The sequence below is a fragment of the Dama dama genome, chromosome 12 (genome assembly GCF_033118175.1).
Source record: "Dama dama isolate Ldn47 chromosome 12, ASM3311817v1, whole genome shotgun sequence".
In the NCBI taxonomy this organism is placed as follows: Eukaryota; Metazoa; Chordata; class Mammalia; order Artiodactyla; family Cervidae; genus Dama; species Dama dama.
The window spans coordinates 95,499,932-95,643,030 of NC_083692.1; the positions used below are offsets into that span (position 1 = coordinate 95,499,932).

Here is a 143,099-nt window from a genome sequence, read left to right on the forward strand (position 1 = left end):
CCAGGGATCAAACCCTTGTCCCCTGCTTTGGAAGCTGGATTCTTAACCACTGGACCACCAGGGAAGTCCCATTTTCATTTTTTAATACTCCCCACCACATATTTCCTGGTCATGGTATATCATCACATACTGTAACTGTTTTGCTTTATTGTATTTATTTGTATCATTTGGCCTTAGGAATCATTACTATGAACAAAGCTAGTGGAGGTGATGGAATTCCAGCTGAGCTATTTGTAATCCTAAAAGACAATGTTGTTAAAGTGCTGCATTCAACATGCCAGCAGATTTGGAAAACTCAGCAGTGGCCACAGGACTGGAAAAGGTCAGTGTTCATTCCAATCCAAAAGGAAAGCAATGCCAAAAAATGTTCAAACTAGTGCACAATTGTACTCATTTCATATGCTAGCAAGATTATGCACAAAATCCTTCAAGCTAGGCTTCAGCAGTACATGAACCGAGAAATCTCAGATGTACAAACTATATTTAGAAAAGGCAGAAGAACCAGAGATCAACTTGCCAACATCTGCTGGATTGTGACGAAGGCAATGGAACTGCAAAAAAAAAAAAAAAAAAAAAAAAATCTACTTCTGACAATGGAAAATTCTTAGAGAGATGGGAATACCAGACCACCTTACCTGTCTCCTGAGAAGCCTGTATGCAGGACAAGAAGCAATAGTTAGAATCGAACTGGAACAAAGGACTGTTTGAAAATTGAGAAAGGAATACATCAAGGCTGTATATTGTCACCCTGCTTATTTAACTTATATGCAGAGTACATCATGAAAAATGCTGGGCTGGATGAATCACAAGCTGGAATCAAGACTGCCAGGAGAAATATCAACAACCTCAGATATGCAGATGACACCACCCATATGGCAGAAAGTGAAGAGGAACTAAAGAACCTCTTGATGAAAGTGAAAAAAGAGAGTGAAAAAGCTGGCTTAAAACTCAACATTCAAAAACCAAAGATCATGGCACACAGCCCCATCACTTCGTGGAAAATAGATGGGGGAAAAGTGGAAACAGTGACAGATTTCATTTTCTTGGACTCCAAAGTCACTGTGGATGTTGACTGAAGCCATGAAATTAAAAGATGCTTGCTCCTTGGAAGAAAAGCTATGACCAACCTAGATATCGTATTAAAAAGCAGAGACATCACTTTGCTGACAAAGGTCCATCTAGTCGAAGTTATGGTTTTTCCAGTAGTCATGTATGGATGTGAGTTGGACCATAAAGAAGGCTGAGCGCTGAGGAATTGATGCTTTCAAACTGTGGTGCTGGAGAAGACTCCTGAGAGTCCCTTAGACAGCAAGGAGATCAAACCAGTCAATCCTAAAGGAAATCAACCCTAAATATTAATTGGAAGGACTGATACTGAAGCTGAAGTTTCAGTACTTTTGCCAGTTGATGCAAAGAGCTGACTCATTGGAAAATACCCTGGTGCTGGGAAAGATTGACTGCAGGAGGAGAAGATGGCGATAGAGGATGAGATGGTTGGAAGGCATCATTGACTCAATGAACACAACTTTGAGCAAACTCTGGGAGATATTGAAGGACAGAGAAGCCTGGCGTGCTTCAATCCATGGGGTCGCAAAGTCAGACGTGATTTAGTGACTGAGCAACAACAACAATTTGCTTTATGATAAGTCCTCATTTTCTGTCCTTCCCACAGGACCGTAAGCTCTGTGAGGGCAGAGACCCCCATCCAGCCCCCAAGTAAAAGTCTGAGAAGAGCTTAGTGAAAGGCGAATAGAATCAGATGGGGCCTAGAAGAGTGTTCATCAGCAAAAGAAAGAGAGCGAAAGAAGCAGTACCAGTTGCAATCTGGACCGCTGGCCTCAACAGGCAGATGCGGCCCCTGCAGGAGGGGAAATGAGCCTGGCAGGCTTTGGCTGGCTGCCTGCAAGCTGAGCCCTCTCAGAGTCTATGAATAGCCGTCACACAGGGGAACTCAGCAGAGTTGGAGGTCCTGGGACTAGAATCAGTGCTCTATTAATAAGGACAGCAGTGTGGTTGGGTCAGGAATGACCTCCAGCCCTGACGCTGAGCTTTTCCTCTGTGTTGTTGTCAGCAACTCTGAAATAGATTAAGTCAGATGGCCTTCTTTTAGCTCAGAGAACTGCAAAGTGTCCCCATCATCCTTGCTTGCCCAGCTATGTTATTAAATGTTCTAGAAATCCAGAGAGACTCCCTGAGTCTGCTACAAAAGAGAACTCAAGAGGAATGTCACTAGCAGCTCAGCAGGCACTGACTCCACGTCAAGTGGAATCTGAGGGCCTCCTGAGGGAGCAGTGTCCTCTGTGCTGAGCCCGGAAGGAAAGACTCCGCTCTTTGGAGCCGAGATGGGGGCAGATTCAGACAGGGGAGCTCACACTTTTGCTGTGGGCAAGACCTGAGCCAGAATTTGTTTGTAGAAAAAGAGATTGTGGGCCCTAAACTAGACCTTAGAAGACCAACTGTTGTCTTCGAGCCAGCTCCTGCTCTCTGAACGCACCATTTTAGAAAACAGGAAAGTGGGAATTCGTGGTCACCAAAGAACAGGTTCTTTCTGTTCTCTTTCTGGTCTGTGTTAAGTGCTCTGGGACAAGTCACATGTCCTTTCTGATCCTCAGTTTTCCTGCCTGTAGGGAGAAAGAGAGAAAGGGAAACAGAAGGGAATAAATGCTGATTAGAGTCACGTAGACTCCGGGCCAGACATCACGCTGGGCACTGGGGAGGTGGAGATCAAAGACACTCTCTGCATGCTCGGGAAGCCCATTATCTGGAGAGGGGACAAGTAAACAGCTGATCGAAATGCTTGAGGGGCAATCAGAGGTGCGATGGAAGGAGGCTTCAGCAAGGTGTGACAGCCAAACCTCAAAGAATGAGTAGGAGTATATCTGGGGAGAGGAGCAGGACATGTGGGGGAGGAAGTGACGGCTGGGAGGTGTCTTTTGTTTGGTGAGTACCTACAGGCAAGGACTTGTGTATGCATGCTGGGTGTTTGCAGCAAAAGTCACAGAGTCCGGGGCCTGTGGGGGCTGGGGAGATGATGTGCGAGTGAGGCAGGCAGGTGTCTGAGACCACAGGATGTGTGGGAGCTTCTGTGGAGTAGAGAACTCATGCCCCATGAAAAGAGGGACATTACTCAGTTCCCATCAAATGCCCCCTTGTAAGAATGAGCCTAGTGTCTTCTGAGAAGACAAAAAATCTGGATTTTTATGTGAAGTAATAATTTGTAAATATTTTCTAATTTGTAAATAGCAACTCCAATGTGCCAGACAGATGAAGCAGGTTGGACATGACTTCTTGGTTCCCCAGTTTGCAGCCTCTGGGCAAGATAGTCCCTGAAGTCCCTCCCAGCATTTCTTTTTGAAAAAAGGTCATGTAGCATAGTGATTAACAGCATGGGCTGGGGAGCCAGTAGAGATCTCAGTTCAAATCTTAGCACTGGATCTTACCAGCTAATTCACAGAGTCCGTGAATGTCACCACCTGGGGCTGTGCAGTGCACAGTCTGTGCAGATGATAGGTTGCCTTGTCTGTAACTATGAGCAAGGGCCTTCTCCTCTCCAAGTCCCATCACTTGCAAATCAGGGATGAATACATATGAGGGTAAAATGAACTTATATGGGTATATGTGCTTAGCTCAATGTTGGGCAGACAGTAAATACTCAAAACAGGACATTTTTTTTTTTTTTAACCCGAGTGTCATTCTTAAGACTCCAGCTGAAAGTACGGGCTCCCTGGGGAAACACACTTTGTGCTGGAGAACTCTGGCTGACGGTTGGAAGGGAAGACCCCTCTCTTTGGAGCTGGGCTGGAGTAGAATCAGGGAAGCTCATGCTTTTCTCAGGAAGACATGAGCCAGGATTAGAACATGGGGAAACAGACTGTGAAAAATCCAGGCACTAGGCTCAGGTTTTGAGAGAATATTTTTCAAGAATTTATTGACAGAATCAGTTTGGAATATGTTTGGAAGACTTACTTTTTTTAATTTCTTGTTCAATAAGGAAAAAGGAAGCCCTCCTCTGCGCCCCACTCCACCCCCTCATCTCCCCCAACCCCATCAAATGCACGGCAAATGTGAAACCAGTGACTTGGACAATAAATGCAAGTGGATTCATGGAAGGTTGGTTTACACAGGACTTAGAACAGAGCTCTGAGAACAACTAGAACGATTCTCGGCATCCCCCCCCCCCCACCCCGTAACTCTCTCCCTGACCACTTAGCCCTTCTATCTCTTCCCTCCTGTTAGCTGTCTATGGGCTTGCCTCCCTGGGCTATGAGCATCTTGACCTCAGGGAACCAGTCCTCGATGTCTTTGCATCTCAAAACATCCAGGGCATAGTACACATTACAAGCATGAAGGGAGCAAATGAAGGACTGAATAAATGTCTCAGCTCTTAAGGTGGCTGGAGTGACAATGTTATCAGTTGAATTATGTCCCCCCAAAAGATGCTGTTAAGCTGGGAATGGGCACTTATTTGGAAATAGGATCCACACATGGTCTAGGATGACACCTAACCCAGTGTGACTGTTGTCCCTATAAAGGGGGGGAAATTGGGGGAATTCCCTGGTGGTCCAGTGGTCAGGACCTCATACTTCCACTGCAGAAGGAAGTGCAACCCCCGGTTGGGGAACTGGGATCCCACTGGCCAAGTGGTGCAGCCAAAAAGACAGAGTGTGTGTGTGGGGGTCACGGGGGGCGGGGAATGATTTGGACACAGAGAAATCTATACGGAGGGGAGAAGACAAGGGAGAATACCATTTGTAAGCTGAGGAGCAGGACAGTGGCATGAACAGAGTCTCCTTCACAAGGCTCAGGAGGAACCAAGCCCGCTGATGCACTGCGATGCCCAACTTCTGGCTCCCAGACTGGGAAATAAATGTTTGTAATATCAGCCATCTAGTCTTTTTTTTTATTTTGTTATGGCAGCCCAGACCCAGCTAATAAGCAATGTTGCTGGGACTCACACGGGGTATCTGGTCACCCATCTGGTCCAGAGATATATGGCAAATTCACGGCTGAGGGCTTGGGTCCAGGGTTCTCACTGGGACTGGGGAGCTGAGATGCTGACTTTAACACACACAGGACTGCAGGCCATCAGCTGATGCAGCCAACCTGATTGCTCTTTTCATCTGCTCCAGCTCCACCTCTCACCGTCGGCTCCCCGACTGAAGTTCTTGAGTATGTCTTACCTTGCTAGGGGGCCTGTCTTCCAATTAGGGTCCGGAGCGCATTTCACAGTGCAGAGCCGTGAGAAGGCAGCTCTCCTGGGGACCCTGATGTGGGAGTTGGGGGACAGCACAGAGTTGTGTCCCAGACCTCGGACTCTGGGCTGGGCTGCCTGGATCCGATTCCAGCTCTGCCTCTTGGTAGCTGGGTGACCCTGGGAAAGGGTCTTACCTCTCTGAGCCTAGTTTCCCTGAGAAATGCTGACAATAATAGCGTCTACCTCAGAGGACCGTAGTGGGGATTAAACACGTTATTACAATTGGAGCTCGCAGAGTCGGGCTTGCAGGTTGTACTGTGTGTTTGCCTTACTCCCCTGGGGACCGATGTGTGACTCTTGGCTGCGGAGGCCAATCTCACCCTGGCGATCCACCCCTCTCCAGCCCCAAGACCCACTGTTTATAAGGGCTCCACTGCCCCCCACTCCTCACTGTGCCCAGTCAATGGGCAGTGCTGCCAGGAGGGCAGGGAGAGTGTGCTCGGGTCTGGACCCCCTACTTTCCCACTGCAGGGCCCCGAGGGCGTGACTGCTGCCCTCTACTCAAGGCTTCAGCTCCTTCTAGGTGGTTCTCCCCGCTCCCCCTCGACCCCTGCTTGTGTCCTGGTGTTGGAACCTGCCAGCTCTCTTGTCCCTTCAGCCCTAGAGAGGAAGGTGCCCGGTTGCAGCCAGTTGAGGGCGCCGCACCATCTTCTGGGGGCTTCCCTGCATCTTCTCCTTTGTAAAAACTCCCCTTGCCTCATTCTTCAAACCACCCAATCAGAGTGTGCCATCTGCTTCCTGCCAGGACTCTCCCTACTGCATGCGCCCTGTGGGAGCTCTGTCAGGAAACTCACTTGGGGCCCAGCGATAAGAGAACACACTTATTCACATATGGTGTTGGTAAGAAATAAGCTGTGGCATCACAGGGAATTGATGCTGAATTTCAGACAGGGTGGACAGAAGGGTGGGGGCAGGGCTGCAAATTGCTGGGGCCGGGGCGGGGTAGGGGGTTCGGTAGAGTGGGGAGAGGGTGATGGTGGTAGTTAAATTCTTCCACTCCTGGTAAACTCGCTGAACTGCGGAAATGGTGCCCAGCTGGCAGGAGCAGCCAGTGGGGAGGGCTCCAGGCAGGGAACCAGCCTCTGGGCTCCGTCCCCACACCCAGGCCAACGGGGCTGCAGTTCTCCCCTCCAACCCCCCCTCCCCACCCCAGGCAGGGACTCTGTGGCCAGGCCGGGCCCAGGACCAGTGAGCCCAGTCCCCACCCCCGCTGCACACAGCACCCCCACCCCCCAGCCCCCCACCCTCCCACCCCCGCCCCCGCGCCACTAGGAGTGGATGGACCTGCATGGCTTCCTGATGGGCTCAGGTCTCTGCAGGGCCACAAGGCCTGGGAGGCCTGCAAGAGACCTGCAGCCTCATGGACCTATTGTAAGCAGATGAAGCTCAGAGGTAGGTCAGTTGCTCTGTCTGGAGACAAAAGAGCCCCATGGAAAGACCTAGACAGATATGTGGGTCGGGGAGGAGGAGGCTCAAAACTTCCTTGCTTTTCCATTATGATTTATAATAAGAAATTTAAGTTTGGTCTTGGTCCGCAGTTTCTGGTACAGAGCCCTAAAATCCTTGGAATTTCCTAGGCATTAAAGGCAACCAAAGTGTCTTGCTCTTCATAACAAGCCTCTTTCAACCACACCTGAACTTATGCTAATGAGGTGACTTATGGAAAGCCCATAAGGATGGGGGCTGGTTGCCAGGGAAACCAACATGATTAAAGGTTGGAACTTCTGGTCCTGCCCACCTCCCGGAAGGGAAGACCGCTGAGAGGTTGAATCGATCACCAACGGCCAAGATTTAATCAATCTTGCCTATGCAATGAGGCCTTCATAAAAACCCGAAAGGACTGGATTTGTAGAGCTCCTGGGATGGCACATGCATGGCCATCTGGGGAGTGAGGCACTCCTGAGGGGCACGGAAGCGCCGCACCTTTTCCCGGTACCTTGCCCTATGCGTCGCTTCTATCTGGCTGTTCCTGAGTTACATCCTTTTCTAATTAACTGGGGATCTAGAAAGTAAAAGGTTTCTCTGAGTTCTGTGAGTCACTCTAGGAAATTCACTGAACGTAGGAGGGTGTTATCAGTGCCTCTAATCTCTACCCATTTAGCCAGAAACAGGGATGACAACTTGGACTTGTGATCAGTAGCTGAAATGGGGCAGGGGGACAGTCTCATAGGGTGGGTGTGGGATCTGATGCCACTTCCAGATAGATAGTGTCAGAATTAGTTGAATTGGTTTCAGAGAAACACTTGCTAGTGTTAGAAAAAAAAAAACAACCCACTCATGGTAGCCATGAAAATGAGTAGGAGTGGAGGAGATAAGAGGAGTGCGGATTTCCCTCCCAAATCCTCTTGATGTTTGATATTTCTGTTCTGCCCTTCTCTCCCTGGTCTCTCTCACTCCCCAGAATCTTTCTCCTAAACCCTCCTCATCCTTCTCAAGATTGCCTGTCCCCCAGCCTAGTCTCCATCTGGTCTCAGGCAAAGCAATTTCACCCTTACAACGTCTTCACATCAGCATCCTCTTTCACAATCTGGAAAGTCATTTGACTGACTACTTGACACATGTGCTTAGTGAACCGAAAGATCTCCCAGCAACCACAGAGATGAGGTGGGGAGAGGAATTAGAAATATTTTTTTTGTGTATAGTAATAGTAAAACACCCAGCATGATAGTACATTGCTTAGAGTTATAAAATATTTATGTCATTAAAGTTACTAAGTAATCATAATAGCAGATATTTATTGCATATTTGCACATTACCTAGCAGCATCCTAAAAGCTTTACCTATAATATCTTATTTGATCTTCACATTGAGCCTGTGAAGCAGACTAGGAAACTGAGACTAAGGGTGGGAGGTGATTTCTCAAGGCCACACACTTTTTAAGTGGATTCAGACTCAGATCTCCTGAAGACCAGAGCTAGTACTCTGAACCACTGATGCCAGCAGGAAGAAATCTAACCCAAGATCCTAGGTGTTCAGTCACTATCATAGACGAGATGGCTTCAAAAGAGCAAAACAAATGGCAAAAATACCCAGGAATGAAGTTACAGGCAAGCAGGCAAGGCCAACACAGCTTAACAAAACTCAACAAAGGCAATCCGGGATACGGGAGCACAGATCATCAAGTTTCCTAGGTTGCAAGATTGATGCTCCTCAAATTACCCCGTTCACTTGTAATGCCAATAAAAATCCCATTAGTGCCTAGGAGAAGATCTTTGCAAATTAATTAAAATTAATTTGAAGACAAATATACTCAAGAGGAGCCAAGAAAATGTGCAAGAAATGAAAGGAGGGGAGCTCATACTGCTCATTCCTCTTTCCGTGGGTATTTATTGAGCACCTCTTCTACAGGCCTGAAGATAAAAAGATCATCTTTGTCCTCAAGAAGCTTACAGTCCAGTGGATACTAAAATATGCTATTGAACCAGGGGCATGTAAATGGTGCGACTATGGGGCAGAAGCGGACAGAAATAGTGAGGGCCCAGACATAGGCTCTTGGATAGCAGGAGGTGGGGACTTAGGGAATAGTGATCCTGAAGGTGTTTATGAGGTGCTCTGAATTTGTGGCATCGCTGCACCCCCAGAAGTCCTGTGACTCAGGAATCCTGATGACCCGCACTTTACGCAGCAGGAAACGTAAGCCCAGAGAACTCGACCTGCTCAAAGTCACACAAGCCAGCGAGCAGCGGCGCGGGGCCCAGAACCCACGTCTGTCCAGCTCCAAGGTCCCTGCATGGAGCTCTACAGACAGGAACACGAAGGGCATCAAGACACTGAGTCAGCGTGAAAGTGGCTGAGTCAACTGACTGCTTTGGGATAATTATTTGAGAGATGATTAATTTGATTTTAAAAACAAATTTGACAAGGATTAGGTATTTAAAGACAAGGCAAAAACTATAAAAGCAATAGAGAAAATAAAGGGAAATGGATCAGATATTTAAACGTAGGACAAAAGCCATGAAAGAAATAGAGAAGATAAAGGTGGGTGCGGGGAGAGGACGGGTTTGTAATTTTGGGTTGACTTTTAAAAGGCATTTCCCGGCACAACATGAGGGTCAGTAATGGTAAGAGAAGAGGATACAAAGGAGAGAAAGGCTGTATCACCTGAGTTGAGAAGGGGGTTTCACAGCATGACATGAAAGTCAGTAGCGATAAAAGATCAGTAGGCTTATAATCACATTGTGATTTACAACTCCTTTGCAGTGCAAGGCAAGGAGACAAGAACAAAATGAGAAAATATACTCATAGCACACGTGACAGACAACAGTGGCTACTCAAGGAGCTCATGGGAGCCCAGAAGGAAAAGAAAAGCACCTCATAGAAAAATGGGCAAAAGACGCGAACAGGTCACAGTGGAAGGAGAAAGAGCCAGAGAGCATCAGGCAGGCTGCTTTCTGTACACACTGCCCATTCTGTACAATGAGGTAGGATTTGGTAGTTAATAAGAATGGGATTCAATCTATACATACACACACAAGAAAAAAATGCAGGAAATGAGCTGTGATATTTTAAACTATATTTTAAACTATATTTTAAAAGTTTTTTTTAATTTGTAGTGTGAGTATATGTGTGTGTGTTTCAGATTCAAATTGCCTGGATTGGAATTCTGGCTCTGACATTATTAACTGTATGACTTTGGACAAATTATTTAATCTCAGTCTCCTCATCTATAAAATTGAGAAATAACTGTATTATCTTCAACTGGTTGTCTTACAAGTATTAAAACATGTGATATCTTAGAACAATGCTGTGTGTGTGAGCTAGGTTGCTCAGTCGTGTCTGACTCTTTGCCACCCCATGGTCTATAGCCCGCCAGGCTGCTCTATCACTGGAATTTTCCTGGCAAGAATACTGAGGTGGCTTGCCATTTCCTGCTCCAGGGTTGAGGGGGTATGGTCTTCCCAACCCGGGGATGGAACATGTGTCTCTTTCGTCTCCTACATCGGCAGACAGATTCTTTACCTTTGCGCCACCTGGAAGCCCTAGGGACATACTAAATGCTCAATTACCGGGAGCTACCATCATCATCATCATCCACAGGACAAAAAAATCCAAAACGCTAAAAGGATACGAAAAGTCAGATTGTGAATGTCCATGCCTGTGAGAGAAGGGCTTGGGATAGTATGACACTATTACATTTAAGTATGTTTTCTTTGAAAATGAAAGTAAAGAGGGCGCTTTCTCCTCTAAGTGGAGGAGCTTCAGTAAAGAAGGAGGAGAAAGTGGAGCCAATGAGTGGAGAGAAGCAGAGACCCACCCTGGTCCCCAGAGGGTGAGCAGTGAAGGAAGTAGCTGTTGGGAGTAGGGATGGGTGATGTTCAGCTTCCCGTAAGGCAAGGCAGTGATTTGTTTATAGAATTGCTCTGTGCTCTTACAAAACAAACAACCTCTTCCTTTTCTTTTTTTTTTTTTCTTTTCGTTTTAAACTTAAGCTAGTTCAAATAGCTTTTTGCTCCTGGTAACCAAAAATTTCTGACCAAAACAAGTAGCTGATAACATAAGAAAATACACTCAACTTACTGAGAAACGAAGAATTGCAAACTAGAACGCTGAGATAGCCATTTCCGCCTATCGCGTTGAGAACATTTAACAGACTGTTAAAAGCTCAGTGTGGGTAAGGGGGTTGGGAAGAGTCAACACACACTCATGTCTGCTGCTGAAAGTGTACATCTGGTCAAGCTTTGGGAGAGCACTTACACGTCAATCTATTTGCGCTTAGATTTAGAGATTCCACCTGGAAGGATTTCCCAAAGAACATCTTGGACCAGTTAAGGAAGATTCAGGTTCAAAGATGATGACATTGCTTGTATTGGTGAGAAAACTAGAAACAGCCTGGGAGAACTGATGAGAATTCTCGTCAACAGGAGAGTCATTAAACATGTGGGTCAGCATGTCAGACAGCTACAGCGCACCCTGGCTCCTGTGTTTGCACCATTATCGAGTCCCTTCCCCTTGAGTGTGGAAGGACCCCCAACAGAACACCTCAGCGTTGACTGCATACCACTCTGTAACGGGTTACACGAGATCCCGACTTCTGTCCTGCTAGCAGGGTCTCTGCCCCTCTGGCTCTGATGAAACAAGTCGCCATGGTGGGGAGGGCCATAGGGCAAGGACTGAGGATGGCTCCAGGACAACAGTCACTGAGGAACTCGGGCCATCGATCCGGAAGGACCCAAAGCCTCTTAACAACTCAGTCAGTAAATTTAAAAGCACATCCTTCCCCACCCCCGCCTTCAGAAGAGAACCCAACCCAGCTGACATCTTGGTTACAGTCTAGGAAAAGACTCTGAACAGAGGACTCGGCTAAGTTGCACCTAGACTCCTGACTCACAAAAACAGTGAGATAATAAATGTGTGTTGTTTTGAGACACTAGGTTTGCAGTCTTTTTTTTTTTTTTGCATCACTAGATCACAGAAACTATGTCACTTTTCAGAAGAGTTACATTAGATATATTTGCATGAATATGGGGAAATATCCATGCTATTCTTACATTAAAAAAGTAAGTGGAAGAGTAATATATAAGATCCCATTTTTACAAATAAACGTCTAAAAACATTTGTATGAATAGATAAAAGTCTAGAATGAGACATAGATCAAATTTTTCATAAGCTTATCTCTGGAGGAATAAGATTTCAGGAAACTCATTAAAGCCGTATGGTTTGAATTTTTTTTTTTTACAACCAGATTTATGCTTCCATAATAATGGAAGTATTTCCATTTAGAACAATAATACTACCTGGCTTAAAACATCAAAGAACTTTAAAAAGTATGCTTTGCTGTGTGTGGCAGATACTGCTTAGTGACCAGCCCAATACTTCCATTCCCAGTCCTCTTCTCCTTTCCCTGCATCCACACAGAGATTAGAAGGGTGACTCTGTCACTTCACAAGTCTCCCTGTAGCTAGGGATGGCCACAACCGGTCTGGGCAAAGGAGCCATACGTAGAAGTCCAGAAAGGGGGGAAATACTGCTGGCTCCCTCCCACTTCCCTTTCTGGCTGCCTCACAAAGCACGGTCTGGTGGAAAGCGGCCCCTGGAACACCATGTGACGTCTGCTGTGATACTGCAGGGGCATCAGTCAGATGAAGAAGGCTTCAAGGAAGGGCATGTGATCTACCTGGGAACTTGGAGCTGAACTTTCAGAGAAAGTTAATACCTAAATGTGGCAAGGGAGCAGGTGGAGAGAGAACGGGAGAGTGCCCCAACAGAGAAAGATTCAGTTGCCATATCCTCAAAGAGCATCAAATTAAGGATGGGATCATATTTTCTGCACATGTGAATATTTCCTCCTTAAAGCAAGATGTGTTCAGCTATAAATTGTGAAAACCTGGACTCATGTGGTTACATCATTTGGGTGTTTCATTACTTCACAAGGGAAAAAGTTGGCAAGTCGGTGTTTCCAAGGTTGGTGCAGGAGCCCTCCTGTTCTTCGGGTTCTGAGTCCATTTCTTCACTAGTTTTTCCCTCATGGGCACAACATGGATGCCTCAGCTGCAAGATCCAAAGAAGGAAGTGGCAGAACAAGCAGGCCGGGCATCAGGAGAAGGCATGCCTTCTGTCCGTCTCTCCTGTTACAGACGGGAAATTCCCCATCCCTGCCCCAAAGACTAACCCTTTGTCCCATTAGCCAGACTGAGTCACATGATGGTCTCTATCTAAAATGGAGGCTGGCAAAGCAAGTCTCTAACTTTCCAGCCTTGACAGTGGGTAAAGCAAGGACAAAGGGTGGTGGAAATCACTATGGCAAACAACACCTCTTGCCATTCTGCCCCTGCCTGGACCAGGGACAAGCTCCCCATGATTTTATGAGCTGGGCCCAGGCTCACCTCCGAACGCCATGCCTCCCAACACTCTGATTAATGACGCAGCCAGGCTCCCAGAGGATCAGCCCAGCATGGGTCCTGGACTAGCTTTTTCTTTATTCCAGGAGTCCCCAGTTCTGGGCTGCCTGTGTCCATCTGCTCTAAACATGCTGTCCCACCCTTGCTTTAGGACATGGCTAATAGCTCCTCTTCTGTGCATTAGTCAGGGCTCCCCAAAGAACAGAACCAATAGAATGTGGATAGAGAGAGAAAGAGAATTATTTTAAGGAACTGGCTCATGCCATTAAGGAGGCTGACAAATCCAAAATCCAGAGGGTGGGCTGGCTGGCTAGAGACCCAGGATGAATGCATCATCTACTTTGGATTCCCACGAAACAGTCTATTTTCTACTGGAGTGGGCCGGGAGAGCCAACTAGTTAAAAGCAGGAGCTTTGGAGGTAGTTACATGAATCCTGCAGCCAGCTGCCAGACCTTGGAGAAAACTCTGACTTTCAGAGCCTCGGTTTCCTCATCTGCAATCTGGTAGAAATAACAGCATTTACCTTACAGGGCTTTAGTAAGAATTATTTGAGTTGATGTGTTATATAAAGAACACAGCATAGATACAGAAGATGGTACCTGCTCTGCAAATTGTGTTCCTTCCTGTTTTGTGAGTGAGAATGGGCACTTAATGCAGTCTTAAAGTCACCAGGGAAAAGAGCCAAGTGTAGGCTCCTTGGAGTTGTCCAGTGGGGTGGGAGCATGTTGCATCTGTCTGAGGACTCCAGCCCTGAGACCCTTCCAACACCTCTCTCCAGACCCAGAGCACATGATGGCCAGGAAATGCTGCACTTCACACACCCCAATCACAGTCTCAGGCGTCCTACCACAAACCTAGAGCTCAGGATAGAGACAAGAAATGACTGATGACAAAAACCGGTGGGGTTTCCCTGGAATTTTCCACAGACCACTTTGATAAATGTTATCACTATGCCATTCATCATCTTAATTGTTGCAATCTTTTTTTTTTCTTTTTTTTTTTTCCAATTTTAAGCTGTCAGACTCGTCAGAGATTACTCATCCAAAGAAGGCACTTTTTTTTTTTTCTCTCTATTTTGGTCAAATAGTGGTTTGGGTTTCCTCAGAACAAGAAGGTTCTTCCGGCTTCCTTTGAAAGACAGTTCTTACATGTTCAGAGCCAGGAGGACTTTGAGGCCATCAGATCCTGAAGCCCTCTATCGAGGTGGGGAGCCTATTTGTAATAATGATGACTTCAATGATCAAAGTGCTTAGTTACCAAAGGGCGTCAGATCTTTATTACAGAACTGGAGACTTTCAGAGCTGGAAGGGGTTGCAAATGTCATCCCAATCTGTTGGGTGACCGACCATGAGTTGCCTTACTTTACAATGTGTGAAGGGTATCGGTTGTCTATGAAAATCCTCCAATGATTTCATTTCATTTAGGATGAAATCCCCATGCCTCACTATGACCTTGTACCAATACTGTCTCAAACCATGCCCCCTCTCCCTCCTACATTCAGTCATGATGAACTTTGTGTTCCTTGCTAAGTCCAAGTTTGTGCCTACCTTGCATTTGCCCCTACTGCTCCTACATGGGACACTGTTGCCCCTTATTTTCCTATTCCTGGCTCAGCTCAAATGTCACATGCTCAGAAAAACTTTCTCCGACTGTCTTCAAGAAAGTGCCTCCCCAGTCATACTCAATTACATTACCCCACTTTGCTTTCTCATAGCAATTCTCTTTAGTTAAAATTATCTGGCTTATTCTTACTCAGTGTCTTTCGACACCTTCTAGCAAGTCAGATCTTTGTCTATCTTGTTCATTACTGTATCCCAGAGTCAACTCAGTGCCAGACATATAGTAGGTCCAGTATCATGTGTTGAAAGAATGAATGCATTTAATATTCATTTCTTCCATGTAAGCCTCATCCTTTTGAGGCAGACCTTACTGCCTGTGCTTATTTAATGGTGAGTTGACATTGTTGAAATAAAGACCTCTTACACTGATATTCAAGAAAAGTATAGGTAACCCTTCAGTAAAAGGTCATAAAATTAATGTCTATCTGTGTTTACTAAATAATGCACTTCAGTTTTGTAAATCATAAAAATTATAATTCTCAAACCATAATGATAGAAGAATGAGAATGTTTCTGAATGCTTGTAATCTGTATTTTGATTAAGGATCCTACAGTGGATTTTGAAAGGCTTTATTTAGATTATGTGTGAACTTAATACATGTCAATTAATAAAACAATGGTTTTTAATGTGTATTTTCTTAAAAAAAAAAAAAAAAGCTCATTTTCTAAATGGGCTTGTGCCACGCTAAGTCGCTTCAGGCGTGTCCGACTCTGTGCGACCCTATGGACTATGGCCCACCAGGCTCCTCTGTCCATGGGGTTCTCCAGGCAGGAATACTGGAATGGGTTGCCATGCCCTCCTCCAGGGGATCTTCCCAACCCAGGGATTGAACCAGCATCTCTTACGCCTCACCTGCACTGGTAGGTGGGTTCTTTCCCACCAGTGCCACCTGGGAAGCCCAAATGGGCTTAGAGATGGGAATTGATTCCCATGGCGCCTTATCTAGTTAATTCACTGTTTTGTAACAAATCACCCCAGAGCTCACTGACTTGAACCGACAAGAATATACCATTTCTCTCAGTTCAGTGCGTGCCTGGGTGGTTCTACTGGGCTCGCCTGCGCTTATACATGGGACAGCCGGCTCTCGCCCACCATGTGGTCCTTCAGATGTCTCCACAGCCTGGTGGCCTCAGGGATGATCCCAAGAGAGTAAAAGCTGGGGGATCAAGGCCTCTTAAGGCGTAGCCTCAGAAATGACCCGGCATCACTTCTTCTGGGTTCTGCCCATCCAAGCAAGCCATAAGACAGGTCCAGACTAGGGAAGGGACACAGACTCCACTCTCAGTGGGAGGAGCTGCCACACTGCAACGGAGCAGAGGGCCATATGGTGGCCGTCACTGAAAATCTGCCACAGATAGTAAGTGCTGGAACCAGCTCGACTGAACCTCTGACTCAGCAAGGAAAGCCAAGGACCAAGTTGTTGTCTGTGACTCCAAAAATCTAAATGGCCTAAGTCACATTTATCTCTCAATTACATTATGTGCCCACCACGTGGACCTCACTCTGGGACCCAAAGTTAGGGAGCAATCTCTCTCCATGGCATATCTCCTGAACAGTCTCACGACAGACAGAAAAGGGAAACGACAAGGACTCCTTGGCCCAGAGCCTCTGCACAGAAGTGACACAAATCACATCTACGTTTACGTTAGTGGCCGGTCAGGTCACAGACGGTTCCTCCTCTCTTGGAAGGGACGCCGAATGTGAATGGACAATAATCTCATCCATGTGGAGCTCATTTTCCTCTTTGAGTCCTTTAAAAAAAAATATCCTTCAACAGAGCCAAAATCTGTCTCATTTTAATTCTACTGTTGGTCCAAGCGCTGTTGTCTCATCTGCTTCCTCTGCCCACAGAGCCGAGAGACAAAGGTCGTCGGAACCGTCTCTTCTCTGGGAGCCAGCCAGTGTGAAAACCTGCCAAAGCCCCACCATGGCTCACGGGATCAAGTCTAAGAGCCCACGGGCATCCTCTTAGGCGCCCCCACATTTTGACTCCTGCCGGCCTGCCAGGCTGCACTCCCTGAAGGCCCCAGGCTGTCTGACGGCTTGTGCCGCTCACGCTCACCAAGCTATCTCCCCCGCCTCTGTGGCCCTCCCGCTGTTCTCCACCTTGTGAAGTGCTGTTTTCCTTTGAAGATCTGCCTTGAAAACCATGCCTCTCTATAGACAACTTTTGTTTTCTTTGGCAGGGTCAACCAACTTTTCCTTTTTCTAAACTTCTTCATTATAGCATCTGTTCATTCACTCATTCAACCTACACTTTTAGAGCATTTGTTACTGCTCCAGGCTCTGGGGAGACGCAGGGAATTGTACAAACAAGTTTCCAGCTCCTTCACTGGTTACATTCTGGTAAGCTAAAGCAGGCAATAAGCACATAAACAAATGAGTAAACAAAGTAATTTTACGTAGTGATAAATGTTTTCATTACAATAAGAAAAGGGTGATAGAAAAATCTGGTAGCAAGGAAGTGACTGTTATAAGTAGGATGATCAGGCTTTGTGGCCTCGCTGACTTTTGGGCAGCTGCAAAAAGATGTAGGGGAAGCAGAGAGAACAGCCGGTTCAAATGGTCTGTGGTGTGATCCAGCTGGGCTTGCTGTGGGCACAAGGAGGAAGGTGCTGCAGCTGAGGAACATAGAGAGAGGCAGAGAATGGTGAGACACGAGCTCAGAGAGGTGGGTCATGGCCAGATCATGTGGATGGTGATAAGGAGCCTGGATTCTATTCTAACTACAACACAAAGCCCTGGAAGGGTTTTCATCAGGGAAGTAGAAAGGCATGATCTAATTTATACTTTTTTGAGATAACCTATGTTGCTCTGTGAGGCTTCCCAGGAGGCGCCAGTGGTAAAGAACCTGCCTGCCAGCTCAGGAGCCATAAGAGATCTGGTTCAACCCCTGGGCCAGGAAGATCCCCTGGAGGAGGACATGGCAACCCACTCCAGTATTCTTGCCTGGAGAATCCCATGGACAGAGGAGACTGGTGGGCTACGGTCCATAGAGTTGCAAAAGAGTCACACATGACTTAATACACACACACACACACATTACTTTGTGAATTGTTGGTGAGCAGGAGTAGAGTCTGTGAGACCAACTTGGAGGCCTTTGCTGTCATTCCAAGTTACTGGTGACTTGGATACACCATCTACAACAGCCTCCCCCAGAAGCTGTGACCTCTGAGCTCCAGGGAACTACAACCTTAGTCTCTGCATCTCAGCACACACATAGCCCTGGGGGGTGGGGCACAGTGACAGAATGACTTGCAGTGGGGTGTCAGTCATCCACAGCACATACCTGAAACTTAGACTCAGCAGAACCAGCTCCCTTTCCCCCTGCTTTGTCAAACTTCTGCAGAAACTCCCCTCTACATATCAGATGGGGCAGCCCATCTGACTGCCTGCCTCGCTTACTCTGGGTTTGCAACCCAGGCCTGGTACAACCCTCAACATCCTGCCCACCCAGGCTCTGCTCCACCAAAGTCTGCTGGGTTAGCATAGTAGCCTTGATACCTTGATCTGAAGAGAGGCTTTCTCCCATTGAGCCTCTGTGTTTTCATCTGAAAGGCGGGTGTTATTTTCCCTACTCCAAGAGCCCTTTTTCCCCAAGGCCCTCCTTCCTACCTTTTCGCTCTCTCCATTTCTCTCTTCAAATAGAACAGATCCACTCTGGGCATTTCTGAAACTCCACTGATTTTTTTTTTTATTTTTTATTAATAACCCCTGAACTGATTTCTCGGTGCCCTTAAGCCTCAGGCCCTCTTTGTTTCCAGTCCAGATCCCAGAATTTTCCAGACTTCTCCCTTGAAACTAGTTCTTCCTCTCTCTTCTAGCTTGATTCCAGGTGGCTGGGAGCTGGACACCCACGGGTAGCGGGTGCCACCTGATCCCATGGGTCTAGCCCTCCCAGGGCAGGCCGTCCAGCTGTGGGCAGAAACCAGTGCTGAACCAGTCAGAAGTCCCTTTCCTCTTAGCCAGGAAGGCACAGCTGGAGTCTGGGTCCCAGGCCAGGCAGTGGGGGGAGTGGGCGGGAGGGAGGGGAAAAGCTAGGGAAAGAGGAGGGAGCGTGACCAAAAGAAAAAAGAAAGACAAAAGGGAAAGTGTGAGGCAGAGACAGAAGGAAAGAAGGTCCAGGAGAAAGCAAAAGACAGAGTGTGGGAGAGTGTGGGAGACGCAGGAAAGCCAAGGAGGGGAGCATGTGAGTGTGTGCGTGCGCCGTTGGGGGAAAGAGACGACAGAGAGGGAGAGAAAGAGACTTGGAGAGGGAAGGAAGGGAAGGAGCTAGCGGGAGCCAGGAGCAGCGAGCTGGGGGCGGAGACGAGGAAGTGGGTGCGAGGCGCAGGGCGCGGGCGGGCGGGGAGCGCCGCCCGCTCCATCCCTGCCCGGAGCGCAGCCGGCGCGGGCGCAGGACGGAGGCGAGCCCGAGCGGAGCCACCTCGGCGGCGGCAGCTCCAGGTAACGCGGCCGCCGTCTCCCCGCCGAGCCTGGGCGCGGGGTGGGGTCCCCGGGCAGGCGCTGGTGGAGAGGAGGGGCGCCCCTGGCGGCTGCTCCCGGTTCCCCGTCGCCGGCTTGACCCTGACCCCAGGTTCGAGCCCGGCCAGTCCGCGTGCGGGCTGTGCCTGACCTTGGACCAGTCCGTTTGCCGGCGAGACTCAGTTTCCTTTTGTGACTCGCGGGGGTGGCGCCCTGGGAACGTGGCAAGCGCGGGGTGCAGCCCCGGTCGGTCTGCGGTGGTGCTCTGGGCGCGGGATCGCGCGGAAGTCCCCGCTGCCCCCGTGGGGATGGATTTGGAAAACCCACTTTCGCAGAAACAGCCCATGATTTGTCCCTATGTCTGGGCGCTGGCGTTTTCTCAGGGCGATGTCTGTGGGCGCAAGGCACGACTTTCTGCTTAAGGAAAGCCGGTAGAGGGCAGGGGGTGGTCCGGGAGGGGGCTCCCAGCTCCTTAGGGAGCCTTCGCTCTCCTGGACTGTCACCCCGATGCCCGATGCCCGGGAGCGAGGACCGGGTACCGGGAGCTTCTGGACAGCGAGCCTCCAGGATGGAGCCGGGCAGGTGGCCTCGGCTTGGAGGCTTGGAAACGCAGTTCTGCCGCCTAATGCGCGCAGCTGACCTTGAGCATGGGAGCCTCAGCTCCACTCAAGGATAAGAAGGTGAGGCAGGCAGGTAGCTGCGGGTCGTGGCATTCCCCGGTGGCAGCTGTCATGCCCTAACTCGGGTGTCCAGAGTCCTGGCGCGGGCTGCCTCCTGGAAACTCATTTGTATGTGCCAGATCAGTCCCGGTCTCCTTTGCCAGAGATGGTTAGTGGTCCAGCTGGGCATGAAGCAGTGCCCAGGGAATGAGGAGGGGGGTGTCAGGAGCCCCTCTCTCCAACCCAGATACAACATCCTGGTGGTTATTTTAGATGTGACGCCTTTGAGATAACAGCTTACATCCAGTCAAGACTCCTGACGGAAGCTCTCTGAGCCTCAGTTTCCTTATTTGTAATAGAAAGTCATGAATTCCTCCCTGTTCAGGAGATTCCTGTTGCTGGAGGTTAGGAAAGGCAATTAGTAAATGATATTTATTGACACCTTGGACCCTGAGTTATGAGAAGAATTGAACAGAATGAAAAAAGAACGTTTCTTTTGCACATGCCAGGCCTGGTAACTCAGCCTGTGATGTATATGGTATTGGCTATAGTCGTTGCAATAGTCAGGGAATCCAGTTTACAGAAAACCAAGGCTCACAGGGTCTGTGATTTCCTCAGGGTCACACTGATGGGAAGTGCCTGCCCTGGGGCTGGCCCCAGTCCTGCCTGATTGCAGAGTGCTTCTCAGAGCACCAAACTGGCCCCCAAATATGGTGGTAGATGGCGTTCCTGGCACCTGGTTCATTGCTTGCTTGTTGGCTGGTTTCTTGTGAAGCATGAAATAGGAAGAGGTGCTACGTAATCGCTGGAGAAAGTGAGTCTGAAGTCTGGCTGTGGTGTGGGGGGTCCCTTTGCCAGGTGATTTCTCCAGGAGTCTGGAAGGAAGGACGGTCACGGCCCAACTCCACACAGGAAGCAGATACCAGGCTGCCTCACTCTGTCCCACCAACTTTTCCTTCCCCTGCCCGCTCATCCCAGTTCACCTTACCTCCATTAATCTCAACTGAGGCTGCCGCTCCAGGTCACAAGAGCAGTTTTCCATCTGCATCCTCTCATGACTAATGGAGCTGACCGTCTGGGCTGAGGTGTCCGAGGGGAAAACAAATCCAGCTGTGCTCCATCTCCGCGAGGGCCCCAGAGAAGCAGAAACAGGATTGGGTCCCAGTCTCAAGGATTTAGCTCAGTTTAGGGAGAAAGTCTGTGATGACGGGAAAATGGGCATCCTGCTCTGGGAAAATGGGTGTTCCGGCAGGCTGGAGAGGTTCCTTTGCCAAAAGTGTTCTAAGAGAAGAGCAGAATATCCAAACAAGATGATGGGAATATAAACCAAGGCTCAGCTGGAAAGAGATTCATCAAGAGAGAGGACCTACATGTTCGAAAGTAGGAGATCAACTGGGGAAACTATGAAACAGTCAGGTGGCTAATAAAAATGGACAATCCTCTTTTTTGATGCTAAATTTTTTATGTTATCTGTATTTTACTACAATATTAAAACACTTGAAATTAAAGTATAGTTGATTTACAACATAGTATTAAATTCTGCTGTTATAGCAAAGTAATTCAGTTATATGTGTGTGTGTATATATATATATATATATATATAATATATATTTAGAGAGAGAGACATTCTTTTTTAAAGTATTCTTTTCCATTATGGTTTATCATAGGCTCCTGAATATGGTTCTCTGTGCCGTGCAGTAGGACCTTGTTTATCCATTGTATATGTAACAGCTTACATCAGCTAACCCCATCCTCCCACTGCTTCCCCCCTCAGCCCCCTTCCCCTGGGCAACCACCAGTCTGTACTCTATGAAAAATGGACGGTTCTTCATGGATGGGGACTTGAGTATGTGTATATGTACCATCACAAATTGGTGGCAAGTACTTAGAAAAAAGACTGGAAGGATATAAGCCAAACGGTGTTAACAGTGTTTGCCCGTGGGAAATTTATTCCCACTTTATAATTTATAGACTTTACAGATTTTAGTCAATGAACATATACTGTAATAATTAGTGGACATAGAACTGTCTGATTTTTAAGGACCATGTACTCCACCTGTTCCCACCTCTTCCTGGCCAGCAGCCAGGACACGGCTGAAGTACGGAGGCCTGTCAGCAAGAGGGTCACCTCTGTGTTGAGGCCTGGCAGGCATCTTAGAAGGAAGAAGGAATACTAGATTTGCCTGAGTTGTTTTTCCTGTGTGCTCGTGGTGAATCTGTGAGGCAGGTGCTCGCGATAGCCCCATTTCTCAGAGAAGAAGCCGAGAGTGAGACCTCTTCAGCCAGTTCCCGCTGTCCCACAGGATCCAAAGCCAGGCCACCCACATTCAGAGCCTGCGCTCAGCTGGAGTCAGGAAGGGTCAACAGACTCCATCAGTTGACATTTTAGTACTTATCACAAAAACCCTGGGGGAGGCAGTGCTTCTCTGCACTTTCCAAAGAAATGGCTTGAGAAATTCCCTGGTGGTTCGGTGGTTATGACTCAGCCTCTCACTGTGGGGGCGCAGGGTCAGTCCCTGGTCGGAGAACAAAGATCCTGCAAGCTGTGGGACATGACCCCCCAAATTAAATCAAGTTTCTGTTTAAAAGAAAAGAAACGGCTCAGCAGTGACCTCTGAAGTGCCAGGCCTTGTGCTAGGGACCCAAAGGCACATAAGGTGCCATCCCCACACAGACGTGGGGGAGAGCAGTGTGTAAACTGTGTCCGCAGGGCCTTCCTGGTGGGGGTGGGGGATTGTTTTAGGGACACTGGGGCCTCAGAGGAGGAAGAACGGAGGCTCCCTGGACAAGATGGTATCTGAAATGGTTCTGGAAGGATAAGCAAGAACCCACCAGGTGAGCAAGACAGGCTAGAACAGTGGTTCTCAACTGGGCAGTTTGGCCGCCCAGGGACATTTATCAACATATGGAGATAGTTTTGATTATCACAGCTGGGGGTGGGGAGGTGTACTGACAGCCAGTGGGCAGAAGGCATGGATGCTGCCAAACATCCCACAAGGCCCAGGACGGTCCCCACAACAGAGAATTTACTTGTGCAAAATGTCAATGGTGCTGAGTTGAGAAACCCTGGAACAGAAGAGAAGGGCCGTCCTGAGCAGGGTTGGCCCATGCAGGGCGTCCACGGATATTCAGCAGCTGCCACCTTGGAGCCCGTGACAGCACTCCTGGCCTCCCTGCTGCCACTCTGCCCCCACCACCAGCCAGAGTGGTCTCTTTTTAAACAAAAAACATAAAAGCTTTATAGAGATATAATTCACCTGCCATAAAATTCAAATATATAAGCCAGCTGCTTTGAGTATATTCGCAGAGCTGTACAACCGTGGCTGCTGTCTGATTCCAGAACATTTTCATCACCCCAAAGAGAAACTTTCTACACATTGGCTGTGCACCCTATCCACCTCCCCCCCCCACCCCCCCACCTCCCCCCCCCCGCCCACAAATCACTGATCTGCTTCCTGTCTCTGTAGATGTGCCTGTTCTGGAGATTTCGTGTCAGTGGAATCATGCAACATATGACCTTTTGTGTCTGGCTTATTTTCAGCATTGTGTCCTCAAGGGCCATCTATGTTGTAGCTTGTGTCAGTACGTCACCGCTTTTTATGGCCCAGATAATATTCCATTGCATGGATAGACCACATTTTGTTTATCCATTCATCAGTTGATGCTTGATTGGTATTTGGGTCGTATCTACCTTTTTGGCTATTATGAGTAACACTGCTCTGAACAGTTGTGTACAGGTTTTGTCAGGACATAAATTTTCATTTCTCTGAGGTATATACCTAAAAGTAGAATTATTAGGTCGTATGATAACACTAGGTTTAACCCTTTGAAGAAGCACCAGAGTGTTTTCCGAAGCAGTGGCGCCATCGTACATCCCCACCAGCCCTGTCTGAGGTCTCCATCCTCCCTGACGCTCATGGTCTGACTTTTGGATCCTAGCCATGCTAGTGGGTGTGAAGTGATATCACTGTGGTTTTGATTTGCATTCCCCTGATGGCTAATGAATTTGAACAGCGTTTTGGGTGCTTCTTGGCCGTTTGTGTATCTTGTTTGCAGCACCGTCTTTTCAAATCAGCTTTAAAACTTGGTTGCATGCTTCCCTTACTTAGAGCGAGCCACAAACCCTGCAGAGAGGTACCAGGCGTGCCTGACGGGGCCTTGCCCCCATCTCTGGGCGCATTTCCCCTCACTCTGCTATGGCCAAGCCGACCTCAGAGCAGCAAGCCCGTCACTGTGCGAGTCCTTTGCAGGGAGGTTTCCCCTACCCCCAACTGCCACCCCATCCTCCTTTGCATAGCAGCTCTGGGATCAGCCTCAGAAAGAGCTTCCCTGTTCTCTTGGTCTCAAGAGCCTTCCCTGACACCCACCCACAAGCTTTTTCTATCCCCTCTCAAGGTTTCTTTTGGATATCCTTTTTAGTATCTCATAAAATCCAGAAGAACTGGCCTCCTGTGTGACCCTGGGCAAGTGGCTGCCCCTCTCTGGGTCCCGGCTGCCCCATCTGAAAACAGACACAGGTATATGAGCTGGCTGACCTCACAGGGCCTTTCTAACTCTGCCCTTCATTGATGCCAGCTTCCCTGTGGTAGCTCTGCCAGGAGGCGCCGGCCTGGCGCCATGGCAGTGAGAGAAAGGTGGCTGGAGCCAAGTTGGTCACGGATCGTAGCAGGCGGCGTGGCTGATAATCGGCAGCTCCGTGGGGACAGTCTCCAGGAGCATGTGGCAGCCAGGAACAGTAGGAAGAATTGTCAACAGCTCGCCCCAGGGCTCCACCTTGGCTACTTTCAGCTCTAGAGTCACCCACTTTCCCCAAGAGAGTAATCTAACCTCCAAACCCTCTCTGAGCATTAGAGCCATCCGGCCCCTCACTCAGTCACTTAACAAACACTTCCTGGTGGTCTGCCATGCCTAGTCCTGCATGGTGCCCCAAAGACATAGAGACAGATAAGCGCCACACCTGCCCAGAGATCCAGGTGTCATGGGGAAGGCAGGCTTGCAGCCAGCAGCAGGACAGCGGCAGCCCTGAAGTGGCGAGTAGCCCTCAGACTGGAATACCCACTGCCTGGCGGGGAAGCGGGAGGATTTGCAAGCTGGGTGTGGGGGTGAACGGGAGCGCCGCAGGTAGGCAGAGTGTCTGGGTATTAAAGGCATAGGAAGAGGTGTGCAGAGACACGGCTGCAAAGCCTCCAGGTGTGCTCAGGGCATTCAGGACAATTAGGTTTTGCCTGAGGCTCCGGGGTCAGTGGAAGGAGGTAACAGAGGATTCGATTTGCTGAGGTCCTGATCATGGAAAGCCTGCAGTGCCAAGCGGAAGAGTGTGGACTTAGCCCTGGAGGCTGCAGGTGCTGGGCAGAGATTGGAGGCTGCGGATAGAGGCCAGCAGGTTGCACTTTTGAAAAGTGCCCTTTCCCCAGACAGCACAGAGGCCAGGGTGCTGGGGAGAGAAGGGGAGACCAGGCACCCTGTCTGGATACCCTTGCTCTTTCCAGATGAGCAGAGATGAAGGCTGGAGCACTGCCGCTGGAGGGAAGGGGCAGAGTCTAAAGCTGTTTGGCAGACAGAAGCACCTGAAGGAGATCGGGGAGTCTAAACAATGAACGACACGGAAGATGCCAGGGCCAGCCTCCCAGGCTGCTGTGACGGGGAGGCATGGGACCTGTGGGAGCTGGCCCGTGAGGGTGGCGTTTTCCTGGTGGCTGAGGCATGACCACAGAGGCAGTGGAAGAGGGTGTCCAGACCGAGGGATTGGGCTCTGCAAAGGACCAGAGCTGTGAGACTGTCGAGAGTGAAAGGAAGGGTAAAGCCTCCTGCGTGGTTGAAGTACAGGGCGTGATAAGAGGGGAGGGGAAACTGAGGCTGGGGAGGGCAAAAGGGGCAGAGACTCTGGCCTCTGAAGGCCGTGGGACTCCCGGCTATGGCCCCACTGCCCGTCCCTTCCAGACGCAGAGCACTCACTACCCAAGAGAAAGCCCATTGCTAGAATCAATCACCCCCCTTCTGGACCCTGTATCACACTCCCAGGGCAGAGATGGGTAAATGTCAGACCCCCACCCCCCCACCCCGAACACTGACTGATGGATTTGATCTAGGGCAGAATTTGCAAAGCCGTATGAAAGGCGGGAGGGTGGTTAGAAAAGCAACCAGGTCCTGGGGGCCGACCTTGCTCTCCGAGAGCAGCAGGAATGTGCCAAGGTCATAGACACCTGCTGGTGGAGGACTTTCGCAGGAAACTGTAAGATATTTTTTATTAAGCCATTATTTTAAAATGAGATTTCATTGAAAAGTTTGAGTCTTTTATTTATTTTTTCAAAGACTGTATATATTTTCAGATCTTCCTTCCTTCCTTTCTTCCTTTTTAAATGTTTATTTATTTATTTGGCTACTCCAGATCTTAGTTGCAGCACACAGGATCTTTGCTTCCAGGCCTGAGGGATCTAGTTCCCTGGCCAAGGACTGAACCCAGCCCCCCTGCATTTAGTGGTAAAGAACCCATCTGCCAAAGCAGGAGATGTAAGAGACACAGGCTCGACCCCAGGGTGGGGAAGATCCCCTGGAGGAGGGCATGGCAACCCACTCCAGTATTCTCGCCTAGAGATCCCCATGGACAAAGGAGCCTGGTGGGCTACAGTCCACAGGACTGCAAAGAGTTGGACACTGAAGCTACTTAGCATGCACACACCTTTGCCTTAGGAGCACAGAGTCTTAGCACTGGCCCACCAGGGAAGTCCCCTAGATGTTTTATTTTAAAGCCAGAAGTACTCACATCAGGGCTTCCCTGATCGCTCAGTCGGTAAAGAATCCACCTGCAATGCGGGAGACCTGGGTTTGATCCCTGGGTTGGGAAGATCCCCTGAAGAAGGGAAAGGCTACCACTCCAGTATTCTGGTCTGGAGAATTCCATGTACTGTATAGTCTGTGGGGTCACAAAAGGTGGACACGACTGAGTGACTTTCACTCACTCACTTAAACATCATCTTTCCAGTTTCTCCTGAAGAATGTGGTGATCCCGTGGCACTGGACCCATACTGACCACAGTAGCCATCCCTCTGACCCAAGTCCCGATCCCCTCTCTGGGTCACCATGCTTGTACCCCCAGTCCCAGAGGATGTAGACTGTTCACACACAGCCTGCCTGGGTCCTAGGCCCTTGGACCTAGGAGGTCTGACCAACCTCCTAGTTTTCTCTGCCCTAGTACCTTTCCCTTGCCCTGCGTTCCCTGACAGGTCCTGGGAGCATCATTGTCAGGGGAGGCTCCATGGTAAAAGTAGGGCTGGCAGAGAGAGAGTGGGTCTGGGATCATATTTGGCTTTTTGGAAAGCCCTGCAATCGTCAGGGCCTGTCAGTCATAGCACACGCTGGTGGACTCGGTCCAGTAAGACCCCAGCTGACTTGATTCACCCCTGAATCATTCCCAGTACAGATTCCTTTGTTTAAGTAGCACCCTGCCCCTATTTGGGGAAATACCGCCTATTTCTAAAGGTTTATTAGATAGCCAGGACTTTTTCTTCTCACTTTTTCATTAAATAAAACACTGATATGGCTCAGAAGTACAATATACAGAGGTGTGTGCGTGCTTAGTCACTCAGTCGTGTCCAACTCTGCAATACCATGGGCTGCAGCCCGCCAGGCTCCTCTGTCTGTGGGGATTCTCCAGGGAAGAATACTGGCTCTCCCCCAGGAGATCTGCCCAACCCAGGGATCGAACCCAGGTCTCCTGCATTGCAGGCGGATTCTTTACCAACTGAGACACCAGGGAAGCCCATACAAAGCTACATGATATAATATACAAAGGCCCTGTCTACCTTGCCCAAAAGAGGGGGTCAATTTTATTTTGTTGCAATGTATCTTTTCAGATTTTCTTCATGCAAAAACATATACACTTCATATATAAACATATGCATGTGTACTAAGTCACCTCAGTTGCGTCTGACTCTGTGACGCTATGGACTGTAGCCCACCAGGTTCCTCTGTCCATGGGATTCTCCAGGCAAGAATACTGGAGGGGGTTGTCATGCTCTCCTCCAGGGGAGATTCTTTACTGCTATCGCTACCTGGGAAGCACCACATATAGACACATGTTTACATATATATGTATGTATTCTCACCTTTGACATAAGGAGAATATACTAGACACACTTCTGCATCTTCATGTTGCTTTTTAGTCCCAGTAGGCTTCATTCTCAAGTGTAGAAGATTTTGAATAAGGAGATGTAGAAGAAAACAGTAACAAATAATTGTATCACCATCAGAAAGCCACTATTACCATCCAGCCCGTCCTTCTAGACATAAACTTTATTTGTTGTGTTTCTCTCCAGCTGGTTAACAGGGTAGGAGTTCATAGCTGCAGTCATCCTCTGTATACAATCTGAATCCTGCTGCTTTACTACTTAAATGTAAGCATTTCCCCTTATTTCATAGTTTCCAAAATGTGACAGCAGCAGCTCTAGTAATTCCATTAGGACATAATTTACGCCACTATTCTTCCAGTTTTGAACATATAAAAGTCATTTGCAGCATCACCTGTCATGAATACTACAGTTAAGCCTACAGTTTTGTGTGTATCTGGAATTGTCTTGAGTGAGCATCTTCAGAAAGCCTGCACCCGGAGTAGAAGCCAAGCAGCAGTGATTTGGTCCCCAGGGCTGGGGGCTGGAGGCTGGGGGGCTGGGAGCGAGTGGCTGAGGGAGGGGGTGTGGGGGGCCTTGAGGGGAGAAGGGCCCAGGAGGCCAGTGGGCAGCTGGAGGGAGGCGGGTTCTAGTCCCGGCCGTGTGCTGTTTGTGCGTCTGCGGAGCGCTCCCTTGCGCTCAGCACTTAGTCTCTGGAGCATCACACACGTTTGCCCATCTACCCCTCACAACAGTCGGATAACGGGGAGTTTCCTGTGATTTCCGTTGTGCCCGGTGAGGAATCTGAGATGGGAAGAATCCAAGCCCTTGCTCCCTATGGCTGCATAAAGAAGCAGCGGGGCCAGAACATGGCTCAGGTCCCTGGTCCTGGAGGTGCCTTGCTCTTAACCCATCACCAGCCATTCTACACCCTTGTGTGTTTGGGACTAGTATCCCCGTTTTGCAGAAAGGGAAACCGAGGCTCAAGGCAAAGCTGCCTGGCTAACAGTGCCTCCTTGGCAAGTAGCAGAGATGGGATTCAACCTTGTGGCAGCTGCTGGGAGAAGCCTTATTTTTCTCAGGGCTGAGATGGGGAGCAGTGAGAGGCGGGCTGGGAGGAGAAGCCTTCTGACCCACACATGGTCCCAGCCAGCCATGGAGACTGTGCAGGGCTGCCCAGGAGCTACCTACCCCTGTGCTCAGATCTTCCAGATGAAGACATGTTTACCTGGGTGCCTTCTCTTGCAGGAGGGTGGGCGAGAAGACCAGAGAATGGCCAGGGGGCAGGGAGAGGCATTTACCAAGGTGCCATCACGTCTCTAGCATCCAGTTACCTTCACATTTCATCTTGCCAGCATCGCATGCTGTGGTTTTCCGCTCATTTACAGATGGGAAAACTGAGCCTCTGACAGGTTCCTGGTTCCTCTCCACTACACAGTGTTAGCTTCCTGGGTTGAGTGAAATACTCAAGTGTGGCAGGTGGCCCTGAGTGTCCTGGGGTGGACTTGGATGGCAGTTGTCTCAGATAACAACAACCATCCCATCACATGGTGAACAGATTGGCTTTTTAGTTCTCCTTCAGACTTTCTTCTTTGTGCAAGGAAAGTTATCAGTTAGGTGCTAATGTGTCTTTAACACCTTTGTAGCACAGCCTTTCTAACTAGGAGAGGGTTGGGCTGGCTTTTCAGGCAGCAGCAGCTACATGGAATTTAATAACATCAGCTCTGTTTCCACTGCCTTTGTTTTCAGGGTAGCCTACTTGAGGGAAAGTGATCCTGGTGGTTATTGTAATAATAAGACAAAATTCCTTTTGCAATTCATTCTATCACTTTAAAGAAAAATGTTAAGTACAAAATAGAACTGGTATATTTTGTGGGTTTGGCAAAATCGTGGAGTTGGTCCATGAATGCATGAGGTTTGGAAACACAGTAGGCTTCAGACAGGGTATGCTGTTTGCAATTGGAAGCCTAGAGGGCCCTTCCCTCCTCTGGCAGCTGCGTGACCTCAGCCCAGGCATTCGGCCTCTCTGAGCCGTCTTTGCAAAGTGTGGTAATAGTGACTGCCCTGGCAGCTCTGCGGGGAGCTCTCCTGGACTCACTCTGAAGTAATGGCACATGGAGGGAGTGGAAAGTGGGGGAGGGCAGAGAGGATTACCCAAGATAACCAGTGTGTGACTGTTCCTGGCAAGCCTTCGCTGTTTGCTGTGGATATCTGTAAGGTGACCCAGTGAGCTGTAGGACTTTCGCCACACTTGTTACCTCAAGTCTGGTCATGGGCTACATGGTCAGGTTACAAAGCACCATAAACCTCAAGTTCCTCATCTATAAAGTGGAGATAAATAATGGTGTCCCTGTAGGAAGGCTGTTGCAGAGAGATTAAATGGGATAAAGTATGTAAATATCAGTTCTTAGAACATTGCTTACACTTTCAAAGCACCCCCTAAATGTGGTATTATCCTGCAATGATGGTTGTTTTCAGTATGCATTAGTCAACCCAATAAATATGAATTGAGCCCCCATTAAGTGCCTGTCAGGGAACAAAAAATGATGCCTATATTCTATTTCGGAGAGAGAGACAGTGAACAAATAGGGAAAAAAAGAAAAAAATGCCAAAAAAATATTGGCTTTCTCTGTGAAGAGCCAGGTGGAGGGGATATGGTGAGGGTCCAGGAGCTGCTCTAAGGGTCAAGGAGGATGCCCTCCACAGAACTGATATTTGAGCCAAGATGCCAATGTCCACCCACGTCAGCAGCAGATCAAGGCAGAGGCCTGAGGAGGAGACGGTGCATGTCCAAGGCTCTGGGGCAGGGGCAGGGTCAGAGTGGTCGGGTACCCGGTGAGTCCACAGTCCAAGGGGTCGCAAAGAGTCAGACACGACTGAGTACCGCAGAGCAGCCCAGAGATACTAAGTTACCTGTGGGTGCTCAGCGGATGGAAGAGGCCAGTGTCCTGGCTTCCAGCCCCAGTCATCTTCCCCTCACTGTGATGCCCGAGTGAGGACAGTCATCACAGGAGAAGTCCGCTTTGCTGCACCATGCCTTTCACACATGGGTGGGGCTCGTCTTTGGTTGTGCCAATAGCAGCGGTTACAGAACCTGCCCCAAATTCCAGGTGATATTTGGGTCCGTTAACCTCTCAGCCTGTGCAGAGGGGGCACTCTCCCCCATCAAGGGGGCTGCAGTGTTTGGGACAAGATGGGCTTAAGAGCAGAAGTGAAAACAATCCCAGCTTCGGATCCCTGTCAGCTCAGAGACAGGAAAGGGTGGAACCAAAAACTCAGATCACCAGGAGCCCAAGGCCTTTCTCTCTAATGAACAACCTCAACCAGAAATTGTTTACTGCCATATGAGGCTTTTACTGAACGTCAAGCCCACTGTGGGGAAGGAGTTAGAAATCTACAACCACGAAGATCAAAGACAGCAAAAGAGGAAGCATCTTCGGCTGCGGATGCCCGGAGAACTCACATCATCTCTTTGGACAGCCTGAAGGGTGTAGTTTCTTTCTCTGTAGGAAAGCTGAAATAATAGCAACTGAAAACCAGGATTATGGAGTCAGACAGACGGGGATTCATATTCTGACTTTTTGGCTTAGTGATATTGAGACTTTGGGCAACCTCACTTTCCTGAACCTGGGTTTCTGCATTTTTAAAATGAGGAAAAGACCTCTTGCCACAGGATGTTGTGGTGAAGTGTGAGTGAGAGGATGTTCAGAGAGCAGATGGCCCTAAGCATGTTGTGGAGCCTATTTGACGTATGTTCACCGGTCAGAAGTGCCTCATTGATTGACGGCTGACTGGGATCAAGAGGGTGGTGTCCTGCATGCCACCAGTTCTCTAGGCAATCTCGGACCTGTTGACTGAACCTCCAGGGCTGGCCTGCTGCCCTTAGAACTAAGTGCAAACTCCTCAGCACTCCCCTCACAGCTACATTTCCACTCCCCACCCTGAGAACTGGCTGGAAAGGTTGGCAGAGGCCAGATCATGCAGGGCTAGGGCTTGGCAGGCATCATCATCTTTTTGCAAATGACAGAAGTAATTGGAGGGGCCGGACCTGACCAGTCCTATGCAGTGACTGCGGAAAGAGGGGTATCTGAGGGTGAGCTTGGAGCAGAGGACTTACTAGTAAGGGGCTCTTGACTCAATAGTCAGTCAGTTCAGTCACTCAGTCATGTCTGACTCTTTGCAACCCCATGGACTGCAGCATGCCAGGCCTCCCTGTCCATCACCAACTGCTAGAGCTTATTCAAAGTCCTGTCCATAGAGTCGGTGATGCCATCCAACCATCTCATCCTCTGTCGTCCCCTTCTCCTCCTGCCCTCAATCTTTCCCAGCATGAGGGTCTTTCCCAATGAGTCAACCCTTCACATCAGGTGGCCAAAGTATTGGAGTTTCAGCTTCAGCATCAGTCCTTCCAATGAACACCCAGGACTGATCTCCTTTAGGATGGACTGGTTGGATCTCCTTGCAGTCCAAGGGATTCTCAAGAGTCTTCTCCAACACCACAGTTCAAAAAGCATCAATTCTACTCTTGACTGGGTAGACCGAGTGCCAGCCCTGGCTTGGAGCCCCGACGCTCCAGGTCCCGCTCTTAAGCATCACCTGAGCACACGGCCACCTTTCCTTTGCTGTTGTTCCTTCCACCTGGGTGCCTTCCCTCTGCCCTTCTCTGCTGGTCAAGCCCTGTGGCCTGGCTGTTAGTTTGGCCATAGGTGATGTCTGCCCACGGCTGTCATTGTTCAGTCGTTCAGTCGTGTCCGACTTTTTGAGACCCCATGGACTGTAGCACGCCAGGCTTCCCTGTCCTTCACAATCTCCCAGAGTTTGCTCAAACTCACATCCATTGAGTCAGTGTTGCCATCCAACCATCTCATCCTCTGTCGCCCCCTTCTCCTCCTGCCCTTGATCCTTCCCAGCATCAGGGTCTTTTCCAGTGAGTTGGCTCTTTGCATCAGGTGGCCAAAGTATTGGAGCTTCAGCTTCAGCATCAGTCCTTCCAATGAATATCCCAGGTTGATTTCCTTTAAGATTGACTGGTTTGATCTTCTTGCTGTCCAAGGGATTCTCAAGAATCTTCTTCAGCACCACAATTTGAAATCATCAGTTCTTCGGCGCTCAGCCTTCTTCATGGTCCAACTCTCACATCTGTACATAACTACTGGAAAAACCATGGCACTGACTATAGGTAAAAAGATTCCCAAGGTTCCAAGGCACATATGGGGAAGGAAGTTTATCCCGCACCCATTGGCTGAGCCCCCATCAACCCCTCTGGGAGCAGTCAGCCCCTTTTCACGTGTGTCCTTCCTGGACCAGTCTGCGTGTCAGTGCAAGACCACAAGAATACGCGCACGTTCCCCCTTTAGCATGTCACACTCACACATGCAGAACCATTTCACATCAGCCCCAAAGCCTGCAATAGTCCTTTATTTAATTTTAATTTTTTTATCCAAGTACAGTTGATATATGGTATTATGTAAGTTACAGGCATACAATATAGTGAATAACAACATTTACAATATATCCTTGTAGCTTATTTATCCATAATAGTTCATACTTCTTAATCCACTACCTTTATATTGTCCCTCCCTCCCATCCTTCTCCCCACTAGTAACCACTAGTTTGTTCTCTGTGTCTGTGAGTCTGCTTCTTTTTTGGAAAACAGCAAGGAAGTTTCTCAAAAAACTAAAACTAGAGCTACCATATGACCTAGCAATTTCACTCTTGGATATATCTGAAAAAAAAAAAAAAAAAACAACCCACTAATTTGAAAAGAAACACGCACTCCAATGTTCATAGCAGTGTTATTTACAGTCGCCAAGGTATGGAAGCAACCTAAGTGTCTATCAACAGGTGAATGGATAAAGAGGACGTGGGACATATATACCATGGAGTAGTATCCAGCCACAGCAAAGAAGGAAATATTGCCATTGATAGCAACATGGATGAACTTGGAGGCTATTATGCTGAAGTGAAATAAGTCAGACACAGACAAACAAATACTGTATAATATCACTTATATGTGGAATCTAAAAATTATGAGAAACTGGTGCACTTGTCCTTTTGATGATTGCATTGTGTGCTGCCACAGGGACCTGAACACCATTTCCAGGTCACATGATGAATTTCTCAAAGTGCAACTGCTGGGTCAGTTGTCTGTTTTTAGCATCCATGGGGTTTTCCAGGCCCCATAAAATGTTGCCTTCTGCACACACACACCGCTGTCACCTGCCACCATCCACAGCATCACCCACAGCATCCTCCCAGTTCCCACAGCCCCCCGCTGCTCCCCACACCCCCCATGGCCCCCGCCCCCATCATTAGGCAGTGTCTGGACTGCTGGAGGCTGGACCCGCCTCACCCTATGGGTGCACCTCTGGGCCCTACCCTGCATCCCGGGCTCCCAGTGATGGAGTCCCAGAGCCCGCCAGCCTTTCTGAAGTGGCGTGGCCCCCGCCACCTGGCCTCCAGGCACGCTGCTCAGCACCTTTGTCTGCAGCCACAGCGGAGCTTAGAAGGCCCGTCTTCCCTCCTTCAAGAATGGGAGTCACCCCGCTGACATAGCTTCCACTTCCCAGGCGCCTCTGGGACTCCCGAGCGGGCAGTGCTCCTGGGGGAGCTGACCCCGGGACCACTCTCTGATGCCCGCAGCACCCGGTACCCAGAACATCCGAAATGACCAAGTGACGGGGCGATGTTCTGGGACATTACGGCTCGTAAAGACGAACTGCCTGCCAGGGACCCAGTGACCCCTGCATCTCAGTGCTGGCAGTGATGACTGGGGGCAGCCAACAGGGCCCAGTGAGGCTCCCTGCCACCCTGCGGCCACCCCCCACCCCCTGGTGTCCCCGCAGGACTGCTGGACGTAAAGCCCCCTCTGGGCTTCCAGTCGTGCCATCCTCTACTCACCCCCCCAACCCCCAAGTGTTCCTACGGTTCTGCCGACATCCCCAACTCTCTGCCTCCCAGTGTTTGTAGCAGCTGTCCTCTGTTTGGAGCCTGCTCGTCACCTGTTTTCACTGAGTGACCCTTTTCCTATCTGTTCAGATCTCAAATCACATACCCTCCAGAGCAGGATCGGTCCCTCCACCGTGTATCACTGTGGCTCCTGGGCTGAGTCAGTTGTGTCCGACTCTGCGACCCCATGGGCTGTAGCCCGCCAGGCTCCTCTGTCCATGGGATTCTCCAGGCAAGAATACAGGAGTGGGTTGCCATGCCCTCCTCCAGGGGATCTTCCCAACCCAGGGATCGAACCGAGGTCTCCTGCATTGCAGGCGGATTCTTTACCAGCTGAGCTGCCAGGGAAGCCTGTGGCTCCTTACAGTCCCCCCTGTCAACCTACTGCAGTTGAATCAGCAGCTCTGCTGCGCGTTACTTCATGTTTGCCGCCCCCAACCCCAACCACCACCATGCTGTCGGAGAAGTTCCAAGATTTGTCTTCCATGTTCACCGCTGTCCCCTGGCACTCAGCACAGTGTCTGCCCTGGGATCCACTCCCTACATTTATAGAGCATGTGTGAATGCAGTTTCCTGGCTATGGGGCCTTCGACAATAATACAAGGTAACATTTCTGTTACTATGAACTATTATTCTTATACTATTATTATATTTAATGTAACCTGCCATATGCCAGGCACAAAGTGTTTTACACACCTTTGCTCTCTGCATTTTCACAACCACCAAGTGAAGAAGAACATATCATTACCCCCATTTTATAAAAGAAAACTAAGGCTCAGAGAGGTTGCAGTCATATGCCCAGGGTCACCAAGCTCTTAAATGACAATACTGAGATTGAAACCCAGATTCATCCAATGTCAAAGTCCTTGTCTTTCAGCCCCTGGGTGTCCTTTCACTTGTAGGCATGTCAATTTTGCACAACAAGGATCACATGACCTACTCCACAGACTTGCCCACTGGCTCCCCCAGAAGCCACTGTGTGCTCCCTTAGCACACAGTGGTTGCCTGGTGAATATCATTTTCTTTTCCTATTGTAAACGATTGCTTGGAGAATTGGATTCATCTTCCAGGTTGAGTGAGAAACCCAAGGAGCTTTAACTGATTCCCCCAAATTGCCAGCTACTCCCCCAGTGGCTTTGCCTGGGGGGTTAGGTACTTAAACTGCAAAGGGGGAGCTTCATTTCGCTTCTTAGTGAAAACGGAAAGAAAAGTGTTGGACTCAGTTTGATAAAATTTTATGGGAGAAGACCCCAACCCCCAGACTATGGCTTGGCTCCTCTGTTGGCAAATAAAACAGACTGTCCGTGGCATCTCTCGCAGGATTCTGTGGGCGGGCAGCAGTGAGAGGGGCGTTGGGCATTAGGCAGACCTGGTGGGCCTTTGGGCTGTACCTCTGCTGGGGGGTGACCTTCAACACTTCAAGCCCCATTTTCTTTGCAGTCACAGGAGAGGACTGAGCAGGGCCGTGGTGTTCCACATTCCACCTACCACAGCACATTCCTAGGGAGACACACTTTGATGAGGAATCACCAAGGACCACATCCAGAGGAGAATTTTCCAAGGGCCCTGGAAACTCAGATTTCTACCCAGTGGAGAGTTAAAGAACCTCTCTCTCCTGTGCCCCCCAGAAATTGCAAGCCTCTACTAGAGGTGGGTATAAGTGGGAGGCAGACGCGAGAGGAGATGGAGCAGGTGCCTCTGGAAGACTCTGAAAGACTTCCTGGAGGAGGTGACAGAGACAGCCAGGTCTTCAGTGAAGAGTGCGAGTTCCCCAGGCCTGGAAGGGAAGAGGGGCATTCCAGGCAGTGGGAATAGCATGTACAAAGGCACAGAGTCGTAATGGGCCTAGGACTTTAAAATCAGGAGGAATTAAATGCCACCAGAGCTATTTCTACAAGTGTTGTCCAGCTAAAGGGCACCAGGCAGGCAGGAGCTAGAGCTAAGGAGAAAAGACAAAACCAGGTCACGCAGAACCTTGAAAGTCACGTCAAAGATCTGTCTGTACTTAGAGACGACCGAGGCTGGTCATCGGAGGTGATCAAAGCAGACTTCCCCGTGCAGAGCCCAGCACAGTGGGTTTAATACACATCTCTGAGCTCACTGAGTGCTTTTAACACACTCAGCTGTGGCTGCTCTTGAAGGCTAATTGGCCACCTTGGCCTCCCAGAGGTGCTTGATGTGATGAAGCAGACTCTGAGCAGGGCACCAGTTTTTGTTGTGGCTGCATTTGCCAGGAGATGACTGTAGATGAAGATCAGAAATCTCCCCAGGGGGCGGGGCACAGCACCCCATAAGCAAATTCCTCAGAAAGTGTTTTTTTCAGAGACTCCTAAGGCGAAAACTGAGACGACATAAGAGGAAGCAGTGTGACACATATACAACTGCAATATCTGTGGTCAGCCTGCAAGACCGGGACAGGAAGTGGCTGAAGCCGGTTTTAATGAAAATTCCATATCATTTTCACACACACACACTCACTCTGTGTGCCCTGGGCCTCTCCTTTAGACGACAAGAAATGCTGGCTGGCTGGCTGGCTGGAAGGACAGATGGATGGGTGGATGGAAGCTGGGGACAGGTGGTCTAGATCCAGGCCCTGCTTGCAGACAGACACTGAGCCATATTAACAAAGCCAGGTGCCAACAGTATGAAGTGAAAGTAGAAGTGTCAGTTGCTCAGTTGAGTCCGACGCTTTGCAACCCCGTGGACTATAGCCCTCCAGGCTCTGTCTGTGGAATTCTTCAGGCAAGAATCCTGGAGTGGGGTGCCATTCCCTTCTCCAAGAGATCTTCCTGACCCAGGGATCGAACTGGGTCTCCTGCATTGCAGGCAGACTCTTTACTGTCTGAGCCGCTATAACCCAGCACAGGGGAGGGTACCCCCACCTGCAGGCTTCAGGGAGACAGAGGTACAGGGACCCCCCGCTTTTTGAAAGTTTGCTTTACCTCACTTCTCCTTCACGACAGACCTACCTGTTTCATACTGAAAGAAATCCAAGGAGGATTTTTGCTTTTATGAAAAAACAAAAAGGTGAAAAGCAAAAATAACGTTCAGGTTTGTTTGGCGGTGAGCAATTATAGAGGCAGCCTACATGCACACCCCCCCCCCGCCCCCCCCCCCCCCCCAAGCTCCTTCCCTGGGAACCACATTCAGCATCTCATCATCAAGCTGCGAAGTGTGTCTGAGCATCTGTGCTTTATCTTGATTTATTTTGTGCGTCCGTTAGCAAGATGGGTCCTAAAATAACGTCTTCTTTACTTTACACCATGTTGGCTTTCCGAAGATTTCAAAACAACACCATGCTCTCAGATGGTGGGGGAGGGTTTGGGGACCAGTGTTTGAGCTAGGCCTTGAAAGGGCGTCGTTGACTGAAGACAAGGAAGAACGGGACTTGGAGTGAAGAAGACAGCAAAGGCAGAGTCAGGAGCGAGAGACTGGGTGCATTTGGGTGAAAGTCGGGGTGCCAGAATGGCAGAGTGAGGGAGACAACAGGACTATCTGCTGAGACCCACTTAGAAGGACAAGTTGAAGTCTGTGCAGGAGTGGGCCTGAAGGCAGCTGGAGGGACGTAAGCTGAGTTTGAATCCAGGCTCTCTGGACACTCACTAAGGGTGTGACGCCACTGGGCCTGTCTGAGCCTCGTTCTCCTCAACTGTTAAATAGCAACAGATTCCTCTCGTGAGCAGTCATTGTGTGGCTGAGATCTTCCGCTTAATATGAGTGAAATCGCCTTGCCCAGGACCCTGCTGTAGTGCAGATGCTCCATCTTGGGTTGAACCATTCCCCTGCGGATAGGCACTCAGATCGTCTCTCATCATTTGCCACTTGCAAACCTGCTGCCGCAGACCTCCTTGCTCATGGCTCTTCTTGTGATCGTGGTGGTTGTTGCCAAAGTCTAGCTTCCCAACAGAATGCATTAGATCTAAGTGATCTAGAAGGGTGTCCACTATATAGTAGAGATTTTGAAAGAAATGAGGAAAGGAAGTATCAGAACAGTGTCCTACATGTGCCTGGTACAGGCAGAGCCTCAGAGAAAGAATAGATGGTCCCCGTAACACCAAACGGTCAGCAAAGGTCACCTTCCCAGTGTGAGGGCTTGGGTATGCAATGATCCAAACAGTTGGCCCTTCCTGTATGCCTCAGAGCCCTTGGTTTACTGCAATAAACAATGTCATCGCTTTTAAAGTTTGAAAGGAAGGTTCAAGAAAGTGTTTTTTATATTAGCTGTGATGGTAACAACGATGTTGATCACAAAGACAGTGATCTTGGGGTCGTGACCCCAAGGGCCATCACGCTCTAGGGCCATCATTCTACCCCCAAAGCTCCACATGAAAGCTCCTGCCTTCAGGAAGGTCACTGGAAACTTCTGGGACTTAGGCTATAAAACAGAAACACAACCGAAGTGGTTGTTCTTTGAAGCTCCAGGAGCTCCATGAAGAAAGGAATCAGCGCTTTCTTTGTGGTGGTTGTGGCCATGGCCCCAGCCCCTCAAAAAACATTGGGCATGTTGTAGGTTATGAAAGAAATATTTGCTGAAAAGAGCAGAGAGAGGGAGGTGACAGAAGGGAGGAGGGAGGGAGGGAAAGAAGAATTAATTTTTAATTATATAAGAGGCCAGTTTATTCAGATTTGAAAGTCTTCAAACGTTAACTAAAACATCAGTTCAAAATACCTAATCCAGGCTATTAAGGAAACTCAGAGGAAATTTTGATCAGAAATAGGGGTTCTCAAAAAAAAAAACAAAAAACAGTCTTGCTGCTACCCCCTCCAAAGTTAATTAAGTGTGGCGGTAACAGCCGTACTGTTTGGGCTATTTATGTAATGAAAAGATCTTCTAAAAATAATACTTAGAGGCCCAGACTACTAGGCTAGGTGGCTGAGCCAGCTGGAATGGCAGAAGGTGACCAGGAGCTGTGATCCTGCACTGACATAGCCGTTGCGATTAAATGATGCCTCTCTTATTCAGATTGCAAAACCACTCCAGGCCAAGAGACTGAGGCTTCGTTTGTGTCAGATGGCGTTGAGCTCCTTCCTGAGAGGAGTTCCGCTGTTAACTTGATTCTCTGCACACTCCCAGATCCCAGGAGACTGCTGCTGCTGGCTGTTCTCCGGAAAACCAGGATCCGCTTGAAAGAAAGGGCCCAGGAATCAAGCAGGGCCTTAGCTTGTTTTGCATGGATCAGAATCATAGACTATCACCAATAAGAAGGAATTTAACCTGATATTTAACCGAAAGAAGCATGGCGTGCCCAGGTATTCATTCCACTGAAGTGATGTTTGATGTGGGACCAGAGGTGGAAAGGAAGGAGGAATGGAGGGAGGAAGGAAGAAACTAGAAACCACCAGAATACCTGTGATAGAGTGATGACAGACAAACCACGGCCAGCCACCCCACAGACTGTTACGCAGCCATTTGAAAGACTGAGTGAGGTCTGCACCCGCTGACCTGGAAAGTGAGCTTTAGAGAGATGTCCAGAGAACGGGTGGGGCTGCAGTTGGCAGACTGGGACGGCAGGCTAGATCTGGTCCTCTCTTTGGTTTTGTGCCTCACGTGAACTAAGAATAGCAATTTTACATTTTTTGCATTTTGCAAAAATTTTGCATTTGCAAAATTTTACATTTTGCTTTAAAGAGTTTGAGAAAAATTCAAGAGAAGAAGATTTTACCACACATGAAAACGATGTGACATTCACATTTCAGTGTCCACAGTAACGTCCAGGATCACTCATCTGCGCATTGTCTGTGGAGGTGCCCTCACACGGAACAGTTAAGTCAGTCGCGGCAGAGAGCTTGCAGGACACAAAGCAGACACAAAGCCCACTGGCTGGCCCTCTCCGGAAAAAGCTGGTTGGCTTCTTGTTCAGAGCGTGGTGATGTTTCATAAAGAAAGAGTGTAGAACGCTGCTCTCAGCACTTGGCAGAGTCAGTGTATTAACACTGGCTACTTTTTTCATTCATTTTATCATTTATCCATCTAGGCGTAATGCCTTCTGGTGGAGCCAGGCCCTGGGAACCAGCAGTGACTGAGCAGATGCAGCGCCCGTTTTCTCAGAGCGTAGAGTCTGAGTCTAGAATCTCTAATGTAAACAGTATGAACGTGAGCCCGTCCTACTGTGTCCCGTGTGATGACTTGGTGGTCAGCCCCTCGCGTGCCGTGTCCCTTCCTCCTCTCACTCTGTATCCTGATTGCCCTGGTCCCTTCTAAGGAGAGATGCCGGCCTGGCCTCCGGGTGTCTTGGAGTGAGGTCAAGGTCTAGAACTGTTCATTTTGAATTGGGTCATACATACTGTCGGTCTGGTTTCAACATGCTCAAAACTCCATCTTTGTGTTTCTAGCTCACGCTTTCCAGGGGACCCTAGAGGGCGAGGCAGCTGTGCCGGACCCCCATCACCTGGATGGGGGCAGCCGTCCACCATGGAGAAGGCTGCAGCCATAGCTCCACATGAAACCTCCCCAATAAAACCAAAGCCACCTCCAGACTCACGCCCCAGTGCCTCAGTCTTCACGCAAAAGCTGGAGAGTGGAGATGTGTTCAGTCCTGGGAGGAAGTCGGCTCTGTCGGAGGCGATTTGAGGACTGCGGTTTGAACCAGGAACCTCACTTGGAGAACTAGATGTCCCTCATCTTCCTTCCCACTCATGCCCCCCACCTTCTTGGAGATCATTTTATTTATTTCTACAAAAAACAGCACTAGCTTGGTCCCTGGAGCCTCCCCACATTTGGATACTTCTCTCGGCTCTGCTGGGCAGCCTGGAACCCAGCGGTGGACATAATTGACCTGCTGGGGAGCTGGAAGAGGAGCAACCGTGGGCCTTGGGTGGGGGCAGGGGGCCACAGGGGCAGGAGCTGTAGGGACCCAGGATGGCGTCCAATGGCACGGCCTCTTCCTCTTGCCTGGACCCTGCCGCGTTCAAGGTCACCGTCACCGTAGTCCTCACCCTCCTCATCCTCATCACCATCGCCGGCAATGTGGTCGTCTGCCTGGCAGTGGGCTTGAACCGCCGGCTCCGCAGCCTGACGAACTGCTTCATTGTGTCCCTGGCCATTACTGACCTGCTGCTCGGCCTCCTGGTGCTGCCCTTCTCTGCCTTCCACCAGCTGTCCTGCCAGTGGAGCTTCGGCAAGGTCTTCTGTGACATCTATACCAGCCTGGATGTCATGCTCTGCACGGCCTCCATCCTCAACCTTTTCATGATCAGCCTTGACAGGTACTGCGCCGTCACGGACCCCCTGCGCTACCCCGTGCTGGTCACCCCGGTCCGGGTCGCCGTCTCCCTGGTCTTAATCTGGGTCATCTCCATCACCCTGTCCTTCCTGTCCATCCACCTGGAATGGAACAGCAGGCCTGAGAACAACAGTGACAGTCACACCACCCCCAAGTGCAAAGTCCAGGTCAACTTGGTGTACGGTCTGGTGGACGGGCTGGTCACCTTCTACCTGCCGCTGCTCATCATGTGCATCACGTACTACCGCATCTTCAGGATCGCCCGGGAACAGGCCAGGAGGATTCACAACGTCGGCCCGTGGAGGGCGGCCACGCTCAGGGAGCACAAAGCCACGGTGACACTGGCTGCCGTCATGGGGGCCTTCATCGTCTGCTGGTTCCCCTACTTCACCGTGTTCGTTTACCGGGGGCTGCAAGGGGACAGCGCTGTCGACAAGACCGTGGAAGACGTGGTCCTGTGGCTCGGCTATGCCAACTCGGCCCTGAACCCCGTGCTGTACGCCGCGCTCAACAGAGACTTCCGCACGGCCTACCAGGAGCTCTTCCGCTGCGGCCCTGCCAGCCACGAGGCGCGCAGAACTTCTCTGGGGTCCAACAGCTCTCAGCTGGTGAGGCATGCGAGCCAGGGACCCAGCTGGCCGGAAGAGAGGCCGCTGAGGCTCCAGGTGTGGAGTGGGACTGAGGTCGCGGCCCCCCAGGGAGCCACAGACAGGTAACTCCCCGGCAGTTTGCATGCGGGACGCACCGTGGTGGAGGGGTGGGTCTCCCTCTGGGTTGACAGTCGTTCACCGGGGGCTGCTTCGGATGCTGCGTGCTGGGAAGCCTTCATGAGCACTCTGCAAACCTTGTGTTGCTCCATCCTCCTGAACACCCTCTCAGGTAGAACTTTTGACCTCTGTTTTCAAACGGAGCCAGTCAGATCTCAGAGAGCTTCGCCAGGGCCCCACACAGAGCTGGCATCTGCATAGAGCGCCCCTGACTCAGAACAGGCGGACCCTCTCTTCTAGCTATCTCGTCCTTACAATCGGGGGTCCTAAGTGTGAGGCTCAACTCTGCCCACTTAGTTAGTGGTCACAGGTGTTCACTTAAATCCGCCGACAGCCCTCAAATGGCCATGCGCTAGTGCTGCCGCCGGGGGCTTGAATCAGAGGTCCCATTCAGCCCAGTCTTGAGCACCTGTGATGCACCAGATCTCACTTGGTGGGGTGCTCAAGTGGGAGGAGAAAGAGGCTTGGCTGCTTCGGGAAGGCACAGCCTTGAAAGCCAGGCTTGGGCATTGTAACTGTAGGTTTTAGGGGAAGATAGAAGGATTAGAAGTTAGGATGGGGGTAACCCAATCACCTCTGTGCTTTGGAGAAAGGACTCTGGTTGTCCCCTCAGATGTGGACCAGAAGAATGAGATAGGGACATTGGTGAAGGGGGATGAGGGACTGCTCCATAAGAGGGAAGAGAATAGAACAAAATCTAGGAGGGTAGTAAAAAGTGGGCTTGGAGACCATTGGATGTCTGGGACACAGGGCATGCAAGAGAGAGGAAGCCCCAAGACTCCACCCTTGAGAGGTACCTGGGCTGGAAAACAAGGTCAGAATGAGGTTGAGATAAACTCACTTGTGACAAAGCCCCTGAGAGGTATTAAGGGAAACCTCCCCAAAGACTTGAGTGGCTCGAGGAAGCTCACACTTGGAGAGAAGGTTCACAGGTCTTAGCGAGCTCCATCTAGCTGCTGAGGCGAGTGAAGGATGCTGGGAGAACACCCGACACATACAAATGCTCAGGAAAAGTCACCCTCCTTTCTCTTCCCACAGACCATGCCTTTGTCCCCCAGAATGCTGGTCTGTGTGAGTGATCCATCCATCCACCCATCCACCCATCCATTCATTTGCAAACATGTGTCTACTTCCCATCACATGCCAGGAACTGTGCTGGGCGGCAGGGATGTAGCAGAGGCACCTCGGCGTCTGTTCTGACAGCCCGTCTCGGCTCTGTGGCTTGAGCACATCTCTGCCCCTCTTGGGCCTCAGTGTCCTCCTCTCGTGGAGACTGGGGTTTGTCCTCAAGCAGCCTGCCCTGCTCACCTCCCAGAATCACCCAAAGCACGCGGGGGCCAAGGGATGCGAACAAGCTCGGTGAACCCCTTGGCAGGATGCTTGTCTGCTCTCGAGCTCTGAGCACTGGACTTGGATGACCATTGCACACCTACACCCTCTGGGAGCTGGTATTGTTGGGGATAAAATTGCCCACCCGGACCCCTTGGCCTTCTGTCCCTCTGGCCCTTGCAGCAGCTGGGTGTGGAGTGTGGGTCTCAGGCCCTCCCCCTGTCCCCTGCTATTCTTCCAGAATGAACTTCATTGCTTCTGCATCCAGCCTCCTCCAGGCCTCCCACCTCTAGATTCTCCCTCTCCAATCCATCCTCCAAGCTGCCCAAAGACATCTCTCCAAAGTGCAGATCACGAGGTCTGAGACAGGATGAGATGACCCTGTCTTTCCACACTGCTTCATTCAGGAAGAGCAGCGTCAAGTACAAAGCTCATTTCTTCACAGAGCAAAGGACGGAGTGTACACGCAGGCAAAAGCCGCTGACACAGTTCAGCCTGGAGGTCTTTCCACTTGCTCTTGTGCTAACCAGTGAGACCTGGGTTAATAGTCTGCCTTTACCCCCAGATCCTCAGGGAGACATCCAGTAAGCACCCACCGGCAGTGACCAGCCCTCATCCAACACCCGTTAGGTGCCAGTTTTACCTTGGCCGTTATTTCTATATATTGATCTTTCCGTGACAGCATCGTATCCCCACCCCTCCCAGCTGCTGGGTTGCAAAGGGAGATAAAGCCGGTCCCCCACGCTGCTACCACGCTTGCCACCTGTGACTGGTCACAGTCTGGTTGAGGAACGGATGCCATGGTTCAGCGCTGCGTGTGCTAAGCCTTGAAGTACATTGTGCAGGACGCCCAGAGGAGGCAGTGACGGCCCAGATAGCCTGGGAGCAGCCCTCCGAGCTGAGCCCTGCATGCAGATGGGAACAACCTTCCAGGTGGTGGTGCCGGGGCCCCGTTAGACTCGGGGCCGCAGCTCATTCTCTGTACCGCCCTGCGAAGTAGGTGTTTAGCTTCCACTTTACAGATGGGGGGAACGAGGCTTGGAGAAGTGACTTGTTCAAGGAACTCAAGCTAGTGATGCAGCCAGAGCCAAGATCTGAGCAGGAGGAGAAATAGCAGCCCTGTTACTGAGTGTCCTCTGGGTGCCCGGCACGCGGCGGGCAGTGAGTGTCCACCTCCTCTTCCGACCGTCACCGCCACCCTGGCCGCCAAGGCCAACTGAGAGGGCGGGCCTGCCTGGGTCACATGCAGCAGCCGCGGGGCAGAGGGGACCGGCGGAGGAGGTGGTGAACCGGCTGGAGGGCCTCGTATGTGGTTGTGGGAGTGGGTGTTCAGGAAGCCAGGGGTTGCGTTTCCAGTGGAGGCTGCCCGGGTGATCGGGGACTTGTGTGACCCTTCGTAAGGTTGGCTCCCAGCTTCCCTGATGACCGATTGTGTGTCCTTTCTGCTCCCCACCTGGGCGCAAAACCCAGCACTGACCTGGCAGAGAATGCTTATCACCACCAAAGGTCCGGGTGCCCTTGGTTGGTGGTGGTGGCGGTCGGGAGGGGGGCAGGGGCGTGGCACAGTCAGCCAAGGGGAGACTCCAGGAGACAGTGGCCGACCTGCAGCCTCCTCCCCAGCAGGGTGCTCTGCCCTTGCCGGACCCAGGTGGCCGCCTTCACCTCGCCCCTCATCACCTCTCCCCATCTTTGACCCCAGGCCCCCAGCCTCACCCCCTCTGCTCCACTGACCCTGCTGAGTAAACGCCACTGCTTCTGCTGGAAATAGGCTGGGGTAGCTCCCAAGGGAGGGCCGCTGCAGCAAATGACTGTGAACTTGGTGACTGGAAGCAACACAGATTTCTTCTCTGCTTTTTTGGGAGACCAGGAGACTGGGATTGAGGTGTGGGTAGGGTGGGGTTCTCCCGGAGGCTTCATGGGAGAATCCATCTCCTTGCCTTTTCTGGCTCCTGGGGGCCACCGAGCTCCTTGGCGTGAGCTCCTTCACATCACTCTGACCTCTTGCCTCCGCAGCCACATCTCCTTCCCCTCTTCTCCGTCTGCCTCCTTCCTTTAATAAGAGAACTTGTGATTACATTTGGGGCCCACTGGGATAACCCAGGATAACTTCCCCATCCTAATGTCCTTAACTTAATCACAGATGCAGAGTCTTTTTTGCCATATAACATTCTCAGGTTCCACCATGAGGATGTAGATCTCTGGGGGCCCATGTATGGCTCCCTGACTTAGCCTGAGGATTAGAGGCCCTTCATGGTTTACCCCTGACCACCTCCTGACCCCATCCCCAGGCCCACAGCCACCCTCCAGTCCCTTCTGCCTTCACCAGAACAAACCCCTCTGTGAGTTCATTCGCACACGCTCCCCGAGAATTCGCTACACGCCCGCACTGTTTGGGGGTGTTGCACTGAACCAGGCAGAGGCCCTTGTCGCAGAGGGATGTTATTCTAGGGCAGTGGTTCTCTGAATGTGGGCCCTCGGCCAGGGGCAGGCTTCCAGAAGCGATGTAGCTGACATTGGCCACACTGCCTCATCCAGGCAGAGCTAGGATTCTAGTCCAAATCCATCTGACCCCGAAGCCAGGCTCTTTCCATGATGAAATGCTGAAGGGACTCAAGTTCAGCCCACACTCGGTCCTAGTCCCATAGCCAGCAGACAGGAAACTAAGGCCCAGGGACGCAAGCATCCTGAGGCCCAGAGCATGTTAGGGAAGGGGCTGGAAGGAGACCCTGCTGCTCTGAATCCCTGCCCAGGGCTCTTGAGTCCTTCCGCATACACTCAGCCGCCCTGTGCTGTCTCCCAAGGCAGGGGGGTGAGCTTTCTGAGCATGAGTATCTGCGTCTCTCTAAGGACAGGGTCCTTCACCTCCTTGCAGGGTCCCTGTGCCCACTGCCCTCCTCCCGGAGGCCCAGAAGTGGGAGTCAGAACTCAGGAAGGAGGAGAGGTGTGCCGGGAGGCAGGGAGCCACAGGTGCCCCTGCGGCCGGCCCCCTCCCCTCGCAGGCCTCTGCCTCCCAGCCGCCCTCCCTCCTCCCACTGGCCCTCGAGGCCCTGCCCCGCAGCGTCCCCCGCCCCCTGCCTCCTCCTCTGCGCCCCTCAGCTCAGGCCCAGCCCAGGATAGCTTCTCACCCCTCCTGGCACACGCCGTCTGCTCCATGTCTGCTCCCCTAGACTGTGAGGCCCTAAGGGCAGGCCCACGTCTCTGTTGGTTCCTGCCTAACTCCTGGCACTGGGCCTGGCATAGTTCGCCCAGGAGTGTTTGTTGAGTGAATAAGGGAATGAGGGAATGCGTAAATGTCTTGTCCTAGGTCCGCAGAAGCTCAGAGAGGTGACTAACACCACCCTTGCTTAAGGGATCAGGGAACCCAGTCTCAGAGGGAAGTTCCTGGAACCTAGTGGGAGCTCAGAAATTCCTGGTTCCCTTTTCTAACTCTGACGTCACTAAAGGGCTTCCTACCAACTAGCAGTGTCAGCAACAAGTCTGACTGGGGCATCCACAGCCTGCTGTGCATCACGGAGTCACCCCACACATCACACGCCCCCCAGGGATGGTGAAAGGATCACGGAATTGGGGTGGGAATCCAGACTTCGGACAACCTCGATGTGGTCCATTGCGTCTCCACACCGCCGTGTCCCAGTTTGACCTGAGGTTGGGAGCCGGGGGAGGGTGGAGCTGACCTTATCTTCTGCTCCAAGTGCAGTCTGGCCTGGCAGAGGAGGCTGGGATCCCCTTAGCAGTAAAAAGTTTGCATGACTGATGTATACACACTTCTTCTTAAGAAGGAGCTTTGCTCAGAAAGGAAGCATTGCATAATTTACCCGAACTTGTCCACTCATATCATTTGGGTTCTGAAATAGACTAACCTTCCGGCACGCTGATTCCAGTATTTCTTCAGGGGCCTTTCCGAACACTCTTGGCACAGGTGCCCAGAGCAGCTGGTATCCTGCTCCCCATCCCCTCCCAACCCCCACCCCACCGTCCCAAGGGGCCTCCCTGCTCCCCGCCCTGGAACCCTGCTGTGAGCTGCCTTATCACCCCCGCCCTCTGCGCCTGACGGTCACACTGCAAGGCTATTGGGATGTCTTCCTGCCTCGGGGTGGAACTTAGGGAATCTGATTGGAGCCCTGGTCCCATCCTAGTTAGGGGTTGGGTGATGTGAGACAAGTCGTGGACAGTCTAGGCTGCAGTTTCCTTACCTGTAAAACTATGACTGTTATCAGACCTGTCTGCAGAATTGGGAGAGTAAAGTGGAATCAAGGATACCGGCATTTAGCACAGTTCCTGGCACGCGGCAGGTGCTTTAACAGACACGAGTTTTCCTTCTTTGCCATCCATCTCTCTTTTCCTTTCTCCTCATTTTGTCTCTTTTCTGTCATTTTATAGCTTTCTTTTATGTCGCACTTTTGTTGAGATATACTTCACATACTGTAGGATTCACTCATTTCAAGCACACTTCACTGGCTTTGAGTCTATTCACAGAGTTATGCCACCATCGCCACAGTCAATTTCAGCACCTTTTCATGACCCCAAAGAAACTCTGGAGCCTTTAGCCATCAACCTCCCAATCCCCGCGTTTCCCACCCGACCACGAATGTACTTTCTGTCTCTATGGGCGTGCCTGTTCTGGGCGTTTCAGAAGAGCCATGGTCTTCCGTGCCCGGCTGCTTCACTTGGCGTGTGCTGTGGAGCTGCTTTCTGCATTTTCTGTCTTTTCCCATTCTGCTCTGTGTTGTCTTTCCCTCCCGTCCCCCACTCCATCCGTGTCCAGGGCCCCATCGCTCTCTCACCAAGCGCTCGGGCGTCCTGGCGGCTCCTGGTTGTTCACGGCCCTGGGGTAGGGGTCCGGGTGTGAGGCTACCTCCTGGACCGCGCGGTGGCCTCGCCTCTCCTGCCTGGGTGAGCTGGGAAGGTCCTGCTCAGGCCGGCGGGGGTGGGGTGGGAGGGTCTGTCCTGCTACACAGCGGAGCACATGGGCCGCACCAAGGCATTAATCCGTTTCATCTTCTGTCTCTTCAGGGAGTTTGGGGAGTGAGACCCCCTCCCAGCCCTGGAGTCAGGGGAAGGAGAGCAGAGGGAAAGGATGTGGGAAGCCTTTTACAGCCTCACAAGTCAAGGAGAATAAACCGTGGCCCCCCAGGAGTCACTTGAAAGGTAGAGAACCGCTCCTTTCCTGCCCTCTGGGGACGGCGCCTTTGAAGCAGGCTGCAGGCCCCAGCGGTTCCCGGCCACCCTCCCTCCCTCCCACTGGCTTGGCACGGAGCCGGGCCCCTGCCATTTTCTGACCCTCCCTTCTGGGTCCTTCTGTCGCAGGTCTGACAGGACTGCTATGGGCTTCCTTCCCAGGGGCTGCAGTGCAGAGGGAGGGGGATCCGTGCCTTTGGGCCCACCCTAGCAGCTTTGCGCCAACAAGAAAAGGGTGAACACCCTAGGTGAGCAAATTAGGAGAAGGCCTTTTCTTCAGGGCACCCAGCCCCAAAGTACACGCCTTGGCGAGCAGAAGGAGGTCTGGATTTCAGCCCTGATACACTCATGCAGAGAACAGAGTCACAGAGAGGTCCTGCACGCCTTCCAGACCCCTGGGAGAAGGCAGGGTGGGGGGCAGGGCTCAGCAAGCCTCTTCTGCAAAGGGCCAGACAGGATAAGTAAGTTAGCTTATGGTGCCTGTGTTGTGTGGTAACCAGTACTCAACCCTGCTGGCATAGCAGGAAAGCAGTTCCTGACAATACATAAATGAATGGTGCTGGCTGCCTTCCAATAAAACTTTATTTATGGGCGCCAAAATAGAAATTTCATATCATTTTCACTAGTCACAAAATGTAACTCTTCTATTCACTTTTTTCAATCATTTCAGGCTAGTGTCTGCCAACCCCTGTGTACTGTGCTATTTAGTACCTCAGTTGTGTCTGACTCTCTGCAACCCCATGGGCTGCAGCCCGCCAGGCTCCTCTGTCCATGGGGATTCTCCAGGGAAGAATACTGGAGTGGGTTGCCATGTCCTCCTCTAGGGGATCTTCCCAACCCAGGGATTAAGCCAGGTCTCCCACATTGCAGGTGGATTCTTTCCCATCTGGGCCACAACGGAAGCCCAAGAATACTGGAGTAGGTAGCCTATCCCTTCTCCGGGGGATCTTCCTGACCCAGGAGTCAAAGCAGGATCTCCTGCATTGCAGGCGGATTCTGCACCAGCTGAGCCACAGGGAAGACCACCAAGCCCTGAGGTGGGTGAGAGGAAAGGGCGCTGGATTTACTGGATTTGTGACTTTGGGCAGGTTGCTTGCCATCTCTGAGCCTCAGCTTGCTCATCTGAAAAATGGGGATAAAAATACCCCCCTGTGAAGAGTCTGATGAGGTTTAGCACCAGTTGATGCAAAGTGCCCGGCACAGGGTAGATGATTGTAAATGGTAGTTTTTCTTTCTTTCTTTCTTTTCCTTTCTTTCTCCCTTCCTCCTCTCCCCCTTCCCTCCCTCCTGCCTTTTATCTGTGGCCACCCTGTAAACGACCAGCTGGAAAGTCCAAGACAGGCTCCCTGGACTTGTATCTCAGCTGTGCCACTGAATCACTCAATTTGGACCCTGATCCTGAGCCTCATGTCCCTTCTGTGAAAATGGGGGCTTGGATCCATCTCAGGGGACCATTCCAACACTAATTATATCTAAATGCTTAACAAGAGACAGAAATTATGCCAAACTCCCAATAGTGTTTATGTCAAGAATCTTCTGGCAAGGGCGGGGAGGAACCTGTTTTTCATACTAATGAATTGCTCTGAGGATGAAGAGGCAAATTCAGTAAAACATGCCTTTGTCACAGCCTGCGCTCTGCAGGCAGGGTGCATGCGCAGGTAGGGGTGCAGACCGGGCTGCCGGGAGGGCCTCAGCCTGGCAGATGCGGGGCCGGCTTTCCCACCGGACCCCTCTCCGGGCCTCGGCGTGCTCATCCGTGAAAGAGGCCGCAGCTCCTAGCAGCTGTCCCTGCTCCTGACGAGACGGCAGTGGGTCCCAGGCAATGTTGTATCCCTTAAACCCACAGCAGCTGTGTTGTGGCACCGTCGGGGGACTGGGGCAGGGTGTGCCTGAGATCCGCTGGGCATTTTAGGGTGTCCAGAGTCCCCGAGGCTCCCCTGGGATGTGAGGGCCATTCCTTTCCTGCCCGTTTTTGTGCAGAAAGATGGGGGCAGGGGTTGTCCTAGCTCCCCAAACTGGCAGGTGGCTCTGCTTGTCTACATCTGCTTGTGTGGAAGGCTGCAGGTTGCGGTGAGGACCGCAGGCGCTGGGACTCGTGGGCAGGAGGGTGAGACCCAGGCCTTCCTCATTCCGGGACTGAGCACGTGCCATCATCCTCTGGAGACGGGCGCTCTGCGTGGGCAGCGGGACATTTCCCAGCACCCAGAGGTTTCAAGGAACTTCCCCTTTCCACATTGACTTGGGAAACACAGAATATTTATAAAGTTCATCATTATTGAAATGGAACATGAAAATCAGAAGTCAGAGAGAAACCCCAGTCATGGGGCCATCTTCCACAAGCCCTGAAGTCACGCTCTGTGCTCCTTTTCTGTCTCTGTGAGCAGATGTGGTCCTACCGTCACGGCGACAAGAGGATCCATGCATGGAATTCTCCAAGACAGGTCTCTGTCTCAGGGGCTGCTGAGTCTTACTGATTCACTCATTCACTTGCCCTCTAGAGCCCCTGCCCTGTACAGTGGGGAGGTGGTTAGAGGGGGTGCAACTAATGGAGCTGTCAGATGAGCTGTTAGGGACGAGATGTGGGGTAAGTGCTGGGACCTGGCGGATGGGGGCCAAGAGGGCCCTGGGGGGCCCAGCAATTGGGCAAAGCCTCCTGGAAGGGGTGGTGGCTCAGCGGACTCCTGAAGGACAGGCAGGAATTTTCTAAGCTGAAGGGCGGAGGTTGGAGGTGCCATGCTAGGCAACAGAGGCTTGAAGTCAGGGAGGAGAGAGGGACTGGGATTCACAGGGTCTGGGAAGCCAACCAACGTGCTTGAATAGAAAAGTTATTCCCTTTTCTAAAATTTGCCCCCGTCTGAAAAGCAGGACTGATCACCCTAGCCCCTCCCTCCTTTCCAGGGCTGGAAGAAAGACCAAGGGCATTAATGTCTGGCCTAGGACAGAAGCTTGGAGCACAGTGCTGGGGTGTAAGCTCTTGGTTTCATTCCGCTGTGTGTGCCCACAGGCCACCACTTAACAGACGGTGGGGAAACCAGGTCAGGGGGTCTCAGTCACTTCCAGTTGTAACCATGGCGACTTTGGAAGTAGAACCCCACCAACGCAAGAGTCCCTTCCCTGCCCGCACCTTCCCTGCAGGGTAAGCTAAGCTCCCGGAGGCTGTCTGGCCCCCACAGTGTCCGTCTTCATCTGTGGCACCCACGCCATGCCTGCTGCAGGCCCCCTGGCATTGCTGAGGACCAGACACCTCCTCCCACCGGCCTTGGCCTCCACCACAGGCCCCCACACCACCCGGCAGGAAGGCCCCAAGGCCCAACCACACGCTGAGACTCACTGTAGGTAGGGGGATTTTAGGGGCCTTCTGCACCCCCTTGGGGGCAGAGGAACTGGGGTACAGAGCTCCATGAAGCCTCCTCTCTGCCATGTCTGCAGGGGACCCCACATACCTCACCTCCAATGAGCATTCTGACCCCAAAGGAGGGGCTGGGGGCAGGGCCCACTCTAGCAGGGAACTGACGCCCAGCCTCCTCTCTGGGTGGGGGAGCTGCTCTTAACAAGGCTCCCGAAGGCCGGATGCCCTTGGAGCCTCTCACGTGGCTCTGTTTCCCTTCTGGATCGTGGCCCGAATGGCGGGAGGGCCGGCCCAGGCGAGAACCCAAGGCAAGCCCAGTGCATCTCCAAACAGTGTCCCCTCCTGCCCTGCCAGAGACACGGCACCCAGCCGGCACACGGGCCTGCAGTCAGCAACGGGCTCCCTGGTGGTGGTGACCAGTAATGCCCGCTGCGTGGCTGAGCCTGGTAGCTGGTTGACCTCAGGCAGGCTACCTCTGTATGCCTCCCTTTCTTCCAGTGTCAAATGGGAGTTGCAGGGGTTCGCAGAGAGAACAGACCCACAGGCCCTGAGAACAGAGTCACCCACGGCTGTCCTGGTGGGGGAGGGGTTCCCCGGGAGACTGAGACAGGTTGAAACATTCCCCTGTGTTCGCATTTCGCCCTTGTCTAGGCATTATTTTTTGCTATTATAAGCAACCCTGTGATGAACATCTCCATGCAAAGAACATTTTGTTTCTTTCAGATTATTTCCCTAGAAACTGAATTTCTGGAACAGGAATTACTGGTCAAAGGGGAGGGATATTTTCAGTCTTGTTACACTTCGCTTAATTGTTTTCTAGCCTGGCTGTGCAGTGTGGGGGAGGGGGTCACTGTCGGCCACTTCTGACCATGCAGTGGGGAGGGCCCTGGAGCTGCTGTGAGGGGGCTGAGGACAGAGGGCATCCTCAGCAAGGAGGAGAGGGCTCTGCCACTTAGGCTGGACGGGGCGAGGGAAGAGGGGAGCAGAAGGGGCTGAGGGGGAGCCATCGGGAGGCCACATCCAGGGCTTGAGCCCGTCAGAGACCAGAGAATGCACAGCGGGTGAGTTGAGAGTTATGTTTCATTCGGGCAAAATCAGGACTGTAGCGGGCGGGACAGAGTTTCAGACAGCTCTGAGAAGCTACTCCAAGGAGGCAGAGGGGAAGGTCAGTGTGTATGTGATTTTGGTGAAGGGGGTATACATCAGTCGAGCACATATTTTTTTTGCAGAAGGTTTCTGCTAGTCACGAAGAGCACTCGTCACCATGAAGGATTTCAGGGCTTTCTAGACATGAGGAGGTGCAAGAATCAGGCTCATAGAATCGGCTCCTGAAACTATCTGTCGAAGCCCTGTTCCGCCAGTTTTTCCAGGGCACAGTGCCTCAGCGCCGCCCTCCACCCTGAACTCCTTCAGGGGCTGTTGTTGCAAGTCAGCTGTTACAAGTCAGCAGCTGCGGCTGCGCATGGTTTAATCCTTGTAGGAGGTTCGTGGCAAGTGCCGATTTGTAGCTGACAGGAGCAGATAAGTCTCAGATCTAAAGGACTGACATGATGGTGCCAGGAGCCCAGCCTGGGATGGAGTGCCCGCCTGGCCTGAAACAAATGGCAGCCTCCCTGAGCCTCAGTTTCACATCTGTGAAATGGGCGTGACCCTTCGCCTGCCTCCCGGCGGCGCTGGGAATGGAATGAAAGATAGGAAATGACTTTGAGAGTTGCCTCGGGTACTGTGGGTTCTTTGTCCACGGCATCCACTGGCGTGAGTAGGGGGGAGGGCGGTGGGGGGTGTTACTTCAGTTTAAAAAAAATCACCAGTTTCAGGATGAGGATTGAGCAAGCTGGGCAGTCTCACATGGAGGTCACTGGAGGGTTGGAGCACCCGGGCAGGGTGAACACAAGCTCCCCAGGACTGGGGGGTCTGAGCATGGCACATTGGACGGGGAGGGGACTGGGCAGGGAGCCCCAGCTTTGCGGGCGGCCAAGCTGCGCTCTCTCAAGCCGCCTCCACTTACTTGCTTGTTAGTGACTGAGGGTTTTGAGAATTCCCTCCACTGCTGGAGATGAGAGGACCCCAGTATCAGACGTACCACATGCATACTATGAGAGTTCAGTGCTAAGGCTGACCTGTGATCACCCCCATCACTTTATTATCCTGCCACCTCATTCCCCAGCTACGAGTGGGCCACACGGAGGCAGAGGAAGGATTGAGTGGAAGTAGGGCTTGCCACGCCTTTACGTGTCCTTGCAGCAGCAAACCCAATGTGCTGTAACATGCCCAGCGCTCCTTACCAGCTGTGTGACCTCAGATGAGTTTCCTAAGCTCTCTGTGCCTTTGTTTCCTCCTCCATCCAACAGAGGCTGATGTGTGAATTAAGCTGAGCCGCTACTGACAGAATGCCCAGAGCCAGGCCTCGCTGTCACCGGCTGCTGTCAGGGCCCAGATCCCAGGTTTCGGACCCCGCCGCTGTGGCACAGAGCCCGTTCCTCCACCCACTGGCTGTGTGACCTTGGTTAGGTCAATTGCCCAACCCTACAAAGAGCTGGTCCCCTCCTCTGTAAAGATGCGGGTCGTGGGGCCCCCGAGGCACTCCAGGCTGACAGTGAGCGCTCAGTGTGACTGTTGGCTGAGGGCCTCAGAGAGGACCCCACAAAAACCAGCAGAGCTGGCCCCGGAGCCACAGCTGCCCCAGTGGGGGCACACGCTCCCTACCAGAGGAGCGCACCCCTTGCCCCACCCCCGGGGCTCCTACACCCACGGGCAGGTAGTCACACCAACCCATGCACTCAGCAACTCCTGCAGACCAGCCAGGCCACGCGACAGCTGAGACCGTCCCTCGGTCAGTTCAAAACGCTCCCCGGGCAGAAAGCCTTCAGCGGTGCCCAGGTGCCAGCAAGGCCAAGCTGTTCTGGCCACTGAATCCCTTTCCACTCCCCTCCCCTTTCTCCAGCTGACCTAGACCATCACAAGTTCTCAGAGTACGCCCCATGGCTCGTGCTGCCTCCCTGGGCCTCGAGAAATGACCCACCTTTCCAACACACCTGTCTGATTTCCACTTATTGCCCCAGACCCGATTCCAAAGACACCTGCTCCACGACACCTCCCCGGATCCCCAGGGCCAGAAATGGCTGCTGTCCCAGACCGTCCTGCCCATGCACACTTACTCACACTCCGATGCGTACACTCCCATGCACACTCAGGCACTGGCATACACGTTCTTGCGTGCACACATACGTGTGTTCACACACACATACCCACTCACATCCTTCAGCACCTCGAGACCAGTGGCCTTGCCCTGACCATCTCCTCCTCTCTCATGTTAGCTCTCCATCGTTATTGACTTGGTCTGGCCCTCAGAAAGGGGGTGGGAAGGGAGCAGGGCTGGGAGGCGACAGCTGTTGGTTCGCATTTGAGCTTTGCTCCTGAGTAATCTGGAGGCATCACTTACTCGCCGGCAGCCCCTGCACTGACCTTGGAGTGCCACTAACCAGAAAAAGGGTGCCAAGCACCCCGCTCAGGACCTGGCACGTGAGCACTCAGTAAAGGCTCGCTTGTCAATCACTTACTAGCCATTCACCAGTACAACTCACGGATGCTGGCTGTGCACCAGTCTGCCGGGGTCGCTAGAGTCACTACCCGCCCTTCCCTTGAGCTCCTAGTCTGGTCCCAGGCTGTGGCTCACCAGCATTTAGGGGTGTATGCTCTGGGAGGTCTCCAATCAAGACCACTTTCAGGAGCCTAAAGTACCCTGACCATCACCATCCTTTCTCTTGTCACAGGAAAAAAACTAAAAAGGGATAATAGTTTGTGACTGTTACTTATTACCTCAACTTAGTCCCAGGGAGTTCTGTGGGTGTCTTCTCTGTAAGGAAAATGAACACTGTTTTTGCAAAGCTCTGGCAGGAAGCCTTTGCCTAGCTTGCTTCTGATGCTTGAAGGACAGAGAGAAAGCTCCACCTGTGGACTTAGTCTTGAGCGCCCACTACCTGGTCCTGGCCCTCCACCCTTCAAAGCAGACTCTGTGTTTACTTCCAGAAAATTATGAGATGCACTGAAAAAAAAAATCAGTTCTTTCATGAGCGAAGGGCGGAAGTTTGGTCATTTCAGCCAAATATTGGGTAATACTGGTTTGTGATAGTAAACAGTTGAATGAAGATAACACTCATGCGAGTGGGCTCTAGTAACTTGGCATCTGGGAATTTCTGCTTCAAAGCTTATTTTAGGATAACCAGAAATTGGGTCTCCTTGGAGAAGAGGGTCACCTCTGATTTTCATAAAAGCGTAAGGCAAGGAGTCAGACACATGGTTTGCAGCTGGCTCCCAGGGTACTAGAGGGGCACTTCCCCTTTGTAAGCTCCTCCACTTCCCTCTTCTCAAGAATGAGATAGGACTTCCCAGGGAGCCGGCTCCCGGGATGTAGGTGAAACTGCCCGCCTGTTTCACTGGCTCTCCCAGGAGCTCGGGTGTGGGATGAGCAAGGGTCTGGGTTCAGGGGCCAGCCCAGCCTTCAGCACAGAACCCCTCAATCACCAGTCCTTGCTGACCCTCACGGCAAAGCAGCTCATGGCTGTACCCATCGCAAGACAGAGAGGAAGAGGGAGAGGAGAAGAATTTTCTAGAATTTCACAGCCTTTCCCTTCCCCCATCCCTTCTGGCTTCCACAGCCCTTGCCCTGGGATCATGCCCATTTCACAAATGAGAAGATGAGTTTCCGCAGAAGGTGGAATTGTCTGAGACCCAACAGCAGGGGACTGAGGCAGCCTCAACCAGAATGCAGGACTCCAGCTTCCAAATGTCACATTTTGTCCCAATCAGCCCAACACAGGGCTGGTGTTCAGCAGGGATTGGCTGAAATGCTGCCTCTCGGTCCTGAGGTCCCAGCTCAGGGTGCTCTTCTGGGCTAGTAGCAGTGGGAAGGTAGAAACAAGACCAGCACGAGACACCACACAGGCTACAGGCTGCCCCGCAGCCGGGAGAAGTCCTGGCTGCCCATCTGTGAAGTCGGAAAGTCAGAAGACAGGAGCAACAATGTCTAAACTGAGACTGACTGGGCCTTTCATTCATCAGTTCACACACACGATTGAACCCCTGCTATAAACTGGGACAGTGGGGTAGATAATGACAGATCCTACACCTGTCTGTAGTCTGGGAGAGAGGTAAACCGATCGTTAGCCCAAGAAGGTTAGTGTCTCAGCAAAGGGCCTATAGGAGGAAGGAGGGAATCAGTAACCTTGGGAGACCTCAGAGACAACTCCCCAGGGGAGGCTATGCCTGAGCAGAACCTTGAATAACTCCAAAGTGCACAGCAAGGAAGATAAAGGAATTTCAAACAACGGGGATGACATGAATAAAGGGGCAAATATTTATAAGAAATAGCGGATTCTCATATGGGTATGGTGGTTCTGTGTGATAATTTGTACTATAAGAGGTAGAGGGTAATGGGAAAGGGCAATGACACTCATTGTCTGTAGTCCTTACAATAGTCCTGTGGGCTTGCTACTATTAGCATATTTCACAGATGAGGAAAGGAGGTTCTGAGCAGGCCAGAGCAAGGCTTCTCACTGAAACTGAGTCCTGACCCCTGGTGGCTGAACATATTATAGTGCCTTCATGAGAAAAGATGGGGCTTCAAAGGACATTTCTTTAGGAATGCTATTAGGACACTTAAATGCCAGTAGCAGAAACCCAGTTCTGAGAGTCTGGGATTGGTGGTGGTTGGGGATTGGCTTAGAACTGAAGAGATCAAGGTCCAGCTTCAGCCTGGACTCGGTCACTCAAATGTCATCATAAATTTGCCTTTCTCCAGCTTGCAACTAGTTTCATCCTAGGCTGCTTCATTTTCAGTTAAAGTTTCCCTGGGGTGCCGCCAGAAGCTCCAACTTACATCTTCCCACCTTAGTACCCACTCTTCATGCAAAATATGCCCCTTTCCTCCTGTTCCAACAGAAAATTTTAAGCTTATGTTGCATTGGCTGGTTTGGGTCATATCTCTACCGCTATACCCAGACCTGGAGCCAAGGCAGTGAATAATAGGTAAATCTCACCTCACCCACATGGATAGGGTAAGTGAAGTTTGGATCCCAAAGAAGAATCCAGGTACCATTACCAAGAGAAGGGGAATTGATGAGGGGAAGGTAAAAATGAGATGTTTCCATAAGCCATTACTGAATGGCAGATACTCTATTATGGGCTCTCCTAAAACCCCATTAATGTCTTCTTCAAGTGTCAGGGAAAAAATGGGCCATGAAGGAATATTAACCCTACTAGGATCTCTAGACATGTGTAACATAAGAGAGTCTACAGAGGATGGGAATCCAACTTCTCTGGCATGGATGGCAAGCTAAGTAAAGGCGGAAGGGCTCCATACCACCAGACACTGTGAAGTTAAATATGCATGGTAACCATCTTTTATAAGAGGACAGAAATTCTATATGCTGAGGAGCAAACAGAAGGAGAAAAAAAGGCTGTTTAAAACAGGCAAAAAAAAAAAGGGGAGGGGGACAGGAAATTTTAGAAAAGATGGGACAAATATAAAACACAAAATCTCATTGAATAAATTAATCAAAATCCACCAGTAATCATAGGTAATATAAGTGGAATATGTTGTGCCAATTAAAAAAAATGAAGGGTGTTAGATATGATTTTTTAAATCCAAACAAATATTTTTACAAGAGATAGACTTAAGGAAACAAAAATGTAGAACGTATAAGGAAGGAGACATAAGATATACTAGGCAAATAGTAACCAAAAGAAATCTGGGTAGCTGTATTAATATCAAAGTGAACTGTAGGCAAAAAGGATTACTAAACATAAAGATGGTCACCACCTTTTGAAAAAAGATTCAGTTGACTAGAAGGAAAAGAATTCTAGACCTGTATATACCAAATAAACTCGCTTCAAAAAGTAAAATTGACAGAACTATAAAGAGAGATTAATCATTAACATGAACAATATTAAGAATGAAAGGGAGATACTATTATAGATTTTGCAAAGATTAAGAAAGAGAATAAGAACACTGTGATCAATTTTATGCCCAAACAAGGGAAAACTCAAATGCAGTGAACAAATTCCTAGCAAAACAGAATTTGCCAAAACTGACTTGGGAAGAAATAGAAAGTGTGAATGATCCTATAACCTTTAAAAATAAAGTGAAAGAAACACGAGAAGTACTTGGTTTTGCTAAGGAGTTCTACCAAACACTCAAGGAACAGATCATTCCAGTTCTCCTTGGACTCTTCAGAGGAGAGAAAAGGGGAAATTCTCCTGTTCATTTAATGAGACCAGCAGAGTGTAAGATCATAAAAATGAGAAACAACTCAGATGTCCATCAAAAAGTGAACAGATAAATAAATTGGTGTATCTTCCCATAATGGAATACTTTCTGACAGTGAAAATGAACTACAGGTCCACGTGTCAACACAGCTTAATCTCAAAAGTATAATGTTAAACAACAACTTAAAAAAAGGTAGTACATAAAAAAAAAACCCTAAAACATGATCCCATTTATATAAAAGTAAAATGCTGGCAGAACAACACAATGTATTGTTTACCAATACATACATATTTGCTGAAACAAGTCAGAGGTTGGTAAATTCTGTTACTTAACCTGAGAGGTGGTTACACTGGTATGCATTTTAATATTCTTTAATATTTTAAGCCACACATATATGCTTTTTATATAATCTCTTTGATGTATTTTATTTAAAAATATTTAAGGACAGAATCCGGAGAAGGCAATGGCACCCCACTCCAGTACTCTTGCCTGGAAAATCCCATGGACGGAGGAGCCTGGTGGGCTGCAGTCCATGGGGTTGCTAAGAGTCGGACATGACTGAGCGACTTCACTTTCACTTTTCACTTTCCTGCATTGGAGAAGGAGATGGCAACCCACTCCAGTGTTCTTGCCTGGAGAGTCCCAGGGACGGGGGAGCCTGGTGGGTTCTATGGGGTTGCAGAGAGTCAGACACGACTGAGCGACTTCGCAGAAGCAGCAAGGACAGAATCGCCTATAGCAGAAGATCTATCTGAGTAGAGGAGTTATTCGAGGTGTTTAGTGTCTTCCTTTTGTTAGTCTCTAGGTTCTGAATCTTTTACTATGAACATATGATACTTCACAATCACATTATTTTAAGGGATTTTTAAGCCTTTTAGGAGAAGGGAGGTAATTTCGTAGCCTAGAGCTATCCTGTCTTCCATAATTTCACTAAAAGTCATTTTATCACAGTTCAGGCTCCGTCTGGAATGTTAATCCAAGGTTAGATCCCTGCCTGCTTGGTCAAATATGTACCCTGCTGGCATGGAGAACTGGAGCCTCTGAAATGCCAGGGGTGTGACCTTGACGTCCAGGTGAGAGTGGGGCTGGCCAGACCCGTGGCGAGAGGCTAGGCCATGAGAGGCCTCCAGCATCGGCTGAGCCAGGACATGCCAGGCGCTGAGGGAGGCGCAGGTGTCGGCTGTGGCTGCTGGCTGTGTCCCTGTCCACAGTCTTACAGAGTCAGGCAGCCACACGTACAGTGCCGCTCTGAAGGACTGCAAGAAGAGCAATGGTGCTCTTCTCTCTTTCTCTGGGGAAGGCAGTGAGTTTGATTCCTCTGGGGGCCAGAATCCCTTAACAGATGATGGCTAGAGCTGAGGCCAGGCACGAGCTTCAGTAGGACATGCGGAGAGGACCTGATCTCAGGACCAAGCGAAGGCTAGCTCCCAGCTTGGCACTGGATGTGGAAAGCCACTGCTCCAGCAGCCTAGGCAGGGAAGCATGAAGCTAGGCAGCATCCACTGCCTTAGAGCTGAAGCCAGATTTTATCCTGCCCTGGAGCTGCAGAGACCCAGGCAGAGTCTCCAGGGGCCACGGGTGGGCCAGGGTGGGCAGGACTTGCAGGGGCACCCCCAGAACCACAGCTGCTGGCAGATCCCCTTCCCTGCGCACTCAGATCCCCCAGTCATATTATGTGGCACGTAAGGTCTCCACGCCCCTGGCTGTTCCCACCAAAACAGATGGACAGGACTTTACACGATCGCCATAAATGGAAACGCAGTATCACTTGCGGAAAATGGAAGCACTTGTGCACACAGAAGCAATGACACGAGACAATGCCCCCCAAGTCTGTCCGGATTTCACTGCCTGATTAAAGCTCTGAGCCTGTGCTCGCTCCGGGTTATAAAGGGAGACCTGCATGCTGGGTGCTGAAAAACACACGCCCCCCGCCCCATGTGGAGTCATCCCTCTTGACCTCAGAAGGCTTGAGATAAAAAAAGATAAAGGAATTCTCATTTACTGAACATAGAGGAAGGAAAAGCAGGTCAGCCATCCACATTGCAGCATGCAACAGGCAAAGGTATTTTGTATACCTGGGTATGAAGACAGCCTTTCTGAAAATGTACATCAAATACTCTGTTAAAACCTTTCTTCCCAAGTGTTTGGCTAGCTTTCCTTCTGGGATCTTCAATCAGCTTGACTCAGCAGATACTAACTGAGGACTTACTATGTGCTGGCCACTCAGTAGGGGTTTGAAAGGCAAGCCCCGTGCCTTCAGGGACCACAGATTCTAGTGGAGAGGCAGACATATTCACCGCCGGTTTTAATGCAAGGCTGAACAAGTCTTTATGTCTTCTCCCAGCCTTCCCCCCCACTCATGCAAAACAGGATGTAGGTGTTCAGGAATCATTTTATCCAGACACAGAAATAGCAAACATTCACTGGGTTCAAACTATGAGCCAGGCAATATATGGGATACTTGTAGACATATTTTATAACACTTAATCCTTTCAAGGATTGGAAAGGTGGTTATCTTTACCTCTGCTTAGAGGGGTAAGGTAACTTGACCAAGGGTACACAGCATGTTAGAAGCCGACTTGGGAGTTGAAAGCCAGTCTCCTGAATGTTCCTCCGTGTTGGAACCCCTGTTGACGTGGGTGGTCCCCCCGCTCCCTTCCCCCCAATCCTGTCCCATCTCACCCCACCCTCCCCAGGGCCAGGCTGAGAAGAAGCAAAGGCCAGAGGCCGGATCTGGCCCTCCGGCCTTGCCGTGGTGCTCTCCTCACCCGGCCTGTGCTTGTATGCCCCCAGGAATCCAGCACGGTCCGGCACCGCGTACTCCAGAAACCTTCTCAGCTGCTGCAAGAGCCTTTGGGCGCTCAGGTTCCTCCAGAGACGCGGGGGAGGCCCCTGGGAGGAGCAGCCAGGGGCGCCACCGTCAGAGGAGCCGCCAGCAACACCCGCCCAGCAATCGGTGAGGACGCTGCCCTCCGAGACTGTGTAGACCCGGCCCCATGATGCTGAAGATAACTGCTCCCCATCACCAAGATTTGACCCACGGAGCCACCAATGACCCCAAAACCGCACAAACTACAGAGGACACGCACCACCTTGAGCCCGGGGGTGCTGGGGTCCTCTGGGCTGGGATGGAGCTGCCCTGCCATGCCCCGGGACTCCCCTGGGTCCGGGTCTGCCAAATCCCACGGGTTCAAAGCTCACGGTGGTGCTGGCCCTGGGTCACCAGCAGAGATGGCGGCACTTCTGAGGACCTGTGTGTGCGCAGAAACACGGGTGCCGTCTGGGCACCGCAGGGGGTGTTGCCATCCCAGCGCTCTGCGGGATGCAGGGAGGGAGGAGAAGGGAAAGCAAGGCCGTCGGTCTTTAATGGACACCTTCTGTGTGCCCGGTACTTCCCCTGCGTCGGCTTATGGCGTCCTTAGTAGCGCGGCTGGGATCGCTGATGCCCCTTTACCGGGTGGAGACAGGCTCAGAGAAGCGTGGGGCCGCTCAGCTAGAAGGTGCGTCTCGCACAGGACACTTACGAATCGCGGTGGAAGGAGGGAACAAACAGCAGGAGGATGGGTGGAAATCCAGGCGTCCAGCCCTTGCTCTTCGACGGGACCCTGCCGGTCTCTGCGGAGAGGCCTCGGCACTTCCCTGACTCAGCCGACGCTCCTGCAAGCGAGGCTCAGGTCCGGAGCCCGGGGGGCGCCCTTCATGCTGCAGTTCTGACTCTCTCTGGTGCTTTCCTTCTAGAAGGAGTGGCGTGGGGCGGATTAGCGGGGGGACACGTGAGGGGCGACCGGGAGGGCCAGCTTGGGGGGACGGGGAGGGGGACAGCAGGCCCGAGGCAGGGCGTTGATCCCAGCGCGCCCTCTGCTGGAGGCGGGGGTCCTGCGGCGGCCTCCCGCTTGGAGCAGCTCCTTATTCACTCTTCCCCCGGGGGTACCGCTCCGCTTTCCTAGTTTCAGGGTTGTTGAAGAGACCCAAGGAGGTGGGGGAGATGAGGATGCCCATGGGCTCCCCGCATGACCACTGCCCCCCCCTGAGCCCCCTCTTCCCCGGTTGCAAGACCCCCTCCTGGCGTCCCCTCCCCACCCACTCACGCCTTTTCAGTCCCCCCGCCCAGCCTTCCATGTGGCCATTGCCTTTGCCTCTCACTGCTCTCCTCACTCTCTGTGGCCTCATCGGCACCCCCGAAGCTACCAGGAGGCTTACCTGGAAGATTCCTCACAGATGTGTACCTTCCAGGTTCCTGCTGCAAGCTCTCGCTGTTTCTCAGCCTCACCTGGAGCATGTCCGCCTCTGCACCCTGACCTTTGCCCTGCAGCTGCTCCTCCCCAGGGGTCCCCCTCCCCAGATAGAAACCCTACCATTGGCTTCAAAGGTCCGTCTTGGCCCCGCCCTTCTCCTGGCTCCTGGCGGCTCCATGCTCTGGATGGACTTCGCTCCCAGGTGTCTCCACCTGGTTCTCTCCACCTGCCCTGCCCTCCCTTGGTCCCGCTGCCTTCCCCTCCATCAGGAAAACGGGAAAGCTTCCAGGATTCCCCCCTGGCCCACCCCTCCCCGTCCACTCTCTGTCCTGCAGCCAGAGTGGGCTGTGCAAAACAAAATGCAACCACGCCCAGAAAACCAGCCGGCAGGTCCCGCATGGTGGGCCCTTCTGTGCCCTCCAGAATCCTCCTTCCCCCCCACCCTCTCTTCTACCTCTTCACCCCAGCCCCACCAGCCTTCTCCTTTAGGTTTATTTATCTCACTGCTCCTTCCAGCTGCACCACACACAGAGCTGTTTCCATCACTTGAAAAGCTGCTCTTGTCCTTTCAGCCACGGGTGAAACATCCCTGTGATGTTTGATGAAATATCACTTTTCAGGGAGTCTTCCGGAGTCTTCCTTGACTGTCCCTATTGGGTCTGGCCTCCCACCCGCAACCCTGGAACTGTCCTCGGAAGCCATAGGCAGGCCTGTCATGCCTGCGTGGTCCCCTGACCCTTGTCTGCCAGTGAGTCCTGCCTGGTTCTATTGACCATTGTGTGTCTAGCTCCTCGGAGACTGTTTGGCCCACGTAGTGGGAGCTTTAAGCAATTTATCTGCCAATACACCTGAAGGCACGATTTGCCCCAGTGTTCCCCAGAGATGCTCAATCTGGTGGCTCGATTCCTCTGGAAATCTCAGAATCCCTCTCTTGGAAGTTTTCCCAGGAATCTGAGACAGGTGGGTCTCTATGTCATAGCCCAGGTAGATGGGGCATAAGACCGGTCTGGCTGATCACAGACCCAGCTGGTCAGGGCTGACGTCAGGGTGCCTACGTGCCAACTGCCACTGCAGATCTTTCTCTGAGCTGCCCCACCCTCCTGGAGACCTCCCGCATCCTCTGCTGGCTGCAGAAGTGGGGCGTGTGCTGCCCAGAGGAGAAGCCTCTGCACTGGGCCCCCAAATCCACATTTCGTGTTATCATGATGTTCCAATAAAGCTGTCAAAACAGATGCTGCCTTGCGGTTTTATTTTTTAACTTCCTGGTGAGGAAATACTCACCAAACTCCATCATACAGTGTGTCTTGATTTAGAAAAAGAATTATGATAAAATGTTGGGGTGGAAGCCAGCTGAGAAATTGCCTTGAAGGGTAAAAGAGTCCTCAGGAAAGGAGGTCTTATCTTGAAACATCATGTTGGAAATGAAGGACAGGCTGGTCAGAAGTTCAGATCTTCATCTGACTCATCTGGTGAGCCAGGTACATGGTACGCACTCAATCAGTGTTTGTGGAGGGAAATATTTCTGAAATTGTCAGATTCAGCGATGCCTTTGTTAGGTGGGAGAGAGAGACATCTTTAAAATGGAAAACTTGTCAATCAAAGAAGTCTTCTGCAGTGGAGAGTAAGTGAAGTGCAAGTGAAAAACCAGGTCAAGGATTCTATGCAAGGAATGATTCCCAAAGGCACTCATGAAAGGGCTTGGAAATGGGAAGGAGGGAGAGCTGACCAGAGTCCAGGTCACTGTTGGAAAAGCGGTGTCAGCAGTGAGTAGTGATCCCTAGGGTGGAAGGAGGAGGCTGGATGGAGTAGTGATCCCTAGGGTGGAATCCTGAACCTCGGGGACATTGCAGAAAGACACACCAAGACACACCTTGATGAATTCCCACAGGAAGCAGAGAAGAAATCGTTTGAGTCATCACAATCAAAGCTTACAGGAGCTGATCTGCCTGAAATGGATTTTCATATATTTCAGAGCAGAGAAGACAAAGCGTGTTAAGGGGTCCTTGGGGAAGATGAAAGTAGCAGACCGAGGCAGTCACTAGATAACGTCAAACAGTTCTATGTAGGCGGTATAAAAAGTGTGAAGTGTCTGCTGAAGGAAAACTGTGTGTGCTGAATACTGGAGCACTTTATAGATGCCCAGCCAGGGCCAGAAGCCTGGGGACCACAATTTCCAGAATCTCATTCCAACAGGTTCAGATTCCACCAATGGGAAGTGGGGGAGAAGCAAAACCACTGTTGCTAAGTAGGCCAAGGAGGGAGGGACAGGAGGAGGGGAAGGAGGTGCTGGGAGGCTTGAACACGGCTGTGGGTCATGGAGCAGAGCGGTTCCAGATGGAGTTGCATCCAGGAACATTGCCTCATCCTGTGAGCAGTGGGAAGGCTTCGAAAGGCCTGCATCGAGAGGGGACTGCTGAGGTCTGTGTTACAAAAGAGATCTTTGAGAGTCCAGCTTGGGAAAGGGGTGGAGGCAGGGTGAGCAAGGGCAGCCCCACTTTGGGGGTGGGGAGAGGAGGGGTCGACAGTCACATCAGATCTACTCCAGACCATGGAGCAGACTTCAGGCTCCAGGCCAGGTACCTGAAGGAATCAGACCCTTCCCGCCCTCCAGAGCGGTGGGCTGATGCCTAAACAATGTCACCCAGCGCTGGGGTCACCCAGAGAGGAAAGTGTGTGTGTGTGGTGTGGAAAGATGTGGGCCAAGGCAGCTGTGAACTTCTAGGGGAAAACACTCCTGGTGCGCATGGGGCTGTGTTTAGACTTGGGTTAGACACGTGGTAGGCGGTCGACGGCTCAGAGCCCTTGCCCGTGTGCTTAGCCGTGGCCGACTCTTTGCGATCTTTTGGACTATGCCCGCCAGGCTCCTCAGTCCGTGGAGTTTTCCAGGCAAGAATACCAGAGTGGGTTGCCATTTCCTTCTGCAGGGTATCTTTCCAACCCAGGGATCAAACCCGCCTTTCCTGTGTCTCCTGCGTTGCAAGCAGGTTCTTTCCCCACTGAGCCATCAGGGAAGGCCAGATGTGGGGAGCCCATTTGGCACCCATCAGCTAAGCTGCTAGCGGGTGACACTTGGCTGTTCAGGCTCCAGCTGGAATTTGGGGGAGAGTTTATCATCTTCATTGTCCATTTTAGGGAGCTCTTTCCAGGTCCCTCAAGCAGGAAATGACAGCCTAGGACACCCTTCTCCCACCACAGTTCCCAAATCCCACCGGAATTCTAAGCATTCCAGGGATAACTTAAGAACACTGAACAGTCACCAACAGCCCACAGGGCAACTGGGGAAAGGCCCTCTTTGTGCGCCAGCAGCCCTCCGTGGCTCATAATTTTGTTATTGTGAAGAGCATTTTGCAGATGTTGACACCAGGGCCCCAAACTCTCCACTCAGGATCATGGAGGGCAACGCGTTTCTCAGGCCCCGAGATGCCACTGTGTGAGGCAGGGCACTGGCCTGGCTGACCCTCGGCCCTTACTCCCTGGGGCTTTGCCAAGACTTTCATGTGCCTGGTGGGCCTGGCAGGATTCCCAAGGAAATAGGGCCCCAGAGGACACGCCTTTTGAGCAGCACAGTTCCCAGATCAACCCATCCTTCACATTCACCTGAACTTTTAGAAGCCTTGTCATGCACCCAGACATTAGGTCAGCCCCTCCACAGAGCTGGTTTTTCCATTGGACACAGGCAGAGGGTAGCATCCCCACCACCTGCGACCTGAAGAAAGACAGGGTGCACCCCATGTTAAAAGCCCAAGTGAAATAGCTGGGTTTCCAACCCAGACCAGCTTGTCTCCCAAGTCCAGACCTTTTTTAATTTTTAACCATTCATGTTATGAAATTTATGTGTAAGGATTAAGCGATAATCAGATATAGCCTCTTTTCAAAATTGTGACATTACAGATGAAAGCCAGAGTTCTTTGGACTACCTCTCCCCAGCCTTGAGCAATTTCCAAGGCAACCACTGCTACGAAGTGTGCCGTATGGTGTTTGGTTCAATTTTGTTTGGTTTTCAACATAAAAGTTATACTGCGCCTCAGGGACTGAACTCAATAATCTGTCTTCAAGGTTCAACTACATTAGCACATAAAGGGCTCCTTACTTATTTTGTCTCATAGTATTGGTACCCACAGTTCATTTAGCTGTTCCCCCTAGCCATGGACATCTGAATCATTTCTAGTTTCTGTTTAAATAATAACACGCTTTTCCATTAAAGGTTATTATAGGATGTTGAGTATAGCCCCCTGTGCTATACAGTAGACCCTTCTTGTTTATCTATTGTATATATGGTAGCTTGTATCTGTTCATCTCAAACTCCTAATTTACCCCTCCCCTGACCCTTTCCCCTTTGGTAATCATAAATTTGTTTTCTATGTCTGTGAGTCTCTTTCTGTCTTGTAAATAAGTTCTTCTGAATCACTTTGGTATATACCTGAAACTAACACAGTATTATAAATCAACTATACTTCAATTTAAAAAGTAACAGTATGCTGATCATCTGAAACAATGTTTCCTTGTGTGCACCTGCAGGTGGGGTTTGTTCTCATTGATATGTGTATACGTGTGTGTGTCTTTCTGTCTGTCTGTGTCTGTCTGTGTCTGTGCGCGTGTGTTTAGCACACCTACAAGTATAACTGTGGATATGGAGCATTACGTGTTGCCAAGTAGTCCTCCAGAGAGGCATGGCTCGTTCAAGCTCCACCAACAGCACTAGGCGGGGCTTGACTCCTCACAGCTCCATCATCCACTTGTGCCTTTTCTACCACACCCTGTGGGGCGTCCTTCACCCCCAAGAAGTCACAGTAGTCCTCCTAGAGGTGCCTTACCTCCAGTAAGGGCAAGCAGAGGCTCCCTTGGCTCAGCCTGGGTTTCCCACGAGCTTTCCCAAGCCTCATGTTCCTCCTTGGCTCTCTGTGGAGGGCAGCAGACTTGCCCGAGTCACATGACTGGAGAAAGACCATATCATTTCACAAGAGCCACAGCAGTGCTGCATAAGAAATGTCCACAAACACTCTCAGCATACGACAGTAACATTTATGCAGCTCAGAAATCTGTAGGCTGGCTAATGGAGGACGGGCTCTGCTTCGGGGGCTCATCTTAGCTCCGCAAATCTCTTATCCTCTCCTGGGACCAGAATGCCCATCCTGGTGTTCTCCTCTTGCAGAAATGGCAGGGACCTGGGACAGCAAGCCCAGCAGCACGAGTGCATTTCAGGCTCCTGAGCATCTTGCCTGCAAACACAGCATTAGCCAAAGTCAGTCACATGGCCCAGGCAAAGATGGAGTGAGGATATCTACCCCTTCCACGGAATTGAGGTGGAGAGAGGGATGAATGTTACAGGATGACCAGCTAATCCACTACAGTGGCCAAGCCTGGATAACAACTGAAGGCTGCCTGACTCTAGAGCTCGGCATCCTCAGGATGGAGGAGACCTGGGTCTCTCAAGCTACTGGAAATTCCCTAGAGCTCTGTACACCTCCCACGCCACAATATTGTAGTTGCTTCCATTTCCAGTACCCCACACACCTTATGCTCATTCTCTATCCTGGCCTACAGCGAGGTCTCCAAGACTCAAATCTGGGCCCTAGCTGAAGACCCTTCTGTTCTGCACCACCAGCATTTTACCACCCCCTCAATCACCATCACTTGGGCAGGGCCTTCAGGGTCACATTATGGTCTGGCTCTGCCTAAAGTTCCAGGCTCACCTTATACCTCTGTCCCTTGCTCACCCTGCCCACCCAGCCCAATGGCCTAACCTCTTATACAGTCTCACTCTGTGGCTATGTCCTCTGCAGAACGTCCTTCCCAATCTTCAGAATTCGCCTTAGCCATTCTTGAAATTTCAGCTTGGGCCTCACCTCCATTTCAAAACTATCCCTGCCCCTTCCTAGAAGAGCTAACCACTTTATCCTGGGTGCTCGTTCTGTCCGAGGACACATCTCGCTTCTCCCAGGGGTTCCCAGACCCAGACGCCCTCAGCGACCATCAAAGCTCACTGGTGGAAAAAAACAGAAAAGGACACACTGGCAGTTTTTGAATAATATCCCTGCCGTAGGTTTATGCCCCTGCCACACTGATCTTGTGTGTATGTGTTTTCAGATCACCAAGGGGTTGCAGCCACTCTGTGCACAGTGATGTGACTTGATGGGGATGTGGAGTCAGATCCTATTTTTTAGGAGAAGCCAGTCTGGATGTCTATTAGCAATTTTTATTCATTTTAATTAATTCATCTTAATGAATTAATATTAAAGATCTCAGAAAAGTGGTGGGCATATAATAAGTTTTGTAGAAGTAGTAGAATAAATGGGTGCAGAGCCAGACCATAATAGAAAGACAGATAAATTAATAATGATAATAGAAAATAAATTAAGTAGATAATATATAGATCTTTGAAAAGATGGCAAAATTTTTTTTTAAAAAAACACTGTACAGACCAAATCAAGCCTTTTCCCAGGCCACATTTAACCAGAGGACCAGTTCTTGGTCTCAGATAAAGGAAAAGTGCCCTGTTTCTCTGTTGGAGCCCTCGGAGGACAGAGTGGGGATGTGGCATGTGGCTGCCCCCCCTGAGGACGCCCCCCACTGCCCACACTCCCAGCTCTCCCTGCTGCCCTTCTTCCTCAGGGTGAGGTGGGCAGAGGCAGGGAGAGCAGAGGAGGAGAATCTTGGAGAGAACGTGAATTGCTTCTGTCTCGAAAAAAGCTTTCTTTACAGTGCTCAAAAGCTCCAAAGAGCCTCCTGGTCCTCCGAGAGGGTCTTTGAGGTGCCTACTCCTCCCATCTCCACGGTCAGCGCCATGGACCAGGCCTCGCTGCAGCTTTCTTGGGCTCCTAACTAGCTTTCTATTTCCCATTCTCTCCTGCTCTAATATGTCTGGGCACCTCACTACACCCTCAAAGGAGGAGTAGCTCATGGTCTCGGTCTGGCTTTGAAATCTGATTCTGTGTGAACACTTTACCTCCTTGCACACTAGTTTCTTCCCCATAAAATGGGAGTAATTACAGTATCTCCCAGGGCTGTTGGAGATCAGGCTCACAAGGTGCTTTGAACCATGCAATAGAAGAACTTAGCTATGAGTACATGCTTGATAAACGTCAACCATTGTTATTGCTGAAAGGCAAATCATTCTAAGCACTCTTGTACTTAAATACCTTTGGGGCTTTCATCACCTGTGGATACAGACCAGGCTCCTTGGCTTGGCACTCACAGCCTTTTCCTGATCTAGGCCATGTTGTCCCTTGGCGCTCCCAGGCAGACATAGGTTCCAGTCTTGAGATACACACACACCCTACTCTGAATGGCTGTGCGTTCTTGCCTTGTCAGTCTGGGTCTTCTAAATACTGAGACCTGGCAAGCGATCCCTTCCCCGAAGTTGGGGAAATCTACCACCACCCTTGGAGCTTAGCCCAGGATGTAAGACCAAGTCAGGGCTGCCCTAGGCACCCAATACCTCACAGAGATTTGGGGATGGAGAACATTCTGAGCTTACTCCAAGCCCTTGTCCCAGGGACCCAGCGTGCATCTGACCTGGTGGGCTGAGCCAGGCAGGACCGAGAGTGACGCATGCGGTCCCCTCTGGCCGTCATTTCCCACCCGTGAGACGGCAGTGCTGCGGACCTTTTCTCTCCGCTATCTCTAACCTGCACGGCCTTTCCAAGGGAAGGCTCTTTATTGTTCACTGACTCCCCTGGTTTTGGTTGAGTGCCTGGATGAGTCTGAAAACTTTTATTTGAAAAACAATAGGAGAAGGATCTGGAGTCCCTGAGGCATGGTCTGGGGCAGCAGATGGTGAGGGGGAGGGATGGGGAAAGAGGAAAGAGAGGAGAGCCACCAAGATGGAGACCACACACATTTCCAAAATGACACTTCAGCAGAAAGGGGACGTCTAGTGCCCGTGTTACTTTTGTGAACACTGATGTGAGGCAACTCGTTCTGCACAATGCCTCTGACAATAAGATCTCCAGAAGAGTGCACTGTCCTCATGCATGGTTCAGTTTATACAGCTCTTGGCGGGCATCTAGGAAAGCGGTAGCCAGGTCCCTGTAGAACATAACAGAAGGGACCCCAGAGGGTGTAGCTGCCCAGAGGCAGAGGAGACCATGAGAACCGGAGCCCTTTGGGAAATCACGAGTCTGGGGAAGACTGTGGACTTCCTAGAGGGTAATGAGTGAGTGGGGTCAAACCAATCTTGTCCAGATCTCAAGCAACTGGGGAACCTCAGTTGTCATTTTGTTTATAGAGTATTCATAAATTGTAAATCTTGTAGATTTAAGAGATATGATTAATAAAAGTATCTACTGGATACATGGAGACACAAGTATTTGAAGTGCTTTTTCCTCATGGTCACATCCTGCAGAAAGTGGCTGGCTTCACAGTGCCGGAAACAATGTAACGAGAATTTCCAGTTTGAAGAGCAGGCCTCATACAGCATAAAATACTAAAGCACCAGATGGATCTAAGCAGGTGTTTCAAATGGTCTGAAAAAGTTTAGACTCATATTACATGTGAGTAGAGGAGAGGGGAGGGTCACCTCAGTTCTTGGAGTCTGTCTCCCAGAAACAGGTCACTAAAGGCAGGCTCAGACCAAGTTGAACTCTGGTTTGAACCAGGCAGGCAGGGTAGGGAGCTCTGACATATCATGAAACAAGCCACAAATATGTTCCCTCATATATCCAGACATTCTTTCCTCTTAAAGGGCAAAATGTGCATTGGCTCCTATATTTGCAATAAAGTAAATGTTTTTTGGAATTAAAAAAAAAAAAAAAACAACCTCTTGCTGTGCTAATTTTCTCTAGGTCTTTAATTTTTTAATTGTGATATAGCTCATATACCATAAAATTCGCCCTTTTAAAATATATGATTCAGTTGAAAGAGTAGCATTGACATATACATACTACCATGTATGAAACAGACACTTGGTGGTAAGCTCCTATGTCACACAGGAAGACCAGCCCAGCCCTCTGGGACGACCTAGAGGGGTGGGATGGGGTTTGGGAGGGAGGCTTAAGAGGAAGGGGAGACAATAGAGAGATGGGTCCTTATGGCTGGGCTTCCCCAGCGGCTCAGTGCTAAAGAATCCGTCTGCAGTGTGAAGAGATGGGTTAGAGCCCTGGGTGGGGAAGAGCCCCTGGAGGAGGGCATGGCAACCCACTCTAGTATTCTTGCCTGGAGAATCCCCATGGACAGAGGAGCCTGGAGGGCTACAGTCCCTGAACTTGCAAAGAGTTGGACATGACTGAAGCGACTGGGCATACATGCACATACTTAGGGCTGATTCAATATTGTTGTACAACAGAAGCTAACACAGTATTGTAAACCAATTATCCTCCAATTAAAAAATTTAAAATATGTATACAATTCAGTACTTTGTAATATATTCACAGTGCCGTGCAGCCATCACCACTGTCTAAAGAAATCCCATGTCCACTGGTGGTCACCGGCCTAGTTCTGACAACCACAAATCTCTCTATTCTCCATGGATTTGTCTCGCCACACAGACATTAGTCAGAGAGCAGTGGAATCCACAGTGATATCTGCTGATATTCAGAAACTAAGTCATTTCTGTTGCTTACCAATAAAAATCACACTGCTTCCCAATAAAATATATATGACACAAAATTAAAACTCTTTGCTATACGTCCCACTAAGTTATCTGATTTAGATACTCTCCAAGGGAACTTAAAGAAGTTAAGTTCCTGACCACACACACACACAAAAGAAAATGTTTTGCTGAATATTTTCAGAACTGACTCCACTGGGATCATGGACGTGAAAGAATAAGTGATTTTCTTTCTGTATATAGTTTTTACTAACAGAAAAATCAGTTTTCCCCTGATCTGTCTGTATAAATGTGGAACAGAGATTGAAAGACATGGATTTAAAGGAGTGCCAAACTACTTCTCTGCCTCGTGTGGATCACAACAAACTGTGGAAAATTCTTAAAGAAGTGGGAATACCAGACCACCTGAGCTGCCTCCTGAGAAATATGTATGAAGGTCAAGAAGCAGCAGTTAGAACCGGATGACCGACAGCAGACTGCTTCAAAATTGGAAAAGGAGTACGTCAAGGCTGTATATTGTCACCCTGATAATTTAACTTATATGCAGAGTATATCATGTGAAATGCCAGGCTGGATAAAGCACAAGCTGGAATCAAGGTTGCTGGGAGAAATATCAATAACCTCAGATACGCAGATGACATCATCCTTATGGCAAAAAATGAAGAAGAACTAAAGAGCCTCTTGATGAAAGTGAAAGAGGAGAGTGAAAAAGCTGGCTTAAAACTCAACATTCAGAAAACTAAGATCATGGCATCTGGTCCCATCACTTCATGGCAAAAAGATGGGGAAACAATGGAAATGGGGACAGACTTTATTTTCTTGGGCTCCAAAATCACTGCAGATTGTGACTGCAGCCATGAAACTGAAAGATGCTTGCTCCTAGGAAGAAAAGCTATGACCAACGTAGATGGCATATTAAAAAGCAGAGACATTACTTTGTCAACAAAGGTCTGTCTAGTCAAAGCTAGTCATGTATGGATGTGAGAGCTGGACTATAAAGAAGGCTGAGCACCAAAGAATTGATCTTTTTGAACTATGGTGTTGGAGAAGACTCTTGAGTCCCTTGGACTGCAAGGAGATCAAACCAGTCAAGCCTAAGGAAACCAGTCTTGAATATTCACTGGAAGGACGGATGCTAAAGCTGAAACTCTAGTACTTTGGCCACCTGATGTGAAGAACTGACTCCTTGGAAAAAACCTTGATGTTGGGAAAGATTGAAGGCAGGAGAAGGATGAGATGGCTGGCTGGCATCACTGACTTGATGGACATGAGTTTGAGCAAGCTCTGGGAGTTGGTGATGGACAGGGAGGCCTGGCGTGCTGTAGCCCATGGGGTCACAAACAGTCAGACACAATGTATGACTGAACTGAACTGACCTGCACCTAGGTCCAGACCTGCCCCTGGCAAGACTTGCTCAGAAAACCCCTTTTCTACTGTTAGAAAAATTCATTCAAAAGTCGGGAATAAGGCTAACGAATGACAACACGTCTTTGAAAGTCACACATGAGTATACCTAGCAGGCCTGACCAGGATTAATTAGCTGACTGTCTTGGGACACATCCCTTTCTTTACTATTTACTGTTGATCAAGGACCAGACTCTGCAATGTTACAGGTTAACTTGTATAAGAGTGCGTGCATGCATGCTAAGTTGCTTCAGCGGTGTCTGACTCTTTGTGACCCTATGGACTGTAGCCCTCCAGGCTCGTCTGTCCATGGGATTCTGCAGGCAAGAATACTGGAGTGGGTTGCCATGCCCTCCTACAGAGAATCTTCCCCACCCAGGGATTGAACCCAGCTTGTATAAGAGTAATTTAAGCTGCAAATAATTTTATTTTGGCCCAGTAGAAATGCAGAGGCCTTCTGTCCCATAGAAAAGACAAGGCTAAAAGTTATGGTTTATTGTTCTATGGAACACCAACCTGTTTGGGATCTAACTTAACAATCTTATTTCGAGATTCTTCCTTTCCAGATATCTAGCTGTCTCTCACACACTTGTTTGAGCTGGTTCTACCTTCCTGCTTATTTCCTTACTAATGGGATAAATTAACCTGTCACATGTTGACTATACATTTGCATGAGTCATGCTTTTAATCTTTCAAAAATTGTGCTTTAACAAAACATTGGTTTTCTCACCACAGCCAGTGAGCAAGAATGCTATGAAAAAAGAGAGTGAGAGTGAAAGTCACTCAGTCGTGTCCAGCTCTTTGCAACCCCATGGACTATACACAGTCCATGGAATTCTCCAGACCAGAGTACTGGAGAGGGTAGCTGTTCCCTTCTCCAGGGGATCATCCCAACCCAGGGTTCAAACCCAGGTCTCCTGCATTGCAGGTGGATTCTTTACCAGCTGAGCCACCAGGGAAGGCCAAGAATACTGGAGTGGGTAGCCTATCCCTTCTGCAGGGATCTTCCTGACCTAGAATCAAACTGGGGTCTCCTGCATTGCAGGTAGATTATTTATCAGCTGAGCTACTAGGGAAGCTCCAATGAGCACAAGCTTGTCCAAGATGTACAAAGATATTTGAGGCCTGAAAAAGTTCAGAGCCTCCAAAATATAAGAAACATGTAAATCAAGGAATCAATCAATTCTTAGTTAAATAGTGACAAAATACACTATTTTAAATGTCTATATAAAGTATAGCTTGTCAATCATAGATCACTTCCACTCGGGATTATATAGAAATTACTTTTAATATGAGATTTTTCTCTGTGGTCACAACTTCTGATGGCAGGAATCCCTTAAGACTAAAGGGGAAGACATATTCTTTGTGTCAGTTTTACCAACAGTAAAATGGAATAAAAATAGCTCCGTGCTTGGAGACAGTCTCTTAGAGGAACAGCTGGTCCCACCTGCCCTGTTTCTGTGATGAGATTGATCCTAGGCTACAGAATCCCAGATCCGCACACCAAACCCACCTGTGCTCCCGGGATCCGGCAGGAGAGGATGGGCACAGTCCGTGCCCTGCCCAACTCCCTGCATCTGCAGGACGATGTGTTCTCTCTCTCTCTGGGCAGTCACCATGCTTCAGGACCTCTGGCGCAGGCTAGGGTCATGATGCATGTCAGCTGCCCATCCTGGCAACCAGATCCACTGCCCACTTGCACAACCCGTCAGACCTCGTGGGAAAGCATCCTGATAGGAGGCTCCTTCTATGTGGTGATGACAGCCATCCAACTGATTTGGTGTCATGGAATCTTTACTGCAGGCTCTGAGGACCTGGCAATAAGAAATACTAAGAATTATTCTGGTCTTGAGCTGTCTTCTGGGGAATCCATTCACCACTGGTATCCATGGTAACACCTAGGCACAAAGAAGAGGTCTCAACAGGGATTTCACGTCCTCATATCCACAAGGTCCTTAGCTAATTTTTTCTTTTTTAAAGATCCTCATTTCAATCTTTGATCATCTAGCAGTGTCAATTTTGATTCACCATGGATCCACCATTTGCATTACCATCTCTTTCAAGCACAAGAAACTGAATCACTCTAAAGTCACTCTTCCAAGTATGGGGTGGGGGTTGAGGCTCCCTTTCTCACTTCTCTGAAACTATGGTCAAACCCACCATATCATTGTTGACAAAGCCAAATTCTCTTCTGACCCAAGATAGGAGGAGAAAGCAAACACACAAGTTGCAGGTCTCAAGGTTTTTACTAAGAAGGATACACTCCTCTCTAAGCCTCAAAGCCGTAAGATCTGAATTCCTGCTCCAGTTTAAGTTCTAAAGGAACTTTAGAGTGTATAATTCATTCATTTGTACCTTGGTTTTCCCCATCTGTAAAATGGGAGTGGCCATTAGTCTAAGCATCAGGTCATGATTGAATGAAATAATGTTCACCAGTACCCAGCACCTATTTGGTACCTGGTAAATATTTGCTCTAAAAGTCCCACAATTTTAAAGTGGATAACTTTCCCCTGTCACCAACTGAAGCTAGTAAATTTTTCTGGGTTTAAAATAATCCTGTAGTTTGATGAGTGCTGAAGATATACTTATCTGGGGGACTTTCTCTACATCTTATCAACATATGAGGATGTTTTCAGACCCTACCTTAAACGACTGGATTAGTGTTAAATTCAATTATAGTTCACCAGCTGGCTTAATATTACTGCTTGCAGAATATGTTTAAATATAAACATTGATTGGCTTTGATTTTGCAGTCTTATTTTTACATTCTGGAATAAAATGAGGCAGAAGCTAGACAGGGGGAGAGTGACGAACCAGTGAGAAGGGCAGGAAGTGCTAACCTGGAGGTTATAAACGGCAGCAACTGCCACAGGAGCACTCATGAGGTTGTTTAAATATTTACTCAACGTTTAAATAGAATGTGACTTGCAAAGAATTAGAAAGGATTGAAATCTTTTATTTGGCAAGATCAGATCCATCTTTCTTCTTCCAACCAGTGGTTTCCAAAAACAAAAGTGACATGCTATTAGGAGAAAATGTAAACGCTTCACTTCTGTGGATTGCTGAGTTAAGGCTGCCGGGCTTGCCGCTGCTCAGCTTGTTCTTCAGTCTATTTCCTCTGTTTCTTGCCCTGGCAGGCAGCTGTCAATCATGGCTGCCCAAATCTGTAAGCATCCTCCTCCTTTTTCTGTAGTTTCCTCTGTTGTGAATTTCTCCTGCCCAATGGAGAATGCACACAGCTGCCTTTGCCAGCCTCCTTCACTCCTTGAATGCAGACATGTGACTTAGAATCTCCCGATCAAAGGCAGGGAGCACCTTTGATTTAAAAAGAAGCTCTGTGCAGAAAGCAGTGGACTCAGGCAGCGGTGCATCAGGCTGGAGGGCGGGACGCAGTCACAGCTCCAGCCAGCCGGTTCCGCCACAAACCTGTGAGCTTTCTAATAACCCCTGTGCTGGTAAATCCCTTCCTGCTTGATACCCAGCTCCTGGCATGTATTAGGTATTCAGTGAATTCTCATTGAATGAGGATCTGTCGAACCAAAACCTCTGTTGGGCACAGCTCTTCAAGAACCCGCGTGCATGCTTGGGGGAAAGCAGGGGATCTGCTTCAGGCGTGTCTTCCCTGCTTCACTGAGAAGGTGGTTGCCTGGTCGCCTGGGCCTGGACCCCAGGCAAGCGGCCTCTGCTGTGGCTCCTGTGCTTTGGAAAATCCTTCCCTGGCCCTCCAGCTGCACCTCCCAGAGTCGGGGGTCTGTGGGGCCAAGAGGATGTGCCCATGGTAGCCCACCCACTCCTCCTTGTCAAGCACACTTGGGGGAATTAGACCCCTGGATTTCCTCAGCCGAACATGCTAAAGCCCCATTGTAGGGTCTGTGCAGGCTTTACGCCAGAACCCAACCTCCACGGGACAGACTCACGCACCGTGTGCATGCCTGGGCCCGGGTGGCTAATTTTTTTTTTGGCTGCGCTGGGTCTTCACTGCTGCTTGGGCTTTGCTCCAGTGGCCATGAGCGAGCGGTGGCAGTGCGCGGGTTTCTCGCTGTGGAGACGTCTCTTACTGCAGAGCCCAGCTCTAGGGTGCATGGGCTTCAGTAGCTGTGGTGCACAAGCTTAGTTGCTTTACACTATGTGGAATCTTCCTGGACCAGGGATTGGAACCATGTCCCCTGCATTGGAGGCGGATTCTTAACCACCAGACCCTACCAGGGAAGTCCTTGAGTGACTATTTGCAGGGGGGGATATGCGGGGTTTTAACCCTTGAGCACGTGCAAGACTGGGGGCATGGGGGCGGAGCCAGGCTGGGAAGAGAGGAGAGATGGCTTCACGCCAAGGTCCAGCCCTCCCCTCCCACCATGCGCTGGTGCCCAGCTCCAAGGAGCCCAGAGATTCCAGATCTGAGCCTGACCTTCCAGGTAGTTTTTACAGTATCCTTGGTCAAGGTCAAAGGATAGAACATACTTCATTTTAATGGTTTGTCTGTGTACTGGTTACCTATTGCCATATAACAAATTGCCCCCCATTAGCAGCTTAAAACAGCACACATTTACCATCTCACACTGTCTCATGTCAGGAAGCTGGGACCTTCCAGGTTGACTTTCCTGCTTCAGTCTCAGAAGGCCGCCGTTAAGGTACCTGTTGGCCCAGGGGCTGTGGTCTCATCTGAAGGCCCGACTAGGCTCACTCAGGGCTTGTGGGCAGCAACTTGTTTCTTTCAGGCCCTGGATCAGTTCCTTGCCACGTGGGCCTCCCCGACATGACAGCTGACATCACCAAGGCATGCAAGCCAGAGGCAGGAAAGAGTCTGCCATGAAGCCAGGAGCCACAGTCTTCTGTAAACTATGACGGGAGTGGCACCATCACCTTTGTCATATACTATTGGTAAGACGCAAGTCACTAAGCCAGTCCACACTCAAGGGAACACAAAGCACCCTTTGGCCAGGCCCCAAACACCCCTCCCCGGGGACTCCAGCAGAACCCCCAAACCCTGAGCTGAGTGTGGGCGGCTTTTCCACAGAGCCCAGGGCTCCGGGAGCTCCACCCTGCCCCCTGGACAGATCAGTAAAGCTCCATTCAGAGGCAGCTTCCATGAAGGACAGAAATTACCACCTCCAGTTCCAATTACCAGCTGAGCTAATTGTAAAAGTAATTGCAATTGAGGGATCTAATTACCAGGCTGGGCCAGAGTAGTGCCTCCTCCCGCCTCTGGGGAGACTCCTGCTGCCTCCGGGGGGCTACAGATGTGGTGGGAATCCCATTCTTGAGGAAACAAGAGGTCTGGCTTGTATCCCAGAGACCAGAAGGCAACCCCAGATCAGGCTTCCTGGTGGAGAGTGGCTTCTCCCCTTGGGTTTCTGCCCAAGGTCTCTTGAGCCACTAGACCTGCTCTTGTGCCACAGTCCATGACCAACTGTGAGCTGGCATCCGGTCATGGCCCCGCCCTGCACTGCCCTCCCCCATAGGTCGGTACAGTAGGCACGGTCAGCCCGTCTCCCCCGTCTGGCCTGGAGCTTGTCCGCACACCGCCCACCCCCACCACTTCCACAGCCCACCTGCAGGACCCATTCTGGGCGTCTCCTGCCAGCAACACCCAGGCCTGCAGAGCACACCCAGCCCAGGGAGCCGAGTCTGGCCTGACCCTGCGTGAGCCTAGCACAGGGCACAGTGCAGGAGCTCAGAGTCACCACAGAGAGCATGAGGGTCCACGCAGGGAGGCCAGAGAGCGGCCTCCTCCCCCACCTGGCAGCAGCTCCAGCTGCCTGCTGGCCTGCATTCGGCCTTCTCCCACTCCCCTGCTACGTCCCCTGAGTAGCCATCCTTGGCCTAAGCCATACACACACTGTCAATATGGCCCACCTTCGGGAGACCAGAGCTGGGGCAGGGCCTGAACAGTTTCTGGAATCAGGTCCCAGTTCCCCAGGATGTGATCTGGAAGAGGGGAAGGCCAGCTGGGTGCATCCTCTGGGCCCATGGACTCCTCACCTGTGGGGAGCGGCCCAGCTGGAACACCAAGACAGGGTCTTTCAAAGCTTGGGAGCCATGGCCCAGGTCCCTCTTGCCTGGGACTTGGGAATAGCACTGGGAGAGCTCCTTGTTCTGTAGAAAACTTTCCAACTCAGGAGTGGCCTGACCTGTTCCAAACTTTTAATAGGCCCCCATTGCCCTTGAAAGGGCTTCCCTGGGAGCTCAGTTGGTAAAGAATCCGCCTGCAATGCAGGAGACCCCAATTCGATTCCTGGGTCGGGAAGAGCCACTGGAGAAGGGATGTGCTACCCACTCCAGGATTCTTGGGCTTCCCTGGTGGCTCAGCTGGTGAAGAATCTGCCTGCAATGTGGGAGATCTGGATTTGATCCCTGGGTTGGGAAGATCCTCTGGAGAAGGAAAGGCTCCCCACTCCAGTATTCTGGACCGGAGAATTCCACGTATAGCCCGTGGGGTCACAAAGACTCGGACACAACTGAGCAACTTTCACTTTCATTGTCCATAGCACACGGCTTCCCAAGTGGCGCTAGTGGTAAAGAAGCAGCCTGCCAATGCAGGAGACATAAGAGATGCAGGTTCAATCTCTGGGTGGGGAAGATCCCCTGGAGGAGGGCATGGCAACCCACTCCAGTATCCTTGCCTGGAGAATCCCATGGACAGAGGAGCCTGGCGGGCTACAGTCCACAGGGTCGCACAGAGTCAGACACAACTGAAGTGACTTAGCACACACACACACACACACACACACACACACACACACACACGCCCTTACAGAAACACCTACCTGTAAGCCCCAGGCCAAAAGGCTAATGACCCAGCCCAGGCATGCCCTCAGGGAGCCCCCAGCCCTGTGGGAAGGTAGGACCCTCAGACAGGAAAGATGCAGGGAGAAGTGGGCACCCTGAAGCCTCGCCCAGAGCATCCCGGGAGCCCCAAGCTGGGCAGGAATGGGGGTGGAAGGAGGGGCCAGGGAAGGGCTGGGAGGGAGGGTGGGTCGGACAGAACCCACACTTTCTGGCTGGGCCAACCTGCATTCTCTGCTTCTGTAACTTCGTCCTCTGCTGCTCCCCACCCCACCCTGCTAACCCCTTGGCTCCTCCAGATGTGATGGAATCCCCGAAGCTTATTCAATCTGGCAGAGGGAGTGGGTGGGTTTCCTGATAGAAAAGAACACAAAATGATGAATGCAACATGAATTCCAGAGCCCTGGAAAGTGAGGGCCCTCAAAGCTTTGGGCCACTGTATCACAGCTGACTTACCTCTCCCTTGCTGGGGTCAGCTGGACCCCTCTGGTCCCAGCTCCCTTTTAACCTGCACCCCACCTGCTACATTCCCTGGCCCCTCCCTCCACACCCCATTCCTGCCCAGCTTAGGGCTCCCAGGATGCTCTGAGCGTGGCTTCATGGCACTCCTTTCTCCCTGCATCTTTCCTCTCTCTGAGGATCCTAGCCTCCCACAGGGCTGGGGGCTCCCTGAGGGCAGGCCTGGGGCTTACAGACAGATGTCGCTAGAGACCTGAGGAAATGATCTAATGAATGAACGCTTTTCCCACAAATAAGGTGATACATGAACATCTGTTATCTAGCCTTGAACACTTAAACGTTCAGTGGTCCAAAAGCAGGGGTTGTACACGAGGAAGTTCTTCTGGAATCTTAGACAAGAGTACCGGAGTGGGTTGCTATTTTCTTCTCCAGGGGGACCTTCTCAACCCAGGGATCAAACCCGGGTTTTCTACATTGCAGGCAAACTCTTTACCCTCTAAGCCACCACGGTAGACCCTTGTCACAGCTACAACCAGCCTGAAATTCCCAAGCTCAGTAATCCCAGACCCCAGAGGCCAGGCACGGGGCGGCCACCAGGGGGCAGTGCGGGAACACACATGCTCATCAACAGCCCTTGCAAGCGCCCTTCCCTAAGGCTCCTATCTCCCTCCAGAAAGCACCTTCGCCCAGCCGCGGCCACCCCGCAGCTCTGAGTTCCCGCGCTTCTTTGCACTGTTTAACAAGAAAATCAGGGCTGTGAGATCGGGCAGATCCCGGATCAAACCCAAGCTCTCTCATTTCCCTCCTGGCTGTGTGAATTTAGGCAAGTTCCTTCCCCTCTCTGAGCCTCCATCTCCTAACCTTTGGGGTTCTTGCTATGCCCTCGAGAGCCTCCAGAAATGGGAAATTGCCACGTGCGGATTGATGATCGGCTAATTATCATTCACCCATAGTCTCAGTCCACTGTCTGATTCCCAAAGCACGCCACATTAACCCAACTTTGGCTTTAGGGGAAAATGTTGAAAATGCCAAGCACCATAACAAGCTTATAAAAAGCTCTGATTTAGCCTCTATTAAAGACATCGTGAACAGTTTATTGATTTTTTTTAAGGGAAATGAGAGGAAACAGAAGCAAACCCTTCGGGGTGCCAATTGAATTAGCAGTTGGGAGTTTATTCCACAAGAGACAGCGGGCTCCGCAGAGCGCTTCTTCTGGCCCCTGCCCCACTCCTGTCTTCTCCCCCTGCCCACAGCCGGGCGCTCCCTGGGCTTGTTACAGAGAAGAGCCCAGCGCCCAGCCCAGCACACACAGTCGGTGCTCAGTCAGTCCACACTGCATTGCTCTGAGGAAGGCGCTGGGAAACACTTTCTCCCCCACCACCCACTAGGGTTTCTGACCGCATCCTCAGCAGCACTTGGCCGCAAGCCCTAAACCCTGACTTGAGGGAACTGAATCTATTGGAAGGATGTCAGCTCAAAAAGTGAAAGGAGCTCAGGGGATCGAGCTGAGCAAACGCTGGAGCATCTCTGGGGGCCCCAGATGGAGAGAACTCTTCTCCCGAAGGCCAGGCTGCCATCCCTGGCATGCGTGACCTCTCACGGCCTCTCCCTGTGGTTCAAGACTGCTGGAGTGAGCCCCCCACCACCCCCCGTCTGGCCTGGCCTGGGAAACACATGCATCTTGATAGGCAGCCCCAGGACCACCCCCCTCCCAGAGAGCTCAGGAGGGACAAGGCCCCCAGAGAAAGGGGCAGGGAGGCTACCAACCAGTGAAAGTCCACGACATCATTTGATACAGCAAGTTTGGGCCTCCAGTGCCGCCTCTCCTGTCCCTCCACCCAGCTCTCCAGTGTGAAACATGGAAAGCTGTGGTGTGGGGAAAGCAGGCAAGATTCCTCCTTCTGAGAGTGTGAGAGCTGGCTGAGTGGGTACAGCTCACAGAGGACGGCGGGAGAGAGAGAGGCCCTTGGTGCAGACAGTCCTGGGTGTTCACTGGGTTGCTACTTGCTGTGCAACGTCAGGCAGACCTCTGCCTTGTCTGGGCCATAGCTGTGTCGTCAGTAAAGACCTTTCTGCTGCCCTGGCCCTTCCGTCCAGCAGAATCCCACTACAGCCTACAGAGGTGTCCGGGTTCTTCTGTCATCCACTACCTCTCACACACACTCACACACACTCACACACACTCACCAGGCCCCAGTGAAATAGAAGCCCCTCCATATCTCATTCATTCAACAGCAAACTCCCAGAGACAGGAAGCTGGCCTTGAGCTTTAGCCCCTTTGCTCATTAGCTGCCACTAATCTTGAATTGAACTATGATTTTTAACTGAAGTATAGTTCATTTATAATGTGTTAGCTTCAGGAGTACAGCAAAGTGATTCAGTTAATAAACATATAAATTCTTTTCCATTATAAGTTATTATGAGAATGTTGAATATTGTTCCCTGTGCTACACAGTAGGTCCTTGTTATTTATCTTATATGTAGTAGTGTGTTTCTACTAATCCCAAACTCCTAACTCTCCCCTCCCCTTCTGCCTCTGATAACCATAAGTCTGTTTTCTGCCTCTGAAGAAGTTTCAGTTTCTTCAGCTGAAATGTGTGATGTGACTAACACCTTAACTTCGAACAGGTTTGGTGGAAGCATCGGATGAGATTACAGACGTGTGAGAACTCTGTCAATTGTGGAACTAAGCAGATAGCTTCTAAACTGTGCATTTCCAAGTTGTTATTTTTGCCTTTCCCTTTGGGGATGTGGGAGCCGATTCTGAAAACAAAGCCTAGGGCCTTTTATTTGGGAATAAACAAAGCCCTTTTTCCCTCTCTCTGGGCTTTACAACTCGCTTATCAGGAATCCTGCAGCTGCCTGAGTCCTGTCTTCAGTCTGCAGACCCATGCCGCAGATTCCTGGGGAGCCACCCGGTGAGAAGGTGGAGCAGCTTGGTCCATGCTTACATGCTGGATGACTCAGCCAGTGAGTGTGTGTGTGTGTGTGTGTGAAGGATTTCATTTGTACACTGTGTGTGTGTGTGTGTGTGTGTGTGTGTGTGTGTGAACGATTTCATTTATACCCAAAGGTGGTACTTGCCAATGCCACATGTGTAGTGCTAGCCACAAAATTTAGACCCAGAGAAGAATATTCAGACACAGCAGACATTTATTTCTTCTCTCACACAATGTGCAAGTCTGAAAAAATCCAACCAAAGAGGCCCTGCATTTCCAAACTCTATTTCCTTTCATTTTGGTTTACAGATTGGAGCGTTCTCGCCTAAACGCGTGTCTTTCTTGTATTACCTTACTACAGGCAGCAGAAAGAAATGAATGCCCGCTAGCTTTCAGACTCTTTACCCCTTTTCCGGAGACACCACATCCACGGCCCATTATAGGCAACGATTCATTAGGTGTTCTCAACTGCAGGACGCGAGTCCCCCGCCTTCCTGCCTGTGACCTCCACGTCCTCCCCACCCACTGCCCAGTGCTGGCCATGCCACACACTCTAAGCTTGTTGCTATGGCAACACCGCCACTTCAAGGTACCAATTTATCAGAGTATTAATTAGAATCATATAAGCTGCTGAAACATAGCTCCAAATAAATAAGGGCTGAAAGCATCAGAATTTGGTTTCTTCTTTGCTTGAGAGTCCTGAGCCTGTGTTTCTAATCAGCGGGAGCTTTCTCTTTCCTCGTGAGCAGGGAGCGGGCTTCACTTTGTGGCCGCATCACCTTGAAAAGAAGAGACTTGTCGCCGCCTCCTTCAGCTTTAGGAAGGGGCGGAAATGAGGAGGGACACACCTGCTCTTTAAAAGGCTCAGCCTCCCAAAGGAAGTCCATTGCTTCTGCCTGTGTTTCATGGGCCGGAACTCAGAACTCAGCCCGTGACCACATCCCTCCACAGGGGAGGAAGGACCAGGGAGTGAGATGGGAATCTGGGGGACCAGGCAGCAGCCAAGTCCAACCCCATCCTCAGAGATGTCTCTCTGGCCCACTGCACATTGCTGGGGGTGCATCTACTGCCATTCATTCATTTAATAAAAATTTACTGAGCACCTGATTGTATGCAGGCCCTGTGTGAGGGAAATCAACAATACCTCAGTGACTCAGACACCATCAGTGTCCTCAATGAGCTCACAGCTTAATGGAGAGACTTAAAAAATGAGCAATTACACCAAAGTGTGATCACAATTGTGTCCCCCAGGACGACGGAGCTGATGGAGAGAGTACGAGGAAGGCGGCTGATAACATGGTGAAGGACGCCCTGGAGACGACATTTAGGCTGATGAGACCTGCAAGATGTGCGACCGTTGTCCCGAGGGACGGTGCCAGTGCAGAGCGTGGCCCAGCCTGGCAGGCAGAATGTGGCTGGTTGAGAAGAACAGGCTGGAGTCCTAGTTGCCTTCCTCAGTGTAGTTCCTGGGAGATGGCTCAATCTTCGGCTGATAGAGTGAAACCAGAGTGGTGAAGAGATTCACAAGGTGGACACACAAGGTACTAAGGGGGTTATTAGTTTCCTAGGGCTGATGTGACAAGTCAGCACAAGCTTAATGGCTGCAAACAATACAAATGTATTATCTGACTCTTCTGGGGTGTTAGAAGTCCAAAAGGGGCCTCAAGAAGGTTCCAGGGCAGAGTCTGTTTCCTACCTTTCCCGCTCCTAGAGGCAGGCCGCTTTCCTTGGCTCCTGGCTCCCAGCTTACTGCTGCATCCCTCCCATCCCAGCTTCTGCCCCCATATCCAACCCCCCTCAACCCTAGGCTCTCCTGCTTTCTTCTTTCACTAATAAGCAATCTTACATAATTAGGGGATTATGTGGAGCCCACCCAGGTAATTCAAAACCACCTCATTTCAAGATCCTTAACTTAATCACATCTGCCAAGACCCTTTTGCTCTATAAGGTCACAAGTTCCAGGGTTTGGGATGTGGACATCTTTGGGGGGCATTATGATCGCCATGTGGATCAGACAAGAAAAGGAGCATCCATGCAGGTGACGAAGCGCAGTGACAAGGAAAATGAGCGTATTCGGAAGTCGGAAGGAAAGGCGCCAGAGCCCCAGCAGGAAGTCCATCACCCCCATCCACGGACATCTGTTTGTGCCTTGCCTCCCTTCACTCTCGTTTTGGTAACTGCAAACCAAATTTATTCATGGAGATACTCCTGCACGTTCTTAACCTGGGGGTTGGACCATGACCAAGTTGAAGCCAACCAGAGTCTTTCACGCCCAGTTCAGTGGTGGGACTGGTCCAAGCCAGGACAATGAAAGCTTCCTTCTAAGTTATTTTGGAGTGGCTGGGGGATACATTGCTGCTGGTGACCATCGTTGGCCAACTCCTCTGAGATAATCCATGGAGAAAGAAGACTTGAGTCATATTGAAAGAGATTATAACGTTGTTTGAGAATCCAGATCTAGCTATACCTGAAGCCAACATCTCGATCATGTGAACAATAAGAACACAGCAAAATCCCATTTGGGCTTAATCGTCTTTCTAGCCGTGGCAAACGAATGGATGTTGTCACGGCCAGCCTCTGGCACTGGTCTTAGGTCTGGGGGGAACAGCCAATGTCTCTCCCCTCTTCCTCAGTTTCCCCCATTCTTCAAGACTGTGTTTCACGCCACCTTTCCAAGGAAGGTGTCCCGATTCTCCACACTCCCAACCCACCTGGCCCTGGTTGGAATGCTGCCCATAGGATCCTGGCCTCTTCCAGGTGACCACGTCACCCAAGTACCTATGCAGAGCCCTCTTGACCTTCCCTGTTCTTTCCCCTCAGGGAGTGAGCTGCCCGTCTGCTCTCTGGCTACTCAGCTCCTGGAGCATGAACCCGTCAGAACCAGATGCTAAGCTGCAGGAGAGGCAGCAGCTGTCATCCTCGAGATCAGGGAAAAGGAAAAGTTGTTGGCACCTCGCTGAGCGTTGCTGTGCCCTGTCCTTGAAGGATCAGAAAAGGCAGCTCAAAGCTTCTCACCCCGGGGTCTTCTCTGCAATGCCAAGGTCACCCAGCAGAAGAGCAGCAGATCATCTATCAGCCCCTGGTCAGAAAATCAGGAAGGGTCCCCAAGGTTCCTGGTGACCTAGTCCTCCCATGTCTTTGATAGGCATGGGTTCGACTTGAACGCCTCCAGAGACAGGGGGCTTACCATTTCTCTGGCAAATCATCCTCTCCCTGGACAGTGGGTCCAAGTCTGCCCCTGAACTTACTCTTCCTCCGGTCTTTAGGGAAAGCCTGAGCGCATCCCTCTCCCCACTGCCCCTCCACCCGCTGTGCGCCCCGGTTCTAGCCCTCACGGCGGTGCGCTGGGAATGTCTAAGTTCCTCATCACTTCTGCCCCCCACATTTCTGTAGTTCCCACCCTTTTACTTCAAATATCTCCAGCTCTTTCCTGCGGGATCCCTGGCATGTCATGTAGCCTTGACATGAACTAGAAGGTTCCAGAACCCCCAGAGTTCCCAACCTCACCCAGCTAAGTGCCTGACCTTAGCCAAGGCAGGCAGAGATTAGGAAAGAGTCCCCACCCTCAGACCACCTTGTTTCCTTGAATGCTAAGACAGCCTCACCTAGGGGAACAAGGAGGCAGATTGTCTCTCACCTGGGGCCTCCAGGGAGGCCAGGACAGTGCATTTGCTGGTGAGGGACATTCAGTTACATCCAGTTAGGGACACTGAGCCCAGGAGAGGTGACGTATCGCGCTCAGCATGGATCCCTGGATCCAACACTGCAGCTCTTCCAGGCTTCCAAAGAACCTGTGATCCCTCTGCTGGTACAGGCTCTCAGTAAATGTCTCAGGAAGGAAGGGGAGTGGCAGGAAGAAGGAAGCATTTCTGAGCACCTACTGGATGCTAGGGGCGTTTACTGAGACCTCATTCCCTTTATCCATCGAGACAGCGTGGTAGTTGCTCCCGCCTTCAGAGAGGGGATGGGGCGAGGCCGAGGTCACGCGGTCTGTGTGCATCAGCGAGGAGGTGGGGGCGAGGCCGAGGTCACGTGGTCTGTGTGCATCAGAGAGGAGGTGGGCGAGGCTGAGGTCACGTGGTCTGTGTGCATCAGAGAGGAGGTGGGCGAGGCCGAGGTCATGTGGTCTGTGCGCGTCAGCGAGGAGGTGGGCGAGGCCGAGGTCATGCGGTCTGTGCGCGTCAGCGAGGAGGTGGGCGAGGCTGAGGTCACGTGGTCTGTGCGCGTCAGAGAGGAGGTGGGGGGGCGAGGCCGAGGTCACGTGGTCTCTGCGCATCAGCGAGGAGGTGGGGGCGAGGCCGAGGTCACGTGGTCTGTGTGCATCAGCGAGGAGGTGGGTGAGGCCGAGGTCACGTGGTCTGTGTGCATCAGCGAGGAGGTGGGTGAGGCTGAGGTCACGTGGTCTGTGCGCGTCAGAGAGGAGGTGGGCGAGGCTGAGGTCACGTGGTCTGTGCGCGTCAGAGAGGAGGTGGGCGAGGCTGAGGTCACGTGGTCTGTGCGCGTCAGCGAGGAGGTGGGGGCGAGGCCGAGGTCACGTGGTCTGTGTGCATCAGCGAGGAGGTGGGTGAGGCTGAGGTCACGTGGTCTGTGCGCGTCAGAGGAGGTGGGCGAGGCCGAGGTCACGTGGTCTGTGCGCGTCAGAGAGGAGGTGGGCGAGGCCGAGGTCACGTGGTCTGTGCGCGTCAGAGAGGAGGTGGGCGAGGCCGAGGTCACGTGGTCTGTGTGCATCAGCGAGGAGGTGGGTGAGGCTGAGGTCACGTGGTCTGTGCGCGTCAGAGAGGAGGTGGGCGAGGCTGAGGTCACGTGGTCTGTGCGCGTCAGAGAGGAGGTGGGCGAGGCTGAGGTCACGTGGTCTGTGCGCGTCAGCGAGGAGGTGGGGGCGAGGCCGAGGTCACGTGGTCTGTGTGCATCAGCGAGGAGGTGGGTGAGGCTGAGGTCACGTGGTCTGTGCGCGTCAGAGAGGAGTTGGGGGGCGAGGCCGAGGTCAAGTGGTCTGTGCGCATCAGCGAGGAGGTGGGCGAGGCCGAGGTCATGCGGTCTGTGCGCGTCAGAGGAGGGTTTGAGTCCAGCCTGTTAAGTGCTGGGCCACCCTGTTTCTCTGCTGTCGCTTCTTCGAGGACAGCACAGGCTATAAATGCCCCAGCAATGTCACCGGCTGCTCCTGAAGGATTACCTGTGGCGGCTGCAGCTCTACCTGTGGGAGGAGGGTGTGGCTAAGGGGAAGACGCAAGGAAAATTTGAGATGGGAGAAGGGGCACCCTCTTTCTCCAGATCAGAACATCAGATTTCATGAGCCAGAGCTAGCCGAGTAAGACGCCAGTTCTGCCCCAACCCACCTTTCTTCCAGAAGTCACCCCAGCCCTGGGGTATGGAGCCATACTCTTCTCCCCAACCACCCACAGCCCAGTAACCTGCCCTGGGTAAGCTTTGTACTTAACAAGGGCCAAGGGAATATTTATTGGGAGGACTGATGCTGAAGTTGAAGCTTCAATACTTTGGCCACCTGATACAAAGAGCCAACTCACTGGAAAAGACCCTGATGCGGGGAAAGATTGAGGGCAGGAGAAGGGGACTAGGGGATGAGACGGTTGGATGGCATCACCGATTCAGTGGACATGAATTTGAGCAAGCTCCAGGAGATTGTGAAGGACAGGGAAATCTGGCGTGCTACATCCCATGGGGTCACAAAGAGTCAGACACGACTGAGTGACTGAAAACAACAAAGGGGCCCACGGGGCAGAGGAGAGAGAGTCTGGAACACCTTCACGCAGTTACTCCATGAATACTTATCCTCGTTGTAGATCCCACTCATCAGGTTCCTACCACGCATGTTGTAAGTTCCAGCAGTGCAACGCTGGGCAAATCTGTTGTTCTCTCTCGGTCTGTTTCTTTTCTGTAAAGTATGCACGATTCTAGTGTCTGCCTTAAAAGACTGTTGGAAGAACTAAAGAGAATGAGTAAGCCCTCAAACAATGTTACTTACTACTATTAAACTACTTCTATCCTGACAACAACACAGCTAAGAAGGTCCTGTTATTTCCATTCCCCAGAAGAGAAAACTGAAGCTCAGCCAGGTTCAGGACTCTGCTTGAGGTCCATCTAGGGGGACCTGGGGATGCAACCAGAAACACTCTTCTTACCCGCTCCATCTTCATTCCCAGCAGCACACCAGGGACCAGGGGTCCTCAGGCACACAGGCCTGATCTCTTGTCCAGTGGGGGAAGACCCACACATAGACAGTCCCAACTCTAGGGAGTAAGAGCTGTGATGGAGGGCCTAGGGAGCTAGAGAGCGGGGGAAGGGTAAGAAATGGAGGAGAGGTCCCAACTCTGGGGAGATGGGGAGCCCTGGGGAGACTGAACGAGAGGTAAACTTTTAGCCAGGCCCCCTTCATATAGGAAGCCACTGGAACAGTAGTTAAGGAACAGAGCTCAAAACCTGGTTCTGTCCCTCCACTGTGTGATCTTAGAGAAGGAAATTCACCTCCCTGAGCTTCAGTTTCCTCATCTAAATAGCTTAGTAACTGTGAGACCAAGTAAATGAAAACACCTGGCACCTGGTAGGTATTTACCATTTACAAAGTTCACTTTCCTATCAGTCTCCAAATGCTTATTGAGTGCCTCCTGCATGCCTGATGCCGGATGCAGAGATCAACCATGATCTCACTGGCAAAGATGCTCAGCGAGCAGAAGCAACTTGCCTAAGGTCACACTGGTTCAGTCTGCCTCGTGCTCACAGGGGACTTAAGAGTTCATCACCTTGGCAAACCCTCCAAACATCTCTGAGAGGATGAAGTGACTGCTTCTATTTCATGGATGAGGGAACGAAGACCCAGGATGGGGTTCTTGTACAAGATCATCAAGGACCACCTTTGACAAGATCAGGACAACACCCTCCCCACTCCCGTCAGAGCACCGCTGCTACCAGGCTCCAAACAGAGCCCTGGAGAGAGCCAAAAGTCCACACAGGCAAGCTGGCTCCAAATAGCGGGGCGGTTGACTATTTGAAGTCCAAGTTCCATCTTTCAGAGGAAATAAGCTGATCAGAAGGGGGTGAGTTAGCTGCTCATGGACACAGGTAGTTTCTTCACTTGTAAAATAGAAATGAAAATAATCCTACTGCTTGATGTTCCCCTGGTCTTGGAGAGCAGAGTCCTGCCCTGACTTACCTCTGGAATCCACTCCATGCCTCTCACAGCCTAGGAGCTTAGGGTGGGACTGAGCCATCACCCCCAGCTGTAGGCACAGTACGCAGCAGGGCTGGCCAGCATGTCACAGTCCCCCAGCTGCAGGGTTTGGACTCCAGACCCAAGACTTCTGGTGTCTCTAATGGGAAAGGAAAGCTCTTTCAGTGAAGCTATTTGGAGGTGAAGATGGAAGCAAAATGCTGGTCTACGCACCGGTGAGGACAGCAAAGGAAGTGGAGCCAAGAACAGATGCAGCATCCTGGGCCCATTGTCCAATCAGACGCAGCCTTGTGTTTGGCTTAAGCAATCCTTTAGAATATCTAATTATGGAAACCAGTGTATGTCCCGCTTTCCTTAAACCACATTGAATCAAGTTTCTGATCCTAGCAACAGCAGAAACTTGATGAATACTGTAACCCAAACAGGAGCTAACAGATCACATTTGCCATGAAAAAAGTATAAGAGAGTACTAACATCTTAATGGTAGTAATTAAATGGGAAAACAATGAAATTAATCAAGAGAGTTTTATTTATCCTGAAGATAGTATTTAAGGCGAAAATTATTTATTTAGGGACGCATAAGGGGGGAAATGGAGACTTCTGAAATTCTGAAGAAGGCAGCAGGGCCCTCCCAGGGAGAAATCATTGTGGAGAAACCATCATGAATGAACACACATGCTAACTCTGGTAGGTGGGTCTCTGACTGTGATTGCATACCATCCCCAAACAGCCAGCACATTTAGTGGTTCTACACCCACTTTCAAAAATGAGGGAAATGATGTTCAACAGGAATAGACACTTAGCCAAGCACATATTACATTTGCACCAAACTCCATTTCACACCAAGTCCATTTCCTCATCAAATAAGGCATTCAACAATAGTTTACTACCAGTACCTAAGATACCTCTTTGATCACAGTCTCTGTGGTCATCACAGGGACATTATAAAAAATACCCCAAAGTAGAAATCCATAGTAAAAATCAGGGCCAGTACCAATGGGGACTAGACTCCAAAGGTGGCCTCCATCCCCCACCCCTCCTGGGGTCTCCAAGGGACAAAATGAAGATTCAAGGCTGACTGCAGAGTCTATGCATGTCCTATGGGACCAGCATACCCTCTGGCCCCAAGACCAGAACTGACAAACCTGCTGCTCTCAATAAAAGCAGTAGCAGTCTTGCCTGAAAACCCATTGTCTCTTTCTTCCATTAAAAAAAGGAAGAACTCCCTCAAATAGATCATTATGCAGTCTCTACCCACTGGTTCAAATGAAAGGCAAATCTTTTGTAAGTCTCTTTCAACATTCCATCCAGAAACTCTGCACCAATGGGAGATAAGAAGAACTCGGAGCCAGGTGAGGTCACGCTGGACCCTGTTTAGCCAGGTCGGAGCACGGGGCTCCCATCCAGTGGGCATCTGCTCTTGTACCGTGTTTGGCTGAGCTTCCGGAGGGCCCCAGTTCTTGGCAGGGAAGTAGTGCTGGTCTCCATTGCACGGATGAGAAAACGGCACAGAGCGACCCAGGGCAGAGCAAGACTTGAACCTGGATCCCTCTGCCTCCAGAGACTGCAACTCTCACCTCCCTGCGCACTCGCACTCTTTGAGCACAGTGAGAAATGGTAACCAAGCAGGAGCAGAGCTGAGCTCCAAGAGACAGAGTTCTTTTTTTCTGCGCAAGAAGAAGCTAACAGGCCCCCTCCCTCGCATCTGCAGCGTAGGGTTGCAGGGAGGCTAATGAACAAAGTCACTCACAGTCTGCCCTGACATCCTCAGAATATATCGCCCTGCTCTGGGAACACGTCTCCTTAGCCCCATAAATAATTGCGAACCCGTGCGTTCCCTGGCATTTCTGCTGAAATCATCACTCACCCACACTCTCTGTGCTTCCTGCAGAGCCAAAGCAATTCTTTCTGATTTTAAAAAAATGCAGTCTTTTATTGAAAATAGTTTTTGTATTCGCTCTCCACCAAGCACCTCCTCAGTGCTGCGCTTGGTCTTAAGCAGCAGAGACACAGAATGGCTTGGACACAGCCCTGCCCTCAGGGAACTCAGATCCTGCAGAGAAGAGAGAGAGACCCAGCAGAGCTTTAGAACTGCACCATGTAAATTATTTACCAGAATTAGGAGGAGGGGCCAGTGTGAGGAGGGCCGGCAGTAAGTACAGACAGTGCCCTGCGGGGGACAGGAGGAAGCAAGGCTGACTCTGGGGCGGCGCCACACTGGGGAGAAAGGTGCTCTTGGAAGGGGGCGAGAGGCGGGTGGTGAGCCAGCCTGATGGCAGAAGGTGCGAATCTTCAGTCAAGCTATTAACATCATAAAATCACAAGTGATGGGTTTTTCTTTTTGTTTTGTTTTGTGTGTGTGTGTGTGTGTGTGCGCACGCGTGTGTGTGTGGATATGAAGGGTGTGCTGAGGTGCACACACCAGTAACTGATCTTAAGGGACATGCACAGATGCAGGAGTTGAGGGCAATGAGGGAAGAAAGCCAGGAGGAGGCAGAAATCAAGGACGGTGTGAACTGCACAGACTCTGACATTGCTAAATTAATTAGTCCATGCCAGCTCCCACAGTCATTGGCTTGATAATGGACACATGATGTCAATCAGCCAACCGAAGCCGACCCTGGAACTTTTGCTGGGATGTCTGGCAAAGAGACTTGTTTTTTGCCTGGAGCTGCTACTGATTACTGTGAGGGGAGTGCCCGCCTGAGGATGGGGCCGACACAGAGGAAAGCACCCTCTTAAAGGCACTGTTCAACCTCGCTGCGTGACTGATGGTCACTCTGCCAGGAGATATTCAATTGCACAAGCCAATTTTCTTCTTTTTTAAAAAATATTTGAGATGGTTTATCACACTGGTGACCTCCAGGGTTGTGACGGTGGGTGCAAAGACCTGTGACAGTAGGTGGAAGATATACTCACACTCAGCAGGTTGTGGAAGAAAATGCAGTTTTGTAGATGGGTGGTGGCCAGGTCACAGAGGGCTGTGGTGTTAAGCCAAGTATAAGCGGTGGGAACCAGAAAAGGAATTTAAGCAGGGGGGTGGTATAATCAGATATATATATATATATATATATATCTGTGGGCTCACTCTGTTTATTCAAATGTGTTTAAAACCTAGAAAGAATTCCCCAAGTAGGAAGCTAGCCAGACGTTTTTCTTCTCCAGTTTTTCTGCACGAAGGTGCTATCCAAGGTACTGAGATACCCAAGCGGACTCTTCCAGGAAAGGAAGCAAGCTAAGTCTTGTGGGAGGAGATTGGCATGCTGGCTCATACATTCAAAATGCCAGCTAGTTCTAGTCCCTTATTTCTGCACAAATTGAATCAGTCCTGGGCTGTTTGTCTCCCTTCTCCTATAGACAGGGAAGAAAGTCTATTTGTGTATGGCTGCTCCCTGAAATCAACCTCAGGGCATACACAAATCTTTTGTCCTTGCCTCTGCCTGGGCTGATGGAGCAAGGACTAATAAAACTTAGAGACAAAAAGACTGGGTAACGAGTTCTTTGATATTGAAGTGTGCAAACAGCCAGAATGATTAACATACTTGTCTGGGGTTGGTGGTAGATTATTGGTCCCAGTTCTTCACTTCTCCCTGTAGCCAACCTCTTTTTCATATGATGAGTCCTTCTCATCAAAAGAGTAGGACATAGTTCCCTTTTCTTTAGCTTTGGTCTTGGCCATGTGACTTGCTTTGGCCAAAACCGGGGGACAGAAGTGAAGATGAGCCTGTCCCAAGCTTAGACGTTACCAGACCCAGGCATTTCCACTAAGCTTCTTGCAGGGTGTCATCACCACTGGGAGAGTGTATGCCAGTGTAACCGCTGCTGGGGGATAATTCTCCATGTCTCCTCCACACAACAGGAGAAGGGGAAGACAGAAGACCAGATGGTTGGATGGCAACACCGACTCAGTGGACATGATTTTAAGCAAGATCTGGGAGATGGTAAAGGACAAGGAAGCCTGATGCTTTGCAGTCCATGGGGTCACAAAGAGTCAGACATGACTGAGCAACTGACCAACTAGAAACCACACATCTTGTGAGCAGAGCCACAACTGGCTACATAATTAACAGGTCCTCACTGCAAAATGCAAGTGTATAGTCTCTAATTTTGAAAGTACTCACAATTGAAAGATCAGTGATTTTTACGTGTGGCCCTGTGCAATTTCATAGGGCACATGCCCAGGAAGCCAGCCCGGCAGAAGCAATGATAGCTTCTGTTTTAGGTCAGTTCAGTTCAATTCAGTCGCTCAGTTGTGTGACTCTGTGACCCCATGAACCACAGCACACCAGGCTTCCCTGTCCATCACCAACTCCCAGATTCCACCCAAACCCATGCCCATCGAGTCGGTGATGCCATCCAACCATCTCATCCTCTGTCGTCCCCTTCTCCTCCTGCCTTAAATCCTTCCCAGCATCAGGGTCTTTTCAAATGAGTCAGCTCTTCACATCAGGTGGCCGAAGTATTGGAGTTTCAGCTTCAGCATCAGTCCTTCCAATGACACCCAGGACTGATCTCCTTTAGGATGGACTGGCTGGATCTCCTTGCAGTCCAAGGGACTCTGAAGAGTCTTCTCCAACACCACAGTTCAAAAGCATCGATTCTTCTGTGCTCAACTTTCTTTATAGTCCAACTTTCACATCCACACATGACTACTGGAAAAACCAGAGCCTTGACTAGACGGACCTTTGTTGGCAAAGTAATGTATCTCTGCTTTTTAGTATGCTGTCTAGGTTGGTCATAACTTTCCTTCCAAGGAGTAAAGGTCTTTTAATTTCATGGCTGCAATCACCATCTGCAGTGATTTTGGAGCCCAGAAAAATAAAGTCAGCCACTGTTTCCCCATCTATTTCCCATGGAGTGGTGGGACCAGATGCCACGATCTTAGTTTTCTGAATGTTGAGCTTTAAGCCAAGGTTTTCACTCTCCTCTTTCACTTTCATCAAGAGGCTCTTTAGTTCCTCTTCACTTTCTGCCATAAGGGGCCAACAAATGATGATCTTTAGATCAAATTCTGTCCATCAGTTGTTTGGGTTTGACCCTGGAACTAAGGAAGTTTTTACATTTTTAAATGACTGAAAAAAAACAAAAGAAGAATACATTATGTGGCCTGTGAAAAGTGAAGTGTTAGTTGCTCATTTGTGGCAGACTCTTTACGACCCCATGGATTGTAGCCCACCAGGCCCCTCTGTCCATGGGATTTCCCAGGCAAGAATACTGGAGTGGGTTGCCATTCCCATCTCCAGGGAATCTTCCTGACCCAGGGTTTGAACCCCCGTCTCCTGCATTGCAGGCAGATTCTTTACTGTCTGAGAAAAATTCAAATGTCAGTGTTCATAAATAAAGCTTTATTGAAACATATGCCTGAATATTGATTTCTGTGGTGTCTGTGCTGCTTTCACACCACTACTGCAGTGCTTGGTTGTTGCAATAGAGACTGTGCGGTCCACAGGTTCTAACACGTTTGCTTTCTGATTTGTTACAGAAGTTTGCTGACCCTGTTCTCAGCTAGACAGAAGAGTTACCTAATGAATTCCTGCCGGTATTGGCTGAGCACCAGCTAAACCACAGATCTCTGAGAATGAGTGCTACTATTGTATGGCCCCCGAGATCCTGTCAGAGAGTAATGCAGCAAATTCTAAGCTGTAGGGCTTCACTCCAAGTTAAAGTTTCTCAAATAATTGTATGTGGGATGATTTCCCAAGGGCATGGAGGAGCCTTCCATGACGTTGCAGTGCATCATGAGAAAGCGCTGCTGTTTCCCATTTTCTGTAACACCTTATTGCATCAAGGAGGAGGTTTCAGCTTGGTCCTGGTAAGTCTTTCCCTCTTTCCTCACTCCTGGTCACGTCTTCATAAGAGAAACAGACCAGAACTTGCGCTCAGTACCTCTATCGGGTGAGGCATCTCCCTAGAATAGATGCGAGTGCTGTCTCTACTGTGTGTCTTCTGATGATTTAACTTTCCATTTCTGGCAAGCAGTACTAGTGTTCTATTTATGTCAGTGTGTTAGTTTCCTTTTTACATGCTGTTGTTGATGTAAAAATTGTGATTTTACTTGAACAAGAATTATCAAGTTGTATTAGCTAAATAAAAACATTGAGTAAATCATCATGCAGATAGAGGTAAATGTGAGGAGAGTGCCACAGAGGTGGTGGACAAGTGGCTGAAGTTTGGGAAGCGTGGAGAGGGCTGGCCCTTGAAACCCTTCCGTCCTCTGGTTGCAGAGCACGGTGTAAGCATGTGACGCTGGGACAGCCCTCCCTGGCTCAGCCCCCGTCTCTGCTGTGCGTTGGCTGTACTTCATTTCTCTGAGCCTCTATCCTGTTGCTGCAAAATGGAGATGACAGTACCTGTCTCCAAACTGTAGTGAACACTGTAGGCTGCCTGTCAGCGCACTTCCTCCTTCAGCCCCTGTGGATAAAACCCAGTTGTTTCAAGGTATCTACTGCTCCCCCAGGTCACGTCAAGGTGAAAGCTTGCTCCCAGCTCTGGATATGGCCTAATTGCCCCTTCTCTTTGCCAATGATTTGGCCAAAGGTAGGTTGTGATCCAAGGCTGGCACTGAGCCACCAGCGATTTTTGAGAAGACTTAGTAGCTCCTAAGAGAGAGTCACTGAAATAAGGTTCTTTTGTCCTTGTGTGGATATTGTTGGGTCTGGATGGGATTCCTGAAACCAGTGTAGCCAGTTTCCTCTGATGAAGTTAACATTGGACTCCCCTGGTAGTATGGTGGAGGAGACTCTGCCAGCCAGTGCAGGGGACACAGATTTGACCCCTGGTCCATCCAGGAAGATTAGACATGCTGCGGAGCACCTAAAGCCAATGCTCCACAACCTCTGACCCCGCAGGCTGCAACTGCTGAAGCCCATGCGCCACAGCAAGGAGGTCACCACAGCGAGAAGCCTGAGCACTGGCTGAAGAGCGGCCCTGACCGCAACTAGAGAAAGCCCATGCGCACAGCCAAAATAAACAAATAAACTTAAAAAAATAAGTCACATCAGTACCAGAGAGCAGATTGGTGGGCAAACCCCAGGCTTGATGCTGTTGAACTGCTAAATCAACCAACTGTGAAGCTAACCTTTCCTCTGGAAGTAAAACATGTGTCCTAAGAAACGTTCTTATTGTTTAAGCCAGTTAAAAATGGGGTTTCTCTCACAACCGAAAGAATCCTAACTGATACAAACACTGGTATTTTATGTTCCAGGATCAAATCACTACATCAATACATCTGCCAAATGGTCCACTTGGCCTGTGGTTATGCAGACAGCCCCTTGCAGGTAATCAGCTGTAACAGAGAGTCCCCTTTGTCAGCCAGCGCCCCTTGATCTCTTCTTCCTTAGGAACAGAACCTAGATTTCATTGAGGGCAGCAATGTGCCCAGTTAAAAAGGAAACTGCATTTCCCACTCTCCCTGTGCCTGTGGGTGTGACCACATGACTAAGTTCTGGCCAGTGATGTGCGGATGACAGTGAACTGTGAGTGTTCCAGGAAGGTGCCTCAAGGAAGCTGATTCAGCCAAAGCACACTTCCTTCTAATGGCACATTCTATTTGCTTGTTTCTAGTAGTCAGTGAGGGAGAAGGCAATGGCAACCCACTCCAGTACTCTTGCCTGGAAAATTCCATGGATGGAGGAGCCTGGTAGGCTGCAGCCCCTGGGGTCGCTGGGAGTCGGACACGACTGAGCGGGTTCGCATTCACTTTTCACTTTCTTGCATTGGAGAAGGAAATGGCAACCCACTCCAGTGTTCTTGCCTGGAGAATCCCAGGGACAGCGGAGCCTGGTGGGCTGCAGTCTATGGGGTCGCACAGAGTCGGACACGACTGAAGTGACTTAGCAGCAGCAGCAGCAGTAGTCAGTGATGAAAGTGAAAGCGGCTCAGTCGTGTCTGACTTTTTGCGACCCCATAGATGATACAGTCCGTGGAATTCTTCAGGCCAGAATACTGGAGTAGGTAGCTGTTCCTTTCTCCAGGGGATCTTTCCAACCCAGGGATCGAACCCAGGTCTCCCACACTGCAGGCGGATTCTCTACCAGCTGAGCCACAAGGGGCTTCCCTGATAGGTCAGTTGGTAAAGAATCTGCCTACAATACGGGAGACCCCAGTTCAATTCCTGGGTTGGGAAGATCCCCTGGAGAAGGGATAGGTACCCACTCCAGTATTCTTGGCCTTCCCTTGTGGCTTGATGAATTTCTGGAGCTTCCTTGCACTCCAACCTTGCACTCCAACTTCTTTGACTGTTTTATGTAGCAAAGTGAATCCTGTGTGTTTAAGCCCCTGTTTGGGATTTCTGTTACATACAGCCACACTTAATCCTATCTGATACATATCTAATTGCAAATTCCTTGTTCTTTATCAAGAGGCTGATGTCTGCAAACACATAAAAACGTGACTGAAATAATTTTCATATACACAGAAGACCTAAGATTTAATATGATCTTTATTGACACTCAGATTCTCCAAAGAAACTTAGAGCTGTTGGGAGGGTGAAAATGGATCATTTATGTCATAAACGTAACTCAGAATCCAGTCCACACAAAGCACCCAAGCAATGACATGTGTGTGCACTCAGTCGTGTCCGACAAAGACTGCAGTCCGCCAGGTTCTTCTGTCCATGGGATTTCCCAGGCAAGAATATTGGCATGGTTGCCATTTCCTTCTCCATGGCATCTTCCCAACCCAGGGATCGAACCTACACCGCCTGCATTGGCAGGCAGATTCTTTACTACTGAGCCACCTGGGAAGCCCAAGCAATGACAGCTTATAGGTTTTTATTGTTATCAGATAGTCCAGCCCTCTGATTTGATCCGTGAGGAAATGGAGATCCAGAGAAAGGAATCAGCTTGTCCAAATCATGTAGCTCAGCAGTGCAGGCAAGACTAGAATTCATATTTCGACACTCTCGCTTCAGAGTTCTTTCCCCTCTCCTGAGCCTTTTGCAAGGTCGGAAGCTCCACCACAGGGAAGTGTGCAAGGGGCCTTGGATGCCCACATCCTTCCCAGGGACACTTCCTGCAGTTACCTTGGTCCATTTTTAAACTTGCAATACCAAAACACCACAGTCTGGGTAGCTTGCAAACAGCAGAAATTCATTTCTCATAGTTCTTGAGGCTGGAAGTCTGAGATCAGGGTGCTAGTATGGTCAAGGGAGGCCCTCTTCCAGCCCACAGACTTCTTGCTGCATCCTTAGAGGGAGGAAGGGGTCAGGAAGTGCTCTGGGCCTCTTTTATAAGGGCACTAATCTGTCATGAGGCCTCCACTCTCACAGTCCAATCACTTCCCAAAGGCCCTGCCTCCCACACCCTTCCCCTTGGGGAATAGGATTTAACTTGGCATTTGGCAGTGGGAGAGGGGAGGGGAACACAAACATTCAGACAACAGCACCCCTCTGTAGGCAGTCAGCTCCATTGAATGACTCTTAGTTTTCTTCCAAGTTCAGGATTCCATAGCTTTTTCAGAACCAGAATGAAAAGGAAAGATTGAGAGTCTTTCCTTCTCCCATCAGTGTCCTCCCCTGTAATGCCTATGAGTGAGTATAATGATGTGTGATGGAAATGAAAACAAAAGTGGGAAAAGCAAATAGTCGAAGCCTCAAATTTCACTGAAACCTAGACCACAAGTAAAGGGGGATTATGGCCTGGCTCCTCCGGTCTTTGTGGTCTTTGCTTGCCTTCTTTCCAGTCACCCCATCTCCTGTAGACAAGGCGGGAGCTGTGTGGCTAACACAGTCATGGGAAAGGGTCTCAAGGTGTCAGGTCTCACCTAAAGACCTAAAGGGAACCCTGGAAGTCTCCAGAGGCTGTTTTGATGTTGCCTTCCAGCCAGAGGATAGCTGTTATTGGCAGAACTTTATCAACATTTCCTTAGTGCTGTTATTAAGGCAGCCAGCTTGCCCCAAGCTGATGAATTTTAAAAGAAGCATAAAATAATTTTTTTTAAAAAAATCTGAAGCTGAAAAAGTAATGAATGTTTAAAAGCTTGCCTTGTTTGAAGCTTCTCACTGGAGCAGATTAACCCATTCACTGATTAGGGATTCAAAAAAAGTGATTATTAGCAGATTCCAAAAAGCATGTTAAACATTAAAATATCTCCAACCATTTAATCCTTCAAAGAACCCTATGAAGCAGGAATTGTCACCACCCTCCAACCCAGTCGTGAATACAGGAGCTGGATGCATATGTGGGCCCGTGAGACAGCCGAGCACACCTGGGTATCCATCCTGGGCACGGCCGTGATCTGGTCCTTCACCCCGGTCCACTCTGGGACTCAGCCAGGACAGATGGCCCTTTTAGCCTGCCCAAAGACAATCTTCTCTACTTGCCTGTCAGCTCACAAACCTTCCAGCGTGGCCAACAAGGTCAGCAAGCTCTTTGGAGGTGATGAGGGAAGAAAAGGGGGTGCCGTGGGTGTGGGCTTGGGCCGTCTGCATCCTGGTTCCCATCAGCTCAGAGGAGCAGGCTGCCGAGCCCCGAGAGAGTGAGGGAAAGCTGGTCTTGGTGGTCCCAAGGGCGGAACTAGAGACCCCAGAGAAGAAGCCTGTGCTGAGTACTAAGCCATTCAGTCATGTCTGACTCTTTGCGACCCCATGAACCGTATCCCGCCAGGCTCCACTGTCCATGGGAGTCTCCAGGCAGGAATACTGCAGTAGGTTGCCATTTCCTTCTTCAGAGGATCTTCCCGACCCAGGGATCAAACCTGCGTCTCTTATGTCTTCTGCATTGGCAGGTGGGTTCTTTACCACTAGCACCACCCACACAGAGCAAATCTGAGCTCCACAGAGGTTGAGCTTCTAGCAGAGCTATCCAACTACTCAGGAACAAGTGGTCTGTCCCTAGAGGTATGCAAGCAGAGGCCGCCATGCTGCCACCTTCCTGGAATGCAGTGTGAGGCATCCTGGCACTCAGCGGTATCAAATCAACCCTCGTTCCAGGAGAATGTACCACAGTCAGCATCACGCTAGCATGAACCAAGCACCTGCTCTGTTCCACAAGCCCATCCGATCCCAACAACTCTGTAGGTTGGGATCACTGGACCTATTTTACAGACCCTCAGAGAAGGCAAATGGCTTGTTCAGGGTTGCACACGTCCTGCTGTCTCCCATACCTGTGCTTTTGCCACTCTGCATCCTGCCTGAAGTCAGTCCCATTGGCGGAAAGCAATCTTTCCATAGGGAAGAGAGATCCTGTCTTCATAACATTAAAAATCACTACAAGTCACTGAAAGTTAGCTATGTGCCAGGCACCCTTCCATGCACTTTGCAGAAATTATCTAACTTAATCCATCTATTAAACTATCTTTCTCCATTGAGTTATGAAGGAACTGACTTCCAAAGTTGAAGTCACTTGCCCAAGGCTACAGCTAGCTGGCCAAGTCAGCCTGACTGTGGGCTTGAGCTCTGCTTCATTCTGATACTTATTATTAGGCAGGGCACCCCTGGTGGCTCAGATGGTAAAAAGTCTGCCTGCAATTCAGGAGACCTGAGTTTGATCCCTGGGTCAGGAAGATCCCGTGGAGGAGGGCATGGCAACCCAACTTCAGTGTTCTTGCCTGGAGAATCCCATGGACAGAGCAGCCTGGTGGGCTACAGTCCATGGGGTCTCAAAGAGTCGGACGTGACTGAGTGACTAAGCATATGCAGGCAGGGGGCAAATCCAGCAGGCATGCCTGCGGAACAAGAGGAAGACAGCGAGAAAGGGGAGGGGGTGGGGCTGGTCTGGGGCAGCCATGTGAAAGAGCAGGGCTCACAGGGCTGACAGGAGGCTGGGGAGGTCACTTCCACACCCACACCAAGCCTGGCTGTAGAATGAGATGCTCCCCAAGTTCAGGTGGTTTGTATGGCTAGCTGTGTAGCCTTAGTCAAGTCACTGTCTCTCTCTGAGCCTGGAATAGCCCACAGTTTAAAGCAGAGCTCCAAGCCCAGCAAGGATGAGAGGACAATTTGGGAACTAAGGCAATTAGGCAGAGTTATTAAAAGCTAGGTCCACTCACCAGTTTGCCAGCTAGGAGTGCTTACTTATCCTCCTTGGCGTGGGGCACTTGGGAATGGGATCCAACCACTTGCAAAGCACTGGGTCCCAACTATTCAGAGAGAGAGTAGGGGTGGCGGCCAGATCCCAGATATTCACGCACTTTGACTTTTTCAGCCAGTACCTGCCAGGAGCCCCGTTCCCAATCAGCTACTGAGTTGATCCTCTGGGTCTCTTTCACTCATTTCTTTATTCATTCAACAAACGTTTATTGGGCACCAGCAACACAGCCATTCCAGAGTTAGGCACATTCGTCCATACCCTTGCTGACTCTAGGATAAGGCTGTTTCCCCCATGGGCCAGGTGAGAGGAAGTGGTTTAGCTCTGGTCACGTGGCTGGAAGCGGGCGGGTTCGGCCTATGACCTTGCTGCGGCAGGGCCAGTCCCGCCTGCCGGTGTCTGAGATAAACCCGTAACCCAGGGCCTGCGGCTGGAGCCATGTGCATGCACGTCTGAAGGCCCTGGATTTCCCACCGTCCTGGCACCTGTCGCAGTTTAGCGGGTTACCATGGTATCGTTCCCCCCAGCACCCCGGGCAGCGGGGACCACCATCTGTTTACACGGCTGTCAGAGGAATTGATGTCATACGAAATTGTCAGCTCAGCAGGATGAGAGGAGGAAGAGTGGGCGGCTCTGAAAGCTTCCAAGCCATCAAAACTCATCTTGATCAAAGCCATGAGCAAGTGGCTGCTCCCCTGGGGGAAACGGAGGGAAAAAAAAAAAAAACGGGTAGGCTGTGGAAAAAATTTTCCCTGGAGGAAGAAGCAGGTAGCAATAGTAATGGTTAGTATTATTCTTTCCATTTTTACACTCATTTACAAATCATAAGCTCAAACAGGTAGCAATAGTAATGGTGAGTATGATTCTTTCCATTTTTACATTCATTTACAAATCATAAGCTCATTTTAGCGTCTCACAGCCCTGAGAGACAGGTATCACTACTAGCTCCATTTTACGGATGTTTTAAAATATACAACTGAGGCTCAGAGATGTGAAGAGCTTGCTCAAGGTCATAGCAAACCAGGCGACAGTTTCAATAGGAAAGAGCTCTCTGATTCTCAGGTTAAGAGGCTGAGAGTTGCTTTTGGTCAAGATGAGGGGCAGGCCTGCCACAGGCGGCCCTGCCCAGAGATGCCCAGGGCAGTTTGTCTGTAAGACCACACCTGGAAGAGGGAGGGAATGGACCTGAAGAGCTCGGCTGAGAGCCGGGAGTCCCAGCCTATAATTAGAGCTCCGACAACGCCAGTGCTGCAATAAAGGCCAGAGCAGCTGGTGGTTGCCCAGAGCTCAACTCAGAGGCATTAAATATCCCTAGAAATATAACTGGAAATCCATTATTAGCTGCTCAGTATCTACCCCTCTTCCTCAGCCAACCCACTGACTCTCCTCTGGGAATCAAAATCCTCTAGCCCCACTCCACTGGGGTTTGTGAGAGGCTGACCCATCCCAGATCATCTGGATGTAATCCAACTAGGATACCTCAACTCCAGGCCATGGTGACTGGCTCAGGCATAAGCATGTGACCCAAAATGAGCCAATGAGAGCCAGAAAAGAGACTCTCTCCCTTCTGCTGGGCTGATGAAAGGAGATGATGTAAGCCAGAAATAGGCCAGCATCCTGCCCCAGAGGGCAGAGCCTGCCTGAGAAGGGAGCCAGCGCCAGGGAAAGCAAGGCCAGAAAGGGGCAGTGACGGATTTCTCCTGGATCCAGCCAAGCCTGAAGGAGACTCTACTGGGCTTATGTTGACCAATACATTTTCCCTTTTGCTAAGGTAACTGAGGTGTTTTCTGTCACTTGCATGACCTCTCCTCATCTCAGTGAGAGAACTCTGTGAGACTGGGAGGAATCACTGAAGAAGCTGGGGCAAGAGTGATTCACTACCACCCCCCAGCCCTGGGCTGATTGAATAACAGTTGCTAAGCTGCCTTCAAAGGAGAGTGGGCAGGATAACTGCAGGATTTCTGCTAGGTAAGTTATACAAGCTGGGACTAGAATGGAATTGCTAGAGTGAAGGACAGGCTGAGGTGGTCCCCAGAGTCCCCTTTCTTCATCCTAATCTGGGCAACACTGAGCATCACCTCTAAGTAAGTCTTGACCAAGTATTTAAAAAATACTGATTTGAAGAAACTATTAGCCTGCTTAACTGACCCCTTTTCTCCAGCTAGCCTAAGTACTTTAAAATCTGGTAACTTTGGGAAAATCCTGTTCCCTCTCTGGGCCTCAGTTTTCTCATCTGTAAAGTGGATACTCTCACTTGCATTTTGCTGATGAGGAAGAGGAAGCAGTAAGGGACAGAACTTGATCAACCTGCACAGTGGAAGGGTCAGGAAGAGCTTGGAGTCTCTTATCTCTCTCTGGGGATCATGGTCCTCCATTTCCAAATAAGTAAAGGTTTTCAACTGGGAAGTTTTTCTTCCTCTAAAAACATATCTGTCCTTGTTGCTTATTTATTTTCTACACCTGAAACTAATGTAATATTGTAACTTAATTATGTCAGCTTTCCTGGTGGCTCAGACAGTAAAGAATCTGCTTGCAACGCAGGAGACCCAGGTTCCATCCCTTGGTTGGGAAGATCCCCTGGAGAGGGAAATGGCTACCTACTCCAGTATTCTTATCTGGAGAATTCCATTGACAGAGGAGCCTGGTGGGCCACAGTCCATGGAGTGGCAAACATATACTTCAATGTAAATATATCTTTATATCTGTACTTATATATATGCACTTCTTAAAAACACAAACTGAAATATTTATGGGTGAAATGATACTAGGTCTGTGATTTGCTTCAAAATTGTATGGAAGAGAGAGCATGGTTAGAGGTATAGATTAAACAAGAATAGCCAGGAGCTGTTGAAAATGGGGTAATGGATATATGATGGTTATTAAATACTTCTCTATGCTGAAGAAGCTGAAGTTGATTGGCTCTGTGAAGACCTACAAGATCTTCTAGAACTAACAACCAAAAAAGATGTCCTTTCCATCACAGGGGATTGAAATACAAAAATAGAAAGTCAAGAGATATCTGGAATAACAGGCAAATTTGGCCTTGGAGTACAAAATGAAGCAGGGCAAAAGCTAGCAGAGTTTTGTCAAGAGAACATGCTGGTCATAGCAATCATCCTTTCCCAACAACACAAGAGATGACTCTACACATGAACATCACCAGATGGTCAATACCAAACTCAGATTGACTATGCTCTTTGCAGCCAAAGATGGAGAAGCTCTACACAGTCAGCAAAAACAAGACTGGGAGCTGACTGTGGCTCAGATCATGAACTCCTTATTACAAGATTCAGACTTAAATTGAAGAAAGTAGGGAAGGCTACTGAGCCATTCAGATATGACCTAAATCAAATCCTTTACGATTGCACAGTGAAGGTGATGAATAGATTCAAGGCTTTAGATCTGATAGACAGAGTGCCTGAAGCACTGTGGACAAAGGTTCATAACATTGTACAGGATGCAGTGACCAAAACCATCCCAAAGAAAAATAAATGCAAGAAGACAAAGTGGCCATCTGGGGAGGATTTACAAACAGCTGAGGAAAAAAGAGAAGGGAAAGGCAAGAGAGAAAGGGAAAGATATACCCAACTGGATGGAGAGTTCCAGAGAACAACAAGGAGAGGTAAGAAAGCCTTCTTAAATGAACAGTGTAAAGAAATAGAGGAAAACAACAGAATGGGAAAGACTAGAGATCTCTTCAAGAACATTAGAGATACCAAGGGAACAGTTCATGTAAGGATGGGCACAATAAAAGACAGAAATGGTATGGACCTAACGGAAGCAGAAGAAATTAAGAAGAGGTGGCAAGAATACACAGAATAACTATACAAGAAAGGTCTTAATGACCCAGATAGATTCCAATTTCTTGGGCTCCAAAATCACTGTGGGTGGTAAATGTAGTCAGGAAATTAAAAGACTCTTGCTCCTTGGAAGAAAAACTGTGCAAACCTAGACAGCACATTAAAAAGCAGAGACATCACTTTGCCAACAAGGATCTGTATAGTCCAAGCTATGATTTTTCCAGTAATCATGTATGGACGTGAGTTGGACCATAAAGAAGGCTGAATGCTGAAGAACTGATGCTTTCAAACTATGATGCTGAAGACTCATGTGAGTCCCTCGGATGGCAGGGAGATCAAACCAGTCAGTCATAAAGGACATCAAGCCAGAGTATTCTTTGGAAGAACTGATGCTGAAGCTGAAGTTCGAATGCTTTGGCCACCCGATTCGATGAGCCAACTCACTGGAAAAGACCCTGATACTGGGTAAGACTGAGGGCAAGAGGAGAAGTGGGTGACAGAGGATGATGGCTGGATGGCATCACTGACTCAATGGTCATGAATTTGAGCGAACAGGGAGAAAGTGAAGGATAGGGAAGTCTGGCACACTGTAGTACACGGGGTTGCAGAGAGTTGGACACGACTTAACAACTAAACAACAACAACTTCTTCTGTATAGGTTTGATATGTCCAAGATAAAGTGTTAAAAAATAAAAATAAGCCTCCTGGCTTGCTATCAGCGTGGCTGAGGAAAAAAGAAGGGAAAGGGAAGCATGCTCTGACATGTTTCAACATGCTCCACCATAACCTGGGGCAGGGCCCAGCCCGAGGGAAGTGAAAGAAGCGTTCCTGGGTAATTGATGGAGAGAATCGCTTGTGCTTTTTGCTCAAGGAGAGGTTTTTCTCTTCCTGCATCTCACACAAGTCGGCAACTTTGTGCTCCTGGACTCACAGGGAGGCTGAGACGGGGCAGGAGGTGAGGCTGCTTAGGTCTTCAGTGACGGGCAGGTGGAATTTTATTGGCCAGAGCGGAGCGGGAGAGGCTTTCTCAGTCTGGCCAGGGCTCCACCTTGACAAAGTCCCTTGAATCCCATGGGTGGCATAGAAACCTCAGAACCACCAGTTCTGCTGGAGCCAGGACTGGGGACGTCTCCATGGTGATTGACGGGCACCACTGATGCCCACCCAGCGGGAGTGGGGATCTCTCGGAAGCTGTGACAAGGCCTAAGAATGTGTGGTCTTTGCCTTAAACCAAGGCGCAGGCTGCTCCCCTAATGACCAACGCTGACCTTCTGGTCTGTCAGATGAGTTGGGGGGTTGAATTTTAATTTAAACCAAGTTAAAGAAAATGAAGGAATATAGAAAGGTGTGCACCTGACATGCATGGTAAAATAAAGGAAGAGGCTTTGGAGATGAAAGAGCAGGATTCTGACCTGGTGCTGCTGCTTACAGGCTATGAGACCCTGGCCAAGTTACTTCCCCTCTGGAGACTCAGATTCCCCACCTGTAATATGGGGACAATAGAAACAACACAATGGGCTTACTGGGAGGAGACAGATGGGGCATGCCTTGTGTGGTGTGAGACACTGCCATGGCCTTCCCCTTCCCTTATCCCACCCAAGCCCCCCACCACCCTGCCTTTAAGAAGAGGCCATTTAAAAGGAACTGTAATTCACATGCAGCCAGCAGAGGCTAATTCAGAATTTGTTTTTACTCCTTGATTGAATAACAGTTTAAGGGCTGGTATCTCATTTTCTTGGTTGGCTACACAGAGTCCTCTGGAGTCTTCTGCACATAGTCCAGATGTTCCAGTTAAATCCATACATGAGAACAGGTCATCTCTAGAGCCAATAGCCCAGTGAAGCATCATCTTGCCCCCTCAGTATCCACACCGCAAGGAGGGTAAGATTCACACTGGCCATTCTTGATTTCCCCCGTACTTGCTCCTCTCCTGGACTACTCCAGCACAGGAAATGGAACCCCACCCCCCACCCCCACACCCTTGGTTGTCTCCCTGCCTCACATCTCCCCAGCATCCCCAAGAATTCCACCTGTGCCCCAGCCCCCACCTGCGACTCTCTTCACGAGTTTCCGCTGCACCTCCTGATGCAAGCGGCCATCTTCCATTATCTAGAGCCTGCTCCTTAGTCTCCCTGCTTCCCCTGACCCCACTTCCTCCCCCACATGGCAGCCCGAGTTTTTTCCAAATATAAGCCGGAATATTTAAAATATTAATCAAAATCTTCCAAAGGCTTTGTACTGGACTTAAAATAGAAGCTCAGTCCTTATCCTGGCATACCAGTGTCTCCTATCCCCCGGTCTGTCCTCCCACCTCGTCTCATTGATCATGGGCCCATCTTTGTTCACTCAGCTCCAGCCCCTCTGGCTTCCTTATGTCTTTTGAACACACAGGCAAAGCTTTTTCCTACCTCCAAGGCCTTTGTATCTTCTTACAGCTGCCTCCGTCTCATTCCTCAGGTGTCAGTTCAAAGTCCCCTCTTCAGAGAAGCTTTCCCTAACTGCCCCATCTAAAGGAATCCTCTGACCCCCATAACTCTTTGTTTTTTAAATCAGCCAAAGACACCCAACTGTATACTGGCCCCTAGGTTATTTCTTTGACACCTGTTAGCTCAAAAGCCCACCAAACTCAAATTTTTATACATCTACCAATTTTTAAAAACCAACAGGCAGATTTTAGTCAATTAAGGCCTGATTGATTTGCATACTCCACAAAGCTACACCTAGTATCTACTGGTCATTGGCAAGATAGGGCTCGAGTTTATAAGACCAAAGCTACTGGGACTTCTCTGCTGATCCAATGGTTAAGGCTCCATGCTTTCACTGCAGGGGAACTGGTTTTGGCCCCCGAGGAGTTCCCTCTGGATGTGGCCTCCTTGCCATGAGCCTCTGGACAGACTCCTGCTATGAGAGACTTAATACCATATGCAGCCCTGGCTAAGCACCATTTACTACCTCTCACAGTCACATTTTTTTTCCCTGATGAGGCCCAAATTTCTTAAACCACAAATACTTTTGTCCACTACTCTATTTTATTTTCTTCATAATACTTATCACTCTGAAATTACCTGGTTACTTGGCTTGCTTGCCTTTTGTTCCTTTCCCTTATTAAAATGTAAAATCCATGTAATCAGTCAATATGTCTATGAAAAGGATATTTGCCTTCACTAGTGATCAAAGAAATTTCAGGGTAAAGTAATGACAGGTTATTTTTTCACATAAGTTGGTAAAATTTCTAAAGTTTGAGGGTGCTGCATATTGCAAGACTATAGGGGGAAGGGGTAACTGCGTACTCAGCTAATGAGAGTGTGAATGAGCCCACCACCTTAGAAGGTAATTTTAACCTTAAAACAGACACAGTTCCTGACCAAGCAATTCCGCTTCTCAGTAGCTATCTGTAAAAAAATTCTTATGTCCGCATAAAATGGAATGTTAACAATCATAAATGAACAAAAGAAGACTCTCACTTTCGGGAAGATGGAGTAGATGTATTGTACTTTCCCTATTTCTTCTGCAAAGTACAACTAAAAACCCTGAATGTTGTACATAAAACAAACATTAAAAGACAGAAAGGTGAGAGCAGGCAAATTGGCTAGGGACCTCAGAATCCAAGGAACAACATGATGGTAAGCTCCCCAGGGTTTTTTTGTTTTCTTTTGCTTTGGTTTGGGGTTTTCTTGTTGTTTGTTTTGTTTTGTATTGTTTGCCTCATACATTCCAGACTTAGAGCTGAAGAAGCCAGCAACCAAGAAATGCCAACAAGCATAGATACAAAAGGCTCAACAAAAGCTTGCTTTCTCTAACCAGTGGACTGGGAAGGGGACAACTGAGAAAGACAAAAATCTTTTAGACAATAACCACTCTATTCCAAAAAAATCATCGTTCCAGCGTCACCCATACCAACCAATCAGGGAGACTAGAGTGACGTCCTCGTAAGGCTACAAGAATGTGCCTCAATCTGCCACCCCATCAGCCCCAATTGTTGTCAAAGAAAACCAAGCAGGGGGCAGAAATGAGCCCACACTCCATCCATGATGTCCCAGAGACCATATAGCGAGCAGTAATATGGCACTCCTATTTCTCCCAACCAGGGAAGGTGTCAGTGGAGTCTAGTGTGGGGATCTGGAACTTCCACACCCAATCAGCAGTAATGAGGAGTTCCCACCACCTCAGGTATCAAAGAGGCAAGACAGGAAATCTGGACTTCCATCTCCATCTGGCAACTACATAATAGCACCTACTTTCTCTTGCCAGAGGAGTTTCAAAAGAAACAACCTAAAACAGAAAGCTTAACTAAGATGCAGAGTCTCATAACATAATACTCAAAATACCTAGGTTTTAATCAAATCACTTATCATACCAAGAACTAGGAAGATCTCAAACTGAACAAGAAAAGGCATCAACAGATGCCAAAACTAACATGACAAAGATGTTAGCTATATAACAAGGATCTTAAAGTAGCCATCCTAAAGATGCTTCAACAAGCAATCATGAATATGCTTGAAGGAAATTAAAAAATAGAAAGTTGGGAAAAGGAATACAGAGCCTCAGCAAAAGGTAGGTAACTATAAAAAAATCAGATGGAAATTTTAAAACTGAAAATACAGTAACTGAACTTAAAAACAAAAACAAACAAAAAAGTGAATGAGTTCAGCAGTAGAATTAGAGAACAGAAGAAAGAATCAGAGAACTTGAGAATAGAATAGTAAAAATTACCAAATCCGAACAACAGACAGAAAATAGATTGAAAATATAATTAAAGGAATCTTGGAGACATATGAGAGTATAACAAATATCTAACATTTACATCATTGTAGTCCCAGACAAAGATGAAATTTTCTAAACTAATCAGGAGTGGTGATAGTAATATCAGATAAAGTGACATCAGAACAAAGAAAATTACCAGAGGCAGAGAAGGACATTATATAATGATTACAAAGTCAGTTCAATAAGAAGATAGCAGTTTTAACTGTGTATGCAACGAAAAACACAGCTGCAAAATATATGAAGTAAAACTGGATTGAACTGAAACAAAAAGACAAAATCTAATGTATATTTGCAGACCTTAACATATTCTCTCAATAACTGAGAAAACTATTAGACATAAAAATTAGACAGAAAATCAGTAAGGATATTAAAGAGCTTAACAACAACAAACAGGGTCTAACTGACATTTATAGAACACTCTACTCAACACCAGCAGAATACACATTCTTTTCAAGTGCCCACAGGACATGTACTAAGATAGACCATGCTCTGGGCCATTAATACTCAAAAAAATAAAAAAGCAAACAAACACAAAAACCAATCTCAACAGATTTAGAACAACTGAAATTACACAGGATGTGCTCTTCAAACACAATGAAGTAAACCTAGAAATCAATAACAGAAATATAGCAGAAAAATCTCTAAATATTTGGAAAATAAACAACATGTTTCCAAAGAATTCATGAGTCAAAGAGATAGTCTCAAGGGGTGTCAAAAAGTCCATTGAGCTGAGTAAAAATGGAAATAGGGTATATCAAAATTTATGCCACAATTCAGGGTAAGACAGACATTTATAGCACTAAGTGCTTACAATGAAAAATAAGAAAAGCCTCAAATCAGTAATCAAAGCGCCTACCTTGAGAACTTAGGAAAAAAGAAAGCAAAATAAACCCCAAATAAGCAGAGAAAAGGAAATATTGATAAAATTCAATATCCATTCATGATGAATGATAAGAATTCCCAGAAAAACAGAAATGGGGGAAACTTCTTCAACTTGATGAAAGCGTCTACACAAAAGCAATAGCTAGCATTAATGTTGAAAGCCCAGTGTACATTTCCTGCTAAGATTAAAAAACAAGGCCAAGATGTCTGATCTCATCACCCTTCTTATTCGACACAATGCTGGAAGTTTTAGACAGTGCAATAAAGCAAGATGAGGAAATAAAAAGAAGGCACGAGGCCAGAAAGTAATAAATAAAGCTGTCAATATTTGCAGATGACATGATTATAATGTTATATATAAACATTTCCTGGGCTGCCCAGGTGGCACTAGTGGTAAAGAATCTGTCTGCCAATGCAGGAGACACGGGAGATGCGAGCCTGATCCCAGGACTGGGAGATCCCTGGGAGTAGGAAGTGGCACTCCACACCAGTATTCTTCCAAGGACAGAAGAGCCTGGCAGGCTACAACCCATGGGGCTGCGAAGACTCGGACATGACTGAGCACGCACAAACACACAAATATTTCCAAGGAATTTAAAACAAACAAAAAAAGCCCCAAAGCAAACCTTTACCAGATTGAGTATAAATGAGTTTAGCAAGGTCACAGGATATGAGATAAACATACAAAAATCAATTGTATTTTTATATACTAGCAATGCATACATGGATGCCAAAATTAAAAACACAATGCCATTTAGAAACACTTGGAAAAAGAGAAACATTAAGGCATAAATCTAATAAAATATGTATGGAACTTGTGCACTGAAAATTATAAAATGCTGATTAAAAAAACTGAAGATCTAAATAAATGGAAAGGCATACTGTGTTCATGGAGTGGAAGACTTAATAGGTCAATTTTTCCCAAATTAATATTTAAGTTTAAAAAAAATTATTATCAAAATCTAAGCAATATTTTTGTGGATATAGATTAGATTATTCTAAAATTTATGTCAAAAGGCAAAGGAACTTTGCAAGTTTTGAACAGAAGACTAGACTTCCCTGGTGGCCCAGTGGTTGCGATGCTGTGCTTCCATCTCAGAGTTTTATCCCTGGGCAAGGATCTAGGATCCTGAATGCCATGCAGTGAGGCCTCAATAAATAAACAAAGTGGGAAAAGCATTCTAGCTGATTTGAAGACTTATTATTTAACTATAGCAATCAGGGTTGTATGGTGTTGATGGAGATATTCAGTTCAGTTCAATTCAGTTGCTCAGTTGTGTCCAACTCTGAGGCCCCATGGACTGCAGCACGCCAGGCCTCCCTGTCCATCACCAACTCCTGGAGTTTACTCAAACTCGTGTCCATTGAGTCGGTGATGCCATCCAACCATCTCATCCTCTGTCATCACCTTCTCCTCCTGCCCTCAATCTTTCCCAGCATCAAGGTCTTTTCCAATGAGTCAGTTCTTTGCATCAAGTGGCCAAAGTATTGGAGTTTCATCTTCAGCATCAGTCCTTCCAATGAATATTCAGGAAGCAAAAGAAGAGAATAGAGAACCGAGGAACACACCCACGTAAATACACTCAACCAATTTTTGACAAAGGTGCAAAAGCATTTCATTGAATTTCAACAAACAATACTGAAGTAATTGGACATCCATAGGAGAATAAAAGCTCAATCTCATCACTTATATAAAAATTAACTTAAAATGGATTTCAGTGTTCAATCTAAAACTATAAAACTTTCTGAAAAAAAAAGAAAAACATAGGAGAAAACCTTCAGGGCCTAGAACCAAGCAGACAGTTCTTAGATTTGATTTGAAAAGTCAAATCAATAAAAGGAAAAATTGATAAGTTGGATGGATCTCATTAAAATTAAAAAAAAAGTTTCTCTGTGAAAGATCCTGTTAATAGAATGAAAAGACAAGCTACACACTAGGAGAAAATATCGTAAACTACATATCCAACAAGGACAAGTCACTAGGGTAAGTGAAGTATATATTTATTTTATATATATATTTGAGAAGTTCTAAGAGTATGTAATTTATATATACTAACATATATACTATATATATATATATATACACCATATAATGTAATATATATACATATCACTCTGTTGTAATTGTTCTGTATCTCAGCTCTACTATTGTTAATATCCTGGTTTTGATACTATAATTTTGCAAGGTGTTCCCATTGGAGAAACTGATTGAAAGGTATTTAGGATCTGTGTGTATCATTTCTTACAATTGCATGTCAATCTACAATTATCTCAAAATAGTTTAATTAAAAAATAATTGTTTGTAGCATTGCTTGTATTCAAGGGAAAAAAACTGGAAACAGATTACATATTCTTAAGAAGGGGAATGGTTGTCTATAACATCAGCTCCATAAAATGGAATATTGGTGGAAGCTAAAGGAAAAAGAAAAAAAACTCTCTCTGACCTGAAAAGCTATGTCGCAGAACTCTTTATGTAGAATGGTACCATTTATATTAAAATTCACACACACAAAGAATGTGGCTACTGTGTAAATACCCACACCCTACATTCTCAATGACAGCAATGTTACCAAGGGTCAAAAATCAATTTGAGGGAGGCTAAGAAGTCTTACCCTCCTTGTATATAAAGCGCAGTTATGCATAGAGTACATAGCAGATAAATGATACAGTAAAAATAATTCATGGGTGAGAGGAGATGTGTTTAGTATTTTTTTAGTATTTAGGAAAAAAAGAGAGAGACTCTTTAGGGGGCAATAATGAAAAAAACAAGTAAAAAATTCCTAGCCTAGACCAGTATTTCTCAGCCTCAGCCCTGCTGACGTTTTGTGATGAGAAGTCTTCATTGTATAAGGCTGTCCTGTCATTGGAGAGTGTTTGGCAGCCTCCCTGGCTTCTACAGGCTTGATGCGGGTAGTACCAACGCCCAGTGTGACAATCAGAAATGTCCCAGAAGGTACAGTTGCCCCTGGTTGAGAACTACTAGACAAAGGAAGTCACAGACCAAACCCCAGCCGTGGGGCAGGCAGTGCAGGAGGAGTGATGGATCCACAGCACTTTCATTTTTGACAAGGAGAATATATTCAGGGCCTACTTGTGTCATTAAAAATTAATTTTTCAAAAATGACTCTAACTGGGAAATGCAGTCCTAGAGGAAGGAAAAGACCAGAGAAGCCCTTGGACCTGGATGTAACCCCAGTCCTTCCCCTCCTCACTCCAGGACCACCAGGAAGCACTTGCACCCCACTCCCACCTCCCCCATCACCCGCCCTGTCCCTCCCAGGGGAGCCTCTCAGTCTGCCCCTCCTCTTGCATATGCACCCTTTGCGCCCAGATCTCCATGCTCAGGCAGCTCTTGGTCAGGAATGCAGTCTAACACGTACTCATCGCTGGACCCCAAGGTCCTGTCATCCAAGAAGCTCTCGTCACTCCCACCAGCGTTTAGAGTCCTCTGCTGTGATGCCACAGAACCGTCTCCCCCTGCAAGATGCACGCATCATTCCTGGCTGTTTACAGAACAGAGTGGACTGTCGCTCACCCTCCACCTCTGCACCTTCCTCTCAGCCGGGATCTTAATCTGGTTGGCTTAGCAATGGGAGGCACCAGCAAAGGATGGAGTGGGGAGGAGACTGGGGTGGGGGTTGAGTCTCTGGCTTCATTCCAGCTGCCCTCTACCCCACCCCGCCCTTAGGCAATGCTCCTCCTAGAGTCACATCTCTGGTTTGGTTCAGTTCTGTCCAGTCGCTCAGTTGTGTCCGACTCTTTGACACCACATGGACTGCAGCATGCCAGGCCTCCTTGTCCATCACCAACTTCCGGAGTTTGCCCAAACTCATGTCCATTGAGTCAGTGATGTCATCTAACCATCTCATCCTCTGTCATCCCCTTTTCCTCCTGCCCTCAATCTTTCCCAGCATCAGCGTCTTTTCCAATGAGTCAGCTCTTCGCATCAGGTGACCAAAGTATTGGAGCTTCAGCTTCAGCATCAGTCCTTCCAATGAATATTCAGGACTGATTTCCTTTAGGATTGACTGGTTGGATCGCCTTGCAGTCCAAGGGACCCTCAAGAGTCTTCTCAAACACCACAGTTCAAAAGCATCAATTCTTCAGCACTCAGCTTTCTTTATGGTCCAACTCTCACATCCATACATGACTACTGGAAAAACCATAGCTTTGACTAGACAGACCTTTGTTGGCAGAGTAAAGTCTCTTCTTTTTAATATGCTCTCTAGGTTGATCATAGCTTTTCTTCCAAGGAGCAAGCATCTTTTAATTCCATGGCTGCAATCACCATCTGCAGTGATTTTGGAGCCCAAGAAAATAAAGTCTGACACTGTTTCTATTGTTTCCCCATCTATTTGCCATGGAGTGATGGCACCGAATGCCATGATCTTTGTTTTTTGAATGTTGAGTTGTAAGCCAGATTTTTCACCCTCCTCTTTCATTTTCATCAAGAGGCTCGTTAGTTCTTCTTCGCTTTCTGCCATAAGGGTGGTGTCATCTGCATATCTGAGGCTATTGATATTTCTCCCGGCAATCTTGATTCCAGCTTTGCTTCCTTCCAGCTTGTGCCACAGCTCTGGTAGAGCCCCAGTGACCATTTCTTCCTGTCGTCCCGTGTCCCGCGAGGGTGGTAACAGCTTCCCTGGTGATACCCTGTCTCCTGTTGGCCCTCTAACCTGGCCCCATCCTGTGCACTGAGCCCTTTTCAGTTGTCCTCAAATTGTTCTTGACAAGGCCCTGATCTGACACGCATAGCCAACCCCGCAGCTCAACTATGAGCTCCCAGGGCCTGAAAACTGTGTGTTTTCGTTCTGCTTGGTTTTGTTTTTAATCACAGAACTCCAGGGGTCGACACTGATAAGAGCTAAAACGTGGGTAGGGCTCAATGAAAGTTCACTGACTAAATGGGTGAAAGAATGAAGAATAGGCGGATAGATGGATTTACCAATGAATGGAAGGACAAACGAGCAGACGGATTATTGTATGGATGGGAGGATATTCAAACTCTACTTTTGCAAACATGAATAATCGACAGAAATTCTTGAATACTCACAGTTTGCCAGGCATCACATCAAGCCTTTTATGTATCTTTACTCAACCTCTATGACCAGCCTATGAGACAAGAGTATCAATATAAGGAAGGGTTAGATCGCTTACTCAAAGTCACAGTTGAGAGGTGACAAGACTACAGGATTTAATCCCACCAGCCTCCAGAGCCTGCAATCCTGATAGCAAAGGAATATGGCTGGATATCTCCTCCAGGACCCCGAGGTCCACCACTGTCCTAGGGATGGTCGCCTGGGGCCTCTTCTGTACCATGCCTGTCCCCTACCTCCAGGCCCTGGGTGGTCCTTGCTCTTTAAACAGTCGGCCTACCTTCAGCACGCTTCCCTCTGAAATCACTCTCTACCCCTGTCCATCCTGAGTGTCTCTAAGGACATCTGGCTTGCACGTGTGGGTGCAGAGAGGCACCAGGCCCCTTCCACTCCAACTGACAAGCCCTTGTTTATGTCTTGAGCAGGCAGGAGCTTTGCAGGTTTTTGGGTTTCTGCTCAGAGGAAAAACCTCCTCCCTGGGGAAGGACAGCCTGGGACACCTGTTCCCCACAGGGTTGCAGCCTGGATGTAAAAAACACCTGCCTAGGAGACACATGATCCCAGATCTGGGGTGTCATGCTGAAACCTTCCCCTCTGATTGCCGGTAAACCTGGGCTCCTGGTGCCTCCTGGCTGGGCCATGGCGAGAAGCAGATGGAAGGTCATCCACCTAAACTGCACGGGTAGTTAGCTGTCACCACAATCACACCCTCAGCCTCCCTTGTTCACCCGCTCACATTTCCCCAAACGTTCCTGAGAACGGTTTGATTTGGCTGTCTCTGTGAGGATTGCAGTGGCGCTTTCCTCCCCATTTGGCAAATGAGGAAAGTGAAGCAGAGAGAGCTTCAGAGGGCTGGCAGAGGTCACACTGCAGGACAGGCAGGGTGGGGCTCAAACCCTGGGAGATCCCTGCCTCTCCCCGGTATCCTGCATCCCCCACTGCACCTGCCCCCCCACCCCCGCGCTCAACTTGGTAGTGGAAGCAGCAGGCATTCTTTATTTCCTTCATTATTTATGCATGGCACGTTTGGAACAGGGCCCCTGATGATTAAAGCGCCTCGGGACAGAAAAGCCGAGCTGAAACATGAGTGAAAATATTAAAAGGAAAACAAAACAGCAGCATCCACAGGGCTGTCTCCAGGCGGAAGCGCAAGAGGGCCACTGAGGACACTACCTCATCCAGGCGCTCGGGAGGTGACGGCGTCACTTTGGGGCCACCTTCTGAATTCGTCACCCCAGGACCAAGTCAGTCGCCATCATCATCTACAATGGGAGCATCAACCCTAGAGTTTTGGGATCAGGCACCCCTGATTTGTATCCCACTTTTGGCTGTGTGACCTTGGGCAGGTGAATCAGCCTCTCTGAGGCACAGTGTCCTGGACCTTGGTTTCCAGGGCAGCTGGGGAGTATGTGAAATGATGCAGATGAAGTAAAGGAGTGAAGTCACTCATTCCTGTCCGACTCTTTGCGACCCCATGGACTGTAGCCTACCAGGCTCCTCGATCCATGGGATCTTCCAGGCAAGAGTACTGGAGTAGGTTGCCATTCCCTTCTCCAGGGGATCTTTCCAACCCAGGGATCGAACCTGGGTCTCCCGCATTGCAGCAGACGCTTTACCGTCTGAGCCACGAGGGAAGCCGTAAGCAAAGACTTGCTCCATGGTAGCCTCACTAAGTAACAGATTTCTGTTCTTCTTTTACATTCTAAAAAGCTTTTACCCACATTCTAGGGAAGGTGAGCATCCAGGCTCTGCATCAGGTGGTCTATGAGGCAGCCTGCCTCCAACTCTAAAGGTGTGAGCGGGGAGAGGTTTATATAACATTTCAAAGCCTCATTTTCCATGTCCTTCAGATGGCACTAACAGTAACCTCTATCCCCAGGTTTGTGTGAAGTTTACATGCAATAACACTCGTAGGGGCTTGTCACAGTGCCTGACATAGGACACGCACTCCGTAACTGTTATTAATATTTTCCATCTTTCTAACATGTCCCCTTGTTAGTCAGGATACATATTATTGCCCTTTTTTGCAGGAGGTGGAATGGTTTGCTCAAGGTCACAAAGCCAGGAAATGGCAGGGTTGGAACTCTGCACTGGGCTCCTGACCCTAATCCATGTCAAGAGTCCTAAGGTGGTTTATTTCACAGGATCCTGTGTTCTTGGTCGGCTTTTGGTCAGCTCTGCCGGAGCAGAAGACTGGAGGACACCTTACTAAAAAAAAAAAAAAGAAAAAAAGCCTAATACACAGCTTCAGGCTAATCTGGTTTCAAACCCTCTTTGCAGCTGTGTGACGGTGTGACTGTACACTTGGCCTCCCTTGTCTTCAGCGTCTCATACTTAACTCGGCAGAATAATTATTGCCTTCCTCTTTGGGGTCGACCTGAGCAGGAAATGAGGATGGGGGTAACAAGGACCAGCCCCGTGCCAAAGACGCAGCAAGGCCTCCAAGAATGCCATCACGCCCTCCCCTGCGCCCACCAGTGCGTCTGTTGTTGCCTCCCCGGGGCTTCTGGCACCAGCTTCCTTCCCGGCCAGAGGGACCGGAGTGACTGAGGGAAACTGACATTCTGGCTGACAGAGCAGCTTCATCTCCATCAGCCTGCCCCCATCTCAGGCGTCTTCCGCAGCAGGGTCCTCCCACCTGGTCACCGGCAGCTAATGAGGCCGTGAAGGGGGTGGAAGAGCCAGCCCGGCTCCCCAGGCCCTGCCTCTCTCTTTCTCTCCCTCTGTCTTCCTCCCAACTCTGACTCCTCTCTCTTTCCCCTCATCCCCCCTGAAACTTTCAAGGAAGCACCCTGATGATGATTCAAAAATTATTACCATCAAAGAAGTACAAGATGACTTAATTCTACAAATTCAGGGGATTCTCACTCTGATCGAGGGCCGCTGAGAATACAAAGTAGAATAGGACATCGCCATGCACTTGGGGAGCTCCAGAGAAAAATGATGCATCAACAGAACTGTACAAAACAAGAGGATGTCCCATAGCAAGAATTATAACACCTGTCACTTATTTATTAGGCTGTTTGTATGTGCTCTTGTTGAAGACCACAGCTCAGGTTCAGAGGGTTTGTGAGTATTGCCCCAGGTCACATGGCCAGCAAGGGACAGAACTGAAATTCCAACTCAAGTCTGTCTAGTCTCAAAACTTGGGCTCCTGCTACTGCAAACTTATCTCTGGATGTCCAAAACACAAAAGAGTTAGTGTACAACATGGAAAGTGAGACAGAATGCAAGTGACAATGTATGATTTTGCCTGGGAGGGGGGGCAGGAAACACTTCACAGAGCATCCTCATGAGCTGGGGATGGTGGGAGAAAGGTGACTGTGTACGGGTCTCTCTATACCTGTGCGTGTATTTCCCCTCTGTATGTCTGTATCTACTGTCTGGTCTCCCAACTCCTAAGCTCCCCGAACAAAAATATCACCTCACTCTGCACTGTGTCTGGTGACTATAACTGAATTCACCTGGCTGTGGCTGGGAGTTGACTGGTTAATCACAAAAGTCCATTAAAGCAGGAAAATAATTTAGATAATAAAATATATGCAGCCTGCCTTAGTCCAATCAGGTAGATATGGCCACACAACTTAAATAGGATAGCTCCTAAACAAAAGAAATTTCTCACAGTTCTGGACGTTGGGAAGTCCAAGATCAAGGTGTCAGCACAGCCGTGTTCTCGTGAAGGCTCCCTGTCTGGATCCTGGCAGCACCTTCTGGCTGCGTGCTCACATGGTAGAAGGCGCTGCAAGCTCTCTGGGGTCTCTGTTGTGAGAACACTAATCCCATTCACAAGGACTCCGCCCTCATGACCCCCATCTTCTAATGATATCACATTGGGCACTAGGATTTCAACACACACATTTAGTGGGGGGCGGGGTGCTCAAATGCTCAGACCCATACTGATGCTAAACATCTTATTCTAACTTAAAACATGTAAAATGTACGTGTATCAGAGCAATATTTAGATGGAAGCCTCTGAGGCCTTGAAGAATAGCCCTGTTGATAGAATTCTGCCTTTCTTTTCTCCATAAACCATAGCCATAATATGTCTAACATTTACACTTCAGGCACCCTCGAAATGAAACTAGAAAAAGCAACCTTGAGTGCAGAATCTTTCTGAATTTTTATGCTTATTTCCCTAATATTTTACAGGTATCTCACCCACACATAATTGGACAAAAAAGAAATTTTAGCAACTGACCTTTATGGAGAGTTTCCAAAAGCATTCAACTTAGTTCTCAAAGAAATAGGACTTTCTTCCCTGTATTTTACTTGTATTGAACTCCTTCTTGTAATTATGTTCTTTAGTTAAATATGACATGAACCGATAAAATGTGAATGCAAAAAAGAGAATGTGGTTGTTTCTGTGAAAGCTAGGTTAAATACTTAGGAAACACTCTATAAAATGAGTTATTTCAAGGTAAAAAATACAAATGGCTCATGCTACACTGCAGCTCAACTGGCAGAGCATGAAGACTTGTGTCAACTCAACTGGAGAAAAAGCTGCTGGCCTTGATTTTTGCCTGCCACCATCTTCTGGGATTAGGGAAGAGTCATTTATGGAGGGAGATAGTTAAGTGAAAGCCAGATAGAGACGCTTTTATACTTCTGACCCCCTTCCCACAGTGTCCATACTGGGGGGGACCTGTCCATGCTCAGGCCTGATGCTTCTGCCCCTTCTTCTCCCAAAAGGGAGAAAGAACTAGCAGGACCCTACAACTCTGAACAGCCTGTTTTTATCAGTGGGTTGGGTCCATGTGGCAGGAAAAGGCAGCTCCCTGTCATAGCCGCCTCCCTTCCTCTCACTTTCAGGGCTCTCAGCTCTTGTCTCCTGCCTCACACTGGCCACAGGAAGTCATCAGGGTGCATCGCGTGAGCGGCTGGAGAGAGAAGTGGATCTGGTAGACGATGAGGCTGGGAAGGAGGAAGCAGGCAGGCATCGGTCTGTGAAGGTCCTGGCTACCAGGCTAAAGCATTTGGACTTTATCCCCCAGGCAACAAGGAGTGATTGAACACGAATCTGTGCCCAAAAAGGTCGCTTGAGCAGTTGACATAGAGAAGGGAGAATTGGAGGAGAATGGAGGCAGGGGGACCACTGAGGAGGCTGCTGCAGCCACCTGGCAAGAGATGAAGAGGTTTAAACTAACACAGGGAGTAAGGTGGGGATGGGGGTGCCCGCACCAGACCTAACAACGGATTAGACACTAGGAAGGAAAAAGTCTCTGGTCATGTCCAGGCTTCTGTCTTCATCAGCTGTCCCCACCCTGCCCCCAGTAAGATGGGGAAGGCAGGGGCAGGGGCAGGTTTAGGGTAAGAAAGATGAAGGCCTCTGTGTTGGCCATTTAATACGCTTGAGAGGCAGCCGGAAGATTTCCAGAGATGCTCAGACCTACTGAGGAGATGGCCTCTCAGAAGCAGGGCTGTTCTAGCTGCTTAAATCAAGTGAAAGCCACTCTTGGCCTTGAGGATATTTGATTGCTCTTGCTCGATTCAATAACTGGCAGCAGAACAGGTACAGTGGAAAAAAACACGGTTTTGAGATCATCCAGATCTGGGTAGAAATTCCGAGCTCTGCTAATATGCATTCCATGAGGCTTTGAATATGCAATTTCATGTCTCCAAGCCTCTGTTTCCTCACCCATCAGTGGGGATAAAAATACATCTTCATGGGCCTTACGCTGTGCTGCCATGTGCTCGGTCGCTCAGGCGTGTCCGACTCTGCGACCCGTGGACTGTAGCCCGCCAGGCTCCTCTGTCCATGGGGATTCTCCAGGCAAGAATACTGGAGTGGGTTGCCACGCCCTTCTCCAGGGGATCTTCCCAACCCAGGGATCAAATCCAGGTTTCCTGCATTGCAGGCAGATTCTTTCCTTTGTGGACTATACTGAGAATCAAATGAGATCACGAATGTAAATTTTCAAACTAGTACCGAGCACATAATAGTTGTTCAATAAATGGTGCTAACTAGTCATTAGTAGTTTGTAATCCAGAAAATGTCATCTATTCTTTTATTAATCCTACAGAAATCCAAGAGTTGTAATTCTGGAGTGATGGGTCTAGTAGCTCCAAGGGATTTAAGATATTTATTCCTCTCGGTTCAACAAGATTTTCTGGGGCTCCCCTGGGTGCTGAAAATCTAGGGTACACTTCCAGAGTTTGCCATGTTTCTCCCCACTGCACACACACATCCAAGTGGACAATCACAATCACCAAGAGGGGTTCCCCCCAATCGTGTAAGCGCTCTCAAGGGCTGAGTTAAGCAGACACTGCATGCTGGGCACTGGGTACGTAGAGAGGAACCGAGCCAAGCCCGCACCCCAGGGGCTTAGGGCCCAGTGCTGGGTGTCAGCGAGTCTTGAATGAGCTTTTCCTCCAGGAACCAGTGTCCACCCCCGCCTCAGGCTCCCTGCCCATGCATAAGGCTGCCAGCCCATCTGTGTCCTTGAGAACATGCTGGGCTCCTGACCCAGGCAGCAGCTGGTCCGTTACCTGCTGCCCCCGACCCGGCTCCGGTCCAACTCAGAGGCAGCGAGGACAGAGAGATCCAATCTGAGTGCTGGGAAGGAGCGTGGAACTCATCCAGGCCACGGAATGTGCATCTCACTGACCCTGGAGCCAGAAAAACTCTTGATTCTCAGCGAACTCGGCCCTCTACCAGCTCTGCAGGTGGAGACAGGCACTTTTCACTCTAAGCTTGTCTCCTTATCTGTAAAAGAGACATAATACATGTCTACTTCATAGGGTTACTGTAAGGGTCGTGTAAGAGACACACTATTTGAACTATTTTGATTAGAAATGACCAACATTCACTGAATGCAACTCAAGGGGGAAAGAAATGAGGAGGCATTTATTGGTTCAAGGTGTAACTGTGAAGAGTCAAGTGTACATCTAACTTCAAAAGCCAGGCCATCAAGTGACATCATCAGAGATCTCTCTCTATTGCTGCCTCTTTCTTCTACTGTTCTCCGAAATTGCTTTATTTTCAAACAAATGTTCCCTTGAAGCAGCCCTAGACTTATATTCTACCAGCAGAGAATGTTTCTTTACCAATAATCTTAAGATTGGAAAGGGCTTTCCTTGGCACACTTTAGGCTAAATGTCTACTCCTCAAGCAATCACTGTAACCAGGGAAGCGCCACATTCCCACTGGACAAGCTTAAGCAGTGGCCGTGGTTGAAACCCTGGATTCCAGGCTGGCTGAATCCCACCCAGTTCCAACAAGGACTGATAGTGGAGAAAAAAGTATCCAAAGGAAAGTAAGGAGGCTGTTATAGATAAGAGAATTGTACTGAACATGTCAAAATATAGACATCAATAAACATGCGTAGGGTTTGTTAATTTTCAACAAACAGGGTTAGTTCTCAAAATCATTTCTGTTACTATCACTGCCGTCATTACTAACATCACTGTCATCACTGTCACCCTCACAGGCACGTGATAAGTCACATTTATGTGCTCCTATGAGCCACTGCGCCCGTGTAGCCTCCTCTACAACTATTCAAGAAGAAGGCTCTTTGCACTCAGAGCTTCTGAGAGCCTGAGGCTTCCCCTGCTTGCCTGCCCCCTGCAACTGTCCAGCCCCTGCCTTCATCTTTCTCCAGGTTCTAGGCAGATCTGCTCCAGAGGTGGTGTGCTCTTGCCCAACATCAGGTACCAGCTTTTGCTCTCATCATATCCTCATAGCTGAGGCCCACTGACCACCATTCTACAGACCCAGTTCTGTTCCAGGTCTGGACAAATCAGGAAGTTTGAAAGAAACCCAGCTGCACTCTCTAAAGCACATCACACAATACCACGCTTCTCCTTCAACTTAACGATCTGTTTCCTTCGCTGGAATTTATCCTTGGCCCAATATCCCCAGTCCCTAACTGACTATCTGCATTGGGTGAGCACATCAACAAACCTTTGGTTGCAAGTAACAGGAAACCTCATTCAAATTGACTTTTAAAAATAAAAGGAATTTATCAGCTGATGGACATTAAAAATTTTAGAAGTATTTCAGGCTTCAGGCAAAGCTAGATCCAGTAGCTCAGTGACATTAACACAGATCTGGTTTCTTTCCCTCTGTTAGCTCTGTCATCTACAGTGTTGCCTTCATCCCAAAGCTGCTACCCTAGTATTCCCAAGATAGATTCAAGTAGCTCCATAGGCTATATGTTTCTACTTTTATGACCACCAGGGAAGAGCAGCTCTTTGTCACAGAATTCTTAGCATAATTCTAGCAAATTAATTCTGATTGGACCAGCTTAGGACCAAAGCCCATGCTTGGTTGTTGTAAGAGATCCATGGTGGGATCAATCCCAAGCAAAGCACATGTCTGGAGATTTAGAATCCTATTAACATTGAGGAAGGGGGAAGGTTGCTGGCCAGCAGTCAAATGATGTCCATTACTGGATATTTTAAAGAGTTGTGCTCAAATTGCAACTGGAGGTGAGCCCAAGCGTTGCCTATATTCTCAGAGACATCCTGCCCTCTCTTTTCACTTAAAGTCTCTTTTGGAGTTGGGAGCCAATTAGTTGAAATTCTTTATCTTCAGTCTGAGTAAAGAGCATTTTGAGTTTCTTTTTATTCCTCTTGTTATTTCTCTGTAAGTTTAGAATCATTTCCAAATAAAACTTTAAAAATATCTATAGTGAATGACCCATGTTTTGCCCCCATAGGTTAAGTTCGTATAATCTTGATATTTGCTTTATTTTTGCTGAGGGAATAATAGAAAAGGGGAGAGTATTCTGCAAAGCTGTTCAGAATGTTGGGAGCACTGGGAAGAAACTTCTAGGCTTCGGTTGGCTGGCTGTGCATAAAGGAACAAAAAAAAAAAAATCAAAGCCTTCCAAACAAATACTAAGATATGGGACCTCAAAAATAAACACCTCCAAAGTGGAGCCAAAAGTTACTTTATCAGGGCCACATCTCCTGCCTCAGTTACCCCACTGCTTAATATGGGATTGATGAAAAGGGGCTGGCTTGTTTTCCCCCTTTCCCAGTGAGAGTGTCTGTAGCAGATATACTGTGCTTGCCTCATCACTTAGGTTGAAGGAGGAGGCATATAACTTCCCTGTTTAGTGCCCCAGTTCTTCGACTAAGAGGAGTGACACTCCGGGAACTATACCAAGATCCTGCCGCTGAAGAGCCTCACCCACAACTGAACCTGATTTAGATGATGTGATTCTAGACATTGAGCTTGCACCTAACCACATAATAGATGAGATTTAGGGAAAGTACTAGTGGGAGTTAATATATTTTGCATATGGGAAAAGCAAATCATTTCTGATTAGGGAGTAGACCACGGTGGTTTTCAAAGATGACTCCAAAATTCTTTGACATCCCTCCCATCAAGAGCTTGGGTCTATGTCTATTCTTGGATCAAAGCCAAACTGAGCAATTGGTTGACCAACAGAGTATGGAAAGATTGACACTGTTTGATTTTTAAAGCTAGATGAGAGGCGTGCAGCTTCTGCCTGGTTCTCTTGAGATGTGCACTTCTGGAATCCAGACGTGAGGAAGGCTGACCAGCTGTGACAAGGTCAGGTGGAGAGATACTGGGCCACCGTCAGCCCTTAGTCCCAGCGGAGCTCCCAGCTGACCAGCAGCACCAACTTGCCAGGGTGTGAGTCAGCAATCTCAGGGTTGAAGTCAGCAGCCAAGCATCCCCAGACGATGCTGCGTGGAGCCGAGACCAGCCTTCCCCACAAACCCTGCCCAGACTGTGGATTAGTGACCTAAATAGATGATTGTTTCTTATCAAACCACTAACTTTTGAAGTGGCTTATTATGTAGCGAAAGTAACTGGAACACCATGCAAATGGATGCAAAGGCACTTCAAAAAGCATAATTTTGATATCAAAGTATTAAGAGACACCCTTGGGAAATTTTTTTTAATCCATGAATATTTGTTCAAAAATGAGCCTCTTGATAAATGTACTGCAAAAGTCAAGTGAAAAATAAAAAAGGTTGTAATGAGCTGTCCAATTTTACTGAAAAATAAATAAATAAACATCCTTAAATTCAACACCTGATTCAATTCCTATTTGTCCTTAAAACCAACATATCATTTTCATCATGACCTCTGTTTTGTTAAATATAGGCTATCATTCATTTTATTTCATTTTTAAACCCTTGACAAAGTCCAAATCAAATCTATTAGCCTGCATTTACTACTAAGTGATAGCCCCTACTTGGAGTGGTTCATGTTGAGTGGGGTATTTTTTCTGGCCCCCAATTAATCTTGATAAATCAAGATCCTCTTCAATTACCGTGACCATACATGTGATTGTTGTGTTCCTTGGCTACCAGACTTGATTTTTCCTTAGCACCATCAGAAGTGGATGTTCCCTTATCTTTCAGGATATCCTCCCGCTGCCAGCCTGCCCATCCTTCAGTGTATGCCCCAGGCCTTCCTCACACCCACTGCCAAAGGGCGTCAGGGACAGCTGTGTCTTTCCACAACCCCACCGTGACCTACAATAGCTCATATCCCACCTCCCAGTCTGTGTTTCCATTTGTCTCTGCCTCCTTAGTTCTTCGTCTTTCTTCACCCTCTTCTCTGTGCTCGCCTCAGCTTTCTCTTCATTCCAGGTGTCTGCTTGGATGATACCAGCCTCTTCCAGGAAATAACCCAGACCAGTTCTGTCCAGTCCCCAACACCAGTTCACAACGATTACATTTCTGTCGGATTGGCCCCATTTATCACCAAGAGAAAGAGGTAGCAGTTAACCATGCGTTCGTTCTCAAGGAAAACTGAGATTGACAAGCTACACTGCCTTGGGGCAAGAGGTCTGTGAATGGGAATTCACATCAGGAAATTCCAAATCCAATCTTTTTTCGTAAATCTTTGGGGACTCAGAACCAACTAATAGTGGTTAGAATTCTTTATGTTGAAAGTATCAGAACATCTAACTTAAACTGGTTTAAACAATAAAAGAAATTCGTTGCCTCACATAAATGGAAAGGGCAGATGTTGGCTTAGTTTCAGGGAAGGCTTGGTTCAGGCTCTCAAATGATGCCACCAAGAATCCAATTTCATTCCATCTCTCCTCTCTGCCTACTACAACAATATCTTCATTTTAAAGCTAGCTAATCCCTTGTCAGAGGACATCTGTCAGTATCTCCAAAGATTACTAAAGTTCACTTGCCAACAGCTCTATATAAAGTCTCAGAAATGAGTGTTTATCATTACATTAATTCAGCTCCATCAGAGTGATCCTTCCCCCAACATTCTTCTTGTCCTTGGTCCCCAGTACACACATGCACACACATTCACAGAGAGAGAGAGAGAGAGAGAAAGCATAAAAGGATGCAAAGGGAAAAAATAAACACTTGTATCACCTCTCAGATAATCCTGGAGATATCAGTCAGTATATGCTTTTTCAGATTCTTAAAATATATGTTGTTGTTGCTGTCGTTCAGTCACTAAGGCATGTTCATGTTCACTAGCATGTTAACTGCTACTCTGTAGGACCCCATGGGCTGCAGCACACCAGGCCTCCCTGTCCTTCACCATCACCTAATTTGCTCAAACTCATGTCCATTGAGTTGGTGATGCCATCCAACCATCTCATCCTCTGTCATCCCCTTCTCCTGCCTTCAATCTTTCCCAGCATCAGATACTTTTCCAGTGACTCAGCTCTTCGCATCAGGTGGCCAAAGTATTGGAGTTTGAGCTTCATCATCAGTCTTTCCAAAGAATATTCAGGACTGATTTCCTTTAGGATTGACTGGTTTGATCTCCTTGCAGTCCAAGGTACTCTTAAGGGTCTTCTCCAGCACCACAATTCCAAAGCATCAATTCTTGGCACTCAGCCTTCTTTATGGTCCAACTCTCACATCCATACATGACTACTGGAAAAACCATAGCTTTGACTAGACGGACCTTTGTTGGCAAAGTGATATCTTTGCTTTTTAATGTGCTGTCTAAGTTTGTCATAGCTCTCCTTCCAAGGAGAAAGCGCCTTTTAATTTCACGGCAACAGTCACCATCTGCAGATTATATATGTGTATATGTATACATACATATATACATTTGTACACAATAAAAATGTTATACATACTTCATACTTTACAAAATGTTTACTATATACACTCATTTTGAACTTTTCCCTATGTTAATATTCTTTTACAATATGATTTCTAATAGTACCATCCAGTTCTGTCCCTGGATCAGTACATCTTTACAGGTTTTCTAATCACCAGTGTTTTTATTTAGAATCTCTAGCTAATGCTTCAGTTTGCTATTGTCAAAAATCTTTATAAAATTATTGTTAATTTTATGAGCCATGATAATGGCATTATGGTTATTCGTAAAAAAGGAAGAAAAAGTTCTTATTGGTAAGAGGCACAAATTAAGTCAAATGGTAAGATTCTAGGACTTGCTTTAAAATACTCCAGGAAAAATAAAAGTGAGGGGGACAGGAGATGGAGGTTGCTGAACAAGAGAAAAAGTGTTGGGTCTTATCGGCCCTGGTTGGCTGACTTTGATTATGTCACTGGCTGATCCTCGTGTAATTTCCATGACTACAGAGATGAAAGATATTGATGAGACATGAGATGAGAGATGAAAGCTACTCTTACAAAGGGGAAAATAGATGTTGAATGACTAGAAATTGACTCCAGACCACAAGTCCTACATACTTCCTGAATGGAGCGTGTGTTAAGGTACTTAACCTCCCTCAAGGGGGTGATAACAATTTAAGTCTCACACCTTTTCACATTTTACCACATTCCTTCCATGCAGCACCTTCTTGGAGCCTCACACGTCCTCTGAAAGGTAAATACTAGTAACCCAGTTGTCCAGATGAGCAAGCTGACAGTCAAGCCAAGAATACATGACAGATCAGCAATGGAAATGAACTTGAACTCCTAAATTCTATATTTTTTCATGAAAGTGCTACTGACTTCTTACAAGATAAGTTTCTAGAAAACCAAATTCAAACCTGCCCCTAAATGGCAAAACCTGGTCCAGGCCTCAGTTCTTGGCCCCTGCCTTCCCCTCAGTACACAAATCTATGCGCTATGACAGCCAGTTTTATGTTTATGATTCTGAAAACCCTGCATTCCACCATCTGTGAGTCTGGGGGATGACTTGTCCTGCCTTAAGGCCCGCTGACAGCGTTGTTTCTCGTTGGGCAGATTCACTGCCAGTTTCCAAACCAACCCCACTGGACTCCAGTCCTTTCTTCTGTTCTTGCCTCAGTGTTCATCGAGTATCTACCTGGGCCCAAAGTCCTCACCACAGCAGTCAAGCTCCCCCACTTCTATTTCTCTGACTCCCCCTCTAACCACTTTCCCTTTCACCCTAGTCCAGCCAACTGGATCTCCAACTGGATTCCTCAGGTGTGCCAGGCACACTCCCACCCCAGCGCCTTTGCAGTCGCTGTTTGATGTCCACATGGCTTGTCCCCTCGCTTCCTTCAAGCTGTTGCTTAAATAGCACCTTATTAGTGAGAACTTCTCTGACCCACCAGAAAAAATATTAAAATCCCCAGGACTTCCTAGCTCCATCTCTGCTCAAAAATTTCCCATAACAATGTTCACAGCAAATGTCTTACTCATATATATGTTTATTGTGTATCTCCCTTCCCATGAGAAGGTGAGCACTTCAAAGGCAGGGATTGTTTTGTTCATGGATGAATTTTAAGTATCTGAAACCATTCTTGACACATAGTAGGTGTCCAGTAAATATTTGTTGAAATAATGAATTCTATCAATATAGGCATCTAATCATACTCTTTAGGATTCTCTAGACATAGATGATATCAGCCTCGTGTCTTCTGACATCAGAAGATACAGATGAGACTCTCCAGGGGAATCTCCTTGGAGCCCTTCATGCTCTTAAGGTGCTCCTCTTTCCTCCCCATCACAGAAGGAGAGTAGGGTGGTGCCCAGAAGAACACTGACTCCAAAGATACCTTCTCTCTTTCTCTCTTTTAACTTCAATCTCTTTGTGCCCTTAAGTTTGGCCAAACTTGCTTCCAATGCTTTGGCCACCAGATGTGAAGGGCCTGATGGTGGGAAAGAGTGAAGGTAAAAGAAGAAGGGGCCAACAGAGGATGAGATGGTTGGATCGTATCCCTGACTCAATGGACATGAGTCTGAGCAAGCGCTGGGAGATGGTGAAGGACAGGGAAGCCTGGCGTGCAGCAGTCCATGGAGTCGCAAAGAGTAGGACATGACTGAGCATCTGAACAACAACGATGATGACAACTTGCCTCAGAATCAGTTAGTATGTCTTTCATGGGTGGACTGGCACCTCACTTTGCCTAGGGGTGCTTGGCACCTATATTTTATTTCTGGCTTTTGTGGTGTCACTGAGCTCGAAACAGGCCATCTCAACACCCTGTGATTCAACATATCATTGAATTTTCACAAGGAACCTGCAACACAGATGTCTTTATCTCTCTTTTGTGGATGGGAAACTGAAGCTCAGAGAGTCTACCCTCTCTGGTCTCTGAACCCGAATAAAGGCTCATGAAGTACTTGTCTCTCGTTTGCCCGAGAGAGCTATGGGTAATGTCTTCAGGCCCTGGATGCCACCCCCAGCCAATGAGTCTGGGTCTGACTGTGCTGTTTTCTCTGTCGGACTGCCTCCCACCCAGTCATTAGAACATTCTCTACCCCCCAGCCAGGCAGTGCCAGAGGAGTTGCTGACCCCGATCAGCTGGACTGCTTGTCCATTGCTGCAATAAGCAGCTTGGTGGGGAGATAAATGATGTGATTATTAGCTCAAATGAGGCTTGGGGATTATCTCTGGGTTTTCTCTATCCCTATGGCAGACACAATGGAGAGGGGAGGGGCTGTGATTTCAGGAGCCAGGGGAGGGGACTAAGTACCTTGAATTGTACAGCCTGAGGGTGAAGTGGGTTTGGGTTTGGATCCAAGCTCAGTTCACCTGTCTGAGCCTATTCCCTTTCTCTGTACAGGCAAGTGGAGACATACTCAGAATGCTCTTCTCCACCAGAAGAAGATGACTCTCAAAGTTCTGGTTTGAAGGATTTTACATACAACACTAAAGTTCTACATTAATTACCTCTAATCATCTCCTATCGCAACTCCTCAGCAAATCTTGAAAGAGCAAGCTGAGTTACTATTCCAAACAGCAATAATCATAGCAACCAATGTTTACTGAGCTCTTTTTATATACAAGCACTTTATAGGCATATTTCCACTTAATCCCCTCGATAATCCTAAAAAATAGATTCTATTTTATTCTCACTTTAGGTATGAGGAAATTGGGTTTCATGTGGTTTTTCCAGTGTCACAAATTTCTTAAGGGATAAGACCAAGTCTAGAACCCAAGTCCTAGTCCCCTAACCAAATTTAAATCCTCTGCTAAATGCCTCCTTTTCACGTGCCACAAATTCTGTGGAATTGCCCTGACATTGGCTTGAACTGGCTTCATTGTGCAATCTTTGTGCAATCTGATTAAAATATTTTTATGAGGGCTGACTACACTATGAGCCTCTCTGGGTCCCTATTTCTTCATCTGTCAACTGAGGGTGAGAACACTTTCCTTCAAATGGCTCTTTTTGGGTTGAATGAGATAAGTGCTCCAGAAATATCAGTGTTTCTCCTTTTCCCCTCAAAAATTAGGAGGACTCCCCTCAAAAATTAGGAGAATTCCCCTCATAAATTGATTTGATGAAATAATGACAGCTGGGATTTTAAGAACATCAATAAAAATAGGAAAATAAGTCAGGCATGAAATTGATAATGTTGAAAATTTTCATGTCACACAACACCACAACTTCTGAGATGCTGGGCACTGCACGGACACAAGAGCTGAATGACATGGAAAGCAGAGTGGAGAATGTCGTTCTCACCGAGTCAGAAAACATTCCTTGAGCCACCTTTTCAGCACTGTGGGTTCAGGGATAAAAGCAATTGACTTGCTCTCATGGAGTTTATATTCTGGTAAGAGAAACAGAAAACAAGTATTTCAAAGGGCAAAAAGTTATTGAAAACAAAACAAGGAAATCATATGGGATGTAGCTTGGGATGAGAGGGGGCTATTTTAGAGAACACAGGCCGCTAAAACTTCCCAGAGGAGACATTTGTAAAAATGTCTGCATATCGACAGATGCTCAACAATGGAAAGAGTTGAGGTCCTGAGCTGTGAATGAGAGGCTATATATTCAAGGAACAAAAAGAACCTGTGCAGCTGGTGTGGCGAGAGCAAGAGGGTAAGTGGTGGAATAAAAGGATTGAACAACAGATAGGGACCAGACCATGTGAAATCTTCAAGGTTATGATAGGAAGTTTGAGTTCTATTCTGGATTCAACAGGAAAGATGTATTAGACATGTAAGAGGCTAATAACTTGATCTGTTTCATACTTTTTAAAGCCACATTGGACCCAAACAAATATGAACACTTGATTTATGACGAAGATAGCACATAGAACAGTGCAAGAGAAAATGGTCTTTCTTTCAATAAATGGTGCTATGTCAATGGCGTAGCCATACAGTCAAAAAAATTAATCTTAACCCCTACTTCATACTATGACTAAAACCAATTCTTTGCAGGTTGTAAATCTAAATATAAAAGATAAAGCAATGAAGATTCTAAAAGATAACAAGGAGAATATTCTCATCATCTTGGATGGACAAAAATTCCTTAAACAGAACACAAAAAGCACTAACTGTAAAGGAAAATTTGATAAATTCAAAATAAAGCTAGCAACTTTTGTTCCTCAAAAGATACCATCAAGAGAGGAAAAAGGCAAGTCACAGGCTGGGAGAAGATATTTACAATATATGTAGCCTGAAAGGATTCTTTCTCAGAATATGTAAAGAGTTCCCATAAATCAATAAGGAAATGACAGGTAACACAATAGAAAAGCTGATAAAAGAAATGAACAATAATTTCACAAAAGGAATTTTCTAAATAATCATTAAACGTGAATAAGGACTTGATCAGCTATTCAAATTGAAACCACTACGTATTCACTGCATACATAGAATGGCTGAAAGTAAAAATAGGTTGACAATGCAGAGTGTTGTCAAGGTTGTGGAGCTAGCAGAACTGTCAAACACAGCTTTTAAGAGTGCAAATTGGTATCCCCATTTTGGAGAACTTTTTGGAAATAACTACTAAATTTGAATATACACACACACCTCATATATTTATTTCATTCATGGGAATATTTTTTTAAAAACCTTACATATATGTATCAAAATATCTACACAAAATTTGGAAACAACTGAAAAATCCATCAACAAATTGAGATTAGTCATATAGTGGAATATTTATTGTTGTTATTCAGTCCCTAAGTCACGTCTGACTCTTTGTGACCCCATGGACTGCAGCACGCCAGGCTTCCCTGTCCTTCACCATCTCCCAGAGTTTGCTCAAACTCATGTCCTTAGAGTCAGTGATGCCATCCGACCATCTCATCCTCTGAAGTCCCTTTCTCCTCCTGCCTTCAATCTTTCCCAGCATCAGGGTCTTTTCCAATCAATCAGCTCTTCGCATCATCTGGCCAAAGTACTGGAGTTTTGGCTTCAGCATCAGTCCTTCCAATGAATATTCAGGGTTGATTTCCTTTAGGATGGACTGGTTTGATCTCTTTGCTGTTCAAGAGACTCTCAAGAGTCTTCTCCAGCACCACATTTCAAAAGCATCACTTCTTCAGCACTCAGCCTTCTTTATGGTCCAACTCTCATGTCCGCACATGACTACTGGAAAAATCATAACTTTGACTATCTGGACGTTTGACTGCAAAGTGATGTCTCTGCTTTTTAATATGCTGTCTAGGTTCGTCACAGCTTTCCTTCCAAGGAGCAAGTGTCTTTTAATTTTATGGTGCAGCCATCATCCACAGTGGCTTGGGAGCCCAAGAAAATAAAGTCTGTCACTGTTTCTACTTTTTCCACATCTATTTGCTATGAAGTGATGGGACCAGATGCCGTGATCTAAGTTTTTTGAATGCTGAGTTTTAAGTCAACTTTTTTACTCTCCCTTTTCACTCTTATCAAGAGGTTCTTTAGTTCCTCTTTGCTTTCTGCAGTTGGGATGGTGTCATCTGCATATCCGAGGTTATTACTATTTCTCCCTGCAATCTTGGTTCCAGCTTGTACTTCAACCAGCTTGGCATTTCATATGATGTACTCTACCTAGAAGTTAAATAAGCAGGGTGACAACATACAGCCTTGAAGTACTTCTTTCTCAATTTGGAACCAGTCTGTTGTTCCATGTTTGGTCCTAACTGTTTCTTCTTGACCTGAATACAGGTTTCTCAGGAGCAGGCAAGGTGGTCTGGTATTCCCATCTCTTGAAGAATTTTCCACAGTTTGTTGTGATCCACACAGTCAAAGGTTTTAGCATAACCCATGAAGCACAAGTTTTTCTGGAATTCCCTTGCTTTTTCTATGATCCAATGGATGTTGGCAATTTGATCTCTTGTTCCCCTGCTTTTTCTAAATCCAGCTTGTACATCTAGAAATTCTCAGTTCATGTTTTGTTGAACTGTAGCTTGAAGGATTTTGAGAATTACCTTGCTAGCATATGAAATGAGTGCAATTGTCTGGTAGTTTGAACATTCTTCAGCATTGCACTTTGGGATTGGAATGAAAACTGACCTTTTCCAGTCTTGTAGCCACTGCTGAGTTTTCCAAATTTGCTGGCAAATTGAGTGCAGCACTTCCACAGCATCATCTTTTAGGATTTGAAATAGCTCAACTGGAATTCCATCACCTCCACTAGCTTTGTTCTTAGTAATGCTTCCTAAGGCCCACTTGAATTCACACTCCAGGATGTCTGACTCTAGGTGAGTGACCACACACACCTTGTGGTTATCCAGATCATTAACATCTTTTTTTGTACAGTTCTTCTGTGTATTCTTGCCACCTCTTCTTAATATCTTCTGCTTCTGTTAAGTCCTTGCCATTTCTGTCCTTTATTGAGCCCATTTTTGCATGAAATGTCCCTTGGTATCTCTAATTTTCTTGAAGAGATCTCTAGCCTTTCCCATTCTATTGTCTCCTCTATTTCTTTGCATCATTCCCTTAAGAAGGCTTTCTTGTCTGTCCTTGCTATTCTTTGGAACTCTTCATTGAGATGGGTATATCTTTTCCACTGTGTAGTGGAATACTATACAGTATGAAAAGCAACATGTTGCTGACAAAGGCAACAATATGAATGAATCTCACAAACATGGTATTGAGCAAAAGATGCCAAACACAAAACACATGGTAGATGATTTTATAAGTCAGCAACACTCATCTGTAGTGTCAGAAGTCAGACATGCGGCTACCTTTGAGGCAGAGTGAGCGAGCAATAACTGAGACACCATGAAAGGAACTTGACTGTCTGGTGCTGGTTGCACAGCTGTGATCACTTTGTGGTGATTAACTGAACACCTGTTTTCACAATTTTTGTTCTTTCTTGCTTGGGATAAGCATTTTAAAAAATCACATTTGGGAGCAAGAGTGGAACCAGGGAGATCAGTTTAAAAGCTCTTGCAATAGTCCGTGAAGAAGATGATGATGGGGTGGACAAGATGGGATGTGGTGAAGAGGGGAAGAAGTAGACTAATCCAGGAATTATTTTGGTGGGAAAGCTTGAATGGTCTGCTGATGGACTGGATGCTGAGGAGAAGGAAGAATTTAATAGTGGCCCAAGCAGCTGAGTGGATGTGGAACCGCTGGCCCAGATGAGGAAGACCAGGAAAGGAAAGAGCACCATTTAGTTGTCTTCGTATATTACCTCGCTTATTTCCCAACCAACCTGCCTTAGTGGCTACTTATATCCCTACTTTACAGAAGAGGAAACTGGGGCTCTCAGAGATTAAATTATTTTCCAGGCTTACACAGGCAGTCTGGGAGGAAACAGAATAGGAAATTTTGTATCTGGGAGACAGTCAGGTATAGTCTTAGAAACTATAGACTCAAGTCAAATAGCCAAAGTTTGAGGTCTGTCTCTGTCAGGCAAAGCTCATGACTCCTTTTTATCTTCATCTGAGTCATACCTTCCTCACAGGGTTAATATACGTCAAGGGCTATAAAGTGGAAAAAAAAATGATTTGTTAGTTGCTCAGTCATGTGACTGTCTACGATCCCATGGACTGCAGCCTAGCAGGCTCCTCCGTCCATGGGATTCTCCAGGCAAGACCAAACCAGGGATTGAACCCTGGTATCCCACATTGCAGACAGATTCTTTACCATCTGAGCCAGCAGAGAAGCCCCAAGTGCTCTAAAGGAGCCTAATATAAGTCAGTCATCTGTAAGTTAGCCATTATCAGGGTCCATGTAGACTTCCCAGAGGGCTGGGGAAACAGAAGGTAGATTTTAGTTCTTGAGCCAAGACTGAGTTTCATTAGCATGGTGATTGCCCTTTAAAACACTGACACAAACAATGGCATGTTATGTTATTGCCACATAATAGAGACCATCGGGACCAAAATTCAGGAGCCAAAAGACATAAAGAGCATACAACAGAGGAAATCCTGGCTTGGCTGGGTGTTGGCAGCCTAGGTGCCAATTTTCTTTTTGGTATGTTGGAGAGGAAAATTGTTGCAATTACTCAGCAACCATTTTGGATAACTAAATTCCAGCCTCTTGAAGGTGCTTGGAGGTAGGCGGCCATAGGTTTTTACTTTCCAGAGTCAGTAGTTCAAAGAATTCTACACTCGTGGATTAAGTGATGCTTCTCATCACTTCTCTCTTACTTGAATTATTGTGGCAGCCTCTCAACTAGATTCCTCCAATTTTCCCCTCTTCAACAGATACTTATTAACTGAGCTCCTACATTGTACCAGCTTCTCTGCTAGGTACTAGGAACAATAAGAAAAGCCCAAGGATATGGGGCTCTCATGGAGCTTCAGGTCCACATCACTCTAGAGCAGTATTTCTGTTAGTATTATAGAGGCACTTTGCAAATTATAAAGGACTTAACCAATGTTGTTCTTGTGAGATGATCAAGGTGATGATGGCAGTTATTAAAGAAGAGCTCTTGCGTTTAAATGACTCTCTGCTGCCTGTAGGATAAAGGCATACAGTCAAGTTCAAACTGCATTCCAGACTCATTTCCCATCTCTCATCCCTTGCATCAGCCTTAGTCTCCATTCACACCAAACCAAGTCCCTTAATTTCCATACTTCAAAGATCTTGTATATTCCATTCCCTCTGACTGAAATATTTTACCTTCTGTCTGCCTAGAAACTCTTAATCCTTCAAGACCAGATCTCAATCTCCCCTCCCCACGGACAGCTTTCATCCCTTCTTCCTCTCCTTCTGCCACACTCTCTACAGGGGTGCTTCTCAAAGGGGTTAAGATACAACAGAATGACCTAAGGATCATCTTTAAATTCCAGGCCATCCATGCTCACCAGACATTCAGATTCAGTAGGTCTGGGGTGTGTAATGGTTAAGAATTCAGGCTTTGAGTCAAACAAACTTAAGTCCCAGCTGAGCTGTTTACCAGCCCCCGACCTTAGCCAAGTTAGTCAACCTCCCTAAGGTTCTGTTGCATGCTAAGTCACTTCATTCATGTCCCATTCTTTCAACCCCATGGACTGTAGCTCACCAGGCTCCTCTGTCCATTGGATTCTCCAGGCAAGAATACTGGAGTGGGTTGCCATGCCCTCCTCCAGGGGACCTTCTTGGCCCAAAGGTTCTATTAGCTCTGAAAAGCTGGGGATAGAAATAGGTAGGAATGATAAATGGAGACAACATGTGTAAAACACTTAGTATAGTACCTGGAAAGGACTGAACAAATTGAAATTGTTATCGAAAAGAGTTTTGGTTTATTCCGCACCTGGCAGCCTATTCATTTCTTTTCCAACTCGTCCATCTCCAGGTTGAGAATCACTACTGTTATTCATTAAACTGCATTGAAAGTGTAAGTTGCTCAATCATGTCCAACTCTTTGAGACCCCATGGGCTGTAGCCCACCTGGCTCCTCCATCCATGGGATTTTCCAGGCAAGAGTACTGGAGTGGGGTGTCATTTCCTTCTCCAGGGTCCACGTCTTAGCTCTAGATCCCCAGCACACAGCACAGTACCAGGAATGGCATCACCACTTACAAGTTGTGTGATCTTGGTTAAGTGAGTCTTGCTCTTTTGACCTCAGCTATGTTTTCTGTTGGGGAGAACAATCTCTACCAGAGAAGGTTGCTATGGATATCAAATGAGATTGTGGGTATGGAAGTGCTTTCTATGGTATGGAGAAGGGAGCCAGTGTGGAGAAAAGAGGCTGTGATTCAGGCCTGTCATCTCACAGCCACATATCCATGGCCCTCCACTTCCTCTTCTTCCCCATCCCACGGAATGTCAGTGTGGCCTTCTTTCCTTAAATATTCTCAGTTGATTTATACCTAGTAGAAGATTGCATAATGACCTGCCCAATGGCTAAAATCTTCCCAGGGAGAAAGGGACTATAGATGCACTGGTATGAGGTAAGTGCCCCTTGGATTGCTAATCACCTAAAATATTGCATGGAGTAAGACATTCATGATATTTGCCCTAGTCTCAATTCCAGTTGAAGGAAAGCCAATGATCAGCAAGAAAACCTACAAATAAAATAATGTCAGAATAATAATTACTAAGAAAAACGAAGCAGACGATGTCAAAGAGTCATTCAGAAAGCAAACATTAGTGTGGCCAGTAAAGGCCTCTTTAGGAACAGACATTTGAGCTGAAACCCGAAAGACAAGAAGAACTCACACCAAGGTTACGAGGGTCCAAAATAGAGAAAACAGAAAAAAAGAACTTTTTTTTTAAAATTTTAAAAAGCAGCTTGGTGGGACTGGATCTTTCAGTCATGCTGGTTTGCTCCAAACGGGACCTACTGGATATGTGGCTCTTACCTATGGGTTTTGCTTCCCCCTGGCTGGATAGGGAGATGCACCCTAGGTCTAACTTTTACTCATGGCTTCATATTTTTAGAGCTTCCAGAGAAGCCTACTAATCTGCCACACCTTAAAACTCGTTGGGCAAGATCTGCATTTCACTGGTATGATTATCTGGCTACAATATCCGCTCCCTCTCTGGAACCACAGACCAGATATTATGCTACGAGTTGATGCTCTGACTAACTTTCAGCCCCTGCTGCTGAACAAATACAAATTAGAGAGGTGGTTCTACAAAAACAGATTGGCCTTAGATATTCTGACGGCTGCACAAGGAGGAATTTGTGCCATTATTCATACCCAACATGAGTTACTCACTTTACTAAACACATGAACAAGATGATTCAGACTACGGATTCTCCTGAAGCCTCAGGCACCTCACTTTGGGAAATGTTAACTAGCTCCCCATGGTGGAAAACTATCTTAATCATAATAATTCTAATTGTTCTGTTTTTGCTGTTTACCTTATATCTGTAACTGTAAAACAGGGTTTGTTTCTAACCATCCAAAAGCTTTTAGGTTGCAAATGGTTGTCCAAGCTCCTACGATTGCCACAACTTTCCCCAACTATTACTTGGAGCCCCTGGATCAGAGAACCTCAACATGAGGGTTAGGAGAATACGTTGCCTCAACAATTTAGGGACAGTGCCCATCACAGCAGGAAGTAGTTGTGGAATGAAACGACACCCCTTTCCCTTGGCAACATAATTCTCCTAAAAGAAAAGGGGGTATGAGAGAGTCAATTCCTAGGCAGGTTCATAAGAGGAGAGAGGGGTCTGGAATTCTCAAGGAGGAGGAAAGGACAAGCATCATTTTTTCTCTACATTCCTTAGTCTTAGTAACAGAAAACATTTTTTCCTTTAAGCCGGGAGCTGATGATTACACAACAAACAACTCAGTTTAAACTCTGTACTGAAGATTATATAATAACATTGTATCCTCCTTGAGGACAGTTTCTCCTTCCTGAAAACCTTCTGGCTAATCCTATTATCTTAAAATGTAAATTATGGGAGTGGGTCTAGTAAGATCTTTACAACCTTGAGACATTCTTTTGATTTATTGTAATAACTAATTTTAAAAGTTGTAACTCCCTTGCTGGAACTAGCAAGGGGGCACTCTCTGTCCCCCCTTCTGATGTCTG

At 48.6% G+C, this 143,099-nt stretch overlaps 2 protein-coding genes and 1 long non-coding RNA gene across 6 annotated transcripts; 1 reads left to right on the top strand and 2 right to left on the bottom strand.

Annotated features, from left to right (window-relative positions):
- Positions 1 to 18,349: 18,349 nt before the first annotated feature.
- Positions 18,350 to 98,525, top strand: HRH2 (histamine receptor H2). Of its 3 annotated transcripts, none has more exons than XM_061158168.1 (3): positions 18,350 to 18,901; positions 41,222 to 42,823; positions 62,795 to 65,452. In XM_061158168.1, exons 2-3 carry the CDS (start codon positions 41,748 to 41,750, stop codon positions 62,985 to 62,987), a joined length of 1,269 nt encoding a protein of 422 aa, XP_061014151.1. In that variant the 5' UTR covers positions 18,350 to 18,901; positions 41,222 to 41,747; the 3' UTR covers positions 62,988 to 65,452. The 3 variants fall into 3 exon arrangements, with proteins under 3 accessions (XP_061014151.1, XP_061014150.1, XP_061014152.1); XM_061158167.1 differs by lacking the exon at positions 18,350 to 18,901 and adding an exon at positions 19,057 to 19,158; XM_061158169.1 differs by lacking the exons at positions 18,350 to 18,901; positions 62,795 to 65,452 and adding an exon at positions 98,037 to 98,525 and having other exon boundaries at positions 38,051 to 42,823.
- On the bottom strand, positions 42,832 to 48,116 carry LOC133066770 (uncharacterized). 2 transcript variants are annotated; one of them, XR_009695201.1, is made up of 2 exons: positions 47,333 to 48,116; positions 42,832 to 46,257 (listed from the first exon to the last, which is right to left on the bottom strand). XR_009695201.1 is itself a non-coding variant. In XM_061158170.1 (2 exons), exons 1-2 carry the CDS (start codon positions 47,358 to 47,360, stop codon positions 45,277 to 45,279), a joined length of 1,005 nt encoding a protein of 334 aa, XP_061014153.1. In that variant the 5' UTR covers positions 47,361 to 48,116; the 3' UTR covers positions 42,832 to 45,276. The 2 variants fall into 2 exon arrangements, 1 of the variants encoding a protein (XP_061014153.1); XM_061158170.1 differs by having other exon boundaries at positions 42,832 to 46,253.
- LOC133066771 (uncharacterized) lies at positions 59,839 to 64,334 on the bottom strand. Its single transcript, XR_009695202.1, has 4 exons — positions 64,202 to 64,334; positions 63,526 to 63,735; positions 63,091 to 63,316; positions 59,839 to 62,893 (listed from the first exon to the last, which is right to left on the bottom strand). It is a non-coding gene; the product is annotated as an uncharacterized LOC133066771 (long non-coding RNA).
- Positions 98,526 to 143,099: the final 44,574 nt, after the last annotated feature.

Excerpts from the sequence above, each read along its gene's own strand:
- HRH2 (XM_061158168.1), top strand. The coding sequence starts at position 41,748 with ATGGCGTCCAATGGCACGGCCTCTTCCTCTTGCCTGGACCCTGCCGCG. Across the intron at positions 42,824-62,794 it reads CCCCAGGGAGCCACAGACAG|GAATCCAGCACGGTCCGGCA; the intron begins GTAACTCCCCGG and ends GTATGCCCCCAG.
- LOC133066770 (XM_061158170.1), bottom strand. The coding sequence starts at position 47,360 with ATGGAGCAGACGGCGTGTGCCAGGAGGG. Across the intron at positions 46,254-47,332 it reads GACGGCGTGTGCCAGGAGGG|GAGGCAGACGGAGAAGAGGG; the intron begins GTGAGAAGCTAT and ends TATTAAAGGAAG.